The sequence below is a fragment of the Oryza glaberrima genome, chromosome 2 (assembly GCF_000147395.1).
Source record: "Oryza glaberrima chromosome 2, OglaRS2, whole genome shotgun sequence".
Classification (NCBI taxonomy): Eukaryota; Viridiplantae; Streptophyta; class Magnoliopsida; order Poales; family Poaceae; genus Oryza; species Oryza glaberrima.
Window position 1 is genome coordinate 24,114,072 of NC_068327.1, and position 142,198 is coordinate 24,256,269.

The 142,198-nt window shown below is 43.0% G+C and overlaps 10 protein-coding genes and 1 long non-coding RNA gene across 23 annotated transcripts; 6 read left to right on the forward strand and 5 right to left on the reverse strand.

Moving 5' to 3' along the window:
• Positions 1-13,648: 13,648 nt before the first annotated feature.
• On the reverse strand, positions 13,649-25,846 carry LOC127762292 (lysine--tRNA ligase, chloroplastic/mitochondrial). Of its 9 annotated transcripts, none has more exons than XR_008015496.1 (16): positions 25,528-25,846; positions 25,216-25,428; positions 23,833-23,944; positions 23,040-23,148; positions 22,438-22,495; positions 22,006-22,074; positions 20,155-20,262; positions 19,728-19,820; positions 19,418-19,522; positions 17,557-17,754; positions 16,665-16,759; positions 15,193-15,283; positions 14,349-14,522; positions 14,125-14,230; positions 13,927-14,006; positions 13,649-13,804 (listed from the first exon to the last, which is right to left on the reverse strand). XR_008015496.1 is itself a non-coding variant. In XM_052286738.1 (15 exons), the coding sequence occupies exons 1-14, from the start codon at positions 25,768-25,770 to the stop codon at positions 14,138-14,140; spliced, it is 1,761 nt and encodes a 586-aa protein (XP_052142698.1). In that variant the 5' UTR covers positions 25,771-25,846; the 3' UTR covers positions 13,649-14,006; positions 14,125-14,137. The 9 variants fall into 9 exon arrangements, 3 of the variants coding, with proteins under 3 accessions (XP_052142698.1, XP_052142696.1, XP_052142695.1); XR_008015494.1 differs by having other exon boundaries at positions 13,649-13,830; XR_008015497.1 differs by having other exon boundaries at positions 13,927-14,018.
• A 1,958-nt stretch (positions 25,847-27,804) lies between these two features.
• LOC127762291 (wall-associated receptor kinase 5-like) lies at positions 27,805-30,505 on the reverse strand. The gene is made up of 3 exons (XM_052286734.1): positions 29,585-30,505; positions 29,331-29,501; positions 27,805-29,249 (listed from the first exon to the last, which is right to left on the reverse strand). Exons 1-3 carry the CDS (start codon positions 30,486-30,488, stop codon positions 28,042-28,044), a joined length of 2,283 nt encoding a protein of 760 aa, XP_052142694.1. The 5' UTR covers positions 30,489-30,505; the 3' UTR covers positions 27,805-28,041.
• A 5,060-nt stretch (positions 30,506-35,565) lies between these two features.
• On the reverse strand, positions 35,566-38,376 carry LOC127764458 (putative wall-associated receptor kinase-like 16). The gene is made up of 3 exons (XM_052289339.1): positions 37,397-38,376; positions 37,111-37,281; positions 35,566-37,000 (listed from the first exon to the last, which is right to left on the reverse strand). Exons 1-3 carry the CDS (start codon positions 38,289-38,291, stop codon positions 35,820-35,822), a joined length of 2,247 nt encoding a protein of 748 aa, XP_052145299.1. The 5' UTR covers positions 38,292-38,376; the 3' UTR covers positions 35,566-35,819.
• A 4,928-nt stretch (positions 38,377-43,304) lies between these two features.
• LOC127764459 (transcription factor MYB30) lies at positions 43,305-44,625 on the reverse strand. The gene is made up of 2 exons (XM_052289340.1): positions 44,242-44,625; positions 43,305-44,123 (listed from the first exon to the last, which is right to left on the reverse strand). The coding sequence occupies exons 1-2, from the start codon at positions 44,502-44,504 to the stop codon at positions 43,610-43,612; spliced, it is 777 nt and encodes a 258-aa protein (XP_052145300.1). The 5' UTR covers positions 44,505-44,625; the 3' UTR covers positions 43,305-43,609.
• Positions 44,626-59,516: 14,891 nt separating this feature from the next.
• On the forward strand, positions 59,517-64,988 carry LOC127764676 (inositol phosphorylceramide glucuronosyltransferase 1-like). Its single transcript, XM_052289585.1, has 10 exons — positions 59,517-59,946; positions 60,886-61,006; positions 61,171-61,356; positions 61,656-61,804; positions 62,837-62,944; positions 63,028-63,165; positions 63,253-63,393; positions 64,101-64,380; positions 64,451-64,574; positions 64,726-64,988. Exons 1-10 carry the CDS (start codon positions 59,689-59,691, stop codon positions 64,862-64,864), a joined length of 1,644 nt encoding a protein of 547 aa, XP_052145545.1. The 5' UTR covers positions 59,517-59,688; the 3' UTR covers positions 64,865-64,988.
• A 10,820-nt stretch (positions 64,989-75,808) lies between these two features.
• On the forward strand, positions 75,809-82,374 carry LOC127762463 (cryptochrome-1-like). Of its 3 annotated transcripts, none has more exons than XM_052286991.1 (6): positions 75,809-75,910; positions 76,521-77,045; positions 78,202-78,423; positions 78,691-79,406; positions 80,642-81,283; positions 82,096-82,374. In XM_052286991.1, the coding sequence occupies exons 2-6, from the start codon at positions 76,733-76,735 to the stop codon at positions 82,156-82,158; spliced, it is 1,956 nt and encodes a 651-aa protein (XP_052142951.1). In that variant the 5' UTR covers positions 75,809-75,910; positions 76,521-76,732; the 3' UTR covers positions 82,159-82,374. The 3 variants fall into 3 exon arrangements, with proteins under 3 accessions (XP_052142951.1, XP_052142952.1, XP_052142950.1); XM_052286990.1 differs by lacking the exon at positions 75,809-75,910 and adding an exon at positions 75,960-76,395; XM_052286992.1 differs by lacking the exons at positions 75,809-75,910; positions 78,202-78,423 and adding an exon at positions 75,959-76,395.
• Positions 82,375-84,139: 1,765 nt separating this feature from the next.
• Positions 84,140-86,658, forward strand: LOC127763654 (pentatricopeptide repeat-containing protein At3g29230-like). Its single transcript, XM_052288418.1, has one exon. The coding sequence runs from the start codon at positions 84,174-84,176 to the stop codon at positions 85,653-85,655; it is 1,482 nt and encodes a 493-aa protein (XP_052144378.1). The 5' UTR covers positions 84,140-84,173; the 3' UTR covers positions 85,656-86,658.
• Positions 86,659-95,294: 8,636 nt separating this feature from the next.
• On the forward strand, positions 95,295-96,778 carry LOC127761109 (phosphoenolpyruvate carboxylase kinase 2-like). The gene is made up of 2 exons (XM_052285334.1): positions 95,295-96,168; positions 96,286-96,778. Exons 1-2 carry the CDS (start codon positions 95,307-95,309, stop codon positions 96,339-96,341), a joined length of 918 nt encoding a protein of 305 aa, XP_052141294.1. The 5' UTR covers positions 95,295-95,306; the 3' UTR covers positions 96,342-96,778.
• A 4,435-nt stretch (positions 96,779-101,213) lies between these two features.
• On the reverse strand, positions 101,214-107,020 carry LOC127763045 (adenosine kinase 2). The gene is made up of 13 exons (XM_052287621.1): positions 106,821-107,020; positions 106,137-106,190; positions 105,940-105,986; positions 105,819-105,850; positions 105,628-105,729; positions 105,440-105,507; positions 104,150-104,226; positions 103,518-103,615; positions 103,378-103,448; positions 103,061-103,127; positions 102,860-102,982; positions 102,003-102,063; positions 101,214-101,557 (listed from the first exon to the last, which is right to left on the reverse strand). Exons 1-13 carry the CDS (start codon positions 106,901-106,903, stop codon positions 101,415-101,417), a joined length of 1,026 nt encoding a protein of 341 aa, XP_052143581.1. The 5' UTR covers positions 106,904-107,020; the 3' UTR covers positions 101,214-101,414.
• Positions 107,021-112,747: 5,727 nt separating this feature from the next.
• LOC127764611 (uncharacterized) lies at positions 112,748-114,383 on the forward strand. Its single transcript, XR_008015925.1, has 3 exons — positions 112,748-112,853; positions 113,348-113,427; positions 114,278-114,383. It is a non-coding gene; the product is annotated as an uncharacterized LOC127764611 (long non-coding RNA).
• A 12,535-nt stretch (positions 114,384-126,918) lies between these two features.
• On the forward strand, positions 126,919-134,034 carry LOC127761140 (uncharacterized). Of its 3 annotated transcripts, XM_052285371.1 has the most exons (6): positions 126,919-127,153; positions 129,387-129,462; positions 130,297-131,751; positions 131,878-132,393; positions 132,510-132,702; positions 133,368-134,034. In XM_052285371.1, the coding sequence occupies exons 3-6, from the start codon at positions 130,555-130,557 to the stop codon at positions 133,700-133,702; spliced, it is 2,241 nt and encodes a 746-aa protein (XP_052141331.1). In that variant the 5' UTR covers positions 126,919-127,153; positions 129,387-129,462; positions 130,297-130,554; the 3' UTR covers positions 133,703-134,034. The 3 variants fall into 3 exon arrangements, with proteins under 3 accessions (XP_052141331.1, XP_052141330.1, XP_052141332.1); XM_052285370.1 differs by lacking the exon at positions 129,387-129,462; XM_052285372.1 differs by lacking the exons at positions 126,919-127,153; positions 129,387-129,462 and adding an exon at positions 128,311-128,722.
• The last annotated feature ends 8,164 nt before the right edge of the window (positions 134,035-142,198 follow it).

Here is a 142,198-nt window from a genome sequence, read left to right on the forward strand (position 1 = left end):
CACATCAGACGATTGATACTTTTATTACTCTATAACAGTGGTAGATCCAACCAATAGAACATAACCAAATATCCAAACCCATATCATCACTTGTTCGAAAATGTAATTGCTAGTACACTACAACGAAAACCAACAACAATAATATATTATTGGTTTTAAGTGTGAACCGGTAATGATATTTAAATATCTATACTACAAACTTGCAGAAATATGTATACTTGTAATAATGTCGGGCAAAACCGGTTATTAATTTAGTGTCGCACATACTTGTGTCAGTCTCTTGAAAATCTAAGTTGCTCATCGGGCGCTCTCTCTCTCTCTCTTCTCCCCTCTCTCATGAGCTCTACTTTATTTCTAACTATATGGTTGTATTGTTTTGGAGGGGTTCAGAACCCCTCCCCTCCACAGACAAAAAGGAACAATGAATTAACGCACGAATAATTAAGTATTAGCTATAAAAAAAACTTTAAAATGGATTAACATGATGTTATGAAGTAACTTTTTTCTAAAAATACAGACCGTTTAGTAGTTTGGAAAGTGTGCACGGTGGAAAATTAGGGTACTTAATTTGGTGGGTTTAATCCTCCCCTTTTCTCCCATCATTCCACCCTTTATTTTCCCCAATTCATCCTTCTAAAAATTTGTGGATGAAAGGTCCAATCTTCTCGAGCTCAGGGCCGCTTCAAGCACGAGAGGTGCTGGATCGATCTTGCACCGCTCCACGCTTGACGCTTAAAACTACAAACCAGATCCAGCGACGGTGCAGTGCAGACATAACGACGAGAAGACGATAATGGCAATTGGCAAGTGGTGGCCTCAAGACAACACAACGATGATGATCAGAGAGGAGAACTCTTGAGCGCTATTAATTCCAGCTGCGACAACGATAATAGTGTTTTTTTATTATTTTTTTCAAAAAAGAGTGTGCCACTACCGGTTTATTAGAGTAAGTTTAATAGTGTAGCCAACTACTAACTCCAATTCATCTATAGCCAATCTAATAGCTCATTCATACAATAGTTACATACTACACTATTAATACATGGTCCCGCTTGTCATATACACACTGCGTCTTGGAGTCCGTGCTACAGCTGGCTACAAATCTGTAGCCCGCTGCCCTTCTCTCTTCTTATTTATCTCTTTAAAATATGTTTGCAACTTGCTTATAACCTGCTATTTGCTCTTAGTATCTCTTGAATCAGTAGCGTTAGGCTGCGTTCGAGCGTAGGAGAAAGGGAGAAAGATTGTTTCGTTTTCCGTGCGCACGCTTTCTGAACTACTAAACGGTATGTTTTTTTCAAAAAATTTCTATAGGAAAGTTACTTTAAAAAATCATATTAATCTATTTTTAAAGTTTAAAATAGTTAATACTTAATTAATCATGTGCTAATGGCTCACCTCGTTTTGCGTATCTTTCCAATCTCCTCAATCTCCTTCTTCTCAAACACACCCTTAATGTGTACTTCTGGAGTATGCCTCAAATATTGATCTCAAATATATACTCAAATATTGATCTCAAATATATATGACGTCTCCTATATATGATATCTCCGGTTTTATATGAAAGGCAAAAGCTGTACTCCTACTAGCTAGCTAGCGTACAATAAGCTAGCAGCGCTGCAGCTTTTCTTGGTTAATTCGATGCAATTCACAGTGCAGATTCCATTTGACCAGCCCCAGGACGCTGCATGCTGTAGTAAAAGGAGGAGTACGTACTGGCCGGCTGGCTTGGTCTATCTATGATAAGTCTATCGTGCTTGCTGTACTTACTGGACTGCACCACTGCTTCTCATCAGTGTGTGCAACGCCCGGCGCCCCCAACACATATATATGTATTCACGCGCTTAAGACAATAAGCTTTGTTCTGCATATGCCCTGGCTTTCTGCTCTTTCCCCTATACTGCTTTTTATCCGTGTTTATTTGGTTTTTCTTGTTCCATAGGAGTACATATATAACCTCTGTTCTTAAATATTAATATTTCTATGATTCAATTTTGTAAAATATAATAATTTCTAGGATACTAATTCGTTCCAATGCATGAGAATCTAAGCATTTCCAGCTAATCAGCTACTTCAGAGAAGAATACGATATTCAAAATTTAACTAATGACTGAAGGGGAATCTTTCACTCTAACCTTAAGCTTTACTTCATTTGTTCACAAATATAAGGTAGTTTGGTTTTATTTAATTATGGAATGAAAGGAGTAGAGATACGAAAGAAACTAGAATATGTACTCCCTCTGTCCACAAAATACAAGATATTTTGGTGTTCGATTTTTATTGACAAACATGAGAGAATTTTATGAGTTTTATGAGTTTTGTACCCATTCATTCTAAAATACAAGAATTTTATGAGTTTTGCACAATTATGAAGGAAGTAGCTGAAACAAATTAAGGTTTTGATTGATCGAAATGAGAAAGGAGATAGAAAAATTATATGGGTGATATTTGTGATTAGTTGAGATGAGGAAGTAGCTGGAGAAGTTATATTATTGTTGAACAAATTTGGAATGCTAGCTACAAATATTGCTATATTTTGAGATGTACAGAGTTTCAATCCATCCGACCATTGTATTTATTGCTCGTTGATAGTTGCATGCATTGCTAGACGCGGTTTTTCAATCAATTAAATAGATGTATCAAAATGCAATTTTACATTTTAAACTATGATAAACAACTTACAGTTATAGAATCACTTGTATTAATTATAGATTGTGAAAATTGTGAACATAGGGAGTAGATGGTTGTTGTGTACCATATAGCGTGTATGCAACCTAGACAAGTCATTGAAATCGATGTACTTGTGTTGTGTGTGTGTGTGTATGAGGTGTACTGTGTACATGTGTGCACAAAGTCTCCTTGTACCCTAAAAGGAAGTTTATCGTGAAGGAATATTACTGTTACTAGCTAGTCCGTAACATGTGTATATTTGTACAGGCTACTTATATTACATATTGTGCAAGTATGTAAATTTGTAAAATATACTAGTTCCTTTGCAAAATATAAGCATATTTCTATGAATCTAAACAAGCAATGTATAGTAGAAATGTTTATATTTTAAAACCATGGGAGTAGTTAATAATTAAATCATCAAGCTATGATTAATTAATAACTATAAATTAAAATTAGTACATACAAAATTAGTCAATATTCTTTTCAATGGTATTTCAGTACGTATCGACACCGTCTTTAATACACCTGTTTTGATCATTATTTTTCTAATCACGTATTCATAAAATTATTACTAAAACATACTCTCTCCATCTACTTTTGATAGGCCTATTTCCAAATCTAAAAATAGGCATATTTCAATCCAACCACCTATCATCTTAATAACTTTTTCAGATTTAATGCGTGACTCTCCGTTCTTCCAAACAAGATTGGCTACATGGGCATCGAAAAATATAAATATAAATGAATTGCTTGTTTACGAGGAATAACTTGTAGCATGTTTAAATGAATGATAAGTAGAATTACTTATTTTTGTCATTGTGACAAGATGAAATATGAGTATCAAAAGTAGATAGAGGCAATATATAACTACATAAAAGGAATTTTCATGACAAATCCAAATGTCATTTTCACAAACCTAATCTTAATGTTTTCCATATGTCAATGATTTAGGATTTGGAGTTTTTCCATGGGACTTGCATCCGTATAATTAATTATGAAGATCAGAGATGGATTTATTTCTTGATGGGTTTGTTCAAAGCATATCGAAAGGCAGTGAGCCAGCTGTGACAGGATTTGATGCGATTTCCATTGACAAAGCATCAAGTTCATTGGCCCACCCTACTACGAAAATTATTTTGGTTCATGAGCACGTGTCCATCAACGGTTGGAAGAGAGAAGCAAGTTCATCACATGATTTGAGTTATCTCGCATCATTTATCGTGGAGAAGCTTCAACGCGAGGAGAGAGATGGACCAACGGAAAACTGCACTGCATATATCGCCGTGTTTAGTTGCAAAATTTTTCATTAAATTTCTAACTTTTTCATCACATCAAAACTTTCCTACTCCCTCCGTCCCAAAAAAAATCTAATCCTGGATTTGAACCTGGACACACATGTGTCCAGGTTCAAACCCAGGATTGGGTTTTTTTTAGAACAGAGGGAGTACACACATAAACTTCCAACTTTTCCGTCACATCGTTCCAATTTCAACCAAACTTCTAATTTTAGTGTGAAATAAGGCAACATATCCTATGCACACAGGCCCTCACGTGTACACACGTGCACACCAACTAAAAAATGTCACCAAAAAATCTAGAAAAAATCATACACATACTTTCAATTGTATTACACCTAGGGTTAAAATCTTAACGTCAAATTCATTATATTTTAGCCGTAACAAAAAAAAACAAAAAATCTGACAGTTTTAAGGTTGCAATTTTATCAGAATTTTATCTTTTTTGTTATTCTCTATATAGAATGAATTTGAAGATGCGACTTTGCACGTAGATATAATACTATTGAAAGTACATGTATGAATTTTCCTAGAATTTTTTATGATAATTTTTAGTTAGTGTACATGGTGTGTACACGCGAGGGCATGTGTGCATAGGATACGCTCCCGTGAAATAAACCCACCCTATATATGTACGCAGGCAACGCACGCTGCAGCACAGCATGCTGCTCAGGCTGAAGCCTGAAGGACGACAGCACGAAAAAGCTACTAGTAAATCATTGAAGCTTATAGTCCAAATTAAGTCCCCCAAATCAGATGCCCAATGCTGTTGTTAGAATGGTCCAAATTCTTTTTCCAGATCTAATGAACCTCTCAATAATTATGGTGGCATGCATGCAACTCTTATTAGCTTGTCGCTTGCACCTGAGTACTATGGGTTGGTGAAGAAGAAAGAGCTTTGCATGCATGGGGGATCATGATAACTGAAACAAGACGACACATCTGCTATGTACATACTCTGAACATCATGAGATTCAGCAGTGCCTAGCTAAGCCGACTATTAAGGCCGAAATTAATTAAGGGGGCATATATGTGGTCACGTACATGCTCAATTAATTCGCAGGCGCACGGCTGGATAAATATTTATGTTTGCTGTTGAGCTATGTTTATCTACCGGCCCCGGCAGTAAGTGGAGGGATTAACAGCAGCACCTTCAACTCATCGGTTTACTGACTATATTATTAAAAAAATATTTATTGGTAAAAGTTTTATATAGGTACTCTTTAGTGAGTTAAAAGTAAATGCTGAGAATTAAACTATGATGGAAAAAACTCAAAATCAACTTTAAAATTAAGTTTTTAAATTTAAATTTTCGCTTATAATTAAGCTGAAGCTAAACGGTATGGAGCTGTGTGACCTGTATTGAAGATGCGCACTGGCACTGCAGGTGATATGATAGCACGATTAGTTGAGTTACTCGCAGAATATATCAGATATTAAACGCCGGAAAATTCTTGCTAATGAAAACAGAGAAATTAAAGAAAATGAAGCAATTCACTTAGTGAAGGATGGGCAGCATTAAATGTTACTACTCCTCCTCCATTTGCAGTTGTCTTTGGAGATTACTTCTACAGTGTAGTTAGTAATACTATACTACTGCTACTACTGTTACTCGTACAATCCTTTGCATCATTTATTGGAGTGTACTGCCTTACTAGCGAGTAGCTATGTCAACAGGGACATTCCTGTGTGTCAATGTGTGGTGCATCATTATCATATCTCAGCACGATTCTAGCCATATGCTCAGGACTCGATCGGGGATATCAAATTTCCCCCTATATACTCGATCGTCACTCATAGTGTACAACCATACTGTACTTTGTAGAAACATAAAATTTTACTAATATACATTAGTTAATGTACATTAGAACCGCACGAATTTTCCAGCTAGTACGTACGTACGTACATTAAACTATATACTCCCTAGTTGATGACTTGATGTACTGCATTCAAATTGCACGAATTTTCCACGAATGTACTACAAATGCGTCACAAATGACCATAATATTTTACATTGAAGGTCTAGATCGATGCAGAGGATGGACGGTATGGGCCGGGTGCATTAGGATCATCTATAAACTTCTCTCGCAAAAAACAAACAAAAGTATTTAAAGGATCATCTTTAAACTGTTTTGATCAAAATTCGGTGATTTTGAGAGCAAACATAACAACAGAATGAAACAACAGATTTTTTTTTTGTCGGTAGTACAGTGCTCAGTTTGACGCTACTGTTCCGTACTAACATATATATCAGTCGATCTCAAGAATATTTGCGATTGTGCCTCTCCTGTAATGCAAAGGATCCAGGTCCCCCTTTCAGCGTTCAGTAGTCATGTTAATGGTTGATTGAGTAGCAAATAGGTTTCCGGTTATATAAAATTAATATTAGCGATGCTTCGGTGCTCTTTATTGGTATTATTATACTACCAAGTAAAAATGATCTGAACCTTTTGTTATTAAAGGTAAATTGGTAATTTACTAATACAATGATTAGGGGGTAACTTTGTCATTTATGTTTTTTTTGGGGCTAGATCGATATGTGGTCATCCATCGTGCTGGCATCGCTCATATTTCATTGAAAAAATCAAAAAAAAGGAAAAAAGTTTAGCCAATGCTAAATGGCGATTATACCCTCTACACCTTTTTTTTACAATAATACCCCTTCATGTTTGTACTTACCATTAGCTATAGGATGGTGGTATAAATAGATCTAAATCCTTCAATTGAATGAGATCAAAGGTTAGGATTGTTTTTTACCATCAGTAAAAAGCATTGTGGTGGGGCTCATAAAATATATATGCGGCAAGTGTCTTATATGAAAGAAGGGAAACCTATTTCAAAAAATAACACATTTTTTACAATTTGAGCTGCCTTGCTTACGCGCTCATATGTAAGTGTGTGTAGTCACCAAGACTAAAATACATGCATGCAAATGTTCCAATGATTTTCACATAGACAATCCAATCTAAATTTACGATGCCATGTTTCTATGGTTTTCAAGTAGATAAGTGATTTTCACAGTATAGTTTACCCCAGTAGTTCATGCACTACTAAAATCTACTAGTACTACTGCTACTAACAAGGTATATATAGGGGTTACCACAGCACAAACTAGGAATCTTTGCTAGGGCCAGGTAAGTGCTAACAATAGCATTGAATTATCTCCCAAAAAAAAAAACATTACTGTACCATTGAACAAGAGAAAGGATGCGATCAGTGTGCAGTTCAATCAGTTGGGCAGATATAGCGCAACTTGAGCACGAAAGACAAACATAATTATTGGTGCCAAGAGCCTGGGCGCAATCGTTGGGCCACCCCACGTGCCGCTTGACCCTTTTTTTTACACACCCCCTTCTAACATAAATGCAATATAGTATATACACGTGTATATTTTAAGACTATGAATCTAGATAGCTTCATATTCAGATTCATAATATTAAAAATATATTATATATGTATTAGGTTGCACATATATATTGTAACGGAAGGAGTATGACGAAGGGCCCGATCGAGAGTGAGGGACGGGGAATAATCCCTCCGGCACGGAAAATGGAGCAGGCCATTAGCACGTAATTAATTAATTAATATCTATTTTTTTCGACAAATGGATCAATATGAATTTTTTTAAGCAACTTTTATATATAAACTTTTTTAAAAAATATACTGTTTAACAGCTTGTAAAGCGTGCGTGCGAAAAACGAGGTGGCGGGAGCAGTTGCCAGCGGGAATGAGCGCACCCGAAATTGAAATGGTTGATTTAACACCCACTTTTTTTCATGACGTGGCAAACAACAAGCGCTGATTTTACCAAATTAAAGTTGCTATATTACAATACGCGTCATAAACAAATCGTTCTCAAGAGGAAAAGTGGTGAAGCACACATGCGGAGCCCATAACCTATATAATTAATAAAATAAATAAAATGGGTTAGAAAGCTACTATCATATATATTTGGATCGGAGCCATTGGACAAGAAGTATTCTTACAGAAAAGATCATTGTATTTCTATTTTCTACTTTTGGTCGGAACTCGGATGTACTGTCCCCATTCTTAGATAGAAGATATTTTTATAATAAACAGATTTAAACTTGAAAACCACTAATACATGCAAATAAGATTATTAAAATTTAATATGTAAAAATAACATGATTACTAGTATAATCTAGTATATTAGCTGCAATAAGCAATTTATTACAAATATAATTTTAGAAATAATATAAATATACAATCAGAAAAGATAACCTTACTGAAAGGAACTGAGGGGAGACAATGTTGCAAAAAACAATTCAACACATATTTTCTTATTGCCATATTGCTCATCTTGCATCGCATGCTTTCTTTGCTTTCAGGATCCCCCTCCTTCCATAAAAAAAACAAAAGAACAAAGCATCCCCCTCCTTGAAACATGAAAAATATTGCTCATTTTGCCTGGGCACATTGAAAAAATAGGTTTATTTCGGGTTACCAATTAGTGTACAATATTGGTAAATATGACGTTACCAATTAATAATAAAGCCATTTATATATGAAAATTTGTCTAATCTCATATACTTTTATTTCCCTGTCTTTTATCTGGCTCTCTATTGTTTTATACGATGGCATATATAGATGCCATATGTAGTGGTACTGCGCTCATGGCATTAACAGCCAAGAGACTCCTATTCCACAGCTGTGTATATGCTTACTTTTGTATGTCCAGATTCATATAGAAAAGTTAACTTACTTTTATATGGAGGAAATAGAATCTTTTGTGATTCTTTCAGCCCTTTAGTATGTTAGCCTTTTCTTGTAATTTTTCCCACCACCTTCTCTTTTTTGTAAGAATAAAAACACATTGTTTGTGAGTCTTACAATAATGGCCAGATACCTAAACATTTTCATTATTTAAAAGAGAAAAATAGGTACTAAACTAAAAATACGAATAAATAAAAAGTTTACATGCCATCTTATCTTCTATGCGAGCACTTCAGAGTACAAGTATAAGTATTTTTAGGATTCAAAATTTATACCACAGTATAAGTATTAATAGGACATTGATTCCTGCATGAAAATCTAAACATTTTCAACCAATAGGAAAGAAAATCTACTTATTAAAAGTTCAACCAATAATTAAGTGACAGAAAAAAACTTTTTTTCTTCAAACTTAATCCTTTTGTTAAATAATCTAAAAATTAATATTTATATATATTACAAAACAGTCAAGTACTCCCTCCGTCTTATTGGATATGACACATCTTAGTACAACAAATCTAGATAGATACATGTTCAAATTTGTCATATTAGGATACAACCAGTATTAGATTGGTTCTTTATAGGACGGATGGAGTACAAAGTAAACAGGTTTTTTAAGTTTTAACATATGGCGGTGTACGGGCATTGGCTCTGGCCGTGGCAGCATTTCCAGGGAGCAAAGCTACTACTAGGTCCAACGGCAGTCTTGAGCTCGCGATCTCGGCCTGACCGGCTAAAGATTACGAGGTCGTGAAAAAGGCTGGAGCAGTGGCCAGCCGCTGCCACTTCGACTGGAGTTTCATATCACGAGCTTTTGGCTGGGTATAGGCTACCAGCTCGATCTCCATGGTACAGTCGACATGCGGTAATTAAGCTACGGGCTCACGGCCTGCTGCTCTCTCTCTGCTCTACTGCCTCTCGCTGCAGCTGCCTGCTACTGCTGCGAGGATGATGTATGTATAGTCCGTGCAGTCGTGCACAGAGTTACGAGCAGAAAGTGGGGCTTGTTGCTAGCGAACTTGGCGATCGAGACGGCGAACGACCCTTGCATCGTCGATCTTTTTTTAGATGGGCACCATCTCGATCTGGCGCGTACGTGTGCATTTAGGACTCTACCAACGAAAACTATCTATACTCACAATTTCAAAATATAATAACCTAGAATTAATTTAGACACATTCTAACTAGTGTTATGAATCATTCAATTCTAGATTGTTATATTTTAGGATGAAGGAACTAACCATTAGATATCACCTACTACTAATCATCTAGTATTCGATTAGACACTACATAATACTTGGGTAGATAATGGAATAAAATTCGGTCTTTATTTTAAGATCACATAATACTAGAAGTATTAGGTTGATATATTTTGGAACGGAAATAAATATAATGTGTAGCAACCGTTTTATTTTTTTTAAAAAAAAGTTTGACCACGACGTTGTAGCTATCGTTGCCGCCATGTTGCAGATGTATTTTATGTTTCATTTTGAAGGTTTAAATGATTATTTTATCGACACTTTCCATAGTAAGATGCATAGTACGCGCGGTAACGAAGATATTCTAAAATATACCATTTTGTACATGCATGCATTAACCACACTTTATTATTCCCAACATTTTTTTCCTACACATACCATGATCATTTTCTTAATAATTTTGCTACACGTTGTTGTTGTTATCTGTCAACATCGCATCTTTATTTTGTGCGCTCCATACATGAAGTCAAATATATGTAACTTTTATCTCGATTACTAGGACTGGTGAAACTATGCAGTTTTTGCAATCAAGCCTTTCTACTACTTAATTTGGTTCAATCAAGCTCCTTTAATTATCTATCATAGTCTTCCCACTAAAGAAATTAACAAATAAATGACAGTTGACATACTGGGGTTATTCCAACTCGATCATAAAGTAGTTACTCTCCCGTCCCAAGATATAAATACTTCCGACAATTTTAAAAACAATTAAATAACAACAAAAGTAAAAAAACTCATTAAATAGGCAGGATAACTCATGATTGGCCAGATTGTGGGGACCACAGGATAAAATTATTATTTGTGAGGTTGGGTTTGTTGAACTCCGTGAGTTTTATATTTTGGGATAGATTAAAATTTAAATGTCAGAAAGACTTGTCTTTTAGACAGAGGGATTGTTATCTAAGGTGGTGTTTGGATCCAGGGACTTAACTTTAGTCCCTATATTTAGACACTAATTTAGAGTATTAAATATAGACTACTTACAAAACTAATTACATAAATGAAAGCTAATTCACGAGACAAATTTTTTAAGCCTAAGTAATCCATAATTAGAGAATGTTTACTGTAGCATCATATATGCTAATCATGGATTAATTAGGCTCAATAGATTCGTCTCGCAAATTAGTCCAAGATTATGGATGGGTTTTTATTAATAGTCTACGTTTAATATTTATAATTAGTGTCCAAACATCCGATGTGATAGGGACTTAAAAGTTTTAGTCCCATCTAAACAGGGTCTAAAATTGTTAGGGTCTCCTTAGATCCAAGTATTTCCATTATAAACAGTGAGTATATATAGCTCATTCAAAGGTCCAAGATGGATATAAAGCATTCAAGGTCATCTGCCATCTTTTCTTGCAAGCAGTCTAAATAATTAAAAACAACTGAAGAAAATAGGAAATAAGATTATTGTGTTACATATGTTTTCAAAAGAAAAGGCAAAGATCAAATTTGATCTACACATCTATTTTGCAACTCTGATTGTACTTTTCATGGTGATTTGTTGTCTTTGTTTCTCCGTGTAGAACAAATTTGACCATGTTTGCAGAGGGATATTTGACACAATCATTTATGTTGTTTACCTTTTAATTTTTTTATATAATTATCTATACCTAAGTCGTTTGCCTAGGCTATATGATATAATGATGTAACAAAGGATGTGCCTAGGGGGACAAATCTTCCCATCCACCCACGAGGACATGCAAGAAATCATATTACGTTTGGTTTGAGGAATAAGATGGGATGAGTTGGGTTAGGTCGAACCTATTTTTCAAGGTTTTGGTTTACAGATAGGTGGTGGGATGGGATTGTCTCTGGCAAAGAATATTTCTCTAAGATCTAAGTTGGCGTTATCCCTAAAAAACTAGCGGACCAATTCAACCTACTTTTCTCTCTATTGACATATGATCCATCCTTTAAAAATAGAACTAATCTATCTCTCATACCAAACTTTTTTATCGGATAAATGTGATCAACATATAAAAAAAATAAAGTTATGCTTTAGGGATTGTCTCGTGGTCGGTATGGATTTTGTGCACAATAAAATGAAAGGCTGAGTTGCTAGCTGATTGCTGATTGCTGAGGTCCCTGAGCGCAGGCAAAAGCGACAACCGGAGATGTGTAATGTAACCATATGCATTAATCACAAAGCTGTTTTATTCCGGCGAGAAGAAGTAAAAGGATCTCTGCCAGCAGCAGCTTTGCAACAGTTTCTCATGGTCATCTTGAGCTGTAGTGTTTCCCGACCGACGATCATTAACGTACATGAGCATTAATCCCTCTCTTCCCTTGAGGCTCACTCACTCCCTGCCGACACATTTGTTGCCTTTTGGTATGGACCTGACCTATAGGAGCATGCTTGTGAGAGCAGAGACGCTGCAGAGATGGGTTTCAGTTCCCGGTTTCAGTTCCCAGTTTCAGTCTCGGTTCCTAATTAGCAATCCGTAGAGGAGCATAAAGGGATTTCTTTTGAGTACAATAAGAAACTAACGTAGTACGTACGGTGATCCCCAGTTTGCACGAGAGCTAGCTGCTCCCGTATCAATAAGAAACCGACGACGTTCTTGAAATCAAAGACGCATTGATCGTCCGGAAAAAAAAAAGGAACCAAACATGAGTGACAGGGTGGACCAGTACGGGGGTAGCTCCGCGAATCCAGAAACCCCACAAAGACACACGCATCTCACGATCAATCACCAGGGATTCCGCTTGCGTCGATCAACAGTGACGGCAAAGCTTAGCTAGAGTCCATGGTCACTCAGGGCCCCGGCACCAAACAATGCCCCCAATGCCCCAACGACAGACTTATCCGAGACTGATGGAGCTCGATCGATCGCCACACCGTACCTTGGCCCTTGGACACGGGCCAGTTTGTCAGCTGTGATGTTCTCTAATCACTCAAAGTGAACGCGTACTGTACCTGGCTCCACTGATTTTCAGTAAGGTTTATCTTTTACGGCTCTAGTTTTTGCTTAGATAAGCCAAGTCCTTTCGAAAAGCAATCACAAGTATTACTGTGCGCTAAACGCTATCCACTAAGCCCAGGGATAGCGGTGCACGAGCACGAGTAGCCATCAGGCCGACGCGGCAGCATCCCCCGGACCCGGGACCCCCACCACCGATCCGTCCCCTAGCAAGTGCGGATCCCTTTCGCCGTGCCGCGCCGCGGTTGCAGTCGAGGTGACCGCGTGCGGCTGTTTGCAGCGACGGCGCTGGCATCCACGGTGCGGTGCCGCGCCGGTTCGACGCACATGAATGATTGATCGATCGCGTCGCGCCGCACACCCGCGGGGGGGGGGGGGGGGGGGGGGGTGGGGGGGGGGGTGGGGGGCAAAGCAGCCAGAGGCGGCGTGCGGGGCGCGCAGCCGCGTCAGGCGAGGCGAGGACCAGATCGCCGCGGTCTTGTGGCGGCAGACTCCACCGGATGATGGGGTACAAGACCTTTATACGGATTTGACAGGATAAGGGAGGGCAGTGGATAGGGATCAGTGCAGCCACAATCGAAGAACGCAAAAAGGAACAGGCTCCGGCTCCATGGATGGACATCGTTGTTGCGTGCGCTACAGCACTAGTACAGTACTGTGGCGCAGTACTGTGGCTGGTGGTGCCTTCGGCGTATATGAGCAACAGGTTTGTATGATTGCATATGATCAGGACTGATGCAGGATAAGAGTGAGACGAGAGTCCGCGTACAAAAGCATGTGCTGCCGTCTTATTACCTTGGTAGAGCCCGCTCGTCGTTCCGAGGGAAGAACAGCTGCAGTTTTCGTCTCAAAAATAGGCGTATATTACAGCAGGCAGGACAGCCTTTAATAAATCCGTGCAATGTGCAAATACTTTATATCTCTGAAATGTAGCAAGAGTTCATTAGCCTGAAAGTGGGTGGAAAGTACAGATTTATATAGTATTCCTGAATGAAAAATGGCTGTTGGAAAATGGAAACCCAAAATGAAATTCATAATTGATACCTATTTTGACTATCTGGCTGGACTATTGACCCTCGCCTGTATCCACTCAAATTTTAGAAAGAGAGTAATGGTAGAGCTATCTGTAAAACAATCTAACAAAAATGATCGCATGTAAAATCTGCTTGAAATTAACAATACAAGCAAGGGTGCAGAGCACTTCTTCCACACCCCATGTGTTGCCTACTCTGTATCTCTTACCCGAGCAGAAGTGCTATTGTTGAATCTTTAGGACTGGAAAGGCAATAACATCCCTTATACTCGCCGAGTTGGTCAAAAGCATTACTAGTCGGTCGATTCCAAGGCCCTAAAAATTGATAATTCCAGATAAATTAGTCCACACAAACCACATACTGACATTTTTACTTTCAAGACTGATAGCAAGTTGAAAATACTGGTCTTTCAAGCCTTACTGTAGAACGTACCATTCCGGAAGCAGGTGGCATTCCGTACTCTAGGGAAGTCAGGAAGTCTTCATCTAAGGTAACTTCATACGAAAAATCATCTTCCTCGTGTTTACCCTCAGTAGATTTGACCTCCTTGGTCATTGCAGCACGCTTAGCATTGTGCTGCTTAATTTGATTTTCAAAACGACCCCTCTGCCACCAAAAGTAAAGTGGTCATTTTAAACTCTGTAAAGGCCAGATGATTCAAGACATGATAATACTCATGCATAATGATTTTTAGTTGTACAAATGATATGGATAAACATGTCGTGCCAACTAAGGATATAATAACCCTTTTCCCTCCCCAATTTTCTGGTAAGGTGAGCTCTTAGGGGGCATGTTTGAAAGCCCTTTTTAAGTGTACCATGGTGCTGCATTATCAGCCAACCTTCTGCATGTTAACCAGGTCTGGCCTCTGCATTTCAAGTTTATCAAACCCTCCAAATACAAGCTCAAAAGACAAAAGCAACGATGTAATAATACCACCAGATAATACATGCCACATTAATTCCTGACTGCAAATCAAGCATTTTTCAACCAGCCGGCTACTTTTTTAATCCAAGGTTTCCAAACTACTAAACACAAAGTGGCAGTGGTAAGTGCAACTGAAATTTTGGAAATACCAAGGTGCTTCGCAGTTTGAGCATAGCTCAAACATTGTATAGCACACAATATTTTCAAAGCTGACTGGTTAGTTGGTGTTGACGTATTCAAGTACTTGCACCTACTAATACCAAATTTGTAAGCTTTTGCCAGGCAATGCACAGGAAAATTGTACTACCAGAGATGGTTTACATGCATTAAGAAAACTAGGCAAATATACCTGATCAATTGGGTCTGTGAGCTCAGAAAATGCATTACCAATCTCACGACCACATATGAAAAGTTCAAATCGCTCGGTAAGACCAGCATACCTACAGCAAGAGAACATAATTATTATGATAAGTGCACAGTGATTGAAACTGAAGTATGCTCTGAATACCAAATAAGATATACAAATAATTCATAATCTTGAGGTAATCTGTTTTGAGTAACAGTATTTTGACAGCAATATGTAACAATGCATCCACCCAGAGAAAATATATGGAACTTTGATCAGAACAGCGGCATCACCAAATAATCCTTTTAAATATGATCTCAAAAGGTAAGTACGCAGTTGATATATGGACAATTTTAAGGGATATGTTTGAGAACAGATGGACCACATCTAGTTAAGGGATGTGCTTGGTTTGATGGTTGTCTACATACAGCCTACTGGCTTCAGTTTCTGAAAAGCACAAACTCACACTGGTATCAGGTTGAATCAGTAAAAAAACAGTAGGTAGTGACAATGGAAGGTCAGAGAGATTTGTTACATTCATGGGAACGGGGAAAAGTGATGATAACTTAAAAGAAGTCTTAGTTGTATCTGTTCTATCAAATTATATTTGTGTCTCCTGTGTAACAAATAATCACAGTAATCACGGTACTTTTTGCAGAAAATTCAGACGAAGCAGCTCGATTCCTGCATTCCAAATGGGCCTTGCTGACTGTGATGGTGAGACCTTTAGAAAAGAATCAAAGTTTAACTACCGTTAATTGAATAATTACTAGTCTACCCAGAAGCTAATTCTGCAAACTGTACATTCAATTTAATGGTTTTACTTGAGATTGGTTCACTTCATATTCAAAGCCCCAGGTGAGCACCGCCGACTGATACAAATGTAGTTCAGAGACTTGATATGTGTCAGTCTTATTTCTCGAGACTGGAAAAATATTTTTACAAGCACACTAACATGTAATCTACTTATCTCATACTGTAGTTTCTATTCATAAATATGTCTGAAGTAACAAAAACATAAGAATTTTTTTCCCAAGGAAAATTTCACTTTGGGCCACCTTTTATTACCGTTGTTTCGTTTTGGTCCACCCTTTAACCAATGTTTTCACTTTGGACCAGGTATTTTTACCATTGTAGCACTTCGGACCACCCTCAACTCTTTTATCCTTATACATCCAACTTGTCATATGCCAAAGAAATGATCTTACATATAGTTGTGAGAGTTCATTGATGAGTAGGAACCGACGTACTCGAGATTTTTCATATGCTTGAAAAGAGAGTTAGGGTGGTCCAAAGTGAAACAAAGGCAAGATTACCCGGTCCAAAGTGAAAACATTGGCTAAAGGGTGGTCCAAAGTGAAATGTCGGTAATAAAATGTGGCCCAAAGTGAAATATCAAAGCAAATGAACATTTACGCAATAGCAGTAATTCAAAACAGTGTCTGTTACCAAATTAATAATTATCTTGCAATTACCTCCTATGTGGTTTGGCCAATGGTGATATCTCAACTGGGTAGTCAAGAACAAATGTTGGCTGTACCAGACTTGATTCAACAACAGTCTCAAAGACCTGGCATACGATGGAAAATTATAAAATTGTTATTCTTCATGGCAAACAATTAGCTCAACCAGACTGGTAAAATCACTATAATATGCATGATATAGAGTGTTGTTAACGTGAATTGGAAAGTTTGCAGCTTCAGCAGGCCCAATATAAATCTGATTTCACTTATTTACCTACCATTACCAGCCTAGTATCCTACTTGAAAATGACGTTGTGTTTGAAATGTGGAAGTTCACTAAATTTCAAAGCCTTTAAACTTTGTTAGTAAACTCCTTTATCTATATGAATCCATAAACCAACAGTAGTATATTAGTTTAACTTCCAAGGTGTATAGTTATCACAATTATTTGAAACCTTGCAATTTCTGTTTACAACATCAGATTTTGAAAATGATGGTTACAAGGTCTGCTGGCTTACTGTAAGTAATCATGCCAATATTTTGCTTGTTAAAATGTGCCATATAGCTTCAGTTTGCATGATTCCAGCCAGAGCATCGGGCATTTATGCAATGCCAAAATTCTCAGCAAAAGCATCACACTTAGGATACTGCACACTTTATCAGAGTTTGGGTTCTTGAAAAACTTATTCTTTTGAGCCAACATTTGATCCCACCTGATACTGTTTTCGAGCGTTTGTTTCAAACCTACGTCTGGGGTTTGGTGATGATAAAAGGTGCCCTTGAAATGCTGAATGTCTAAAATGAACTCTCAAGTCCAAAACTTAAGGAAGACTTCTCCCTTACGGAAATTTTGAGGCAGCACCCGAGAAATAAATAATGTCATGGAAAATAACAGCTGAGATACCTCATTGAGAACATGTCCAACAGATGAACAAGCTTGCAATGAGATATTCTCATTGCTCTCTGTTTTGATCCCTCTTGCAGCATTTTTGGCGGATTCAAGATCTTCTCCAAAGCTATTAAAGTCAATTCCAGTTGCTTCTTTGACAAGAGAATGCATGGTTTCCCTCCTCCATGGTCTTTCAAGGGAGATTTCAGTTCCCTGTTTGGTATTAAACAACAATTGTTTATCAATGTGAAAAGACACGAGTAATACGTGAGTGTGTTCCAGGAAATTAGTTAGGGAAAAGGTAAACTATAGATCAAAAATCATATGCACACACGATCCTCATTCTTCATTTTGCTCCAGGATTTGCTTATGCACCATTTTGGTAATTTCTGAAAATTCGTTGATGGCACATAATTCAATGAAAAATTGAGAACATGCTTGTAGCAAGTGGTAAGTCCTCCAGTTGTGAGCCTACCAACCAGGGTTCAAACCCTGGTTCTCACCCATATAAAAAAAAAAGGCCCCTTGCTGTGTGTTCCCAAGTACAGGTTAAGACATGGCTTGTGGCAACTGGCAATGGATTACCTGTACGGGCAAGAGCCGGCTTTCGGGGCCATTTCTTGACCTTAAATGCAATGCCTTTGGGATGTCTCTCCCCTTGGGTCAGGTTTTTCAATGAAAAATACAATTGAACGGTTCCATGGACCTGGCATAACCTTCATCCTCCCAAACCACTCTCTAACATCTACTTCTCATTTTATCCCCTTCTATCTCCTGAGAGCAACACTACCACCTGTTTCTCTCTCCCCCTACTGCGTACTGCTATCATAGCCTCTACCATTTTTTGCTGCTGCTACTAGATCAGACCATGCCAACCTGGCAACCTTGATGCCACCAAATTCAGCCATTCCTGGCCTCACACCAACATGCGTGGTGATAACAGGAAACAAACAGCAACAAGCACACCAAGACAACTGCCAGCATGAAGACAGCGTTGTCATGGATTAGTGAGGAGGCACCATTGCCAGCCATTGGCACTGGCTGTGACCATAAGAAATGGCATCTGTAAGTACAAGCCAGGGCACAGGAGGTGTCTTCACCCCCTTCTTCCTTCCAATCGCCTTTGCTGTAGCGCTCTCCATTGCCACTCCAGGTCTGGAGGCCTCACACTGGGTTGACCTTACCGTGTACTCCTTGTCAGAGCAATTTCATTTAATATGAATAGATACCTCCTCGAGCATGCCACCTCTCACTTGTCAGTTGTAGTATACAAAGCACCATAAGTTGTTTGCGTACAGTACATGTACTTTGCAACATACTTGGGCTTGCAGGGGCTAAACATTGTACTATATTTTGTATTATACTGTATATTGTGTAGTAAATGAGAAGTAATACATTTGTTGTTGCTTGTACAACTCACCTCTAGAGTTGAAAACAATGAATACTTGAATAGTAGCTCAATCAAAATTCAATTAATCTAAAAGGAGAAAATGTTTTTGATGGGGCACTTTAATTTCTTTGATCAGACCTATGATTTCTAATGTCAATGGTTTTATTTTGGTACAAATTTCTAGAGAAATCTGCAATGCAGATTGTTTTAGGACCAGAAATGTTTTTTTTTCTGGCATGCCCAAGTGCCTATCTGCATATGGCTTCCAGACCAGGAAACACCAGTACGGAAGCAAGGTGTGGATAATTGTTATTGAGCTTGGAACAGATTCAGTACAAAAGAAAAATAATAGAAGCAACAAAGATGGCATGATTCTGCTCTGATATGTGTCCAGATGATCCAAATTAATAAGGCAAAAATGCATTGCAATATATATACTATATATTATAGTTACTAACTTACTATGGTAGACTTAAAGACTCATACCTGATAATCAACCCTAAGTTTGCCATGAGTAGCCATTGCACATCTAGTAACAATTTCTTCAGCCAAATTCATCATGCTTTCATAGTCTGAATAGGCTTCATACATCTAGCTTCCAAATACAAGGCAGTGAGTCAGACCTCACTTAGAGTAGAGCACATTATGCAAGAAAATGGAATAAACAGGAACATGGAAGATAAAACCACTAGGCTCAACCTACATGGTAAGAACAAAGCAAACATATGATATGCGGGTAAGAACAAAGCAAACATATGATATGCACGTATTGGTGAAAAAGACCTCAATTCTTTACCTCAATTGTGGTAAATTCAGGATTATGGCGAGTGGAAATGCCTTCATTCCGAAATATTCTCCCAATCTCATAAACTTTCTCAAGCCCTCCAACCTGCATTTTTTTTCAGTAGTACTAAATTTGTAAATAAATATAAAATAGCTAAACAGTATACAGTTCGCAAAAAATTATGTTATGGTAAGATTAACATGGCATAACAAGCATATGTGATACTTCCATTTCGATTAGTCAACATAGTAGTCAAATCTGATCCTTCTGTACTCACAGGAATCATATTCACTACTATGTTGACTAATTGGAATCATATTCACTACTATGTTGACTAATTGAAATGGAAGTATCACAGAAATGAATACAGATACAGAGCAGGTTAAGAAAAAAGAGATAGCTGCCAAACTGAAGAATAAAAACTGAATAGTAACCTCACCAGCATCCTTTTCAAATGCAGCTCTGTTGCAATCCTCAAGTAAAGATCTCTTTGCAGTGAGTTATGGTGGGTTATAAATGGTCTTGCTTCAGCACCACCTGCTGCTCCCTGTTTAGCCCGGTTGGAAAAAAAAAGGGGCAATTGTAAATTTACCACTACTTTGAATCGTTATTACAAAACTGCCACTAGAAAATTGCAAAAATGCCAATAAAACTGTCATTCGAGTGGCATCCTTGCAATATTGAAAAAACCAGTGGCAAATTTGCAAATGCCCCAAAAAAAAAAGGACCAGACGATATTAATGATGACCAATAACAGTCAAATAATACAAAACAAACACTGGGGCACTGGGCAAGTCCATTTTACCACCCCCCCCCCCCCACCCATGCTGATTAAAAAAAATGATTGCTAAGTCCATGTAAGCTTTAACCACAAAACCATGGTAATCTATCAAAAGTTCAAAACCAGATCAGATGACACCATGGCTTGATGCCACCCTGGTTTCCAATTCTAGTGACCTAGCATCTGAGGTGGTCTATGTGCTGAGTGCTAACTTGGTCACTAATGAGTCAATGAGTAAAAACATTTTGTATTTTCTACCTAATTCCCTTGTGCCAACCATGCTAAGCCAAGCAAGAGCACTGTTTACAAAATAAAAATGGCAGCAAAAAACATTTTGCGTGCAGTGACACATTTTCGCTTGCCTGAGCAAGCTTAAAGAACGGCACTCTTCCCTTGTGTTACACCGTGATTAGTGTTACCACCTGCCAAGATTAAAAAGCATCCAACAAAAACAATTTCACAATGATCCCTGCTACATTGTGCGTACATGTCCTTGGAATGTCTATGAATTAGACTATGTAAGTCTGAACTGAATTTAGAGAATCTTTAGATGTATTTGCTCTTATATGTAGGTTTTGCAAAGCTCAGATTTTGAGTATAACAGATTGGAGATATGTACTGTACAGAAGACTTGAAAGTTCAAAGTACGAAACATTGTAAGAATTGGACATGGTTGTATGTCCGTTTACACCCCAGCTCCTAGCTACGAAGCAGAAGAAAAATTTTAGAGAATACCACCAAGTAAACTAATTTATCTTTAGAGGACTTCAACGCTGCAGCAAACTTGCGGTAATCTCAGCCACATGGTTGTTTGTGATACCTCAGTTGGATAAGAGCTTCAAACACAAAATGTTGTCTTCAAAGAAAACTTAGCAATAGCACTAAAATCAAAGCTAATTGTCCATAAAAAGTAATAGGCCTAAAACTTTACCCAGCTAGCTTTTTCCTGAACAAAGGATAGAAAAAGAACAAACATGCCAAAACCACGTCAGCGGAGAAGCCTCGTTTTATGTTTGGAGGGTATATATATATTTTACCGCATATTTTGATATGTTGACATAACCTTAAGTTGAAAGAGGAAAACTAAAGTTTTGCACCCTGTTTACATATGTATCACGTTTTGGATCGATACACTCTCCAGCATGAACCCGTGACCTTTAGTATTGTATAAATATGTTATTGAAAAAATATTAAGTACATTATTACAGTATTATATAATATCAGAATATTTTTATGGCAAATCTAATGGTTTCAGTTACACATGATATTCCAAATACCATTTCATATATCGGTAGTTAAAAGTAAGGAAGATTTAGTAAAAAAATGTCATTGCGTCATACATTTTCAAACACAGAGCTACATACCATTAATCTATTCTGTCTATATGGTCCCAATTTCTACGTTAACTCTGCCTTGTTTCAGATTCCATGAGAAAAAGTGGATAATCCCAGCATTATCCTCTTACCAAGCCTAGCGATTAGCAATTTAAAGAATATGCCTAGAGCACACCTGTAGAACTGGCGTTTCAACTTCTATGAAGCCAAATGATTCCATTGTCTTGCGGATTTCAGATACAACCTAGGAAAAAAAACAGTTAAGACAAACTGAAATGTAGAGTTGGTGAATCACAAATTATGCAATCTCAATAACGAATAATAAATTGCCATCCCTAGCACTATTTATCAAAATGAGAGCTTTGTTGAAATAAGGGCATAGAATTTCCCATCCCACAATTTCCCTATTGCCTCCTGAACAGAAATGTTGTTCTGTACTGCATAAGATTTTACATAAATTTAAATCCCAAGTAAAATAATCATTTAAAGCCAAACATCATAGGCAAGTCGACTTTTCATAATTAATTACTATCTAGTCTAGTTCACAAATTTGTCTCAACCAAAACTAAAAGGTAATTCAGCTCCCTCATGCAGTCAAAATCGCTACCTTTGCTCTTGTTCGGAATACATCAGCAACCTCAGGATTTGCAATCATGTCAACATACCTATCATTGTACAAGTAAAGATAGTATATGTTAAATGTTGGAACAAAGGAATAGGAGTTTCTAGCTGATACTAAAACAATAGTATTAATACTCATAATAAGTGATTCGGATTTAATCAAGTACAAAATGCTTGTATGTAATTCTCAATTTAGACAGCATCCATCATGATCATGAAACACAGGGAATAACCAAATGAACGCAATAGATAAATATATAGAGAGAACCATTGATGGTTATAAGCCATAATAGGTGGTAACAAGGTGTGATTGGTAGTGAAAATATGCAAATACTAAAAACGACTGATACACTTCAGGTATATTCTAAGAGAAGATTTGCCACGCCTATACTCCGTGGGGTATGCCAGAGGTCCATAAAGCAGAATATTTAGCTATAAAATAATTAGAATAACAATAGAACTTCCAAAGCAGATTAATGGAACAAGAAACAGCCAAATAAAACATTCTGAGGTCCAAACTCATTATAGATGCACCGATTGTTCCTTTACTTGAAGAAAAAAATATATAAACACAAAATAAAAGCTAACCTTTGGCGATACCGCTTGTCCACATCAGTTAAGCCATGGTACTTATCAGGTAGTGGGAGTAAGGATTTTGTAAGGATTTCAAAGTTTTTCACGTAAACAGATAGTTCCCCTGCAGCAAAGTGCACCAAGTAAAATAAAATCATAAGCCACTAAAAGAACAATAGTAGATGCTGAATTAATAGCATTAAGATATAATGATTTATCACTAATTAACCATTATATTGATAATAGAATCGAAATAAATTAAGGCTTACATTGAGTAGCTTGAGCCTGAAAGTGACTAACTCAGCTTGTAATACTTGCAGGGTATAAAATACAAATCTTAGCCATTCATGGATAATTCTTCACAATTCTAATCCTATAATCGACCATGTCCCTAGCACCCAAGGACCAAGGTCCTTCATATTTTGTAGCATTCTATCATCTTTCTGATTTTCCGTTCTTTATTGACACTCCTTACCATTGATTTTCCTTTTCGAAACAGTAGTGTGCTGGTAACTTAGTTGAACAATAGTCAGATGAGTATGCTAGGAAAATGCTAGGAACTCACTTCAATTTACACAAAGAATGATTTTCAAATGGGGAGCCAAACACTGTGATGGTGATACAAGAGTCTGACTCGCAATTTTGATGTTTAAAATCATGAAGGCAAATAATCATAGAAGTCTACTTCTAACAATACTGTGCAATGCTGCAAACTTATGTCATATGCTGAAAAGCAGACTTCTAAGTGTCATCACATGACAGAATAGACAGTAGTAATGCACCAATAAAAGGATTTATTTTACCAAACCTTTTTCTGTCTTCTTTATGGAACCATTTGCACCTATTATATCACCAATATCAATAATTGTCTTCAGTTGTTCAAACTGTTCCTCAGTAAGGCTGTCTTTCTCACAGTAAAGCTACCAATTGACAAAAAGAAGTGTTAAAAATATAACAATGAACAAGAAATGTTTGTGAACAACTATAAAGAGATCAATGTAAGTTTCAATTGATAATAGTCACAAGAAATGCAAAAATAAACTTCATGGCATGATTTACAGCACTCTTTCATTCTTTATGTAAACAAGCCTAGCACCACTGGGAAGATCAAGACAACAAGTTCATCCGGAATAAGACAGCCTTGACTAACGGGTTTGGTGCCTTCCTCAGCTTGTACATAAAATTAGCTTGCAAACGTAACTATACCAATCAATGTATTCACGTAAACACAACGTATTCCCATATGGAGCAGCAGAAGTACTATGACCACTTGATGAATTTACATATGTAATTAAGAGCACTAAGCCCAATATTAAGTTGACCGTCCAAGCAAAACGCATACTAATTCAAACTGTAAGAATGGATTTTGATTGGAACGTGGTAAACTGGTAAGTGGTCAACAACATTCACATACATATATCCTAAGCTGAATTTGAAAATAGTCGGAATCAAGTGCAAATGTTTTGAACATCAATTCGACAATAATAAAACAACAAACCATCGTGATTGTTAAGTTTCAGGGTTCACCGGATCAAAAAAATGCTTCATACTCAAATATTATTTGATTTGTCAAACAATTAAAACATACTCACATCCATACATGCATGCTCAGTTTGTAGCTACTGTGCTATACTTATTTAGGTTGCTGGAAAAATAAAAGGTGTTATAGTTGTTTTATAGATCAAATTAAGGTTAGACAAAATAATGTTCCTATTCAACTGCCATATATCTCCCAGTAGTTTCATATTTTTGGAACACGGTAATATTCGTCTGCGACATAGACTAAAAGAAAAGCAGTTTGCCAAACGCTGAAATGTCTTGCCCCAAATGAGATTATCACAATCGACTGCAATACGAAACAGAACCTCAAGCTATTACAATCTAGATACTCCCTCCGTTTCACAATGTAAGACTTTCTAGCATTGCCCACATACATATATATATGTTAATGAATCTAAATACATACATATGTCTAGATTCATTAATATCTAAATGAATGTGGGCAATGCTAGAAAGTCTTACATTGTGAAACGGAGGAAGTAGAAGATAACACTAGTGGAATGGGAAAGCCACAACTACAATTATAAAACTTGGCACTAGAGTATTCTGGATAATATGTACTCGTATCTGATTTACAGCCCTACGTTCGATTTGCAAAACCACGCAACTAACTCATTTGAAAGGAACTAACCTGAATAGTCCCGGAATCGTCTCTTACGGTCATAAAAACAAGCTTTCCAAACGCTCTTCGGGCGACAATCCTCCCAGCAATGGACACCGCCACGTCCGCGCAGACCTCGCCATTCTCGAGATGGGTGTACCCATCCTGAAGCTCCTTGGTAGTGTGAGTCCTGTCCCACTTGTACGCGTACGGCTCGTAGCCCTTCCCTCTCAGCTCCTCAACCTAGCAAACCACATGGCACAAGCGATTGATCCCGATCAAACGGATAGCGGTATCGAACACAGATTGGGGGAGCAGGAAGGGATTGGCGAGGAGTAAAACCTTTTTGAGGCGAATGGCGCGGATGGATTCGCGGTCGGAGGTGGAGGAGGAGGACGAGGAGGCGCTTCGGCGGCGGCGGTCCTGAGGCGGGGGCGGGGGCGGCTTCGTGGTGGAGGCGGCGGCCGGGGAGCAGCAGCGGACGTGGGGGTGGAGGGGCCTCGCCGCTGGGGCGGCCTTGGCGGCGCGAGAGGCCGCGAAGCCGAGGAGATTGGAGGAAGCCCTCCACGCCCGCAGCGCCTCCATTCTTCCGCCCTGGGCGTCGCCGGGGGAGCGGATGGATTCGTTATCTTCGTGGGGGTTTTGGAGGAAGGCCGACCACCGTAGGATTTCTGATCTCTCTTTGGTCGCGCCGGTCACGGTTGTGTACAGTCATGTGCTCCTGTAGATTTCTGGCCCTGTTCGGGGGAATTGTACTCTTCAAAAACTAGCCGTAAAAATCTAGAGTAGCTGGTTTCTTACTTTTATTTTTTTATTCTATAATTACAACTTCTTAGAGCATCTGTACTATGTCATGCATGCATCGGTACTAAAGGTTGGACCCATGTGAGATATAGCACCTCGTAAGAACTGATGCAGTGTATAAAGTTGGCAAAGGTACTTATTATGGGCCCCACATAAGATTAAAATAAGATAAACAAAACACATCATCTCTCTCCTACATACAGGCCAAAGACACAATTTGTCTGACGCGTGGGCCCTGTCATATGCTCTTTCCAGTAGAGTCGGGTCCTATGACTAGTACCCAGCTCTTGCTTGAGACTGGCTAAAAAAACATATCACAGTGTGTGGATGCGGCTCTATCCTTTTCTCTCTCTTCTAGTGCCTCCTCTAAGTGCAACACTGCGTATGCTCTTAGAATCTGAGTGAAAATCTAAACTATTTAGACGAGTTTCTGGCAGCTGCAGCTTCCAGAAGAATCTTCAGCTGCTAGAAGTGTCCCTAAATGGACCCTTTATTTGTTTCGAATCAAAAAGACAAAGAAACTACATTTGTTTTCAAATTTTGAAAAGAATTGGGAGAGAAATTTGACTTTCTTTTCTATTTTTCCATAAAGTTTTAGAATCTTGCACTCAGTTTATATTATTAGACAAGCAACATGAAAAAAAACTTAAATCATATAGAAATATAGTATTCCCTCCGTCCCAGAATATAAAAAGTTTTAGAGTTGGACACGGTTATTAAGAAAGTAGGTAAAAGTGAGTAGGGGAGGGTTGTAATTGGATGAGTAGTGGAGGTAGGTGGGAAAAGTGAATGGTGGAGGCTTGTGATTGGTTGGGAAGAGAATGTTGGTGTAGAAGTTGTTATATTTTGGGACAAATCCTAAGGGCTAAAAGTTGTTATATTTCGGGACGGAGGGAGTATTATTTTAACTAGCAACTTCTCCCATGCAGTTATGTGTGGGTGATAGATTTTATATGTCTAAATGATTTTGATACATGTCTCTTAACTTATGTTTCCATACACATAATTGTGGTTGATAAACGACCGGTTTTTAACAAAAAATCAGATTAATATATCCAAAAGATAACTCTCGTTTTTTATTTTCACAGGTATAATTGTACTTAATCTAATTTTAATGTTTGAGGCTATTGAATTTTAGGCATATCTCCGATCATTCATCTTATTGAAAATATGTAATTATCATTTGTTTTATCATTAAAGTTACTTCATGCATAACTTATATTTCATTATATTTGCACAGCAAATTTAAACAAAGACGAATAATCAAACATATATCCAAATATCAATGGAACCAAACGTTAAAACCCAAAGGAAGTACTTTATATACAGTATATTTTAAAATATTTGATATACACCATTTAGCTTGTTATGTTTTCATTGGCACGATTATATTTGGGCTTTCATTCAATTTTCAGCCTTGAATCAAGATATGTGATTTTATTTGGACCATTTGCAAAAATAATTGACTGTGGTTTGCAACATCATGATATCGACGATGTATTTAGTTATAATAAAAAAAATCTAGTACAACTTAATTGCATGTAACCATATATATTTAGGTATAAGGAATTATGCCATTCAAATTTGCCTCAAAATATAAGGGGTTTTGCAATCCCAATACATCAATTTATTTCTCACTTACTAACTTTAATACTAGTATATTCTCTACCCGTCACTTTTTTACTTGTTCATTTCTCCACAATCACCTTTTATACTACTTTATTTTTCTAAACATCATATTTGTACCATGACTTGTCCTTTCGCCAATTCTTTCTTTTTTAAAAAATGACAATAATACTTTATATTACGGGACAAAGAAAGTATGTGATTGGACCATTCTTTAGCTTTAAACACCTACTTAAGTTTCGCTACTGCATTTTTAGATAACACTTCCTCAGTTCTCTCTACAAACTTGCAACCATGCAGAAATTCAGTGCTCATTGTTCTACGTGATTGAACATTTGAACCCCCATCGTTCTCGTTCTAAGTTAAAGTTGCCTAGTGGCTGAAAATCGCTGCAAGCCTGCAACTATCTCTCGCAAAAACGTGCAGTCAGCGTGGAGATCGGATCCCAATATACGCCGTATCACTGAAACTAATGTTTCTAGTGCTAGTGCTAAGTTCAATCTGATCAGAATCAGCAGCCATGCTCGGCGATCCACCGAGCAATGCCGCTAGCTCGCCGGAGTTGGGCTGCCCCCATGGGTGCAGCGACAGCTTCCCCAGCCTGTCGAGCTCCTCCGCGACCTCCCGCATCGACGGCCTCTTCTCGCCGGAGATCTCCAGGCACTGCTTCGCCAGCTCGGCGACCTGCTCGATCACCTCCATGCTCTGCTCGCCCTTGATCTGCGGGTCCAGGATCTCGCCGAGCCGGCCCTCCCCGACGGCCAGGAGGAACTGCGACGAGAGGTACTTCTCCTCCTCCAGCTCCTCCAGGTTGAGCGCCTTCCGGCAGGTGAGGAGCTCCAGCAGCACGACGCCGAAGCTGTACACGTCGCTCTTGTCGGTGAGCCTGCACGTCCGCATGTACTCCGGGTCGAGGTACCCGCAGGTGCCCTGCACGAACGTGACGAACTGCGCCGCGTCCGCCGGCGCCAGCGTCGACGCCCCGAAGTCGGACACCTTCGCCGCGTAGTCCTCGTCGAGCAGTATGTTGGACGTCTTGACGTCGCCGTGGATGATGGGCGGCGACGCCCACGAGTGCAGGTACGCCAGCGCCTCGGCGGCCTGGTGCGCGATCCTCACCCGCGCCGCGAACGGGATGCGCCGCGCCGACGCACCGCCCTCGCCGCCGTGGATGAGCCTGTACAGGGTGCCGTTGGGGATGTACTTGTACACCAGCATGGGGACCTCCACCTCGAGGCAGCAGCCGTAGAGCTTGACGATGTTGCGGTGGTTGATCTGGGACAGGATCAGCATCTCCTTGCCGAACTCCTTCTTCTGCCGCTCGGTGGCCAGCCGGCACCGCTTGATGGCGACCACGGCGCCGTTGTCCTTGGCGATGGTGCCCCTGTACACAGTGCCGTTCCCGCCCTTGCCGATCACGTTGCGCTCGTCGAACCGGTTCGTCGCCTGCTCCAGCTCCTCCTGGGTGAAGAGCGCGAACGACAGGCCCTGCCTCGACTTCATCTCCTCGAACAGCAGCAGCCCACCGTGCTGCCTGAAGTGCTCCCTCTTGATCTTTGCCAGCCTCCTCTTCGCGTGGATCATGTACACGCACGACGCGGTGACTATCAGTATCACAACCCCGCTGCTGATTCCTGCAGTAACACAATACTATATCAGTACCAGTACTCTGTTCTAGGCATTCTTCACAAGAACTTAAGAACATTGGAGATTACCAATGGCGATCTTCCATCCGAGCTGGGACTTGTTATCCCCGCATGTGCCGTTGTAAGCGTTGCCTATCGTCTTGTCAGGGCAAGTGCAGGTGAATCCTCCAGGAGTGTTGACACATGTGCCAGGAACGGAGCACGGGTACCTGAACCTGCTCTCGTCGCATTCGTTGATATCTGCAGAGGCAAGAAACCAAAATGGTTCATGGGCTGAACGGCATTGGCACACCGGAGCAACGGGCGGCCTATGTGGAGCTCACCTTGGCAGCCGTCGAGGAGGTAGGGGTTGCCGTCGTAGCCGGCGGAGCAGTTGCAGAGGTAGCCGCGGCCACGGCCGTACCTGGACTCGACGCACTCGCTGTTGGCGCTGACGCAGGCGTAGGCCGACGCGTTCCGCTTGGCCTCCTCGCACGTATTGTTCCCGATGGCCCAGTCGAGCACCAGCGGCAGCTGGCCGCCGTTGGACGCCATGAACTCGTCGGTGGTGACGTACGAGGCGCGGAAGTCGAACGCCGAGGCTTCGACCAGCACGGCGTAGCTGCAGCGGCTGAACCCGGCGATCGCCGACGTGTTGAACTTCTCCTCGAAGGAGACCTGGTACCCGTTGAGGCCGGCCGGGATGGCCGTCTGGCAGCACCCCACGCCGGCGCAGGAGCCGTTCTCCTTCTCCAGCCGGCCCGCGCCGGGGCACATGGCCATGCACCCGGTCATGTACCGGTCGGCGCCGGCGGTGCCGTTGGGCGAGAGGATGTAGGCGAGGGAGTTGCACCCGATGACGGTGAAGCGGTTGAGCGCGTCGTTGATGCGGAAGTTGGTGATGGACATGTCGTACCACCAGTTGCTCTGCCCGTTCATGGCGGACGTGCTGCCGTTGTAGCACCACGGGTTGATGGCGCTGTAGATGCGCAGCTGCCCGCGCCGCACCGACACGTCCACCACCTCGATCTCGTAGTTGTACACCCTCAGCCGCCCGTCCGCGCTGCGGTTGCAGCTCAGCACGAACGTCCAGTCCCCGGTCTCGAGGTGGCACCCGCTGCCGACGCCGAACGGGTACGGGATCTCCACGTCGCCGCACCGCCGCAGGCACGTCTCGCTCGGCTGCATCGCCGCCGCCTCCGCCGCCGAACGCGCCGACAGGGCAAGGATGATCAGTGGAAGAAGCATTTTTTTTGGCCGTTGGTGCAACTGTCCCGGACGAGTTAATCCGCGCTAATCGCGTTGCTTTATGCGAACTAATCGAGATTTGGACTTGAGTGAAACCAAAGCCGAGGTTTGAAGGGATCAAATGAAAAATATGTCCCCATTTGCACGCGTGCAGACACCGCGCCTAAACATGACACCGATGGGTGTGAAGTTTTTCAAAAGGGGCCTTAATCTGACACTATGTGTGATTTGTTGGCTGATGCAGGTACGTTGATCTTAAGGTTCAAGCTACAAGAGTGGGTCTCGAAAAGGATTGATCTCGATCTAGATACTCACTGCTTCAAAGAATTGTTTATTGTCCATTTCCCCTTTACGTATGAACAGAAGCCAGACATGTATTCCTAAAAGATTCTTAAACAGGAACAAGTAATGCTGCTACCGTAACACTGTTTGACAGATTCTTAAACAACGATACGAAATAATTCCGGCAATGATCTGGCTAGTCAGGGTCAGGTGCGGTTTCGAACTTTCGATGCCAAGCAAGACACAGCCGCACCTAATTATTCGTATGGACGAATTAATAGGAGGAGAATTGTTGTTTAGATACCGAACCACACTTAGCTAGTACACTAGATGGCACCAAGTGCGGAACAAAAATTCAGACAACTGACTGAAAGTGCCGTAAGATCGAATTCAACCTGTATTCTCACTGGCGGAGCTTGACTCGTTCTTACACCCGGTTGTTGGAGCTATGACCTAGCTTTGATAACAGTTGTTAGTGGGTTGAAATGGAACAGTCTCAAAGGGTACACATCGAACAGGATATATAGTAGCATTATTACTATCATGATACATTACACATGAGTTAGATTCAGAAATTGTTTAGTTATCGACACGGTTTAGGAAAACACTATCTGTAACCGTGTAAAATATGGAGTTCTCTGAATCTGCACGTAAGAGAACTGGAAAGATATGCACTTCTGCTTATAATATAAAAATACAGACGCCCAACAAACTCTGCAGTTATTTGGCCCTTTCTCCCATCCAGCCAATCGTAGAAGACAGGCAGTTGAAACCCTCAAACGGCACGTGTTCATGGAAACCAGGGTGTCAAATCGGAGTTCTTTGATTCTTTCAGGGGAGAACGGAGTTCACACCCCTGCACGTCACTGTATCAGCGTCGGATTCTCGAGCCCCAGCGAGAGCTTGACAATGTAAAATGTGTTTATCCGTTGTGCAAACGCCATCATAAACTATTGAAACTGTACTGACACGGCATTCGATTTAGCACATCTGCTCAGTATATTACCGAACAAAGACAGTTTCTTGAGCTGACATCCGACTATCCGAGCTCCGTCAGAGTGTGTCCGAGCGGTGTTTCGTAGGCTGTGACGTCCTCCCTTGTCCGATCTGTCGGTTTGTTGTCCAATCAGATGAACAACTTTGACAATGGAGCTGCGGTGCTCTGGATTTAGGTTAAAAATTTTTACTTTCACACTTTGACACGGGACTATGGGTGCTTAAAAAAATTTACCGATATATCCAGCAGTCCATGGAGGCAGGCGATGGCGGGTCTCGCGCCGACGGCAAGGCGAGAATACAAGGCGGAGGCCCGAGGTCCGAGGAGCTCTGCGCGCGGCGGAGACCGGTGAAGGAAGCCGGCACCGCCGGTAAGGATGTGTTTGATGGAGGGTTTTGGGTGGATAGAACATGGCGGCCCATTTTTTATAAGTGTTTGGTTGCTGGGCGAAAGTGGGATAGGGCAGCCCGGAGGAAAATATTCCGCCCAGATGCTGGATGGGGGGATCCGGCCGATTTGGCCGGATGCAGCCGCCCGAGGCTCGGGCGAGCCGGGCGAGCGACCAAAGGAGGGTCGCGTCACCCCTCTCCAAGCGAGAACGACGGCGACGCAGCGGCTGGTGCGTGCGGCGAGGGCAGCGACCAACGCGAGAGCCATGACGGCGGGAGGTGAGCTTGACGGCGGCGGGAAGAGGGGTCGACGGTGAGCCCGGAGGCGGCGGCAGCAAGAGGCGAGCTCGGCAGCGGCACGGGATGTGAGCTCGGCGGCGGCGGGAGGAGAGCGAGGCGGCCAAGGCGGAAGAGGGGGCGACGGCGAGCGGGAAGAGGGGTGACGGCGAGCCGGAGACGGCGGCGGCGAGCTCGGCGGTGACGGAAGGCGAGCTTGGCGGCCGACGCAGAAGAGGGGGCGACGGCGAGGCCGGAGGCGGCAGCGGCGGCAGGATGCGAGGGCGGCGGCGGCGAGCTCGGCATAGGCCCGGGATGCGAGCTTGGCGGTCGACGTAGAAGAGGGGGCGACAGCGAGAGGGAAGAGGGGCGACGGCGGCAAGAAGCGAGGGCGGCGGCGGCGTGCTTGGAGGCTTTCTCTTTTTTTTCCCCTTTTTTCTTTGTTATTTTTCTTTTTTGTCCTGTGTGGATTTGTAATAGTAGTGTGTGAGTATATATTTGATAGGGTATACTCACCACTCTCTAAGTGAGAGGTGACGACAGGTGCTCATCCACCCTACTCCCTCGTGGTGTTGGACCGAGTTTATAGGCCGCGCGGGGAAGCAATGGCCCAATGAAGCTTTCGGGTCCAGCATGGATGGGTCCAGATTGGATCGCGGCTGTCCAATTTGGGCTGCCTTTTCAGGCCCGTGAGGGGAAGAAACAGCCCGACTTCCCGGGGCGATGTGTCCACGGCCCAACTTGGATCTGCAAGCCAATCCACGGCCCAGACTGGATCCAATTCTCCATTGTTTTCATAGACCCTATTTGCTGGAGCAGGGCTGGGAGGGAGCTGTGAAAGTTGGTAATAGGAATAAGTCTACTTTGATTTCCTAATATGGGTTTAATTTGATTCGTATCCCTCCACCACAATACCAGAAATTTAGACCTCCCAACTGTTAAAACTAGTAAAAAAAAGGACTCCCTAGGTGATTTTAAAGGCAGTTTTCACTGATATGGCTCGTTGACCTAGTCCAACCGGCTAAATCAGCCTGTGGGTTAACATGTCAATGTGAGTATTTTTTTCCTCGCCCTCTTGGTTTCGTTCTCTCCTACAAAAACCAACAATTTTATGAAAGAAAAATTCAAAGGAAGCATGCAGGAACACCTCGCATCGATGGGTGGAGATTGGCGGTGGTCCCCGAGCTTCGCCTCTTGCTGGCACCCGTCCTTGGGTTGCATCGATGATGTCGGCAGCGAGATCTAGTGATGGTGAGCTCTTGAAGAAATCCGTCCCTCCCGCGCTCCTATAATTCTAGAGCTTGAGGCCACGGGGAACTCCGCCCGACCAGGCCAATGCTGATTTGGGTGCACAAATAGAGACAAAGGAGAGGGAGTAGAGCATGAGGTCATCCTCGAGCTTTTGCTCTGCCCTTCGTCACGGGAATGGGGGAGCTTGGCGATGAGGGAAGTCTGAGCATGGCGGCGTCGTCCTTCAGTGAACCATATCGATGCCGCCTTCTGTCCCTCGCTGACAGATAGATGCTGGTGAGGTCACCTCGGCAAGCTCGAATCAAGGAGGAGGGCGCGATGGCGAGCGCATGGCGGGGAGGTATTTCTCGGTGCCGCACTCGAAGCATGGGAGGCGCGACACAGAGCATTAGCAGAGTTCAGACTCTTCCCTCTAGACAATGTCACTCTTCGGGTCCCTTTTTCTAGAGGATTTCGACAGCGGCCGCCCTTGGAGGGGGAGGGAACGGCGGCGACGCTCCACAATGAGGATTTCAACAACAGTGTCTCTCGGGAAGGGCTACGCGGCGGCGCTCCTGTGCATCGCCAAAGAGGGTCAAAGGGAAGCAGGCGGGGTCCCCCTCGTCGTAACCCCGCTCTGTCGTTGCCTTGTTCCGATGTTGCTGGAGGAAGGAGATATGTGGAGGAGACGAGCCAAAGCTCAACCAGTGCGTTGCCCAGTGCAAGGTGTGCCAAGATGCACCGGGACCTTTCTCAAGCCCACTCATCTGCAATGACGTGTACTGGGTGCCGACCCTAGCCTCTTCTATACGTCAAGGCCGTAGGGGGTATTGATGCGACAGGGCCTTCGGCACCAAGACGAACCCCACAACCTGCCGCTACGCAGACGAGGTGGTGTTGTGTGCCGCCGCGTGTAAGGATTACCAGCAGGTGGAGTCGTCGGATCTGCCTCGCTACGTCTGCAAGGACCGGTTCAGTGGTCATCCTGGGCCTAGGTGGTGTTTGAATCTACTAAAAATAAAAATTAAGTGTTTCAGGTAAAACGAGGTGGTAATAACGTGTGATTAATTAAGTTTTACTTATTAAAAACTTGAAAAATGGATTAATCTGATATTTTAGAACAACTTTCATATAGAAATTTTTCGCACGAAACGCACCATTTAGTAGTTTGAAAAGCGTGCCACGAAAATCTAAAACTTAATCCATTCTTTTGGGAGGAAAGGAACGGGGCCCTTGTTGCACACCTGACAAGTAGAACTGTCCTAGACGAACATGATTGATCTATCGAGAGAGAGTTGAGGTAAGGGAATGAAGGTGGGAGAGAAGGGATGATATGTGGGCTCTATATTTTTTTTGATAATTCATGTGATGACTGAACTGCTATGTCAGTGAATACCATCTTCAATATTGTCGTGGGTGTGATTTTAAACGGTTTTAATAGTTGAAGGAGTTATTATACTCGGTTTTACGATCGAGGGATATGAATTAGATACATCATATATTTAAGGGAGTAGAAGTGAACTTATTTTTTAGCATAATATGTCGGCCGTATTAGTTGCCGAATGCCGAGAGTAAACCACGGCCCACGTTGATTGAGTAGATGGAAGGAAATGTGTGTGCACGTGCTTTTCTAGTCAACAAAACAAAACAATAGAAATTTTGCTATATATTTATCGATAAATTTTCTTCTAAAAATTTATCATACGTAATTATAGTATAATTACAATTTAATTATATTGTAATTTGCATATAACTATAATGTAACTTATATCTAACTTTCATATAATTTTGAACCGTTAGATTTATTTTAAGATTTGTGCAAGGAAGTAAAAGAATTACAGCCTGCGAACATGAGAGAGAAATTGATTCCACGACCTCTATTTCAAAGAAATAGAATGTTACGACTTACGAAAGGATCTAGAAAGTTACATGTAAGTTATGTTGTAGTTATTCGTATGTTATAATGTAACTACACCGTGATTGAATTATAACATCGGTCAAATTTAATGCATAGGCAGCCCTAACGAGAATGCGTACACACACAGCTAGTACTCAATATACATCATTTGGAAGACAGTGTGAAAAGATGCAGCAATCTTGTTTGACTCTCAGACAATGGGATTTTCTTTTTCCGAATGGTGACAATGGGAGATGGCATCACCGTGGAGATTGGATTCCTAGATACGCCGAGTCAGTCAAGCTGACATACCCATTGCTAAGTTCTATTTCAGAGAACGTGCTTGGCGATCCTCTAACAAGCAATTTCTTCAGCTCCTCACTTTCATGCCGTCCCCAAGGATGCTCTGCTAGCTTCCTTAGCCTGTCAAGCTCCTCTGCAACCTGACGCATCGAGGGTCTCTTCTCACTAGACATATCCAGGCACTGCTTTGCTAGATCTGCCATTTGTTCAATCAGTTCAATGCTCTGCTCGCTTTGTATCTGGGAGTCCAGTATCCCCTCGAGCCTGTTCTCACTCATAGCTAGAAGGAAGTGTGACGAGAGATTCTTCTCCTCCTCGAGCGCCTGAAGGTTCAGTGCCTTCCGACACGTGAGCAGCTCTAGGAGAACGACACCGAAGCTGTACACGTCACTCTTATCCGTCAGTTTGCATGTCTGCATGTACTCTGGATCGAGGTAGCCGCAGGTCCCCTGAACAAGTGTGACGAACTGAGCCTCATCTGTTGGAGCCAGTGTGGAAGCACCAAAGTCCGAAACCTTCACGGTGTAGTTCTCGTCGATGAGCATGTTGGGCGATTTCACGTCGCCATGGATGATTGGGGGTGAAGCCCACGAGTGCAGGTACGCAAGCGCTTCGGCGGCCTCGTGCGCGATCTTCAGACGCGCCGCGAAGGAAATGCGCGACCCGTGTCGCCCGCCATGGATAAGTTGGTACAAGGTGCCATTCGGGATGAACTCGTAGACAAGCATGGGGACCTCCACCTCTAGGCAGCATCCATGGAGCTTGACGATGTTCCTGTGGTTGATCTGGGACAGAATGAGCATTTCCTTGCCAAACTCTTTCTTCTGCCTCTCGTTGATTAGCTTGCACCTCTTGATCGCAACCACTCTACCGTCTTTCAGAGTACCCCTGTAGACAGTGCCATTGCCTCCTTTCCCGAGCACATTTCGCTCATCGAATTTGTTAGTTGCTTCTTCTAGCTCTTCTTTGGTAAACACTGTGAAGGATAGTCCCTGATTTGACTTCATTTCTTCGAATAGCAACAGGCCACCATGCTGGTTAAAGTACCTCCTTTTTACAGTGGCAAGCCTCCTCTTTTGCTGGATCATGTAAGCAGAAGACATGATGATTACTAGTAGAGCTATGCCAATGCTAACACCTGCAGTAAAGGGGGTGGTTACAGAGAAATTTATGGAGCTCTACACATACATGATCGGCAGATAATCACTAGTCAAAGACTCAAAATGTACTAGAGAGCGTATGGCGTACCAATTGCGATGTGAACTCCGAGCTGAGATTTCTTGGCCTCGCATGTGCCAAAGTAAGCGTTGCCCGTAGTTTTATCAGGACAAGAACATCTGAATCCACCTGGAGTGTTAATGCAGGTACCAGGAACAGAGCACGGGTACTTGAATCTGCTGTCCTCACACTCGTTAATATCTGCAGAAAGCAAATTACTCTGTTTCTTTCACTACTAGTACCTTCTTCAGAAAACCAAACAAATACACAATCTTTATCTGAAGTTCTGAAACAGAATTATATACGAGTAGTTTACCTTGGCATCCGTCGAGGAGGTAAGGGTTTCCTTCAAAGCCGGCGGAGCAGTTGCAGAGGTAGCCCGGGCCGTTCCTCGAATCGACGCACTCGCTGTCGCGGCTGACGCACATGTAGCCCGTGGCGTTCCGCCTCGCCTCCCGGCACGTCTCCTTGCCGACCACCCAGTCGAGCACCAGGGGCACCTTGCCGCCGGTGGACTCCACGAAGTCGCCGGTGGTGACGTACGTCGTCCTGAACTCGAAGGAGGCGGCCTCGACCACCACTGCGTAGCTGCACCGGCCGACGGCGCCGGAGGTGGTGTTGAACTTCTCCTCGAACCCCACGACGTAGGAGTTGATCCCCCTCGGGATGGCCGCCTCGCAGCAGCCCATGCCGGAGCACGACCCGTTCTCCAGCCGCCCCACGCTGGGGCAGGTGGCCATGCACCCGGTCATGTACTCCGTCTCGTTCACCGACGTCACGTACGCGAGCGAGTTGCACCCGACGACGACGAGGCGGTTGCCCTCGTCGGAGACATGGAACCACGAGTCGGAGACGTCCCACCACCACGTGCTCTCCGCGTCCATCGACCGGGTCGTGGTGTTGTAGCACCACCGGTTGATGTCGTTGCGGACGCGCGCCTGCCCGCGGCGGAGGGAGACGTCCAGGACCTCGTACTCCCAGCAGAAGGGGCGGTAGCTGCCGTCGGCGGTGCGGTTGCAGGTGAGCCCGAAGGTAACGTCGCCCTCGCCGGTGTAGAGGTAGCAGCCGCGGCCGATGCCGAACGGGTAGGGGATGTCCACGTCGCCGCACCGGCGCTGGCACGCGGCGGCTGGCTGTGCAGCAGCCGTCGTCGTCGATGCTGCCGCCGGCCATGCCGAGGCGATCAGCACGGCCATCAACGGAAGAAGCATCGTCCTTACTGTACGTGTTCTGGTATGGTTGTGATTCTGCCTGCTTTTGTTGCGCTTAATCTGCTATATCATGGAGACATGGAAAGGTTTCTGTTCAGATTGAGCACTGTAAAATATCTAAAACGAACCAGCGATTGTGAATGGTGCCAACAGCAACCGCAATCGATCGCGTCATTCATCATTCAATACGAACGCGATCGGTTGACTGCACATGTGGACATATACAGGCCGAGGAAGAAGTGCATCAAGAAAACCAAGGATTGAAAATGATTGATTCAGCGTTTCAGCGAGCACAACGAGTAGACATCTTCTCAGATATGGTCAGATTCATGTGAAAAATGTTGGGTTCCCACAGGCCAAAGGCATATTTGACGAGAATTATTCAAAACTCTTAAGAGAACATCCTCTCGTATTTACATGTCACTTAAATAGTTATAAAAAAATTAGTAAAATATAACAAGATATATTAATATATGATATATCACTCCACAAATATGTAATGTCAAATTTAACCTTTACATGTTGCAACGAAAAAAAAAGATTGCGGCTAAACGTTAATTAGCTGTAAAAAAGACACGAATATTAGAGAAGGTTCTAATAGGAAGTGGGGCTTCGAACCGAAGTCATCTGACCCACCACATTGTGAAACTAGCCGGAAGATCTCTAATTAGATGTAGTTTAATTCCTCATAAGTTTAAAATCCACACTCCTCGTTTGACAGAATATATTGTACAAGAAAGAAGAAACGTAGCGGCTTTGACGTTGAAATTCCACAATGGGTATCAATTTTGTTCTGAAGATTGTACAAGCAATATGTATCAGTCCACGAGATACATTTTCCGAAAGGATGAAAGCTCCGTTCAGGATGATGTCTGAACTGGCAAAGTAGGTAGGCAGACGTTGATCAACCAGCTGCCAAGAGAAGTCAAGAACAAATTAATCAAGGAAACGGGAGATAAGCGCATCTTAAAAACGACATTTGCCCTTTCCGGATTCGCATGGGTAATTACTCCCTACGCTAATTACCCATTTTAATTTAGGGTAAGCCATTTTGATTTTTTTACTAATCAAACTTATTTAGATTTGGTATAGTTTATAGAAAAATTTAGCAATATTTGTCACATATAATGAGTTTTATTAAATATAACAATGAGTCGATAGAGTCAAATTAAACCGGTTAGGTACGAATTATGACATATATTTGAGGAAGCGATTTTTCTATATCTCACTTGAAAGATTTTTTTTCTTATCTCTCACTCGATTTTTTCACTCAAATTTACAGTGCATTTTCTTGTAAGTTACAGTGTAATTTTTGAATCTTCGCATGCAAATTTTAAATTTTATATTGGATTTAGTCTTTTTCTTGAAGATATGGTAATTAGTGTCCATTATGGTGCTTCTTAGTTGCTTTTTGCCTTTTACTGTGTCTATTGAATTTTAATCTAAAAATTAAAAATCTGTGTAATGTGATTATAAAAATCTTTCGAAAAATGCATAGGTACTCCCTTAAGGAAGTATAAGTTGGACATATTTCCCTTGAGGTAGTTCACACATAGTCGGGGCGGCGGGCCAAAGATTTTAGTTGGACTGGGCTTGCTTGCAGCAGTGGAAGTGATGGCGGAGATGGTCACTAGTCCGCTTTTGGGCTTGGAACTTGGTGGGCTACGCCTACCATATGCCATCGAATAAGTCTATTTTGTCTCACTCAACTCATGCTACTGGTTGAGTCGCATCCCTCAACCATAAAACCGGATATAACGTCACCCCGTCTATCAAAATCGGTGCAAATCACCTCCTTTAGTGTAGGAGGTGGTTTCATCCAACGTGGCAGATTGATTCGCTGAGTCATCAGGTGGAACCCACTTGCCAGCACCCTCCATCTCATCTCATCTTCTCCCACACCTCCCCCTCTCCCTCTTTCATCTCTTGCTTCTCTCTCACCATCCATCAGCAGCAGATGCCACACGGCGGCGACGGTACCAAGCTTTGTGACATGTGGAGGAGGAGCTTGCAGGTGACCGCACATGGAAGGAGGAGCTCGTCGGTCGGCCACACACATGGCCTGCGACGTGTGTGGGGAGGAGATTGCCGGCCTACCGTGTGTGGGGAGATGAGTCGCCCACTGGCTACGCACGGGGGAATGAGCTTGCTGGCCGGCCGCGCGCGAGGAGGGGCTCCTAGCGGGCCACGAGCGGGGTTAGGAGCTCGCCTGCCAGCCACGTGCAGAAAGCAGCTCATGGTAGGCTGCACAGGGAGAGAGGAGTCATTGACCGGCCACGCACGGGCGGAGGAGCTCACCGACCGGCAGCGCGCTAGGAGGAGCTCCCGTGGACCGCGCATAGGGGAGGGGGAGCTCCCGGCTAGCTGCGCACGGGGAGATGAGTCGTCGGCCGACCACTGTCGTCCCTCTCGGTTGTGGCGTCGGCAACTCCACCAGCGGGTTCAAAGCGAGCTTTTATTTTTACCTTTGTCACTTAAATGCGAGACTCGTATTTTCAACTCATTCCATGTCAAGGTTGCCATGTTAGCACACTTAGATCAAGTCAACCTGCCACTTCAACAAAAAAAACCGCTTCCAAAGCCATCGAAGAAGTCAATTTGCACCAGTTTATAAAGTTGGGGGAGGTGTTATATCTAGTTTTATAGTTAAGGGATATGATTTAACCAAAAGCAATAGTTGAGAGAGGCAAAATAGATGTATTCCTATGCGATCTGACGATATGGGCCGGAGTCCTGAATTAGTCGGCCGTGGTTTCGCTTTTGGGCTTAGATTGCACTATAGGATCTTGCCCACGTGTAAGCCCATTAATAGGCCTGTCAGAGATCGTTTGGCAAAACTGCAATGGCACAACGTCCCACTGACAATTCACACTGGCCACCGATTCCTCCGATCCGCCGTGCCGCAGGCTATCGTAGACGTGCACTCTCGTGCGCCATCTCGTGTTTTCTGCCTCGCCCTCGCGACGGCCCTTTGCTCGTGTGCCGCAGAGCGCGCGTACGCCTGTGAAAAATTCTCCGTTCTCCCCGCGGGACGCAGCCGCAAACGCTCGCTCGTTTCTGCCGGTGTTCCGTTTGCCTCTGTGACGACAGCGAGTCCATCATCCATAGGAAGGGGGTTTCCATTCGAGTCGGCGAGGCGGGGTGGCCGTCGGTAACGATTGCTACCATTGGTCACGTCAAAACTAAACTAGGGACTAGTTTGCAAAATTTACGATCGTACTCGTAATCGACGACTGTGACCCAAACCACTGAACCAGGGTCTATCTTGCAAAATACCACCGCTCGATCTTCGGCAGCCGGCCGTTGGATGGGGCCGTTCGCTGTCCAGATTGAGACGGAGGTACCTTTTCACGAAAACCACCCTTATACTACACATTATTACGCCATGTTCTCCTCGCCTTCGTTTAGCCGGATCTTTCCTCACGGCGGGCGCAGCCGGGGGAGTCGCTTTTGTCAGTTAGCGCCGAGGGTGGAAAGGCTGCGGCTATGAAGGAGGCCCCGTTCGCGGCGGCGGCGCGCGTACCAAGCCGCCATGGTCGCGCCTCGGCAGCTCTCGACCGCGACCCTACACGATCGGGCGGCAAACCGAGGACGGCCGGGCAGCGTGTGCGAGCGCAGTGGGCGGCGGACCGGCGGTGGCGTGCATACCGGCATACGGCGTCCCGATGGCAGGCTGGCAGCAGTGAGCAAGGCCGCTAGCTAGGCGGCGGCGGCCGGCCGCAGGCGGTGTCAGTGTACGCACCCGGCCATCGCCGCTCTGATGCACTCTGGTTTCCTTTTGAGTACTACTTCCTCCGTTTCACACTGTAAGTCATTATAACATTTTACACATTTATATTGATGTTAATGAATCTAAATAGATATATATGTCCAGATCCATTAACATCAATATGAATGTGAAAAATGCTAAAATGACTTATATTGTGAAACGGAGGGAGTATATACTACTGTGACTGGATCGCTGGGCTACTAATCTTCTTGAAATGCTCGTAAAACATTTTATCCAAATCTTCACCGTACCGTTTGTGGATATTTACAGAATCGAAGTCCAAGTATGCGTGTGAGACATGTGACTGTCAAGACATTTCATAATATACAACTATACAAGGGTCTTTTTTATTTTTCAGAAATGACGAATCTTCTCTGCCAATCGACAAGAGGAATTTCTAGGGAGCTGGTTTTACAGTTTTTTTTTTACAACTTCAAGTTGTTCTCTGTGCATGCACCTTAATTACTACTTCACCTTTGGATATTCCCTTATACATCGTCATAGTCGTCTTGCTGAGTTGCTAAACGCCTATCTCTGGTATATTGCAACTTCAAAATATATGTGCACGCTTTCATATCTTTTATTAATTTTATTAGATAATGGATAGAAATCCCTAACTCTGAATACTGTAAACATGTTTCTCGTAATTAATTTGCATCGACAAAGCTACCTTTCCACTTGACCATGATCTAAACGCTCGAATGCAAACTTTTAATTAGCCCGAAGAATAATGAAGTAGTACCACTTGAAACTTTATTAATGTTTAGCTGCATGTGTACATGTTTTATTCTACATTTTTTTTGTCAGGAAATGCTAAACACTATGATCTGATACCATAGAAAAATTTAGTAAATGCATATAGAAGACAGATGCATGACTATGGCCCATATACGACATGGATTGATGACTAGTACTAGTTGTATTTAGTAGTTGGAGATAAAGCCATGACTTAGCTAGCTGTAGATATATTGGTGGTATTTTTGTTCTTGGAGTTGGATATATATAGCTGATATACTGGTGTTGTTTGAGCAAGCCATTTTATTTATATTTAGACTAAAGTGTTATGACTTTAAAACCACCTTATTCTATGTTATAACATTAATATATTCATAAAAATCTAGTAGGAGTTAGGCCTGTATCAAATAGATCCGAATATGTTAGATTTTTCAAACTCTGGCGTATGGTGCGTCCAAGTATTGAAATTTTGCTCTTTCGTAAAGGGATCTCGTGAAGCATCTATCTATTTGGAATTTTGGATCATTTCGCCTTTCTCTTTCGACACAAGAAATTTGAGGGGTCAAAAGTTTTGACCAAAGTACGTATCTGCGCCTATCACTACTGCGGCGCAGACATCTTACTTTCACCTAGTCACGATCGACCTCATTTTTTTCTCCAATGAACACCGCCATGAAAGATAATATTGCCTTCTTTCGTTTCCCATCAATCTCTCCGCTTTGTAAAGATTTACACAGCTCCAAAGATTCAAAGAATAGTGGTGGTAAGAAAAATGAACAAGAGATCGACCCAAGAGGCCAATTCTCTGCCTAAATTAAATCTGGGGCAAATTCTGCATGCCACCGGCCTGGATGAACAGCTTGAGCCAGAAGTCGTCCATGTCGTCGTCGTTGCTCGACGACGGCGAGGCACCGCCCGCGCCGAGAGGATCGCCGCCGCTCATCTCCATCCCGGAGTCGGTGCTGTCCACCGTCATTGCCAGCGTCTCCGACCAGAAGCTGTCGTCGATCTGGAACTCCTCCTCCGAGGTGAAACTGTCCGTGGTGTTGTGATCCGCGGAGGAGGCCATCGAGTACGAGTACTCCTCGGTGGTGGCGGCCGACGTCGTCGTGGTCGAGAGCGACTGCTCCGGCGACACCGGCACGGTGGTCGGAACGTCGATCGCCACCGCCACCGCCGCAGCCTTCTTGGTCGCCTTTCGCTTGGGCGCGGCGGCTTCCCGGCCGGACGACGGCTTCGGCTCCAGCCGCTTCTTGAGGTGAGTGTGCCACACATTCTTGATCTCGTTGTCCGTCCTCCCCGGCAGCCTCGCTGCAATCGCGGACCATCTGAATCATTCGCCACAAATCGAGTTAATTAACCAATAAACAAATCCGAGACAAAATCTTTCGCGTATCCAAGGCAAAAGATTAGTAAACTAGTATTGGACAGTGGCTTGAAAAGTACCGGTTGCCGAGAAGGTCGTGGAGGTGGATGATGGCGTCCTCCTCCTCGCGGGTGAAGTTGCCGCGCTTGATGTCGGGGCGGAGGTAGTTGATCCACCGGAGGCGGCAGCTCTTGCCGCAGCGGAGCAGGCCGGCCTGCCTCGGCAGCGCGCGCCAGTTGCTGTGCCCGTGCCGCTCGATGTGCGCCACCAGGATCCTGTCCTCCTCCGCCGTCCACGGCCCCCTCTTCAGCCCCATCTTCTCGCAGCACGGCGCCCTCCCCATTGCCGACCTTTCCTCCTCTCGTTCGAGCTCTCGCGCCCTGTGCGTTTGTTTGTGTTTGTGTGTGATGGATTGATTGCTCGGTGTGTGTGTGTGTGTTGCTGATGCTGCGTCGTCTGTGTGATGCTGCGGAATGGGAGGGGGGAAGCGGCGGGGTATTTATGCGCGGGGCGCGGCTACAGCGAACGTGGTCAATTGGGGCAGCTTCGTCGCAGCCTCACATAGACGCATGGGGATTTCTTCATTGTTTTTTTATTGGCTCTGATCGAGTCCGTGTTGCTTTGTTCGTTTTTCTTTAATCAATGGGGATTTGTTTGTAGCGACTTGTACGTTGTAGGGTACAGGCATGATGCATCGGAGGAATGGAGGATGCAGTATTGCAGTGACGTACCCCACGAGTGTCGGTTTGTATAGTGGAGTACTAGCTGTGAGATTTTGGAGATCGGATGGTGTAGATTAATCCAACACTGTAGCTAGAATGTCGTGTGCTACGATATAATTTCAAATGACTACATAAATGCTAAACTGACCAGAGCTCTTATATTCTAAAAGACGAAAACATTTAAACATGTGCTAGAGTACATATTTATAATCTTATTATGAACCATATACAAATGATGTACTAGTGGCTTCCTTCCTTCTTGCGCTCCATACTATTATCATGGTACGAGGGATTCAATAAATGATTCTAGACTTAACTTGAGTAATATCCTAAACATACCTCCTAAATAATTTTTGAAGACAAGGAAAGAAATACAACACTAAAGCCCTAAAATAAGAAGACCGCAACTCTCCTCAACATCCATTGTTCACAAGTCGCCAACCTCCTTCATAAGGTTTCACACCGATAGCGAGCTCCTCTATCCTTGTGCCACCAAGCACACTATCTCCTGTACCGTGTCATCGCCCCTCCTCCGTCCCGGCACTGCTTGAAGTAAGCAACCCTAGCACAACACTGCTGGAACATGACGTTGATAGTACTATAAACTAGATATGTCATTTCCATGTCCGAAAATATGGCTTTAAGTGTTATATTTATGTTTGAATTACGATGGTGTGAAAAACAAGAAATAAACATGTGGTGTATATGGAAATAGAAGATAAAGAAAATATATATGTGCTGACAATGGGGGGGCTACAACTGAATCTGGGGTCATAATTTGAGGACTCGAAAAATAAGGGTAGCCCTCATTTAGTCCTTGGGAGCTTCAAAATAGGGAAATACTTTTAGGTTCTGTTTTTTTAAAAAAAACAAAAGTTTTAAATGTGTGGCTTTTTTATAGTTGTTTTCTTAGCATTCATGAAAATAAATAAGTGAAAAACCTGACTAGAATTAATTTTATAATTGAATTCTAAATTTCAAAATGAATTGTACTTTTGCATCCTTGGCAGCTGCCTAGTACATTGAAGCAAATTCTGCTGGCTCACGAGTCATTGCTAAAAGTAGAATAAACTGACATCGATATGTTAGAGCGTATTACTTATGTATCTTGACTTTCCGATATTTAGTATTCTAATTTTCATGAAGACATCTCGTACAGAAAATTATCGTGTTCAAAGGTACACATCGCAAAACTTCAACCTAGCTATATATCGGCCCGGCGCAAAACTTCAACCTATATTAAAATGTCATATACGTAATGTCCAAGTAGACCTCATCAGTGTTTGCTCGTGACAAACTTCTAAGGAAGATAAGGATTACCAGTTCTACACTAGGTTTTATTAGATTTCTTAGCATATACTCCCTCCGTTTCGTTTTATTTGACACCGTTAACTTTTTAGCACATGTTTGACCGCTCGTCTTATTCAAAAAAAAATTAAATAATTATTAATTCTTTTGCTATCATTTGATTCATTGTTAAATATACTTTTATGCATACGTATAGTTTTACATATTTCACAAAAGTTTTTGAATAAGACGAGCGATCAAACATGTGCTAAAAAGTCAACGGTGTCAAATAAAACGAAACGGAGGGAGTATATTGCGGTATACAAAGATAAGCATGACGATCAAATAACTCTCGATAACTAGCTAAGCCCACATTGGTAACAACTTTAGACCATTTCTGCACGTTTTTGCCTTTTTGGGAAGACTAACTAATGAATACCAAGTTGAATTATTGACATAATCCAACCAGTTCAGTGGTGAATGCATGAAGTTTGAACGCGCCGTTACTTCTGTCTTAGCCAGAGAAGTGCTTGTCGATCGAGGATTAGGATAAAAAGCTACCCGAAAAAGGATGCCAGAAAAAGTCGCATTGAGCATCTTTCTTAATCTCTCTTTGATTGGAAGATCCATTTACGATTAATTAGACGATGATGGTAGAATAATTTAACCAAGCGGACGAATCCAGCTAGTGCACTGTATCGCGTTCTACTACTAATCTACTACGAAGGGCTCAGTCATCAGGCACTGTGGTTTGAAATCTAAACGACTTTTCGGTTTGGAGACCTTTGTGTGATGATATGTGTGGAAATTTCAGACGAGGTCGTACGTCTATTCGGGTTGCAGATCGGTTCAATCATATTTTTGCAGAAAAGACGAGATCGGTTCAATCAAGTGGGTTTTTTTTTCTTCTGGATTTGGTCTAACTAAGTCGCCTCAGATCACCTGCTCGAATATGTGAGCACTTCGCTTTACTCACTCCATCCCTAAATATAAATATTTTTAGCACAGTGACAAGTCAAACATTTTTAACTTTAACTATTAATATAAAAAATAAAAAAGATCAACAATATAAAATTGATGTTACTAGATTTATTATTAAACAAACAATCATAATATGCAACTCTTTTTATTTAAAACATCTCATTTTTATAAAAAAAATACTGTCGGTCAAAGTAACATGTCGGAGAATGTGCCAGAGTAAAAAAGGGCTTATATTTTAGGACGGGGGAGTAATTTGCTTCGTGGCGTGCATGTGATCCTTCGGCGTCGACGACGTCGCCGTCGAATCGTCGACGATGGCCGCCGTCGAGAGGCGTCAGCGAACGCTTCAGTTTCAACCCAGGAGAGATTGATGATGTATCCACCAGCTCGATCGATCGCTCTAGATCCGTCTGATTTTATTAGTAAAAGGATCGGATAAACTGCGCTGGTGAATTAATGGTGACAAGCACAATATAAAAGGATGATAAGACGTGATCAAGCAGTGTATTGTGCAAGCTTCTTTTTTAGCCGAGACGCTTTCAACAACACTGTTATTTTACTGGTGTCATCATGCAAGTAAACTAGTTCTTGATCATCTCCAATAATTAATGCAAGCAAGTATATGGACGACCAAGCAAGTTCTGGAACGTGTGGATGAATTCTACACGGAGGATCGATGATTGCATAGTAAATATCTTGTGCTCTGTGTTTTATAACTAACGGGGCCTATAATTAACACTCGCTGTTGATAGCGTGACACTGACACTGACACCCCTGGGCCCGTACAGTACGTGCTGGCAGAGAGAAGAGAAGGGAAAGGGAGAAAGCGAGACGCCTCTCTGTTCTCTGCCATTGTTGGGGCTTTGTCGACGGTGACTATCTACGCGGCGCGGCCGTTTGCAAGCTACCGTGACTCCCGGTCGACATGCTCATCTTGGCTCATGCACGCACGCGCACGGGACGACGCATGCAAATTTATGGCGAAAACGATCGACCGACCGGAGGACGCGCGATTGATCGAGAGAGAGCAAGCCCAACTGCGAGTTGGCTGGCGTCGGTCGATACTTATAGCCATGACCCCATGAGTACGATCTCACCTGAGCCTAGTTTTGGCCGACGCGTGACAAGGTGCTACATCGTACTAGTACTAGTAGTACGTGTTTGCTAGATTTCCGTTGGTCGTCGTTCCAGTGTGCTTGGTCCCAGCGGTGCCACGCATATGACGAGATTGTGTAGGCTTGTAGCCCCGAATGGATTCTGGAGGTATGTGTGCTGTCATTGCGGTTGGTTAATTGGCTGTAGTCATAATTATACTACCAAAATTAACTTGTGGTCCCCAAGTGCACTAATACATCCTACACTTATTTGATCACATGAACATGATAAGGGGATAAATAGTTCCATTTTCTCACACCTAACTAACACAAAAGGTTTACTTAATTCCCTTCTCCTTATAATACTAGGTCAAATACGTCCTAGAGATGGTTGCGCAGCAAACGGCACTACTACATAAAAGAATTTTTCTGTACGAGCACCCCAATAAACTGCAGGTGAACCATAAGTATCTGAGTTTATAAAAATTGACCTCCTTTTTGCATACGGATCAAGAGACCCGCATGCAAAAAAAAAACACTATTTTTATAGGCGAACCTCTTAGTAGTCCCCGCATGCAAAATCCCTCCATGGCTCCACCCCACTTTTCCAACCTTTTTTTCATCCTCCCCTCCCCTCTCTCTCTCTCCCACCCACTCCTCTCCCCCACTCCTCTCCTCTCTCGCGGCCCACTCCTCTTCCCTCTCCTTCCTCCCTCACGGAAAAATGACGATTTTCAGATCTTTTGGTGCAGACGTGTCTCTGATCTGCACGTGAAAATCTAGTTTTGTTTGTCTGGGAAAATTGTTTCTGTGCTAGCGCGGATGGTTCCATCGTATCAGTGGCTCGATAATGATCAATAATATTACAACTAAGATAGGCAATATATAGTACTACCGACGTGAAGAACCCTATTTATACCAAATATGATCGTGTATAACTAATCACTCGAGGTAGTAGAACTCGTCTTATAGATAAGTCTTATGCCAACATTAGGAGATCGTCTCTATACTAAATTAATTAAGTCTTGTCGACGTTTGAGAGTCACGACTAGGGTATTTGGATAGTATGGGGATTGTTGGTACCAGGGCATATGCGAGATTGAGGTAAAATAGATCGGGAGATGGATTTTTATACAGGTTCAGGCCCTTTATCTTACAGGTAATAGCCCTACATCCTGTTGGTCGAAGCCGGTGTTGCTCTTTATTCATTTGGATCACACAAATATAATATCTGGGCTAACCTATCTAACTGTCGTTGACTTAACGACTAGATAAACAACCCGTAGTCGACGGCAGGGTAGTCTTCCTCCTCGAATGCAAACTCTTCGAGATCAGAGATAGCGCTAGATCCCTCTTGCTGGCTTCCGTAGACACCAGATGGGGTATGGCTAGGCTAATTTCTTATGTCGAGATCCGGCAACGTGTGTTGGCTTATGGTTTTGTGGCCTATGGTGGGTGTGTCCCCTCTCCTCCTAGGTGGCTTGTATTTATACCCATAGTTGCCCCCTTGTCCAAGTAGAACTAGGGGGATAAATATGATACGATCTGTGTAGTCCTTGTCGTTTCCATGCAGAACTCTATTTGTCCTTTCTTATCCGGAACTCTTTCTATATACGAGGTTTGTTTCTATATAAGACATGGTATGTGGTGGGTTCTGCCGATTTTAGTCGATTACTATTAGGTATGTGGTATCCATAACCCTGACAAGTCTTGTGAGTTTTAGATGAGAACTTCTATGGCTTGAAAAAATACAGGTGGATTTAAATTTGTAAGGATGTACTCACTCCATCCAACATAAATACACCTAGGATTGGATGTTACCTGTCTAGATTCGTTGTAGTATGAAATATCACATCCAATACTGGGTGCGCTTATATGGGCTTCAAAACTTCGTAAATATCACATTCGTTATACTATGAGTAGTCATAATATGGAGATCACTACTACCTCTAGTTCTTTTTGTCATGTTTACCGTAAAATCTCTACAATTAAAAGGTACTAGCATGTATATCATATTACCTTCAACACACAAATCTTAATAACCCTTTTTGCTGGTTCACTTTTACACTATATCACTTTTTTTACTCTTTTTTTAAATATTATGTAAATGCTATTTCTTACCTCATCTTTTCTCTTCTTACTTCTCTCATTTATCTCATCACCTAATCCTACGTGATGTTTTTAGAGGCAGCAGACAAACACTCATGATACTTGCACTGATAGTCCAATTACTACAGAAAACTAAGCCAACGTTTTGGACGGATGCCGAAGATTTCGAGTTATTTTTAAGATTGACCCGAGGACACCGCAGAAGTTTCTTTGCACGGCAGCACGTGCGCGGGTGCGTCCCTAGGTTGACCAATCTAAGGAGGATGCAAGCCAGTACTACGCAAGTACGCAACTGTGCATGCATTGCCACTGCCGCTGCAGGCTGCCCCAAGACCAAAAGAGACCAAAGAGAGCAGAGCAGAAGAACGGTCAAACCGTTCAACGGCCCTTCGCGTACATGCATGTGGATGTGGCTCCGTCGAGTCAAACTGGCTGCGAACGACGATTGGCCGTTGGCGGACGCATATGCATTCGCTATAATTCTTTAGATAAGGTTATTGATATTTTAGATAAGATTAAAATTAATTTTTATAACTTTAACTATCAATAACTTTCATATCAAAATATTAAGTTTAAAACACTACAACAATATATATATATATATATATATATATATATATATATATATATATATATATATATATATATATATATATATATATATATATATATATATATATATAGTCTTACAAGGTACAGTAACAAAAATAAAAACTATTTATTTATTATATATTAAAAATCAGTAAAATATATATATGTTGTAGACCGTGCCATTATCTAAAATATAAAAACTAAAATTATGAAAACAGGAGAATGGCTAGTTGAAGGCCAAAGCATCAATTAGAAATTTCTTTTTTATAATATTTAGGGTGTAATATTTGTCCAATTAGACGATATGCTAGATTATCAAACTTAGTGATAATATCTTGACAGTAGAAATGAATAAGTTAATTAACTATTACTAACTTCAGTTCGAAGATAAGGTTTTTGTTCCACTAAAAAAACTATCGCAAAATTTAAAGGTTGTTTTAAAATACGACTCTAACAAAATTATATTCAAAAATCTTTTGTAAAAACCGCATGAACTTAAAAGGCGAACCCATAACCATCTGTAATCCATACATAACAAAAAAAAAAACAGGGCTTTCGCGTACACTTTTTCCCACTTTGCCATCGAGTGTTTGATGAAATTAACCTCCCTAAACAAAATATAGACTTTGATCGACGAACTTGCATGCTTCAAAGATGAGGGACGGTTGACCACTGTCACGTTACGTTCATACACTTGATGTGTGTACTCGTCCATCACTCCATCGACCGTCGTACTATGCTGAAGTGTTGACACTGCCCTGCCGGCTATGTCGTTGTCTTCCCCGACGTTTTACCGGCCGCAACTTGCTCGATCGATCTCCGTTGGAAAGGTCTAATGCGAGAGACAAGTCACGCAGAGCTAGCTGCATATTACTCCCTTCCTTTCACAATGTAATACTTTCTAGTATTGCCCCCCACATAGATATAGATATTAATAAATCTAAACACACACACACACACACATATATATATATATATATATATATATATAAAAATGTGAGCAATGCTAGAAAGTCTTACATTGTGAAACGGAGGAAGTACGTGCCAATGTGCTGTATTTAGAATGGCTAGTGAAGTGTGCATATATGCTTTCTGTGATCCCTAGGTACTCAACTATCTTATAATATAAGGTATTTCGAAGAGATATGACATTCTAATATATGAATCTGGATAGAGAGTGCCTTCAAAATTCTTATATTACATTTTAGGATGGATTAGTTATCTATCTTCTTCTCTCCTTGCAAAATCCCAGTAACCAATGTGGCGTGTCACTGCTTGTATTATATGCTTCTTCTAATATATTAATGTGTGTAAAGCTTTTAGGTGTTTGTAAAAAGAAAATTTGCTACAATAAACTTAAGAAATGGTTTCTGTACGACCTCTGCAGAAAATGTGTATACGCAAGGCAATATAACATGTTAATCAGTTGGAGTAGTTAGCAGTGCTAGTTTTCTTTTATGGTAGTGCCTTTTGGATAAACAGAAAACGCGGCGTACGTAAGGTTTAATTAAACAGAAAACGTATCGTACAGTTCAGGCGAAAAAAGGAAAAAAAACAAAAAGAAGAACGACAACAAACGTGACCAGTTTAAAGTAAGACGCTTGTGCCCTCGTTTTTCTCCTGTGGGCTTGACAGTTAAATTAATCGCAAAAGGCAAGATACATGCAGCTAATATACTGACAATAGATCATTTAACTAATACTAATGTCCTGCGAGTATTTCTTTCTTTTTTCATGAATGAATGTCCCGTGAGGATATTATTATTACAATACTATACTACGACTTTGTTTGGATTTTTTAGGCTATTAAATAGCTCTTCGGAATCTTACTATTTAGGAGTATTAAATGTATATTACTGACAAAACCAATTCCATAATCCCTAAGCTATTTTACGAGACGAATATAACGAAGTATATTAATATATGTTTAGCAGATGGTTACTATAGTATCACTGTAGCAAATCATAGATTAATATACCTCGTTAGATTCGTCTCGCAAAATAGCCCAGAGATTATGGAATGAGTTTTATCAGTAATCTATGTATAATACTTCTAAATAGCAAGATTTCGGAGTGCTATTATAGCCCGGAGTATCAAACATGGCCTACATGCACCTTTGATCGATACGCATAGGACAAGACACAGGTCGTTGCAAATTACAAAAGCCTACTACTATAGTAGAGAAACTGCCGCTTTGGCGGTCATCATCACCATATGGATACATTTCGTCGCCTTCTTCGATATATCCATCTCCTGCTGCCTTGTCCATTTGTCAATTTGTCATACATCAAAGCCCATCGCTCGCAGGTAGCAGCTGCCAGGATCGTTCCTAGCTGATCGAGCTGACAAAGTCATGTACAGTAATCTCAAGAGTGGATCTGCAGTTGTCGCCAATCATGCCTGAATTAAGCTGCGGGATCTCTGTCGCTGTACAAAGTTTCTTTATCCGATCCGTAGTAGTAGTACTATACTAGTACTAGCATAGTGTGACGATGACAGTTTTCCGAGCTACTCCCTCCGTCAAAGAAAAGCAAACTCTGGATTTCGGTGTCTAACTTTAGCTATCCGTCTTATATGAAATTTTTTTATAATTTGTATTTTCATTGTTGTTAGATGATAAAACATGATTAATATTTGTCGGTGATATGGACCCGGGGTAGCTTGGGGTCGGGCCACCCCTAAACCCACGTGGCTCCCCGCGAGGGGGATCAAGCCCGGGGTGGAGCGGTGGCTACCCCCACCCAGCTAGAGGGAGGAGGCCGCCCTCAACCCCACGTGGCTCTCCCCGAGGGGGGTTGAGCCCGGGGTGTTGTGGCGGCTGCCCCCTCTCAGCTTGGGGTCGGGCCGCCCTCAAACCCACGTGGCTCTCCCCGAAGGGGGTCGAGCCCGGGGTGTTGTGGCGGCTACCCCCTCCCAGCTTGGGGTCGGGCCGCCCCCAAACCCACGTGACTCCCCGCGAGGGGGGATCAAGTCCAGGGTGGAGCGGTGGCTACCCCCTCCCAGCTAGAGGGAGGAGGCCGCCCTCAAACCCACGTGGCTCTCCCCGAGGGGGGTCGAGCCCGCGGGTTGCGGCGGCTGCCCCTTCCCAGCTTGGGGTCGGGCCGCCCCCAAACCCACGTGGCTCCCCCCGAGGGAGGTCGAGCCCGGGGTGGCGCAGCGGCTACCCCCTCCCAGCTAGAGGGAGGAGGCCGCCCTCAAACTCACGTGGCTCTCCCCGAGGGGGGTCGAGCCCGGGGTGTTGTGGCGGCTGCCCCCTCCCAGCTTGGGGTTAGGCCGCCCCCAAACCCACGTGGCTCCCCCCGAGGGGGTCGAGCCCGGGGTGGCGCGGTGGCTGCCCCCTCCAAGCTAGAGGGAGGAGGCCGCCCTCGCTTGGGGTCGAGCTGCCCCGACCCTCTCCACGTATCAGCTCACGTGTATAGGGTTAGGTGGGCGCGCCTAACCCCCTCCAAGCTACGTTGAACCTTTATTTCTTACCAACAGATTTGTGCAAACTTAGATGAATGCATGATAATTTTACCATATATTGATGTACGTGGAACAACAAATCTAACCATATGACGTTTCAGTGTATTTCTAACATGCTTGTTTCGAAGTCTAGAAATTACTACTACTACCTTAAGTCACAAATAAATATATTTTGAACATATATCGATACAGTCACCTAGACATTAATTGATGGTCAATTACTAGTATAGACCCTATGAAACACATATCAAAGTTATACTCTTTCCGGATCAAAAATAAATACAGTTTTGCACTGTTCATATATAACGTTTGACCATTCATCTTATTTGAATTTTTTATGATTAGTATTATTATTATTATTATTAGATGACAAAACATAAATAGTACTTTATGTGTGACTATTTTTTTATTTTTTTCATAAATTTTTCAAATAAGACAAACGGTCAAACGTTGGATACGGATAACCACGACTGCACTAATTTTGGGACGGAGGTAGTACTATTTTTTAACTTCTTTGAAAACAAATATAGTCACATCACTCCCAAAAGTTGAACTAAATAAAGGGATTTTGATTATAAAAATTTAAACGTATTGATTGCGCACATTACAGAACATAAGTGATACGAGGAAGTAACATATTACTTCCTCCTTCTAAAAGTCTAAGAGCTACTATTTCATTCTTTGGTTTTTCTAAAAGCCTAAGTTCTATTTGTAGTTATTATGTGCTAAATTAAATTGTTGATAGGAATCTAAGAAGCCATTTTAATATTTATTGGTTGCATATTTATTGGTTTTTGTCATATGGTGAATGAATTAATTGCTTCTTGGTCTTGGTGCAAAAAGGAATAGGAATCGGATTTTTTGGAAGGAAAAAAAATCATCGTGTGATAATGGTGGGTCTAGATTATAATGTTTTAGATTACTGATATATCACCATGTGTAAAGTACAAATGTATTTATGAAAAGCAAAACATGAGCTGTAAACCAAATCCCATTAAATTTTCTTTTGGAGGAAATCCAATTATAAGTCTAGCTCCGTAAAGTTGTGAAAAATCCAAGCTAAAAGTCAAGGGAAATTGTGTTATTGCTCTTATTACTTTGAATTATAATCATGATTTTACCCTTGTTTTTAGGATCTGTGATGTTGCTTCAATTTTTAGCTGAAATTCCAGCTTGCCCCTGTCTATTAAATCGTATTGATGGTGTTTTTTTTTAAAACCGAAGCCGACAAAGCCGGTGTTATATTAAGTAGGGGAGGAAAAAGTATTTACAAGATCACCAAAATGGTGAAAGAGAGAGAGGGGGAGAGAAGAAGCTACTAAAACAATGAAAAAAAACATCCTAGGTGGATAATCTTGCGATATTTGTTGCTCCACATATATTTCATAGCTTGATTTCGTCATGTATCTTGTCTAATAGCTGCGGCAGGTATTTTTCCTGATTTCGAAATACTTGTTTGTTCCGCTTACACCATATTTCCCATGCTACCAGCATGTGAACTGTTTTTTTTTTATTTGGCTGTCTTTTCCACATTTTATATCCATACTTTTGTGATGAAAAGACATGTATACGCTTGTATATTGTTACAAATTTGCCCATATTATCTTTATACAATAGTTGTGGTTTTAACCATAATTTTATATAAAGGTTGTGTTTCTACCCATACTTTTGTATCCAAAGCTTAAATAAGTGCTTATGCTAAAAAATGTACCTTATGCTAAAAATAGGAGCAAAATAAAAAAACACTAAAAAAAGGAGTAAAATCAGAATCGCACTTGACAATAAGGACAAGAACACAGTTATCCTTTGAAGTTACCGACTTAAGATTTGAATGGTAAAGCTGTGACATCAAAGTGTTAATTAGGAACAAATGGAACAGAGAAAAGAAAATAGATGCGCCGTTACATATGACTATATCAGCAACCATATTATCGTCATTACGCGGACCAAGTACTGTTGAATCCAAAGACCAAATTTAGCAAGATTGATAATCTGCTACTACGCTTATAATACGCGTAAGGTAAAGAGTCCCAGTCGAGGATCCTACAATATAACTAAACTACACAGAGTGAACAAAAATTCGTCAAATGGCAGGCGATCGAGCACGTGTATTCACACTGGACCTTTGTGTTGGCCTCACTTCAAGTCATCTAGCTATCTAGGCACATAAGCAACTACGCAAGTTGGTACGCCTCACTAACATTTTGTTACTAATTCTTAACGATGCGAAATCTATGCGTTTTGACATTTTGACTACACGTCGACACGAGAAGAAGAATTCGTCTTTAACAAAATAAAAAAATTAAAGCGTTGGAACATATATTTATATACACATGTAGGAACCGCACATATGCATAGATGTTCACATGTGTCCGATGTGTTAACGTCAGTTCGATCGTCATCCGATCGTCATTTGTCACCATGTAGTTTAGGTCCATCCGTGACGACAGTTACAACGACGCTGTTCCTGGTTTTCTCTGCTACCAAAAGTGAGCAAAAAAGCTAGTAGAAAAACTTTGTTTTACTCTATTAACTCCAACACTAATCAAGCCAACGCCGAATCTACTTAACTTTCCGGCATTTTGGATCTTGGAGCGAGTATTGTGACCCTTGACTTGAGAAAAAAAACAGAGGCTTGAGGCGACGAAATGGGAGTCGCTTTTACCTCCCGGCCGTTCCATTTCCAAAAGTTTCTCTGGACTCAGCAAGTGAAGAAATTTGGCTTCATGATTCGAGTCTGCATGGCTTTATCGCAGAGTTGATTTTTCTGTGACCTTTAGGCTGTTAATCCACAGTACTCGCACTGCAAGTTGCAAGTGTTAAAAGTGAAGATGAGACGGTAAAAAAAGTTGCAAAGCTATATACGGCGTGGCTCGAAAGGAATTAACAGTTTAACACCGAGCCATTAATCAATCTAGCAAGCATCCATTGACGAAGACTACCAAGTGAGTTGTCATGTGGAAAGTGGGCAGAAATTTGGGACTTTATTGAATTAGAATACTTTACCGCGGTTCAATAAAAGTAAAATAAAAAAAAGAGATTAAAAAAAGAATTACATTAAATATAGAATATAGATAAATAAACATACACATCTAGATATATTCTAGATCTTCTTTCTTGACTATATATTTTAGTATTTTAATAAATTCAATATTAAAAACCCTAACCTGTCCTATTAATGTGTATCTATCCATAATATTTTAGAATATTGTGGAATTAGAGAAATTTGCACACTTTCTCATTTGATTCGCGAGGAGCTGGATGAGAAGAAACTCTCATGTCCAGTTTTTGTAGTAGAGATGGAACTAAGAGAGAACCATCGACTATAACACCAAAAGGACCAGATTTCGTAAACAACATAGAGGAAGAATAAAGGGAAAATCCTATCGAGGCAATTGTTTTTGTTTTGATAGATATGCTCTTCAAGCACTTGAACCCACTTGGATTACGGCGAGGCAGATAGAAGCAGGACGAAGAGCAATGACACGATATGCACGTCGTGGTGGAAAAATCTGGGTACGTATATTTCCCGACAAAACGGTTACAATAAGACCGACGGAAACACGTATGGGTTCGGGAAAGGGATCCACCGAATATTGGGTAGCCGTTGTTAAACCATGTCGAATACTTTATGAAATGGGCGGAGTATTCGAAACTGTAGCTAGAGCAGCTATTTCCATAGCTGCCAGCAAAATGCCCATACGAAGTCAATTTCTTCGGTTAGAAATATAACCCCCCCCAAAAAAAAAGTAGTATTAAAAATAAAAAACCAAGTTCTTCTTTCTGGAAAGACAATATTTCTTTCATCTTTTTGCATTGAAATAGCAAATTGAAATCAAAATAATATGATTCAACCTCAGACCCTTTTAAATGTAGAACTCGAAAATTAATGTGTATTAAGTCATAGGAGCTGCTAGTAATCAGCGATATGCTCGTATTGGTGATGTAATTGGGCTCTTCGATCGTGTAGTACTGTAGTCCTATTCCGGGTCACCAGCAGTCTACCGAGGGCAAGAACAACTTTACATTTTGTGGAGCTCACCAAGGTAGAAAAGCTATCGATATCAAACGCTTTGATTAACTATGGGGCGTTCACTTGATGGGTGAAACCGTTTCGGCCAAATACATCCTTGACTCAGAAGCGGGATTGATTTCATTATCAAAAAAATAAGTCAAACCGTCATTTGGACTGAAAAAAAGGGGGAGATTTTCGTGAAGAGTTGAAACAAGATGCTCATTTTTGGCCCGGAGAGGAGAGGGCCGAATGGCCTTGAGCTGGTTGCTCGCCAAGGGAGCATTCCAGCTCAGGCCGGCCCATCCAAATATTGCAAATCTCCTCAAGTCATAATGGGCTTATTACTTGTCTTGGTGACTTTCTAGTTGTACTACTAGTAATACGTCTATTTTACGCCCCTAAACTCTTGCTCTTGATTGAATCGCCCCCCTCGTCTACAAAACCGAGTGTAACACTGTGCCACCGCTGGTGAGGCATGTAACATCGATTACTTGTGCTCTCCTCAGTGGAATTTGTGCTACCGGTCTTGGGAGAGAGATGAAAAAAAGAGGAGAGAGAAGAGAGGAGTCGCTGACATGTATGTCCTGCCTTGTTGACTTAGTAGGTCAACTGTGGTCAATCTACCACGTCAGTGAAATCCGCTTTCCAAAATACTAAACGAGACGATTTGTACCGGCTTTTAAAAATAGGGATACGTTATACCCGGTTTTATACGGTTAAGGAAGACGCTTCACTCATAAGAGAAAGATAAAATAGACTTATGCCGTACTATTGTGTCTACGGCCCAGGAGACTACTCCGTCGAAGTCGTAATGGGCCAATACTTGGTGGCCTTCTAATCTTCTCTCTCTCTCTTGGGCCTGATCTACGGGCCAGCGTCCACGTACGCGTCGGCCTGTGAGCATCCTTCTAGAAGTGGACAGCAACATGCGACGATTCCCTTTCCAGCTCGCCGTGTCCAACTCAGATCCACCTGTCCGTCCGTCGCTCGCCGTCGATTTTGAACGTCAACGGCCCACGAAAATTCCAATTCTTCTCCGACGGCCGCCGCAGCATCTCTGACCCCCCCCCCCCCCCCCCCCCCCCCCCGCGAAACGGCGAGATTAAACGGCAAAAAAGCTGCACACGACACGAACGCGACGAGCAAAGAGCAACTCCTCCGGCGAACCGAACCCTCCTCGGCTTCTTCGCCGAATCGCCCGCCCGCGCTTCTCTTCTCTCTCCTCTCCTCGCGGCGGCGGCGGGATCAGATCGGGCGGCCCGCGATGTGGCGGCGGCGGGGGGCGCCGTCTGGGATAGGGCTCTGGGCCGCGCTCCTCGTCGCGGCGGCCGTGCTGGCGGCCGGTGGCGGGGCGGCGGCGGCGGCGGCCAAGGACGAGGCGTACGTGACGCTGCTGTACGGGGACGAGTTCGTCCTCGGCGTGCGGGTCCTCGGCAAGTCCATCCGCGACACGGACACCAGCCGCGACCTCGTGGTGCTCGTCTCCGACGGGGTGTCCGAGTACTCGCGGAAGCTGCTCGAGGTACGTGCGCTCCCGCGATGAGGATTCCCCAGTCCACGAATTCGGTCGATTTGTTATGGGCGTGCATGGATCGGCGGTTGTGTGTAAGCTTGGTGTAGGATTGGGGAATTCAGCAGGGGAAAATTAACTTGATCCATTTGCCCCGAGCTTATGTGGTGTAATCAAGTTTAGTGGGACACGTATCTCTTATATCTAGTTCAGTTCTGATTTAATATTATGCAGAATTGGCTAACTGGAGAATGCTCATGAATGGAAATAAAGTTGAGAACAAGTTGGAGAGTTTGTTAGGAGGTGTTGTATATTGGAGTAGTATTGTTGGTTAGTGTATATTTAGCTAAGTTGCTTTAAATCTGAAAGAAGATCTTTCGATTTTTTTTTTTTAAAAAAGGTTGAAATGAGAGCTATTTAATGCTTTTAGATGCAACGATTCTTATTTGCATTTGCCAATCTCTGAACACAGCAAACTTAAGGAGCACCTTTGCTGTCCAATCTCTGAACACAGTAAGCTTAAGGAGCACCTTTGCTATCTTAAACACTTAATTTAGCACTCTCCTCAAATACTTTTCAAAACACCGTTTTCATCGCACTGTCCAAACTTGATGAAGATGATCTGGTTTATTCAGATCTATGAAGTCCCTTTTCAGTTTAATATCGATAAATTTATCATGTTAGTGATTAGTGGTTCCTGAAAAATCTGTACAGATATTATCTTAGATAATGCATTATTAATTTAATAGTTCACTTTGCCACTTTGGAAATCGCATGGTTTTTTTTAGGTCACATTAATTTCTCAATGGACACTAAGTATGCATGATCATTAATTTATGTCTCACACATGCCATTTCAATTAGGGTAAAATAATCTCACCATTCCCTATATATTATTATGATATTAGAAATTCTGTTGTGGTCTTATCTGCACTGTAATCTTTGATGGCAGGCTGATGGGTTTATAGTGAAGCATATAACATTGCTGGCTAATCCTAATCAGGTAAGGCCAACAAGGTTTTGGGGAGTTTACACGAAGTTAAAAATATTCAACATGACAAGCTACAAAAAAGGTATAGTTGGATGATGTGTTCTGCTTTCTATACATCATGGGCATTTTGTTTGTTTCGGTTTCATTTGAATTGCCTAATTGATCTAACTATTCTGGTATGTTTTACCCCCACTTTTTTTTCCGAGGTCAGTATTGTTCTCATATTCATTTTCTTTTGTTTTCCAGTTGCTTACCTCGATGCAGACACCATTGTTGTGAAAAGTATTGAGGATATTTTCAACTGTGGGAAGTTCTGTGCAAACCTGAAACATTCTGAAAGGATGAATTCTGGAGTAATGGTTGTAGAGCCATCTGAAACTCTTTTCAATGACATGATGGACAAAGTAAACAGTTTACCTTCTTACACAGGAGGTTAGTACAATTCGTTACTTAGCATGCTTGTTCTTTCTGGGGCTATATACTTATATGTTTTTCTTAACTGGGTTGAACTATTTGACAGCAAAATTTCATTATTAAATGGTCACTTTCTTAGAGGCTTTACCATACAATAAGAAACACTTTTTCCTATTGCCTTCAGTTAGTATGAACTGTTGATTCTGCATATGCACGGTTTGAGTTGTCTTTGTTTATTGTCCTATTTGTTCTATACCTGTAATCGGCAATTGTTTATATTTTACATCTTATGGTTTTGGATATTTTCTTTCTTGCAGGAGATCAAGGTTTTCTCAATTCATACTATGCTGATTTCGCTAATTCTCGTGTTTATGAACCCAATAAACCTACAACGCCTGAACCTGAGACTCAGCGCCTTTCCACCTTGTATAATGCTGATGTTGGTCTTTACATGCTGGCCAATAAGGTTATACTCAATGCATTCACACATCGGTCATGTCATCCTGCTCTTTAAATTTTGGTGGTTTTGTTGCTTTATATGGTTAATTTATTATAAGAAATATCACTATATAACAAGGATCACTGTATACTCAAATTAATTACTTTGATTGTTATCTTATCATGGTAATAAGGAGAGTATTCTGAAGGACCAATAAAACTTTATTCAAATGTTTTAATGCATTATAAAGTTTTCATTCATTGAAGCATAATTTTTTAAAAATCCTTTAACCATTCTTGACAAGCGGGATTTTTTTCCTCCATTACACAGTGTTTTGTCCCTTCTTGCAAGGAATGCTGGACCAACTTGCTGCTCAAATCTGACTTCTTTTCTTGTCTAAAACAACTGTTCCTCTCTTCACATAGGATAGATGGCGCTGGTGTTATCTGTTCAACTCAGCTGAACTTAAAACTAGTTCACCCTAACACAACCCCTCCCCCAACCCCCGGCACACACACAAAAAAGCAGAAGAATCCTGTTTTTGTCTTTTGCAAAATTAAAATAGTATACAAGTCCATATAGAACTGGCTTGCTGTTTTTCCCCCATTTTTGCAAATAATATCAAACAGTGGTTTTTCATGAAGAACAAGATGAGGAACGATCACAAACTTTTTGACTCATGACACAATGTAGCTCAGTATAATTGGCAGCATCTCATTTATGATTTTCCTAATCCTGGTCCTTTTCTCGATATTTGTATACTTGTGGAAACCAACCAGCTGATGTTTTTTTTCTTTGTAATGTAAGTTTTAGATAGCCTTGTCTTATTTAGTTATTTTCGTAGGAGAGCTTTGATTATATTGCACAAATGTTGCATTAGAGGTTTCAAACTGTGTTAAGCACAGACATTTGATTCTCAGAAAAGATTCAATACCATCAGCTAACACACTATCACAACATTTCAGATTTAGAACGTTTTAACACCTTATGATATCTCATCATATATAATCCACAGCCTGCTGATTATTTGTAAACGTTGCCTTCCTAACTTTGCTGCAGTGGATGGTTGATGAGAAAGAACTTAGGGTCATTCACTACACACTTGGGCCTCTTAAGCCCTGGGACTGGTGGACTGCTTGGCTTGTTAAACCTGTGGCAGTATGGCAGGTAATTAGGTATTTCTTGTGTGATTTTAGTGGGATGTGAAGTAGCAGAATGGCTCAATGAACTTGTGTTATCCATTGTTGCAGGATATCAGGAAAAATCTTGAGGAATCTCTCCCTGGAACTGGTGGAGGGAGAAATCCTCATGATCAATCAATGGTCAAAATTCTTTTCTCTCTCCCTTTATTCATGCTGATCTGTGGTTATTATGGTTCATGCTTTCAGGTTAAATTCTCCTCTTGCTGGAAATATTTTTCTTTAATTTCATGGACATGTGGCCTAAATGGTCTGTCTATCTTATGTACTATACAGACTAATAAGGAGCTGCTGTGTATAAGATCTCTGTGTGCTTTTGCTCGACGTGCTCGCTACAAATACAAATCAGAGGAAGCGCTTCCTTCTTATTCAACAATTGGAGCTGCTTCATCGTCCTTTGGTATATCACATCAAAAGGTTGATTACACTTAAAAGTTTAAACTATGAATTGTGAATCTTTATTATATGTATGTAAGATCCACTGTGTACATCATTGCCTTCAGAAAATTTTCAGTAATTTCCTGCCAATTTGAAGTAGATCTTTGTTACACTCTCTGTCCAATTCATAGGCGTATTTTAATTTGGCATAGTGGTCAAACTTAGACTTTGACAATTAATTTTCTCTTACAATATATTGCAGTGGTTACAAAAGCCAGTATCATATGATAGCACATTGAATCATTTGTATACATTAAGCATGCATATAATTTGACTAATTATTAGTTAAAACTTACAAAGTCTGGGCCTTCCAAATAGATGGACCCATGGACACCTTATAAAATTAAACGGAGGGAATAGTATCTAAGTTGCATATTAAGCACATTTGTGACATCAATAAGCCGGTAGAGTTTTTCCTGTTGGATAATGTTTTCTATTCAAAACCAGGATCGTTTTAGGTTCTAAAAACTTGCATAACTTTGACGAATGTTGGTAAAGGACCAGGCTTTGTTTGCTTCGAAAGAACTATCATGCAAAACCACATCTAGAGGGGAAATATTTATACTATTTTCACTTATCTAATTAATTTCTTGACCCTGATTCCACATATCATATATCATGTACCTTTTTCAGAAATTGAGTTTGCTTTCATGATAATAACTTGATGTTTGCTAACTCCCTTGCAGTCACATAATGGAGCACATCTGAAGCTGCCTTCTTATTTTGGTGCCATCACCGTTCTAGTCTGCTTCATTTCTGCTTTAATATCTCTTGCCTTTGCCTTTATTATTATTCCACGGCAAGTGATGCCATGGACGGGTTTGCTGCTGATGTATGAGTGGACCTCTGTGACGTTCTTCTTGTTGTTCGGGAGCTACCTCCGCGTTGTATACAATTGGGGAAGTTCTAGTGCAAATCATGTCGGGCATAACAATTTAGATTCATCAGAAAATCATGCTGGTGCAGGTTTGTAAACTTACACAACTTCCTGCAAATTTGTATTTCTTGCTTAGGCTAATGTGTAGTCCATTTCCAGGACATCAGCGGAATACGTCGGACTGTGACACAGATGCAGCTTTCTATTGGTCAGGGATGGCTATACTATCTAGTATAGCATTATTATCACCAACAGTCCTGGGAATAACTGCTCTTTTTGCAAAGTAAGATAGGGGGTGGTTCATTGTCTACTTTTCTTCATTTTGAAGGAAACCGGCAAAATAATTTCTGTAGCTACTGTTCAGCTGGCTCCATTTTTAACTTCTCAAAACAGTGTGAACCTAACAAATTCTGTTGTGTTCTTTACTTTGGCAGGCTTGGGTTGATGGTAGCAGGTGGCGTGGTGTTGGCATCGTTTATGACATACGCTTCGGAGCATCTAGCTATCTCGGCCTTTGTCAAAGGCCAAAGAAATAGGAACGCCTCGAGAGGTAGCATTTGTTTTATGTGCTAGTCATTCTTTGACCGCGGCAATTTCTTTCACCTTGTGTCCGAAATGTGCCTGTTGTAATTTGTATCATAATGTTGTAAAGGAAAATTTTGATGATTTATTTAGTAGAAAAGGTTGTCAGAGAAAAGAACTGTGATATGTTTAATACTAGAACACATTGCCACCTCTGGCTGCAGTTTTGGTGATTCTTGATTTGAAAGCTTGAGTACTATCGCTTAACCCTAACCATAATAATGTACCACTAGTATGACTGTTTCATTTGCTTCCATTTGCAAACAGGTCACTAAACTACGAGGGCGTATAATTTTGCCCCAATTCATTTTATCAAGTCACCTAAAAATGACGAAAGCAATTGAAGAATAGCCAGTTTGGTTGCTCACTTTGATCTTTAACATCTTGCTCTCCCTTCACGAGATTCCGTAAAGCCATTCTTGGTTCATCCAAAGAGCCATCAGTACCCTAGCAATTGGTTTTAGCTTGATTAGCACTACAGCCGTTCTTAAACAGATGACATCAAAGTAACTTTGAAATCTTGAATTCATTAATCTTTACCTATTATTAAAATTGAAGATTTCGTACTCACCTTATTTTTCGTCCGTCATCCGAGTTAAAACACGTATAATCCTGGATCGGACAAAAAAACCATCTACTGATGATACATTATGCAAAAATTAGGATACACGCATGTGTGTGTGGGATTCGAACTCTAGTCTCCTAGGGTACATGCTACATGTTGCGCTCATCTAGTCACCAGAGCAATATAGTTGTTTTGTTAGGAAACTTTTTTTCTATTTGGCTGGCTTGTAACTCATCAATCTCTCTATCCCCAATCTCGTTCATAGGTCCACATTCCATCGCTCTTGTGTTGTCTGAGCTTCTCATGTGTCATTGCGAATTCTCGCATGCTCATGAAGAGTCTAATTGGGAAAAATTTATGTCTTTTGGAAACGTAGTGGAAGGATTCCATACCCTATCAAGGTAGAATATGGCTCAAGCAGAGGGGGCTGTAGCAAGCGCTTTACTAGCATATGAAGGCAAAACGTCGTTCGAGTCCGACACGATAAAGCAATGTGTCATGCATGCATGATAACGCGATCCTCCAAGTCGGACTCGATAAAGCGTCATGCATGCACGAGAACACAGATGGGTGTGCTTGGGACATGCTTTTTTTCTCATCCACATCGCTTCCCCACGCAGAACCACCATATTCAGTCAATCTATACTATTATAATTTGAGCCTGCTATGATCTAATAATTTAATAGTAAAAGTCACTATAATTGGAATAGGTAAATTATTTTTACCCGTTGCAACGCACATGTATTTTTGTTAGTATATAAAATTATTAGAATCTAATATAATGTGTGATAATGATATTAACATATTTTTATAGAAACACTTAATAATTTTTAACAATTATTATAAATATTATTTGAAGATAATAGTAGTAATAACGTTAAAGTAAAAAAAAACAATGATGTAGCAATGTAGCAGCCAGCTCCTTAATTTGTTCTAACAAGCACCTGCACCAATTAACATAAGCGGATATGGATTTTTATCCGGATGTCTCCTCGTTATTTACATGTCATCTAAATATTTATTAAAAGAATTTGATAACATGGATTAATATGAAATATATCACTCCATAAACATGCAAGGTTACTTTTACAAGTTGCAATAAACAGAACAACTTAAATTGAAAATAGTTGTCGTACATTTATAGTTATATTTGTTATTTTTATTAAAACTTGTTTACTTACATGTCTGTGACATGTATAAAATAATGGGATATCCCTCTAAGGGATGAAAACGCTTTCCCAACCCAAGCAGCTAGTCCGAGAGCAAGTTTGGCCACCACACCACTTGCAGATGCTTGTTAGCTTTAGGAAAAGCCAGCCGGCCGGCCGGCCAAGCCAAGCCAGCACCAATTAGGCTGCGCTAGGTGCAGTGCAGGTGGCACATCACATTTGTCGTCTCCCCTCGCGCGATCGAGATGCAACGGTGGTGGTGCCGTCGCGAGATCTCTCTTGATCCCCCGGGAACCCATCGTCGATTTGCCCGGCAGATGCCGCCATATTTACCGTCTAGTTTGCACTCGCCGCTGCATATGCGTCCCCCACCGCCCGACGAAGACGACCTTGTGCCCTGGCTGCCTGCGGTCCGGTCACTTTCGACGACTACTCGCGCGCGCCTCCTTTTATAAAGTACGGTGGCGAGGAGCCGAGGAGATGCTGCAACCTGCAAAAACTGTTCGTCCTGCCGTCGAGAGAAGGAGAAGCGGTATCGGTTATCGGTAGGATGCGCCTGCAAGGCTGCAGGGCGGTTTAAAAAATTTACTGCGGTTATGTTTTTTTTTTTAACGACTCGCACAAGAGAAGGAGAAGCGGTATCGGTTATCGGTAGGGATGCGCCTGCAAGGCTGCAGGGCGGTTTAAAAAATTTACTGCGGTTATGTTTTTTTTTGAACGACTCGCACAAGATGGTGCGATGTTCTATTGATAGAGCAGGAAAAAATTACAAGATTACAACCCTGGAGTTTCATAACCAGGAAAAAGAAAAAATATACCACCACCCACACACCGGCAGCACCAACACACACGACAGGAGAAGGTTAGCACCGGACCGGTCACCGCTAAGCGTGACCGGCCGCCGCTAGACCAACAAAGGAGCACAGACGAGATCGCCACAGCAAGGGGGTGCCAAAACGACGTCTTCAAGAAGAGAAGCGACGAAAAACTGCCGCCGCCGTCCGTCAGGGCTCAAAGGAGCCAAAACTGGGTTTTCACCCGGCAACCACCCTTGAGGGGTGAGACAGCACGACAATGCCCTCAGGAGGGGGAATTAACCATCGTTGTCAGTCCGGCCAAGGCCGAGCTAGGTTTTCACCCGCCGCTCCCACCTGCGAATCCACGGCTGACGCACCGATGCTCCACCACCACTCAAACTCTGCCGACATGTGGGGCCCCTACACCGACGCCCCCCCGCTGGCTAGCCTTCGCGCGCCGAAGACCGCGCCACACCCACCGGCAGCTCCACCACGCACCGAGGTCGCCTCTTCCACCGTCGGCCGTGCCTCTCGCGCCAAGCCGGCCTCCTCCACCGGACGCGCCTCTTGCGCCAATCCGGCCTCCCTCCATCGGCTGCGCCTCTCGCGCCAAGCCGGCCTCCATCTCCGCTGCCCGCGCCTCTCGCGCCGAGCCGGCCTCCGCTGCCATCGGTTGCGCCACTCTGCGACAAGCCGTTCTCCGACCCCTCCTCCAAACGATGCTGCGCCGGTACGATGTAGCTGTCTGCCACGCCCTCGGCAAGCCGTCCGAGGCCGCCATGCCTCCTCCTACCACCGTCACGGTCACCATCACCTCACCGTCGCCGCCGTCACCTCACACCCGACTCCTTCCCCGCCTCCACTGCTGACGTCGCCGCCTCCTCCTCAGCCACGGCCGTCGCAAGCCAGCCGCCACCACCGCTGCCGCTGTCACCAGCCACCGACGCCAGCAGCCACCATCGCAAAACCGCCGCCACCTCCAATGCAGCCGCCCTGACGTCGTCTCCATGCGGGGGGAGGGGGCAAATCGGCCTGCAGCACGCCAGATCCGCCCCCCGGGGGGCCAAAACGGCCTGCAGCGCCTGATCCGGCCGCCGTCGCCAGCCACGCCGCCAGAGCCACCCGCGTCGTCAGCCTCGCCGCCACCTCCATCCCCACCGCCATCTCCATCCCCGCCGCCGGCGCCCCCTCACCATCCCCGACGCCGTCATCGCCCCCGCCGCTGTCGTCGCCTTCCCCGTCGCCAGCCACCACCAACTGCCACCGCCACCTCGCCATCTTCAATCCCCACCGCCACCACCACCAACTGTCGCCGCCACCTCAGGCCGACCCTCCGCCGGCGGCCTCCCCGCCAGATCCGGCCGCGGCGGCCCGGATCTGGGCAGTGTCACACCCCAATCCGGCACCGCCGTACAACGGCACCTAATAGGAGCGTGTCGTAGGAAAAACGGCGCGAAACGCTTCCTACGAAACCGCGATCTCAGTACCAGTCCCAGGATATAGCGCTGGTACCCACGGTGACAAATATGAATCATTGCAATCCTTAAAATAAATAGAGGACTTATTTACCTTAACTTAGGTTGCAGCTCAGGATAGCCCGAGATTACAACCGACGACACGGACGAGGCAACACCAACAACCGGCAGCAGCAACGGAAACAATGGACTAACACCCAACACCACAGGCGACGGCTGGGAACTAGGACGAAACCCAAATCTTTGCTTCAACTTCATCTTCAGAGCTGGTAGAACTATATATATATAGAGAGAGAGAGAGAGAGAAAGCAAGGGTGAGTATTTACGTACTCAGCAAGCTAGGGGAACTTAGGTGGTTAATGCAAGCTTCAAGGGAAGGCTGTTATTTTTCAATCAGTTTTATTTGCAACCATTTTGACAATCTAAGTGTGTGCATTCCGCGACCAGAGCGAGACAAGTCTCAGCTCGGCCGGGGGTGAGGAGTGAACAATATTATTTTATCAAGATTTGCACAACTCCCAGAGTTGGCCTCAAAGCTGGTTTCCCAAACCAAACCAATTTTCCAGACTTTCAGAGTTTTGGTTGTCTCCAAACAACCAGTCACTTTTAGGGACTCCCTGTCCCGCTGTCTCCCTGACAGCCACTTGCCTTTCCAAACATCAGGTTTCCCAAACCACATCACTTTTTCATAAAACAGGGTAAAACGAAAACTACGCTAAGGAATCACCTCACATCCGCCCATGACCGTGGGCACGGCTGTTCGAACAGTTTGTTAACCTCTGCAGAGGGGGTACACTTTACCCACACGACATTACTAACCCGGATCACCCAGCCTGTGGGGATCAGCCACGTCGGGAGACCTCCAAGCTTTTATGACAAGGCATTTCCAAAGCCGACACAGGTTTACCATATGCCGACGAGAGGGGTCCCAGACCAACAACAGGTTAGGTCCCAGACCATACTGTACCAGGAAGCCCAGGGGTCCTCCCCGACACCACCCCGGCGAATCCACTTGTCTCTCGGCATCAAGGCTCCCCTGATTAGCTAATTACTCAGCCAGGGGTGTCCCATTCCATCCGTGTGGTCGCACTATTGTATGCTCGGATGTAATTCCAAAGGAATCGGTCCTTAGATGCGACCGCACAAGCATCCCGCCCAGGAATGGCCTTGTGTCGCGAGTTTTATTTTTTTAAAACTCATTTTCTTTCACAAGGCACCGACCCAGGCGTCGGGTTTTCCAATCCTTTTGTAAACCAAGTTTTACCCAAGATGTTTCTCATTTTTTTTAGTTTGAATGCGACCATCGATACTCATGCAGAGTGCACGAATACCAAGGCATGACTAGGCGGTTACAAGGGAACATGATATAGCAATTAACAATGGAAGGATCAAATGCAACAAGTTAGGTATGCCTACCGATCTGCCTCGCAGACGGGGCAAACATATTAAGTGCAAACCTATCAATGCATAATATTTTGCAAGCAATATAATTAAGTTCAAATATAGGCTCAAGATGTTCAAAGGTGGCTTGCCTTGCTCAGAGTCTTCACGGAGCTTCGCGAATCTTCGAGATATCCACGATCGACCGAAAATCCGGTAACCGCAACTAAGCGCAAACAATGAAAACCTAAACAAAAGACCAAATAAAATATCCTATTTGGACTAAAATAATAGTGCCATTAAATAGATCTCAATTTTACAGAATTATTGGAAGTGGAACGGAGTCAAACGGAGTTACGGATCGCGAGGTATGAATTTTGGAAGTTTATTTGAATTAAGGGAAATATTTGTGGAACAAGGGAAATTGATTTATGAAATTTATAGAAATAATATTCTCAAGAATATTATTGACAATCACTTGACATGTGGGACCAAGGGAATGAATTATTGAAATCCGGGGATTAAGAGGAAGGATTTATGGAATTTGGAATATAGGAAATGATTTATGGAGCAAGGGGAAATGATTTTTTGAACTTATGGAAAAGAATATTCCCGAGAATATTCTGTTTAGTCACTCATTGACGTGTGGGGCCAACAAGGGAGATAGATGGACTTTTGTGTAAGGGAGCTGATTTGGTGGAGGGACGAAATATGAACTTTGATTCAAGAGTGTGTTCACTGGGCTCGGACGGAGGAGTAAAAGTGGACTTTGTTCCTTTTGGCCGAGGAGGGGGGGTTGGCCGATGGGCCTGGCCCAAGAGCGGGGAGGAGAGAGGGGGAGACGGCTGACTGGGCAGGGGCGGGCCCGGTCAACGCCAACGTGGGCAGCCACGTCGGATGGGGAGAGAGGGGGGGCGGGAACCTCATCGGACGGCCGGCGACGCTTGGCGCGCTCCGGCGAACGGCGGCGAGCCAGAGGAAGTGGCTAGCACTGGCGGAGAGAGCAGGACAAGGGGAATCAATTCAACGGTTTGGATTTGAGAGAGGAGGTACGACGGCTACCGGCGGCGGAGGCGAAGCTAGCCGGATGTCCGACGTGGTCGCGCGCGAGGAAAGCGAAGGGCGCACAGGCTCGGGCTCGGCTGACGCGGAAAGGTATTGCGACACACACGCCATGGCGCGGAACCCAATGGTCGCCGGCGACGCGCGCGCGGCGGCGCTATGCGGCGGCGGAAGGGGCGGCATGGCGCGGGAGCGATTGGGGAGGCCGGCGGCTGAGGCGGCGGTCTAGGAAGGGCCAAGGGGGCTCCAGGAGGTCGGAGGCGAGAGGATACGGCGAGGGGATGGCCGACGGCAGCGCGCATCCATGCGCGGCGGCTGCCAGTCGGGCGGCACGGCGCGAGAGCAAAAGGGGAGGTCGGCGGCCAGGGGAATGGATTGGGGAGGTCGAGGGGGCCCCGAGGAAGGTGATGGCGAGCGGGTTCGAAGAGAGGGAGACCGACGGTGGCGCACAGCCGGGTGCGGCATCGGCGAAGCTCGCCGCGGCTGCTCGCGCAGTGGCGCCAAGCGGCGGTGGCGAGAGCTACACGATGCGGAAAAGGAAAGGGAGTGCCAAGGGGAAGGAGGAGCCGAGGAGCTCACCGTCGAGCGGGGAACGGCGTCGCCGGACTTCGGTGATGGGAAGGGGAGGAAGGCCGATGGCGGCGCATGGATGAGCAGTGGCACACGGCGACGAACACGATGCCGAGGTGGCATGGTGCCGCGGTGGACGCGCCAGAGAAGGGGACGGAGGCGTGCGGAAACGGCGTCCTTGGTCGCGGCGGTGGCGTTCTTGGCTGTGACGACGAAGGAGGCGGCGGTGCTCTGGGGTTGGCCGCGCGACGGCGACCGGGGTCGAGGGAGGAGGCGGCAATACTCCGTTCCAAGGAGCACGGGGTGAAGGGGAAAGGATTGTGGGCATGGGGTTGGGATTTTATAGGCGAAGAGGTGCTCGGCTGGCGACAGCGGTGGTTTCGTGGGCGGTGCGAAAGCGGCGACGGCGTGGATGCATTGGGCGGCGAAGGCGGTGGATCGTGCGGTGGGAATCGAACCGCGAGCGCGGGCTAGCGCGGTCAAGGTGGGGGCGGCGAGCTGGCATGGTCGCGGTGGTGGCGTGGGCGCGGTAGGGTGCAAAGGCGGCGTCAGCGGCACCCTGTGTCCGCTCTCGCACCAGGACAAGGGAGAGAGCGAGGCGGCCTTGCCTGCAAGGGAAAAAGCGAAAGGAGGAGGAGGAAAGGGAGCCTTGCTCCTTCCATTTTGGGAGGAAGGAAGATGAGAGCACGAGCCCAGCCTCATGGCTTTGGACGCATGCGGCATGGAGTAGCGGAGCCGGGCGGTGAACGGTTTGGCGGTGAGCGAGGGCAAGATGGTCGACGCGGCAAGCGGCAACTGAGGGTGATGACGGCGACACCCAGACAGTCGGCCACGCGCGCGAGCGCGCCGGAACGATGGGCGGGAAGCGATGCCGAGAGAGAGAGAGAGAAGGCATCGAGAGAGAGAGAGGAAGGAGACGAGAGAGGCGCCGCTTCTCTCGCTCGGTGCGTGCAGCGCACGTGCGGGGGGAGGAGGAGCGGCCGAGAGGAGGAGATGGGCCGAAAAGGGAAAAACGGCCCAACGACCAATAGGGAGGTGAAATAGACTTTTTCGGGGGAATTTATTTAAGGAATTTGAGGAGCATTTGAGTCGGGAATTGGATTCCAATCGGATATATGATCCTGGCAAAATATGGGGGGTGTCATGGAAGGGCTTCAAAGGCGGGAATTATATATTTCTAGAATATTTCTGTATTTGGCGGCTCTCAAGAGTTATTTGAGAGGGATTCAAAAGGAACCTCGTATTCTTGGAGTTGGGACAATTGTTTGGGAAAGAGTTCAAAGATAGATAGATAGATGGATAGAGAGATAGGTCGATAGGTAGAGGGACGGATAGACAGATGGATTGACGGATGGATAGGTAAACAGATAGGTAGGTATAGTAGATAGATAGATGGATCGATCGATAGATAGATAGATCGCTAGGTAGATCGATGTATAGATAGATTGATAGGTAGATCGATCAAAAGAGAGAGGGACGAAATGAACCAATCGATGAGTTTGAATTTTGAGGATTGACGACAAATGCGGATAGGGTTTTACAAGAGGAATCCGAATACGGAAATTCGAACTCTCGAATTGTTGTAGGTAGATTGATAGGTCTAGACTTTAGAGATAGGGAGAGAGATGGGCCGGAAGAGAAAGAAGAGGTGGACCAGGAAGAAAGAGAAAGAAGGGGAACCCAACATCAGGGGGAGGGAAAATGGACTTTCTCAGAGAGATTTTAGTTGATGGTGTTTAGGGTTGGAGGTTGGATTTGAACGTCGAAGTTGATACTCGAACTCGGTAGAATAGGGAGGAGTCAAAGAAGAGGGCAATATTCGGAATCGAATCAAAGGGAGATTGTTTAGAGAATGAGAGTGTATCTCGAGTGTTTCAAGTCAACTACTCGACGAGGTACGTGGATAAGGGATTTAGAAGAGAAACCTGAATAGAAGGGTTCGGACTTCAAGATTATCTGGAACAGATATTATCTTGGGATAGATCTGTACTCGGGGATTGTTCTAGGATTATTTGGATGGGGTTTCAAAGAGAGGGGAAATCTCGAGAATTGGGTTTCACAAAAAGGAATTCAATATGGATCTGCACCCGGGGATTCGGAGTAAATACTCGGAAATGGTTTCAACGAATGACGAAGCAATAGGTAGAGGGAGATTATAAATGTGGGAGTTGAGATCAATTATTCGAAAGAGAGTCAAGGGAAGGTAGAGAGAGGGAGAGATGAAATTGAGAGGTTAAGCTCGAATTCGAGAGTCGGTTTGAAGGAAACAAGGGAGAATTTAGGTCTCGGAGGTGAATCATTGGACTGGGTTAGGGTTCGGGCATTTGACAAAGATTAGGGATAGGGTTCCAGGAGGGATTTCCGAATAGAAGGAATCGAGCTTCAGGATTATATTGGATGGAAAATTTTGAGGAGACGATCTTTGATAACAGGGTATCGAGACAAGGGAGGGATTTTAATTGAGATCTTTGGCACAACTTAGACTCAACACTCAAAGAATCAAAATTTTCGCAATTAGGGTTTTCGGTGCATTAGCTTTTAACGCCACGCGGAAATCGGGGCGTTACAGGCGGCCTTCGCTGTCTCGCGCAGGCCCCCCCCCCCCCCCCCCCCCCCCCCGCCCGTCGACGGGAGAGGCAGACGAAGGCGACGAAGCCCCGCCGCCGCCGTCCTTGCGACCGCGCGGCTTTGCCGCCGGCCGCTCGGGCGGCGGCGAGGCGGCAGAGGGAGGAAGGGGGGAGCGGCGACGCCGGCTGTTTTTGCCTCCCGTGTCGCCCGTGAGGGAGGGCGACGCGGGGGCGAGGGGAAGAAAATCGCGTTACTGCAGTTATGTTGTACGGTAACTTTTTGGCTAAGGATGAAAAGCAAGGAAGGAAAGCTTTTCGGTCCAAAACCAAGAAAAATTTTCATTAATATTTTTAATTATGATGTATAACAATCTTAATGTTTTGATTTATTGCTCGGTATTTCTATCACTGAAAAATCGTTTTTACCCATTCGGGTATTTTTTTTTTTCAGGCTGTGTGAGTCGTCACGAAGTGTCCGGGCGGCCTAACCATGTTCCCTACCTGGTTGTAGCTGTCAAGGAGATCAAGAGATTGTGATGGTAGAACTAAACCAGCACTTTCTTCCTATGTACATAGAGACTAGAGAGGGTATCATCGGAGTTACCTGAGCGGGCCATTTTTTTTTTCTCGTGAAGGAGAAAGAAAGCATGCGGGTGGGTGAGAGAGACCGGAAGCATCATTGCTACAGTTGAAGATGAGATTTGAGATGAGATAAGGCCGCCGTCGAAGCTCTCAATGGAAAGATCTAGGCCCTCCCGATGGGCCCAGACGATCGAGGAGACGACGGCGACGGGGACGGGAGATGAAAAGGCGACCGGCCCCGGTTCACTGAACGCATCCTTTCGGGATAAAACCCCAACTTTGGTTACAGCCTGGGTCGCGTAATTGCGCGCGCTTCGCGTGCGTGCGTGCAGTGCATGGGCAGCGGCATGGCCTACTCCTATCCAGCATCTCCGGCTCCCATCGGATGGCCTAATAAGCCAAATAAAAAGCTAAATTTTAAATTTTCAAGCTTAATTTTGAGATTGATTTTGAGATATTTTCAACGTAGTTTCTTTTTCAACATTGGTTTTTAAGTCACAAAGAACACATTTATAAAAGTTTTACCCACAAATTCATTTTTATTTCCTAATAATCATTGCTGCTCATGGCCTCATCGATCGTTCGATCTCCGGCCGTGGCCAGTCACCAGTCGTCAGTCCGACGCAGTGTTCCATGGGAGCCACGTATGGGGGTCCCGAAGCGAGTGCAACAGTGACTGGGATTTGGCTGTTTCCTTCGGTTGGCTTTGTTAAAGTTGGCGCCTTCGACCACCAGCCCACCCCGATGTGTAATCACTGTGCCAGAGTAGCGTAGACGAGGAAAATCTGCTTTGATGCAGCTCGCAACTGGGGCAACTGGCTTGGGAAGTGAACTGAAATCCACTGCATCGGGACGGCGCTGGCGGCGGTGGTGAGCTTGTGGCCTAGTTGTAGTACGGGGTAGTAGGAGTAGTAGTTTAAAGGAGTATATCACGTCGCTGGTCCCCGACTCCCCCGTGGTCGCAGCGAAATCGCACCGGTCGATCGGTGGAAGCTCCGGCCGGTGGAGCTGAGCTAGCGATGAAAAGTCGCTAAAAACTAAATCGACCGTATCATTTCGCAAATCCCGATTGGTCCCCGTGGCGCAGCGTGGCGTGAGATCTTGTTATACTAGTATTTAATTGGGATTTGGGAGGGGGGGTGCGTATGCGTGCGTGTGCGCTGCTTCTTCTCTCAAGTGGTGGAGGGGAAGAGGAGCACAAGGAGAGGCAGACGGCGATAAGTCGCTCGCTCGCCAATTCGCCATGATCGGGTGGGGCTCCGCTACCGTACACGCCCCGGAGGAAGCCCAGGCCCCGCCCATGCTGCTGAGCTCGTGATCCTGCGCTCCTGGCCACAGGCTGCGATTCGGCGTTGGTGCGCCCACCCTCGATCTTGGCCGCTTGCGCGCTTCCACGATCTGAGTATCCTGTCGCGTACTGGGGTCTTAATTAATTTACTAGTGACCGTGCTCATCTTCTTCTTCTTCCTCCCCCTTGCAGGGGTTTCTGGTCCGAGGCGGCCATCACGATCCGTGCTTCTTGTCCTTTGGCCCGGGCGGAGTGGTTTCTTTCTTGCACGGGACGTGCTCGACGGAATGCCTGTGAGGGGAATTCGCTCGCTGTGAGTTGGGAGGGGTGGTAGCTGTGCTTGCCTGCTTGGTCTGGTCATGGTGGATTGAGTGCTTGGGGGTGGTGGGATTTGGTCCCTGGGCATGGCCGGTTCGGAGAGGACCGTGGTTTGGTTCAGGAGGGACCTCAGGATCGACGACAACCCGGCGTTGGCCGCCGCGGCGAGGGACGGCGCTGTGCTCCCTGTCTTCATATGGTGCCCTGCGGATGAAGGGCAGTTCTATCCCGGCCGGTGCTCCAGGTGGTGGCTCAAGCAGTCGCTCCCCCACCTCAGCCAGTCACTGGAGTCGCTCGGGTGCCCGCTCGTGCTGATCCGAGCCGAGAGTACCCTTGAGGCTCTTCTGCGGTGCATTGATTCTGTTGGCGCCACCAGATTGGTTTATAATCATCTGTATGGTATGGCTACTTTCTCATGGCGTTTCCTGCATCAATGGAGTTTCTTATATGTTGTGTTATTCTATTTCTTTGTGAAAATATTTTTTTTTCTTTACACTTTGGATGCGAAGAAATCTGACCATGACGACTTTGAAAGTCTTAGCCAGCTACATCATGTACTTTTATGTTGTCAAAAGGCTCAACTTAATAAGTTATGTAACATTTGATCAAAAGCTATTCCGAGTGAAGCCTTGTAAACAACATCATAGATCTTTTTTTTTTTAAGAAAATGGATTAAAATCATAGATCATGCCAGTTGCTTACATGCTGTTCTAAATGTAAATACAGTAGAAAGTTCTCAATTTATCCATGGTTATGTATCATCAGTCAGTTCATTTAGTTGGTATTGACATGATATGTGCTACAAACATCACTAATACACATTTTCCCCACAAATATAAAAAATATTCAAATTCATATATAGGAAGAAGGAAACTATCTCTAAACAATTAAAATTGCATTATATGTAGTAATCTGGCAGTAGTTTTTCCTACCAAAAATTCATAACAATAGCTTTCGAAAAGAATAAGGCAAAAAGCATATGCGCATGAAAATAGAAACTAGGCCAAGTATGATTAACATAAATACTTCCTCCGTTTCATATTATAAGACTTTCTAGCATTGCCCACATTCATATATATGTTAATAAATCTAGATATATATGTGTGCCTAGATTCATTAATATCTATATGAATGTGGGCAATGTTAGAAAATCTTATAACCTGAAACGGAGGTAGTACTACATAATAAAGTGCCAAATAAATCTTTAGGGGCTAACTTGAACCAACTATAGCTTATGGTCTTATTTGTCATAGTTCCACTCTTCAAATATCAAATACCAAATACTATAAACTGTCACATCAGAGGGGAAAATCAAACTCAAAGGTTTGACATTGCAAAATGAGACGGCCTTTTCCATTTGAGCTAGTACAATATTGATATGAAATAAACAACTTTGGGTTTTCTAGTTCAGACTTCAGAAACGTGTACCTCTAAAGTTGGTACGGAGTACAGCTGTGTTCTCTATTGTTCCATTCCACTAGCAGTTTTGTTTTAAAATTACTCTTTTCAGATATGCTGGTTTAATCTTATTTGTTCTCACTCTTCTAAATTTTAGACCCTGTTTCTCTTGTGCGTGATGACAAAATAAAAAAAGAGCTTTCGGCACTGGGAATTTCCATCCAGAGTTTTAATGGTGATCTGCTGTATGAGCCATGGGAAATTTATGATGATAGTGGACTTGCATTTACAACCTTTAACATGTACTGGGAGAAGTGCATGGAATTACCTATTGACGTATCACCGTCATTTGCACCTTGGAAATTGGTGCCTGTCCCAGGTAGATCGTGGCTAGTGGCCTACCATTATTTATCTTTTTTATTTTTGAAGATTTTCTATGTTTTTAATTTGTCTGTACTTACAGAATTATCTCTAGATTAAGTTGTTTACCTTTTTTCGAGAAGTTATTTACTTGCAAGCATTACTCGTTTTATATTTACAGATTTAGTAATTGATGCCCTTCAACCTTTACACTCAATGAGTCAATGTCTAGTTTGTCAAGATACAGCTACTTTAATGCTTAACAATTTTTCAGTTTGACATTCAGGTTTGGAGAGTGTTCGTAGCTGTTCTGTTGATGACCTAGGACTTGAATCAAGCAAGGATGAGGAATCAAGTAATGCTTTGCTAAGGAGGGCCTGGTCTCCTGGTTGGCGCAATGCAGAAAAGATGCTTGAAGAATTTGTCTCCCATGGTCTCCTAGAATACTCAAAACATGGAATGAAGGTTGAGGGAGCTACTACATCATTGCTATCACCATATCTTCATTTTGGTGAGGTGAGTGTAAGAAAAGTATATCAACTTGTAAGGATGCAACAAATCAAGTGGGAAAATGAGGGAACATCTGAAGCTGAGGAGAGCATTCACTTCTTCATGCGGTCAATTGGTCTTCGAGAATATTCACGGTACTTGTGTTTTAACTTCCCATTCACACATGAAAAGTCATTGCTGGGGAACTTGAAACACTACCCTTGGAAAGTAGATGAGGAGCGGTTCAAGTCCTGGAGGCAGGGAATGACAGGATACCCATTGGTAGATGCTGGCATGAGGGAACTTTGGGCTACCGGATGGACACATAATCGGATAAGAGTTATCATTTCAAGTTTTGCTGTGAAATTTCTACTTATCCCATGGACTTGGGGTATGAAGTATTTTTGGGATGTGCTATTGGATGCTGATCTGGAAAGTGATATTCTTGGTTGGCAGTACATATCTGGGAGCCTGCCTGATGGCCATGAGCTCAGTCGTCTTGATAATCCAGAGGTATGCAGTCACTAAAGCACAAAATCCTTTTTTTTTTTTTTGCTATCAGGTAAGCTTGATTAAGGCATGCTTGGTCTTTACCACATTTTCGATGGCCCTTGTGCAAAAATGTCGCTTGACACAGTATTTATGGCAATCAAGTCACCCACCACACTTGGGACATGAACCAAACTAGCCATACTTTATCGAATTTGCTTACATTGATGTGGCAAACTGTGGCATTAAACTAAATACAGGAATTTAGGAATTTCTCTTCATTAGAAAGTTCATATATGATGAGACTAGAATAGATTTTTATATCCATGAAATTCTCCACAGATCATCCACATTTCACTATTCAGTTAAAAGGTGTTGAAGAGAAACAGCTCAAGGAAAACGTTAGTTAAAAGAATTCTGACTGTAGTGTAGTTACTAACCTAGGCAAACTTTTCCTGGCTTGGCTGAGGCATAAAACTGAGCTAGGATTTGCACCCTTGGAGTGGGAAGCAAATGATTTTTAGGTATGCCACCTTACTATTTGTTTTTCTATAAAATGCCATGTGCACGTTTGTCATACTCTCACTGAGTGGCATTCTAAAACTTTACTTTATCACAAATGGAGTGACACTCAATCAAGTAATTCTACATAAAGAGCAAGCTGAATTTTGTTTTTTCCCTCTAAAAGACAGTGGCTGCCAGGCCAAGCTTGCGAACCTAATTGTGTACTGACGAGATCATAGCCCAGCGGCCTCAGCCAACTTGAAAAATAACTTGGCATGGCCAGCATATGTTGCCTTATTTTTTTTCCCTTTAACAAGGGTCGATATGATGAAACTTAAATTGGCACAGATAGTATATTTTGGTTATTGTAGTTTGGTTTTCATTGTTCTTGTAGATTATGGAAAATGTGATTGCTACGTATTATGCCTTGTGCATATGGTATTAATATATGTGATTTTACTGTTTCTGCCATCCACCCTACAATTTTCCCTTGTCACTTGTATAATGTATTGTCTATAATCAAAATTTTACGATATATGGTTTACCTTGGCACTTCCTACAGATGCATTGACAAAACTTTGTGGCCTTCCTTTCTGCTTAGTTTTCAACTTGTGATTTTTGAAGTTTCACTGTACTATTAGGCAGAAGAGCTCCCTTGTGTTATACTTATTTTATGTGTCTAAGTACCAAGTGTTTTATCCATGACATGCAAGATATTTATGTTTCCCTATTTGGCTTTTTTGATGCAAAACTAGGTTCAAGGTCAAAAGTATGACCCAGATGGTGTATATGTAAGAACTTGGATACCTGAACTAGCTAGAATGCCGACAGAATGGATTCATCATCCATGGGATGCACCGAGCTGTATTCTTGAAGTTGCTGGAGTTGAGCTGGGGTTTAACTATCCTAAGCCAATCGTAGACCTTCACATTGCTAGGGAGTGTTTAGATGATTCCATCTCCACGATGTGGCAATTGGATACAGCTGAGAAACTTGCAGAATTAGATGGTGAGGTTGTGGAGGACAACTTGAGCAATATCAAGACTTTTGACATCCCAAAAGTTGTTTTGAGGGAAACATCTCCATGTGCTTTGCCCATTGATCAAAGAGTGCCCCATGCTAGCAGCAAGGATCATAATTTAAAGTCAAAGGTATTGAAGGCCTCAAATAGAAGTTCTATTTGTGTTGATATGATCAGGTCCTCAAAGATGGAAGCAACGAGCTCTGTAGCAAACTCACCGGTATCAAGGAAAAGATCCTTTTGTGAGACTGCATTTCATGTCCCATCTTATTCATCTTCAGCTGAAGTGCATTCGCATATTCAAGATCATGGTGGTTCCTTAGTTGGGCCTTCAAGATATCTCCTGCAGGAAGCAGGTAGAAACTGTGTTGATGAGGTAAGCTTAATCATCATATTTGATAGACAAGTGCTGAAAAATTTAATGCGATATTTTCATCTTTGTAGTTTTTTTTATCAGGAAAGCAAACATCCCATGAAATTACCACCACAAGACCTATAAACATAATAACATTCAACCTCCAAAGTACTAGGTTTAAAGTTTAAACAGCTTCGAACACTCCATGATATAGATGGTATTCTGAAGTTGTGTCTTCTGCTTCTTTACAGCCAACATGAACTGTGTGGAGCGCCTGTATCGTGATCTTAGCTAATCTTAATTCTGACAACAGCTTCTGCTATAATGACAAACTCATGATATATTATTGCTGCAAGCTGACCAGCTTCTGTCGGCATAAATGGCTTTATTGGATAATCTAGGTGCTCAGGATGGGTAGTGGAAACCCACCCATTTCACACTTCCACTGCTTCTAGAACTAAGTCTAACAAGTCTTGATAGGATTAGTAAAACTGTGCAAGTCTTTGTAGTCAAATTTCACGGCATGTATATTTCAGTAGATATTGCTGGAGGTAAAGCCTCCATCGAGAAACAAGATAGCACCCAACCTATGTTTAACTATGATACTTTTTCTGGCATCTTTTTGGGATTTTTTGTAGGGGCATCTTTTGGGATTTTACTTCTGTGTGTATACCACGGGCACAAATTCTCTGCTCAGTAAATTAACAGCCACGGCATTGAACCATTATTTGCATGTCTTATCTATGCATAACATCCTATCCCCACTTAACTGACCATACATGTTACTCTACACTGCTTGACTGCTTCACATCCAAACTAATGCCACTTTGCAGGTAGAAGATAGCTCTACCGCAGATAGTGGTTCGAGCATTTCAAGACAACGAAAAGCCGCATAGTTGCTCTGCTTGACAAGGAAGGGTGAAGGTGTACTCAACTAAGGGTGTGTAGGAGTAAAACTTGTGTGATCATAAGGAAATTTTGTACATTCTGTAATCTGTTTATTTTTGCTTTTTGTGACACATTCTGTAACTAGCTGAGAACTGAGCTGACACGGTTTCCTCGCCCAAAAGAAAAAAAAATGCAACATCTTTCCTTCGTTGCAATAAGAGAAACTTCTCATCCAGTGGGGTTCCAGTCCCTTTGTTTTTGTTTGTTTAATGCTTGTTTTATACCTGACTTAGATGGTCAAATATATTCAGTGGAGTATTTGACAGGTTTTGATCAAAAGGACAAATTAGCAGATGGAATTTATGCGACGATATCATGCAAGGGTCATCAAAAAAATCATGGTAGTCCCTGATCTATGGTATCAAATCTGATAATAGTCTAATCTAGCAAATCTGGTATTAGTGTAATCTAGCATCGGTATTGTTGTGACCTTAGGTCATGGACAAGTTTAGGGATAAACGGGAATGTTTGATGTTTAATACACAAAAAATACACGGCTTTGATGGTTAATACACAAAATGCCTGCTAGAGGCTTTTGGCCGGTTTATATAGTCCACAGCCGTACATGTGAGATTATAACTTTGCCCCCGTGGGCCCTTTGAGTTTACAATTAGGCCCTTGCCATGTCAGCAACCCTAGAGGCATTTTGGTATACTTAGAAGGTCATTATGGTCTTTTGGCGCCAGCTGGCAGGAGTGGTTCCCATGGAATCTTCTTTTGGCATCTTTATTGTTTGAATTGTGTTTTCCCTCGAGTCGTTAAGTCGAATCGTATTTTTCGTCTTGGATCGTTTTTTCCATCTTGAGAGCTCGAACACTTCTTCTCACCTGCCTAGCTCTTGAAATCTACCTGTCACTGGTTAGAAACGTACTCAGACGAGACGAGTTGTTTCAACAGCATAAAGCTACTCAAATGGTACTTTCCCACTTGAATAGTACTTTTCCGCTCGAATGGCACTTAACCATTTTTACCACTCAAATGGTATTTTACCATTTTACCACTCGTATGATATTTTACCACCTTAACACTTAGAAAAGCTCAAGGCCTCTTTCTCTTTAGTGTTTAAGCCGAATAGGGAGGATGGTGGGCTACAACACTGGTAAAGAACATATGTTAGATTTATTGTACTAGGTAAATATCTTGTTTAGATTGGTTTAAGGCTGCTTTATTTTAGAGTAGAGAAGTAAGTTTCATGTTGACATCTGCATATGAATTAGAGTGGATTACACTTTTGGTCATTTTTTATTACCTAAATTTCACTTTGGACCAATATCTATCCAAACTTTTCACCTTGAACTAGATATTTTTACCAATTTTGTATTTTGGATCACCCGAACTCTCTTCACGAGCACAACAGCAAAATCAAGCACATTGGCACTCTCGTGTCGACGATATTCCTTATTTTAGTGGAGCTCACATCTTTATCAAATAAAAGGTTGGATATGGCTAGACAAAATGGGTGGTCTAAAGCGTAACAAAGGTAAAAATACCTAGCCCAAAATGAAAAGATTGGATAGAGGGTGCTTCAAAGTGAAATTTAGATAATAAAAGGTGGCCCAAAGTGCAATTCACTCTATAAATTATTTCACACACTAACGGCATTACCCTTATATAGTACTTTCTCCATCTCATAATAAGTTTATTTTTAAACCTCCTTATTTGTCCCAAAAATAAGTTCATTTATAAGTTATCACCGCATCGGAGTTTGTCAAAATATGGTATAAATGTACTGAGAGTAGATAAAGAGAGAAATAATTGCATTGAGATTTAATAAAGTATAGATATTGCACTGAAAATAAAGTTATTTTGGGACAGAGGAAGTATATATATATTTGTTTGGTCAAATGGGGAAATAAGGCCAGTATCTTCTTGTATGAGATCCTGACCGTTCATCCTCGATCGGACGAGCCATGCCACTCATAGAACAGATCGCAAATTCGCAATCGGTTTCGTTGCCTCCCCCATGGCGAGCGTCCGTACCGAGCGGCTCGCGTCGTGCCTCGCCGCCGTGGCCGCCAAACCGGCCGACTTCCGCCGCGCGCACGCCATCCTCCTCACCTCCGGCCACCTCTCCTCCCGCTACTCCGTCAACTGCCTCATCCGCGCCGCCTCCGCCCCCTCCGCCTCCGCCCTTCTCCTTCGTTTCCTCCTCAACCACCGCCTCCTGCCGGACCACCTGTCCCTCTCCTTCTCCCTCCACCCCTGCTCCCGCCTCCCGAGCCACCCCGTCGCCAGCGTCGTCCACTCCCTCGCCGTCAGGCTCGGCCACGCCCGCGACGTCTACGTTGTCAACGCCGCCGCCTCCGCCTACTTCGCCGCCGCCGACGTCGCCTCCGCCGAGCGGCTCTTCTCGGAGGCGTCCAGGGATGTCGCCGACGTCGTTACGTGGACCACGATGGTCACCGGGCACGCCAACGCCGGCGACGTCGAGCGTGCGAGGTGGTTCTTCGACGCCATGCCCGAGAAGAACGTGGTGTCGTGGAACACGATGCTGGGCGCGTACGCCCGCGCCGGGATGCTGCCGAAGGCGCGGAAGCTGTTCGACCGAATGCCCAGCCGGAACGCTGCCACGTGGGGCTCGATGATCACCGGCCTCTTGCAGTCCGACCACTGCGAGGAGGCGTTGAGGGTGTTCAGCGACATGGTCGCGAGCGGCGTCGTGCCGAACGAGCCTGCGCTGGTGAGCACCGTCTCGGCATGCACGCAGCTGAGGTGGATGGAACACGGCACGTGGGTGCACGGGTACGCCGAGCGAGAGCTGAACGGGGCGATGAGCGCTGTCCTTGCGACGGCGATCGTAGACATGTATGGCAAATGTGGGAGCATCCGTGATGCCGTTAGGGTGTTCGCTGCAATGCCGGTGAGAAACATCTACTCGTGGAACTCAATGATCGCTGGGCTTGCCATGAACGGCAGCGAGAGGCAGGCCCTGTCACTCTTCTGGAAGATGCAGCTGGCTGGTGTTCGACCAAATGACATAACATTCATTGGTTTGCTGAGCGCTTGCAGCCACTCAGGTCTTGTAGACGAGGGCCGCTGGTTGTTCTACAAGATGGTGAATCACTTTGGGATCCAGCCAGTCCCAGAGCACTATGGTCTCATGGTTGATTTGCTTGGGCGGTCCGGTCATGTCAGGGAGGCAGTGGATTTCGTCAAGAGCATGCCTGTGGAGCCACACCCAGGCTTATGGGGTGCACTTGCTGGCGCCTGCAAGATCCATGGCGAGGTGGAGCTCGGTGAGGAGGTTGCCAAGAAGCTCATTGAGTTGGAGCCTCAGCATGGCAGCCGGTACATCCTCCTGTCAAACATATATGCCACCTCGAACAGATGGGATGACATGGCTAATGTGCGCAGGATCCTGAGGGATCGCAAGGTCCCCAAGGGTACAGGCAATGCCATAGTTGGAAATGATTCTCAGTCTTCAGGATATGAAATCGATTCGTGATTAGTGCTTCTCTGGACTGAGAAGTGCATTCAGTGTGACTTTGCACAAGCTGCGTGTGGTAGGGAGGGATGAACCACCACCTTGGAGACACCATTGTACTGAAACAAGCCCCCCTAAGGATATTACTTTTATGGGGCATTTGGAAAGTGCATAACGGGATATATTCTCAGCATTCTTGATGGGTTAGTTTGCAAGTGCTTGGAGAAAATACACTCAGATTATGAAGAAATGGTGACCAAGGGAAGAACCACCACCTTGGAGACACCATTGTACTGAAACAAGCCCCCCTAAGGATATTACTTTCATGGGGCATTTGGAAAGTGCATAACGGGGTACATTGTTGGTAGTGACGGATCACTTCATTGGAATTTTCAAGAGCACTGTACTCGGCGTCACAATTTCCTTGAAGATGTACTACTAGATTTTGAGATTTGAGAATTACTGGATAAAACTTTTGAAAGCCTTGATGCTAATTCGTTTCTCTGTTCCTGTTCCAGTGCTCCATTCAACTTTTGGCTTTATTTTCCTGCAAGTAGGAGAGTTGAAAGATAGCGGTGCTGCAATGGTCTTTCTGTGGTCATTGGGCTGATACATCGAGGCTGTGATATCATGTTTCTGGCTTCATTTTCAGTAAAATGGAAATGGTACCACGAGTCTATGCTCTTTTCTTCCATGATAAAGAATGACATGTTTGTTTGAGATATGCCATCTAAAAGGTGAAAGGTGACTCATCGGGAATTACAAAACAAGTGTGTTATATGTATAGTGAAATAGTATGAAGGAAAGAAAAGATAAATATTTTAATAGGTTTATTATTTATAAGGAACTCATGGTGTTAACATAATTTACAGCAATCTGTCATTATGCTCTGAGTAAAAATATATCCTGGTTTTCCTCACGTGAACATGATCATTTTCGGAACAATCTGCTGAATGACAGAACTGGTGGAGATTGTGTGTTCCCTTAAAGGTCATGGATAATCTAGGAACTGATTGCATTTCTCAAATAACTGAGACTCTGCTTCTTCTTCTTTTTCTCACGAGAAGCCATTGAAGTGTTCGTGAAGTTCGGTGGATATGAGTGGAGTAATATTCTCATAGCAGCATCAGTATCTTGACAGATGCTCAATCATTCACTGACATACGTGATGATGAAATCTTTGCTACTTTCTCCATTCCAAAATATAAGATACTCTAGTTTAGTTTTGTTATCTATACTAATTTATATGTTGATAGTGGTGGTTGCAGTGAATCTGCCATCACCACCCCTTCCACTGACGTGTGGACCCACAATGTTGGTGGTGTTGGTGTTTCATCCTGAAACAATATACCTCAGTGTCTTTGGCTCTAGCTAACTCAATAAGCATAAAAAAAATGGATGGCCAAAAAATGGTTAGATAGGTAGATATTTTTTTACTTTAAAATGAATGCTAAAGTTTTTTTTCTAAGATTTCATGGTAACGCATGGGCAAATCAGCTAGTAAATTAAACTTTTCTAACTTTAATATCTACATCATCAAATTAGTTCCATTAATATCTATGTTGGTAATATATTTGTTTTGTATTGAAGATGTTAATTGCTTTTTTCATAAACTTAGTTAAAGTTAAAAAAAATAATTTAGAATAAAAACTAAAACAACTTATATTTTAGAAAGGGTAATATTTGGCCAGAACGTTGATGCTCATGTTGTAAGTTGTCGCAGAGATGTATTGGAATTGACCCAGTTATTTCATGGCCAAGAAGGTACTGGCCCATATCGGACAGCACAGGGTGATCGAACCGATTGCAGCTGAATCGAACCATGTTGGGCTGTTGGCTGTACCTCCTCCAGAAATCCCCCCCCCCCCCCCCCCCCTCCTCCCCCCCTCCTCCCCTCACTCACTCATATCTCACTTCTCGGTGAAATATGAGTTGGCTGTACCTCTCTCTCTCTCTCTCACTCACTCATAATTCACTTCTCGGTGTATAATCACGTCATTGGCAACTCGCCAGCAAGATTCAGACCATGTTTAGTTCAGGGTGAAAAGTTTTTACGTATCACATCGGCTATACGAACACACCTTTAAAGTATTAAACGTAGTATATAACAGATTCCGCTTATAAACTGCGAGACGAATTTATTAAGCCTAATTAATCCGTCATTAGCAAATGTTTACTGTAGCACATTGTCAAATCATGGAGTAATTAGGCTTAAAAATTTCGTCTCGCAATCTGTATAATTAATTATTTTTTATATTAAATAATCCGTACATATATCCAAACATTCGAACGGGGTGAAAAATTTTTGTTTGGGAACTAAGCAAGACCTCAGCCAGTGTGCCCGCTCTAGGAAGACTTTACAGGCTTACAGCCCAGCCAACCAAACAAGCTGCACGTTTCAGCCCCTTCGGCTGTGGCCAACGGCCTCCGGGCTCCCGCCTCCTGCTAGCCCTCTACACGCGCGAGGTGATCCGTGGTCTCTGTGGTCTGGTCATCTGGCGAGCCACGTCGCGAGGGGCGCACAAACAAACAGGGCCGCCGGTCAATCGGTTGCCCTTGCCCGCGCCGAGAAGCCGCGCGGTCACGGCACGCACCCCGTGCTCCGCGCTCCGCGTGCGCGCGCGCGCGCGTGTCGTGTCGACCGGGCGCTTGGCCTGAGGTGAGAGAGGAGGACACGTACTGTTCGGGGGCGTGCGGCGTTGGGGGCGACGTGCACGCGAGACGCCACAGTACTGCACCGTGCACGTCATGGCGGCCTGGTAACCGCGCGCGGAAGGGTTCTTTTTCTGTGTACGCGAGTGGCCAGCGCTCGCTTGCGTTGCGTTGGTTCGCACGCTGCGTATCAGCGTGTGTGTGGAGGACGGAAATTGGAAAACCGATCGTGCCGAAGAAATTACTCGGATGGTGCATTCGCATGCGCGTGCGGCGTGCTTACCTCTGGCGGTTGGCCGCGGCTCGGTCGATCTGTGCTGCAAAAGCGACCATCGGGCGGGCTAGTCCGATTTTTGCCTGGTCGAAGTTCTCGCGGAAAGAAAAGACGACTGGGTTTTCCTGATCATTTAGCAGTACAGGCTGCTTTTGGAGAAGAGAGAAAGGTGTACTAATTAAGCTCAAAGATGCCGGTATTGTTCTTTCATGCGTGATTAATTAAGCTTTCTTGACTTGCAGGATATCAGCCGTCATACATACCCAATAAGTTGTCTATCAGATCATTAGCACTTATGTCCGTCCTCCATTTTTCTTCTTTGATTCTACTATTACATTTAATTGTAGGAGTTCTTTCTTTGGGCACGAAAAAGGCAGCACGTACCACTTGTGACCTCGGATGTCTGATTAGCACTAATTTCACGCCTTACACGACATAGGTGATGCCTTTTTCTACTTCAATTAATTATACCATAGTCTTACGGGTCTCTGCATTGTCAAGTTATCACGCAAGAAGATGCTTTAATCCACCATAATATGTACTGTAGCGTGTTGTGATGTCAAAGAAAGGCTGCGTCGCTGCGAGCATACTTCCCCGGAAGACCGCAATAGGCCGAGAATTTATGGGTCTTCAGAGATCGGCGTTCAACAAGGGAACAATTATTGGTATATTCGACGAACAAATTCTTGCGTGTTTTTTCTTCTCCAAGTGCAGAGTTCGCCATGTGTTGTTGTTGGGCGACATTGACCAGCTGTTGCGTCGGCATCAGGAAGAGAGAGGGAGAGAATGCAATGGAGAACGTCATCTTAAGAATGTAAGACCGTGGCAGCGTCACGCGTGAGATCAGCCAAAGTTGCCGTCAAACTGATACGTTGAAACTTTGGGAGCGAGAAGAGCTAGCTAGCCGGAAATTTGGTCGATCAGTTATCTTGCCAATTAATTTAAGTTAATTTAATTTGGCCGGTCGACGTTTCTTCAAAGGTGTACATCGCGGTTTGAAACGAACCATGGAATGATGGAATTCACCGTCCGGACTTGTTGTAAATCTTTTTGCAGTCTCGCTTCCGGACGGTTCCATTAGGTCAACGAGTTTTTCTCCGAAGATTTTTTTGGTGCCCTACCCCATGCTTGTTGGGTTGTGCTGACGATTGAATGCGGATACGCCATATAATAAATCGACTGGAGCGGCCATAATTTTTATTTTGAACTATTAGCACCAGATAGTGTAATGATTCATTGAATATAGCAGGAAAAAAATACAAGACTAGTGTCCGGTAAGGCAGTAACCAGGAAAGAAAAAAACCACCACTACCACCATCACACACCGACAGCTCCTACACATAGACAAGAGAAGGCTAGTATCGGACCAGCCGTCGCTAGACGAAGAAAGAAGCTAAAGTCGAGTCAGCCCAAAACCAAACCCTAACACCCAGCCACCGAACTCTATCCTATCCACATTTTTAGGATTAAGAAGGAGAAGGTGAGAGAGAATATGGAACTGCTCTCCCCCTAAGGCCCACCAATACGGCCAACTTACAGAAACTAGGGTACCACCGCAAGCGGACAGGCGTCTAGAGTGAGCCAGCACCAACTGCACGAGAGAAGATTGGCAAGGGGCTTCCAAGACGACGTCTCCAAGGAGAAGAGCGACGATAAGATCACCGCCGCCATCCGTCGAGGCCTCAGGGACACCACGACAGGGTTTTTACCCGACAGCCCCACCAGAGAAAGTGGACAGCTCGACAATGCCCACAAGAGGGAAGACGACGCCTGAAGCGTCGTCATTGTCGGCCCTGTCCCAAGCTAGGTTTCCACCCGCCGTCCACCCCCACCGATCCACAGCTAGTGCTCCAAACCTCCACCACCAGCTAACCTCTGCCAGCGCATGGACTCCACTGCACCGACGCCCCCTGCTGGCCAGCCTCCCATCGACACCGACTGCACCTCGCCGGCCTCCACACCGCCGGACACTTCCATATGCCGCACCTGCCTCCCGCCGCCGCTGGCCACACATCCACGCGCCATCGTCGGCATCCCGCCGCCGCTGGCCGCACATCCACGCGCCATCGTCGGCCTCCACGCCGCTGGCCGCGCCTCCACGTGCCGAGCCGGCCTCCACACCGCCGGCCAGCCTTGCCTCCACGCTCCTCCACGCGCCACCACCACCGGAGCAACGCCTCCTCTGCTCCTGTTGCCGCCTGCATCCACACCGCCTGCCACCGCCCGCCGCCTCCTTTCCCGCACCTGGCTCTAGATCCGGCGATGCCCGAGGGCGCAGTCTCCGCCGTCACCGCCTTCACCCATGGCCCATACCCCGAGGAGCGTGGAGCGGCCACAATGGCTGCAGCTACTATAGGGATAATGGGTCTTTACAATAGCAAATTTGGAGTATTGTAACTTAGTAGTATCGGATCTCTACCGCAGACCGAAAATAACGTATTGGAACTTAGTGATCACTATAGCATTTAGCGATTGCTATTGCAACCTATATTGGCTTTTGGCAGGTCGCTATTGCGAAATTATGTTTTTCATAATTGGATATGGGAACTTAATGCCATGTGTCTTTTCTAAAAAAAATCCTATTCATTTATATTATTTTGTAACTTTTATCTATACTACTTTAAAAGCAGAGGCCGGTGGACTTCTCCTTCCACCACCATCGTATAGTAAGCACACGGGCAAAAATCACAGATGTATCACTATCATTTTTTACTTAGTCTTATGTCACGCACTCTCTTCATCCCACAAAAACTCAACTTAGTATTTGATGTTAGACAAGTTATAGCACTACGAATCTGGACAGACTTTTATTCAAATTTATAGTACAACTTGTTATGGAACGGAGAGAGTATATTATATATAGTATAGGACCTCGTATATTCGGTAGTTAGGGGATCTTTTTATTCTGTTGGTGGCTGTTAGTTTGTGTCTGCTTTTAGCTTTGTTTTTGTTATCGTGAACTTTTTGTGTACTATCGTGAAGTTTCTGTGTGAGTTTTATAATAATTAGCGGTAGCTCTTTGAGTAAAGGCCAGGATATTTCATTCCATTATCCTAAAATATTCATACTGCTAGTTCACTAGAAACAAGAGTTTGTCATGCATGGTGTCAATGCTGAAACTACTGCCTCCGTCCTAAATTGGTTGTCGCTTTAACGTTTGACCATTCGTCTTATTTGAAAAACTAATACAAATATAAAAAAGATAAGTCAAACTTAGAATATTTTTTATAATAAAGCAAGACACAAACAAAATAAATAATAATTTCATATTTTTTTAAAAAAGATGAATGACCAAAAGTTAGAAAAAAAAACTCAAAGTGACAAGTATTTTAGGATGGAGGCAGTATATTATACTGAGATTCTTCTCGAAGTTGGAGAAAATCTGTGAAAACAACACTTGTGTTTACAATATTAGCTTACCAATATATAATCCACAAACTTATAGATTTTGAAGGGAAATTTAATACCGATGTTATTAACCACACACACAAAGCTAATCTCTCTCTTCTCAAGTACGGCAGCTTTTTTTGCTGACAAAAAAAATCCCATCCTAACAACCCCTACATATACAGCATTAACAAAGTTACATATACAAATAAAAAAACAGAAAGATTTTCTTAGCAACCAATCTGACAACTGTACATGCCAGCAGTACTGGTACATTGTCCACTTTGAAAATTATAAACCGGAGTTATTTTTATATGAGCATATGTCTCAGCAAGTACACCTTTTGAAACCCCCCTGCTTAAATCCACAGGAACAACAACAAATCAACCTGAATACAGCTATAAACACACACTAGTACAGGAGTAGTATCTTATTATAGCTACCAAAAACAATGAATATATTTTGATTCTCAAGAATCTCAACTTACATGTAGTGTCAGGCTATATTCAACACCTATGATGGATGCTGCATAATACAGTTTACTTCTACTGTAGAATATGAACATTAGTACAGTAAACACACTAATAGCAGGCTATTAGCCAGCTGTAAACATATTTTAATGAGATAAAAGATGAGAGAGAAGAGCAGCGGGCTACAGATATGTAGCCCGCTGCAGCGCGGACTCCAAGACGCAATGTGTGTATGACAGGTGAGACCATATATTAATAGTATAGTAAACAACTATTGTATGAATTGGCTATTAGATTGGTTATAAATGAATTGGAGCTAGTAGTGGGCTATACTATTAAACTTGCTCTATCACCTCACATGTCCACTTGTGACAAGAAAACGATGAACACAACAACACAAGCTTTCCAGAGGAGGACCTTGTCTAGCTGTCTTTACAAATTTCCCCTAACGAATTGATTAGTAGACCCTACACTTCACTAGTGCGCCATATAATACCAAGATTCTTGTTTAATCAAAGCCGTACAAGCCAAAGCCGGCAAAGTCCCCCACCGAAAACCGAAAACCAAAACCGGAGACGCCGCGATAGCCGGATTTTAGCCACGTCGCCGTACAACACCCGCCTATATAAGCCACCGTCCATATCAAAACGGCACGGCGTCACACGCCGTCACCGTCTCCAAACGGGAAAAGAGAGACAAGGCCCCCGTCTTCCGTGGCCAGTGGCCACCTCGCGCGCGCACGCGTCGCGCTGCGATTGGCTTCCCGTCGCGCCGGACAGCGACGTGTCGTGACGGGATTGGTCACCGCGTTCTCCGTACGTTGGCCGTCCGGAAAGGCCAAAAGGTCCCCCCCCCCCCCAGTAGAAAGGCCGAAACCTTCTCGAAGGGACGTTAAAACGGACGGTGTGGTGGTGGTGGTGGGCCCCTACGTGAAACGCAGGGCGTGGATGCCGCGTCCGCTTATCACCATTTAATACTCCGTACGTGGGGCCCACAGGACAGCGAGGCGTGTAGGCCCCACATAAATTAAAGCCGTCTGCTTCGGGGAGTGTGGGGGGGTGATGGCTGCTCCGCGCCTCGCACTTTGCACACCTAACGTGCAGCGCAGCAGATGAACAACTTGCGATTAAACAAGGCTGCTGGTGTTAGCGGAAAACAATGTGTTTAGGCTACCTAATCAGATTCCGAGAGCTCACATTCTAAAACCCCAAAGAATATACTGTAATGATTTTTATCATTGACATTACGTAGAAGACAAAGCTTCGATGTCCCGTGAATGAATTTCCACCGGGCGGTTGAGTTGAGGTAGCGTACGATTTTCCTCGGCGAAATCATGTTCATTTTGAGCCTGGCGGAATCACGTTTTTCTTTCTTTCTTTCTTTTTTTAAAAACGTCAATTGCTTCCATTATCTGAACTTATGGGTATGCATTATTGGTACGAGTGGGCAGTGGCCACTTAGAATACACTTTCCGATCAAAAAAGGCATGTTGTCGAAGCATAAGCGGTTTCGCACTCGCTAGCCTCTCCATTAATTAGGAGCTGCCATCAATCAACTTATCAACCGCTGTGACAGCAGAATGAAATTTGGTGATTGACTACGATCGTTGCAACCAATTTAATCGATAATTGGGTAATTTTGCATCGTAAAAAAGAAAAAGAAAAGAAATGCAAATCCAGAGCAAGGAATCCGAATTGAAACACAAACAACACCTCGGTGCAACCAAAGTTTATCATCACCCCCGGTGCACGCACTACAAGGAAAGGCGTTGTTCTGAAATTCCAACTCTACCCACTTTCAATTTTTTTAAGCATCTTTCAGTTGTAATATGTTGTCTATTCACTTAAAGGCACATGATGCGCAACCGAAGAGAGATCAGAAAGAAAACAAAATTATGGTACGTGGAGGCATCTCCACTTGCTTTCAAGTTAAGGAATGATATTAAACTTATCAACTCAAAGATTTACTGTATTACATTTTAGGTGTTTATATGTTTGTTTTTAAAGCAACAAGTGGATAGGCCTGTTTAGTTAAGCATTGTGATGACTTTTTTTATGGTTAATACAATACCAGTACATAAACAACAACAACAACAACAATATACCTTAAAGTCATTCCTTCTTTAATCAAAGATATTGTAGAAATATGCTATGCCCATTTAACTTCACAACACATCTCATTGTTTGTTACCAAATCCGGTTTACACCATTTTACTCGTGTCCTATTTTTACCGTTTATACAACTATTAACTTAATTAATGTTTACCATATTATAGTTGGAAATAATTTATTTGGTAGTTTTTCTTCCCATAAAAATGTAATTTTATGGGCTCCTTTGGAACGCATGATCTTTAAACACACAAAAACAGGAAAATACAGGATTTAAATGCCTTGACACCCCAAATTCTATGGATTAAAAAATACAGTGAAACTGCAGGAATAACCACTTCGATATAGCACATGAAAAACATGGGAACCAGGAGAGAGATAGGCAAAAATGATTTTCTTTTCAAGAGGTTGAAGCTCATGTTAGAATTGTATTAAAATTCTTATGTCTTGAGCTAATCCAAAGGATTTTAATTTGATTTTTAAGCTATTTCATATGATCCAAGCGATGACATAGGAATTTTTATTTGTAGAATTGAATTCCTCTAAAATTCCTTCAAAAATCCTTTGTCCAAAGGAGCCCTATATTTATTTTTTTTAAAATAAGTAATCATAGTAGTCATATGTCTCATTAGATTAAGCTAAGGACAATTGTGACTAGTACTAAATGAAACTAAAAGGGATCAAAGGGCAAAATGGGAAAGACATAAAGTGCTGGAGGTTCAGCCAGGCAGGATCCGAATATTCCGCTGGAGCGTCGTTAAATAGACCACCAATCGGTGGGATGGAGTTTACCCCCAAAATCACAGGAAAAACTACTAGCATGAGTGGAGAGCTGAAGAGAGACTACGAGATTGGCGAGGAGATCGGGCGCGGCCGCTTCGGCGTGGTCCACCGCTGCACGTCGCGCGCCACCGGCGAGGCCTTCGCCGTCAAGTCCGTCGACCGCTCGCAGCTGGCCGACGACCTCGACCGGGAGCTCGCGGAGCTCGAGCCCAAGCTGGCCCAGCTGGCCGCCGCGGGCAACCCGGGCGTCGTCCAGGTGCATGCCGTGTACGAGGACGACGCGTGGACGCACATGGTCATGGACCTCTGCTCCGGCCCCGACCTGCTCGACTGGATCCGCCTCCGCCGCGGCGCGCCCGTCCCGGAGCCCGTCGCCGCCGCCGTCGTCGCGCAGCTCGCGGAGGCGCTCGCGCACTGCCACCGCCGCGGGGTCGCCCACCGCGACGTCAAGCCCGACAACATCCTCCTCGACGTCGTCGACGACGGGATCGACGGCGGCGGCACGCCGCGCGCGCGGCTCGCGGACTTCGGGTCGGCCGCGTGGGTCGGGGAGAGCGGCGGCAGCGCCGAGGGCCTCGTGGGGACGCCCCACTACGTGGCGCCCGAGGTCGTCGCCGGCGGGGAGTACGGCGAGAAGGCCGACGTGTGGAGCGCCGGGGTGGTCCTCTACGTGCTCCTCTCCGGCGGCGCCCTCCCCTTCGGCGGCGAGACCGCCGCCGAGGTGCTCGCCTCCGTCCTCCGTGGCAGCGTCAGGTTCCCGCCTAGGCTGTTCGCCGGCGTGTCCCCGGCGGCCAAGGACCTCATGAGGCGCATGATGTGCCGCGACACCTGGAGGCGCTTCTCCGCCGAGCAAGTCCTCGGTAAGAACAACCCAACCAAATCCTCGAAATCTTCATGGATTTCACCTCATTTTCCGCCCAGTTTCCGATCCAAGAGAACAAACCATCTTATCGCTTGCCGCGCTGTTCGTAATGCAGGTCACCCGTGGATCGTGAGCGGCGGAGGAGCCCGAGCGATGGAGCAGCCAACCTGAACGGCGGCCGCGTCCACGTCAAGAGGGGGCAGACAGAGGCAGCGAATCAGTCGGTGCCACGTGTCGCCGTAGTCCTAGGGAGATACGGCGATATTTTACAGCCGTAGTCTATACGGTTTTGTATATACGACGAGACGGTAGAGTGAGATCCCTGCAGCGGATCCGCTGTAGGGTGTCGCGGTATTGCAGATCTGCAGTAGAGAGAATAATCAGAGTATTGATCGAAGAAGAAGCTCGTGCAGTCATGCTAGGCTTCTTTTTTCTTTCACGGTTCCAGGTTTGCTCTGTCTCTAGAGAGATCAGAGAGCCTTAATTTTCGCTTTGTTTTTTTTGTATGATGATGAGTCAGGTTGTATATACGCTAACGTAAGTACTAAGCTTTTGTACAAATCGATCGGAGTTGAATAAAAATCGGGCTTGTGCTCTGCTTCGGCTTCCGTTTTTTTCTTCTCAATCATTTTCGTCCGGTTGGCCTTTCGGCCGGTCCATGCCTGGACGTGGAAAAAAAATGGAGATGAACAAAAACAATTCTACTCGCATCAGCGTTCCATTCAGAGCATAGAAATAAGGAGGGAGAGACCGAGATTCTGAGTCACTTGACACAGCAGTCTGCCTTTACGCTGAGCATGACTGTTTTTTTCACCATTTTTATGTGAAGGAGACTCTAATTCATGTCTCCTGATCAGCCTCACAAAAGTGTTCCACTGATCGCCGCACGCTAATCTCCAACGAACGTTCAAAGGATTGAGGTGAAACACGCAGAGTACTGGATTTTTTTCCTTCACCGTACAAGACGAGGTGAAGATGACCCGGGCCGGTGACTGACTGACAAGGATCCCACCACCACCACCGGCGATTTCCTCGCCTTTCACCTGTCCCCTCCTCTCCCAATCTGCTCCACACTTTCCACTAACACTTCTTCCCCACCACTCATCCAACTCCCCCAACTCGTTTTTCCCCTTTGCCCCTTTTCTTCGCTTGCAAGAAGAGATACAGTAGCAGAGTACTGTACGGTTGGTACTGTGCATCTCGCCCCGCGGCAGCGACGTCACGTGTGTCCCGTCCCACTTGGCGTCCTCGCGAAGGTGGGGTTATGTGCGCGCGCGCGCGGCATATTCCGCGGTTTATCCCGCCCCGTCCTCGTCTCGCACCAAGCGCGCAGCTGTCGCCGCCCGCGTTTTTTTTTTTTTTCTCTCGTTGCCTGCTTGGTTTGCAATGGCAAGCAAAAAACCTGTGGGATTCGGAGGAATCCCTGAGGCGGCACGCGGGGCGGCGCGGCCGGAACGGCTGGTCGTACGGCCTCGCACGCGGCCGCAGCATAGGTTCGCACGCTTTTTGACCGAGCCGTGTGGCTGGAGTATAAGCAGTTGGGGGCGAGATGATAGGGTGGTGCCCTTATTCTAGTGGACGTCTCTCTCCGAATCTCCGGTGGGCGGTGGCCCTCCGGCCAGGTGTAACCGTGGAATCCGACGCCGCCACCGCCAATAATGGAGGAGCTGAAGCCGCAGCTAGCCTGCCTGCCTGCTGGCAGTTTCTCCAGGTGTGCCAGCGGCTAGCGGCAGACCAAATCTCCCATATCTTTGCGATCAAACCTAACTTTGGGAGTGGAGTAGATAATTTAGGTGCCTTTTTTTTAATAGATTTAGATTATGATTGTTGAAATAACCCGGAGAATGGTGGCATCAGTGCATCACCACAGTGTGTTACTGCTGCTGGTCCCGGTCAGTTGGGACTTGGGAGAGTATAAAATTTGTGATCGCTTTCGTCGTTCAGTGTCATAGTGGGATCAATCATCTATGCGCTTATCTCACGTTACCGCGGTCTCCTTCCTATTAAATTCATCGATCTAAAGCAGCGCCAGTTCAATCGGCTCGAGTTTAGTTCCAAACTTTTTCTTCAAGCTTTCAACTTTTTCATCACATCAAATTTTTTTTACACACACAAATTTCTAATTTTTCTATCACATCGTTTCAATTTCAACTAAACTTCCAATTTTAGCATGAACGAAACACACCCTCAGTTTTCCTTCTTGATTTCCTAAATTTTTTTAATTTGCAGGCAGTAAAATGTTGAGTTTATTCGCGCGGTCGGTGCTGAGTCCTGGCCATGTACTGGAGTAGTACTACTTCCCAAGGACGAGCTATCGGTTCACCATGACACACATGACAAAATGTACTTTTGCTCTATTTCGTGGTGTTCCTCGATGGTGGCGGACGAGAAAAAAAATGGTAATCCCTCCGTCCTATAATATAAGGGGTTTTAAGTTTTTATTGTAAAATTTGACCACTCATCTTATTTAATTTTTTTTTGCAAATATAAAAAACGAAAAGTTATAATTAAAGTATTGTAGATAATAAAGTAATTCACAAATAAAATAAATAATAATTTTAAAAAAGTTTAAATAAGACGAGTAGTCAAACGTTATAAATAAAAACTCAAAATCCCTTATGTTATGGGACAAAGGGAGTACATCCTTGGGGATGCCGAGTTGCTGACTGATTCACGACGAGTTTAGTATTGCCACGCCAAAAGCCAGCTGATAATTAATCACCTTTTTTTTAAAAAAAAAACCCTACTAATCACCTTCAATTCGGAGAAAAAACGAGTAACCCAGAAAGTTTGATTCCAATTCGTCGCTGCTAATTGAGACGCGAGATGCCCACGGAAAGCCGTTACACCTATCGATTCCGTTCGTGTATAATCGCTTGGGAAATTGAATGGGATCGTCGCAGCATCAGCTGCAGCTTAGCATATGCGGTGAGCCGGCCGGGTGACACACATGGCCTAGTTAGCTAAACCAAACGTGTCATCATCATGAAGAATCGAACTGAAGCGCTTAGTGTGATCGATACGATTAGCTACTATGGCTTCCTTGCCCTTATCCGTTTATCACCTCGATCGATCAGTGGAGTTGCGGGCCACGAACTTATCAACATATCGAATGCGACACGACACGATATGATAGCCGAGGTACTACTAGTGTAGTACTGTATGATTGATTAAATTAATTATGCGATGAATCAGAGCGGATCGGAAAGCGCCAACAGCTTCCACTACCCATCAATTGCCATGTGGGGGGTGAAGGACGGAGAGGGGGACATGTCACGTTGCGTTGGGTGCCAGCGGCCGGTCACCTCGGCGTTCGGGCCCCGGCACGTGGGCGCTGTCGCTGCCAGCGCAGCTAGCGGGACACCAATCAGCGATCACCCGGGTGTGCAACAAAAGCGAGCGAGCGAGCCAGCAAAACCAACAAATAGCACGTACTCCGCGGGGTACGGCGACATCTCGTGCGCTCGTCTCGGCCGCGGCTCTCGTTTTCCGGCGGGTACAGCGACAAAGGCCGAAGTCGAGCGCCTTCTTCTCTCGCTTATCCTTAAACACCATCGTTGGAGAAAGCCCGAGGTCGATGGAGACCGGACGACGCTTGGTCTGAACGTCTCGTTCCGTTTGCAGCAGTGCCCGTGGCCTAACCCGACGACACGCATGTATACTCCGTACTACTGCTAGAACTAGGTACTGGAATTAGTACTCCTCCGATGCATCGCAATCAGCGTGTCGACGACGATGAGCACCAGATCAACTAGCCTCTACTAGCTCGATGGGGTACTCGCATGAACGATTTTCGTGTGCTTTACGTCTTTTCGGAAATTGGGTGACACGCGAACTTCACCAATGGAGACAGGATTAGGAGGATACCACACTGAGAGCCTTTGAGGTTCGGAGCTCTGAACTTTCTGAAGGACAGCTGCTTTCGACGAATAGCTGGGCATGAGGACATCAGGGGACTCCTTTTCTGTTACGGACGAACAGAAAAAAAGGGCGGGAGTTTAGTACTTTGGTATACGTGCACTCCAGCTAGCTACTTGCGATTTGTTTGCTCTTTTGCTCGGTCGATCCACCACGCACGCTCAGGTTAGGTTCGGTTCGGTGCATTTCCTTCTCAGTACTGACGCGTTTTCTGGTTGTCTCTTTGCTCCTTTTTCTTTTCTCAGGTAACTTATCGCAATATCGCATACCTTTCTGGGTGTAAGTGTTGTGACTGTTTCATGATCAAAGCTGGTATCGATGGCCATTGTGGCATTGTAGCATAAGAAAATGGTCGGGTAACATGTCAATTTTACGCGGTGAAGATAAAGGCTGGTCTGAAGTTGCGTGCCACAGATTGTCAGTCGAGCACTTCTTGTTCCAAATCGTTATGACTCACATCGAAGAACCCAAGTGGATAAAGTGGTGTTTCTTTGGCTTCATGATGCGACAAGTATTGTTTTGGCCTATTGAGAAAAGAGCACTTCTTGTTCCAAATCGTTATTATGACTCACATCGAAGAACCCAAGTGGATAAAGTGGTGTTTCTTGGGCTTCATGATGCGACAAGTATTGTATTGGCCTATTGAGAAAACGGGGCAAAATGTTGGGAATGGATAAGATTGTGTGTTTCTTTTTTTGAGGTTTGTGTTTCTGTTTCGGACAATAAAAAAAGTTGTTGTGATTGTATATTTGCAATTTTCCTAGATTACAGAAAACACACCCATTGGATTAGTTGGGGGTCACCATGTAGAGCACGCTTCTATCTGCATTGGGCTAAATTTTGTGGAATCTGGGCTCTCCCACCTGAAAATGCTTAAATACATCGTCAAAGCATAAGGCTTTCTTCAGTCTGCATTTTCTTCGGCCGAGCAGATCCTCTGCAGACAAACGCACACCCCCTGAGGAATCATCAAGTCGCTAGACGAATGGGTAGCTTTCTGTTCGGCATTCATCTTATATCTAGTTGGGCTGAAAATTGGCGCAACAACCAGCTCGCTCACCAATTATAAACATATACGTCATTAAATACGATAAGAGCAAAAGAGAAATTGCAGAACAGTAAATATGACCAAAACAACACACCGATTGGCAATTGTGCCTTATACCGAGAATAAAGTAAGGTTTGCAGCAGTGAAACAAATATCACGGCAAAAAAATATTGGCCGGATCATATGGAAAGCCTCGAGATGGTACAGGTAGAACACACCAAACCACTAGTAGGTTGGATGTGCGAATAATTGTTCCTCAATATGTGGCTGGGTTGGCCCTAGTTGAAATCAGGCTTCTCAGGGTAAGTGCAGCCAGAACGCTGGATGATAACATTTGCGGCATAGCAACCAGCCTTCACAGAGTCCTCAATGCTCTTTTGTTGAACCAATTGTGAGAGGAAGCCTCCAACAAAGGCATCACCTAAGAATAAAGGGAGGGTAGCTTATCAGGAACAGTAGACAAAATGAATAGGAACTTATCAGACAGCCTCCAGAGTTTATTAACTTGTTTCTTAAACATCAGAGCTTTTTAACAGTGTTTGCGTGTTACCAAAGACAGAAGCTCAATGTGTATACTATGCAGTTGGCATTATCCAAACTTCAAGATGTATACTATGCAGTTGGCATCATGGCGAATATTCCTTAAAACATCTTTGTGCCAAACTGTCTTAAATATGGGAGTCCTCACTCAGAATTAGTTCAGGTGGCTTTGCTGTTAGAGTTAAGGTAGACGAGAGCATAGTTATCCTAGGACTAGTAGTATGTTAATAATACTGACTGGCTGAGTAAGATTCTTGTAAAATATTGAGTTTTTTAAGGAAATGCCAGAAATAAATATCAATTCAATGCTATAAAAGAAATATTACCAGCGCCATTGGTGTCAACAAGCTTCTCCTTTGGCAGTAGGATCACAGGGAATGTTTTCACCTATCAGCAACATAATAGGCTCAGCATAAATCATATCATACTTACACTATATCCCAGAATGTTTTTGAATGCTCAAAATGATAGATGTTTGATTCTTTATTTGAAGAAAACGGCACAAGACAAAAGGGAACATATCCTATGCACACAAGCTTCCCGTACACACTCCGTGCACACCAATTACCAAATGTCGTGAAAAGTTCTATAAAAAATTGAACATTTACTCCTAATAGTATTACACATATCTACAAAGCCTCATTCAAATTCATTATATTTTAGCCGTAACAAAAAAGTGAAAAATCTGACAGTTTTAAGAGTAAAAATCTGTCATAATTGTCTTTTTTGCTACGGCTAAAATATAATGAATTTTAAGATAAGATTTCACATGTAGGTGTAATACTATTGGAAGTATGTGTCGAATTTTTACTAGAATTTTCTGTAATACACGGAGTGTGCACGGGAAGCTTGTGTGCACAGGATTATGTTCCCTAAGATAAATGGACATATTTGACCAAGAAATAACTGTTAAAGAGACAATTTGTTTTCCCAATGTGCATACAAGGTTTTAGCATAGAACCATAAGCTCAAAGCCAAACTTGTTGCAAAACGTAAGCATGAATTGCATTCACCCCAAAAAAAAAAACGAAAAGAAGAATAATTTTTCCATTGGAGAGTGAAACAAAAAAAAATCATATATTTTTACTATGAAACTAGCAGTTCAATTCAAAGATCAGTTTGCTTCTGTGGATAAACTGTATGATGAAAATGCAATTTGAAAGCTAATATCAGAGATGCATACCTGTCCATCCTCAGCGACAACTACTGGATCAGCACCTTGAGTAATCACGGCAATCCTCTTTTGTTTTCCAGAGGCCAATGGAAGCTGGGAAATCTTCAACGCGATCTCCTCAACATTCTCAGTCTACAAATTTATACAGGTAATTTGTCAGCTGCGCAATCACCAGAAAAGAATGTCTAAAGAAGAGAGATGAATAGTTACCTCCCATCCACGGACTTTAGCAAAGATTCTTGCTTCTGTTTCGTTACCAAAGATGTAGTCCACAAACCTACATTAGTAGCAAGTGAGCTTACCTTCAACATGACCATAAATCAATATAATGAATGAACAGAGATAACAGAAAGCCCTCAATGACATGACAGAACTATAACTGGCTAAAAGATTGGCACATGCCAAGCACAGGGAAGTGTCTTCACAAAACATGAATGGACGTTGCTTTATGTATTGTGGGTAAAGCATGTGGTTCCACATAATAAAGTTAAAAATATGAGCATTGCAGCAGAGAAGATATCACTTACGGAAGAACCTTCTCCTGGGCATCACGGAAAAACTCACAGATAAAGGGTGCAGAGAGGTTCATCAGGAACACCTAAAAACAACACGGTTAGTCAAACTCTAAAAACCACTTCAAAGGGAACTCTTTAGTGATAGAATTTACCTTGTTGTTAGCTGCAGCATGCTCAGCAACAAGCTGAATAGAATCTGGGGAGACCGTAAGGAAAAAGCCAGCAATGTAGATGTATTTTGCTTTCTCCACTGTCGACAACAACGCCATATTCATCAGGACAATAACCATTTCCCCATTTAAAATGAATGAAGTTTGATGAACTCGATGAAAAAGTCTAACAGTGCCGCACAAGGTAAGGTTGTGGCAACAGTACTTCTCAGAAAAATGTGGATTCTGAGTTTCTGACACACCCAAATGGTTATACTAAAATTCATGACAACAGTCAACTGACAAGCGTATGCATGTTTCAAAATATAGGAACATTATTACTTCTTTTGTCAAGTCCACAAAAAATCTAACAGATTACCAAAATATGCAGAAAACAAAGTTAACATGAGCTGGTAATTAGGCCGCATTGTTCTTCAAAGTCAGTAAAGCATGTTCAGGTCTCAGAGGCTACAAATTAACAGAAAATTATGTACAGTTTGCATACATAGTGAGCAACTCACAAGTCTCAAACTCAAGAGTTTGCACAATTAATGCAGCTGATATGCACAGAAATCCCCCAAATTAAGTGATGAAATATGTGGTGGCAAAAAGCTCAGAATATCTCAATAAATTACCTAGTGCCCAGTTCTCCGGTTTCTTCAGATGCTCAGATTTGTAGCAGTTTGCTGCTGATAAGTTTGCAACCAGTGATCTGGTACAGACAGATAAATAGCTAAACATCAGATATTGTTAAAGAAAAAGGTGCTGACGAAATATTGAGAACGGACATAGTACGAAATCAGCTTGAAATCAAGATGTATGAAGATAACAACACTTATGACAGGCATAAACTATAACAAATTACTCCCTTCATCTACTTTTGATAGTCATATTTCATAACGATAAGTAATTCTACTTATCATTCATTTAAACATGCTACTAGTTATTCCTCGTAAACAAGCGATTCATTAATATTTACATTTCTCGATGCCAAAGTAGCTAATCTTGTGTGGTAGAATGAAGAGTCACGCATTAAATCCAAGAAAGCCATTAAGAGGATAGGTGGTTGGATTGAAATATGCCTATCAAAAGTATTTTTTTTTCAGATTTGGAAATATGCCTATCAAAAGTAGATGGAGGGAGTACTATGATAACACTTATAAACGAACATAGTATGTCTCATAATTAGTTCCATTATAGACCATACAGGCAAACACTGTGTGGCAGATTGATATTCCCTCCATTCCAAAATATAAGCATCTCTTGTGGATTCAAACTTTGTACCCCCAATATAAGCATTTCGGAGGCATTGATTCCAATGCACAGAAATCTATACATTTTCAGCCACTGAGATACTTGGGAAGGGAGTCTAAGCAATTCAAAATTTGATCACTAAAGTGAGTAAAGGAGAATCATTTCTCTCTACCTTAGATTTTGCTAAAGAACATAGAAATGCTTATATTTTGGAATGGAGGGAGTTATGTCTAGTTTAAATCAAATTAAGTATTACATGCACAAATTTGGTAAAGCATGACTCCCTAGTGCCTAATGCAACCTACGTAGGAGTAGCATGCAACTGTGGAATATGACCAAAATATCCATGAGCTATACATAGCCAACAGAAGAAATAAGACACAGAGAAGAATGCAGTCAGATCTACTTTATTTATGGAAATATTAGCACTGTTGCAAGTGCTGTTCCAACATTCATTTGCTACAAAAATAATATACAAATTATGGACAATGGTAGTGCTGCAACATAAAAAAGATTTTGGCAAAAGAGGAAGTGAAAAATTAAAAATAAGCACAAATGATCGAAATTGTGGCATAATCTTCCTTATGAGTAAGGATAATGTAAATCGTAAGTTTATAAGTGGCAGATACAAATAACCAGTAAGGCCGGGAGGGGTAATAGAGATGACGGACCTTTCACCACCAACAACACAGACAGCACATGTGCCCGTGGGAGCAGCCTCATCCTCGTAGTAATGAGCCTAACCGAGCGTGTGTCAAGAGCAAGACCACCTTAGTTAGTTGACAAGCCACTGTAGGATATTATTGCATCAGATGCCATGAAAAAGAGAGAGAGAGAGAGAGAGAGATTTAGAACTAACAGTAACACCAGCAGCTTGGGCATTCTTCTTCATCTCCTCACCAAACTTATCCTTTCCAATGCAACCCATGTAACTTGTTGCACCAGGAGTTTGAAGCATCCACTGCAAAGCAATGGCATACAGTAAGCAAACAAGTATATATACAGGTTTTTGTTGCTCTTGCTCATGGTTTTAGTGGATTCAGAGCTTACTTGAGCAACCCTGATAGAGTTCTGGGTGGCTCCTGGAAGAAGAGAACAATGAAGATTAGACAATCAAAAGATTCACCAATATGAACCATATTGTAAGCTCAGGTTCAAGACAAAGCGTTACCTCCGGCAATATATTCAACATTGCCCTTGCTGGCCAACTCATCATACCTGCAAAGTAAAAAGAGTGGATTATTAAGTAGCAGTTTAAAGAAGAGGAAACTACAACTCTACCAGTATAATTAAAAATGGAAGCGGCTCAAACACATGCATAATAATGACAATAGAATATTTAAGGGTGATACTAATATAAATACTTACATAGGCAAGTGCTTTTCCTCAGCGAGAATTGCATTGTTCAGCTTGACGTCATACCTAAAACATTGGAGAAGCACGTCAGATTGCCAACCGTGATGACACCATAATAAGCAACATAAATAATCATGTACTCCAGCATATCATTAAAGCAGTAAACAAGTCAAGCGCTAACTTGAGCGTACACACTACTTGTCAGACTCCAAATTTGGAGATCTATGCCAAAAAACACAAGCGGAGTATATTAAACAAGCGCTAACTTCAGCGTACACACTACTTGTCAGACTCCAAATTTGAAGATCTATGCCAAAAAAACAAGAGTATATTAGACAAGCGCTAACTTCAGCGTACACACTCGAAAACAAGCGGAGTACATCTATGCCACGTGAAATTGGAGTTCTACTGATCAGTATATTATGTAAAATTTCTCATATATCACGTCGATCCGCTGGTGCTGGCACTTCTCTCCTGATCAGTTTTTTTTTTTTACTTTTGGTCCCGTGCTGCTTGCATCTGGTATTAACTTACTAGACCACAAAGCATTTTTGTCGCCTCGGATCTGACGAGCCGACGCGACAAAAGACCACCAAACCATTCGGATCCAAACGAACGCAAAACGAAAAGGCAAAAAAAAAAGGGATCAGCGGTAGATCAGGACTAAGGAGCAGGAGGAGACGAGCGCGCGCGTACTTGGTGAGGAAGGCGTCGTCGACGACGGCGGAGATGTCGAGGAGGGGGTTGCCCATCCCCAGGAGCACGCCCTCGGACGCCATTCCCTCTACTCTCCGCTCGGTGGAACGCGGCGGCGGCGGCGAGCGGCGAGCGAGCGAGATCTGGCTAGAGCTTAGCGCACGATGGGTGGAGGTGAGGAGGAGGGAGAAGTGGCGAGGGGTGCGGCGGGGGGTTTTAGTTGGGCTCGCCCAAACCTCGCGGGGCCCACTCGCCAGCCTCCGGGGCCACCCCCGCGGTTGGTGGGCGCTGCAGTCCTCCTACCCACTCCGAGTTAAGGTACCCCTGCACCCGCCCCGACTGTACCTACGCCCATTGACGTGCGGGCCCGGGTAGGCGATGGTGCGCGCGTTCAGTGCGGGGATTCGGTGCACGCGCATGCGACGCTCAGCTCGCTTTGATGCGATGCGATGCACGGGTCGTTTTCGCCCACCAACCAACCATGTTGAGGGAGGCGGGACCGGTTGGTGCTCGGATGTGGCGTCGTGCCTAAACTGAACCGCACCGAGGCCGCGTGGGACGTTAGGTGGGCCGCGGGGACTCATAAGATTGGGCCTTGGAATATGTCGGCCCAAACGGCCCGTATAAAGGGCCTAGGAATATCGCAGCTAGAAGCATTCTGGCCCAGACTGATTGATGAATGTCAGGGATGTGTGTGTGCAGGCGTGAAGGCCTGCTCTGTTCAGATTTCAGCGATTTTGCTAGATATTTGTCATCAAATTTCTCTCCTAATATTTGTCGTTTTTCTGACCGTAGGATTTGCGCTACGATTCGTGCGCATGCGGGGGTGGGGATGCAGCTGCGTCACGTGTAATCAGACCGCGCCTGTAGTCAAATATGGGCCATCCCTCTCAAATTTCGGGCTCCGCGCTTTTCTGTCTGTACTCTGTAGCCGTTGTTTTTTCTCAGCTCTCTTCTCGCTCTCTTTCCTTCTCTCTTTTTTTCTTTTCTCTTCATTGTTTTCTCCGGAGAGAGAGAGAGAGAGAGAGAGAGAGAGAGAGAGTCATCTCGCCGGTGAGTGAGAGCTGGCTTGCCGGCGCATGCGAGAGAGAGGGCTTGCCAGCGCGCGAGAGAGAGGTAGGTCGCCGTGGTGATTTAGCTCGCCGGAGAGTTCTCTGCTGATTTTTCTCTCCTTGTCTCCTATTTGTTTGCATCATTAGTTGATTTTTTTTCAATCTTATTCCGGCTAGGTTTTGATGCTTCAGGTAGCTCTTAATATTTGGATCTGATGCTTGTTTAACTGTTTTAGATTTTGGAATCGGTAGTTTTAGTTTAGTCCCCTGATCTGTTGATTTCTATGTCATGGAACCTGAACACGCGGAGCACTTCCGTCCTGCCCTTGTTTTGATTAGTCCCTTGATCTGTTGATTTCTATGTCATGCCGATGAGATTGCCTAGCTGTTGATTTTTTATTTTGTTAAGTTCCAGGTGAGTAGTGCTCTGATCTGTTTATTTATAGGTAAAGCTACACACTATTTGAAATTTTCTAGGTCTGATCTGTTTTTTTAAGTACATCTGCTTTGTATGATTTGGGAATAGAATAAATTGTAACCACCGAACTAGCCATCGGTGGAAACGATGGCTGGATTTTTTTTTTTGGTCTTGTCACTGAGCTCGATTTTGTGTCTGGTAGATGGGGATTTTTTTTGTGTGATTTGCATTTTTCGGAGTAAATTGGACATGCTTTTGGCAGATTTACAGGTTTGCTAGCATCTTTTTCCCCCTCTGTTTTGTTCTGTCCTGTACAGGGGATTTTGTTTTTTCCCTCTGTTCTTAACATGCACGTCTCCTTCTGTGTTTGTTAACAATAAATTGTAAATGTGTCCACCTTAGAATAACAAAAGCTTTTATCATGTTCTTTGTTTTATGAAACAAAGCAGTGTCAATTATACACCTAAATCTTGTTTGAATGGATCACCTGGTTAAGTTGCAAGCACCTTTAGAGCTCCATTCATTGTGTCCTATACGATAGAACTAATGAAGATCCCTTCTACAATACAATCTTGATTGAGCAACCCTGTGCAGGCTGCAGCAAGCTTACATCTAAACTGTGCGTTGATTAAAGATATATGTTGTGTTCAATTTGCAAAACAAGGTGATGTATGATTTCCATGTGCTTCTGTTACAATTCCCTTCTGTTATTGTTCTATATAAAATTCAGATGTACTTTCCTTCATCATTCAGAACATCAGCAGCATGCATGCTTGCATATTTTTTATTCTTTATTATGAATGAACCATTGCAATATTGTACTTACTTGGTAAAGATTGATAGTTGTATACACTAGTTACGTGAAGCTTGCCATTTTGCTAGCCCCACACCCATATACTTTCTCCTGGAAAATTAATACAGCAAAAGTGATTTAAGTTTTTTCAGCAATTAGAAGTTATTTTTGTCCTTTTTCAGTATTTTTTATTCTTTATACTTGATTTTTTGCTGATGTTGTTGCATGAGTAATGAATTTTTGGAGAAAGTTAAGCATGATTCCAGTTATAGTCCAGTTACAGTCCATATGCACTATAGTTACAATTGTAACTTTTGTAGTTTCTCACTGTAACTGAATGTAGGTAGTTAGTTTATTTTTATTTACTACATGTGTCATGACTAATTTTTTATATATAAATTTGTGCTAGATGAAATTTTCTACGAAGATCAGATATGATGCATAATAATAGGTAAGCATGATATTCTAACCTTCAACTGTCCTTGTTACTTGAGCCTTTGTTCTATCAACCCCTACATGTAATTTAACACAAGTATAGTTGGTGTATGTAATTGAAAGCATTAGAATCATGTTGTAGACTACCTAACTTAAATATTTTGTGTTTTATGCAGTATGAAATTATAGTAATTCTAACTTAAAACATACTTACAGTACAACTCATCACCATTTACAGTGCAGTTACAGTCGAAATATACCTCACTTACAGTTGTAATTTCTGTTATACCTCACTGTAACTGACTGTTGGTAGTTAGATTTTGTAATTGATTGACATTGTTTTATTACTGATTTGTGTGAAAACTAGGACACTTGTTGTTTGGGAACCCTAGGGACTCCTTTTGTCAGTTGTTCATGCAAAAGTTAGAATATGTGTGAGTTTGCGCTGCTTCCCCTTGTGTTGTAGGTTTTTTTCCAATCAATGCTGTGTAGGGTCATCATCCATTTTTGAATTAGTTATATGTTTTTACTGAAATTAGCTAGGCTTCTTGCGTCATTGCAAGTGTGAGGCCACTTCATTTATGTTGCCTGTTAGTGTATGCAACCAACATTAACTTTCTTTTCTTTGTCTTTGCGTAGATTCTGCTTGATTTTTGCATAACAAGTGTTGCCTGGACATAACTCTTATGTGTCTATTAATTCCTTTCATTCAAACAGAAAAGGAGAACTTGTGCCTTTTATGGTTTATTAGTGGTTTTTTATTTCTTTTGCAACATTTAGATATTTTCTCTTAGGAAAATACCCCAGAAAAAAATATCTCTTGAGGCATTTGAATGGCTGATCTAAATCTGTATTTAATGCCCTCTTCTTACATCTGGTGATTTAGTTAAGTTTTCAAATGGTATTTTTAGTTATGAATTTTGTTTATCAGATGAAGTCAATACTTTAGGTTTTATGTAGTCTTAAAACACACTTACAATACAACTCATCATCACTTATAGTGCAGTTACAGTGGAAATATACCTCACTTACAGTTGTAATTTATGTTATCTCTCACTTGTAACTAACTGTTGGTAATTAGATTGTAACTTTTTTGATATTGGTTTTATCAATGAATTGTGTGAAAACTGAGGGACTTGTAGTTTGAGGAACCCTAGGCATCTTCATTTTCTTAGGCACAAACTTGTAGTTTGAGGAACCCTAGGCACAAACTTGTTTTTGCTAGTTAGTAATGTAGGCCAAGTTTTGTACCGTTATTTTCTATTATCTGTGTTGCCTTGTGTTTCATGCAGCACCATTCATCACTAGTATAACTTAGATCATACTTACAGTTCAACTCATCACCACTTACAGTCTAGTTACAGTGGAAATATACCTTAGTTACATATGTAATTCTTATTATTTTTTCTTGTAACTAACTTAGCTATTGGTAGCTAGATATTCATTTTTTCTTGTAATTGAACTTGTCACGGTGGAATGTCTATGTTGAATCTGGGGAGGCTGATGCCCTGCTAGATGGGCATTTTTATAGTTATTATGAATTTTTAGTTCAGAGTTAATTTTGGCATAAAGGATTATATGATTTCAGTTCTTTGGTTCACAAAGAAAATTTCGTGCACAAAGAAAATCCCCATTTTTGCAGATATCTTGTTGTATATCCTAGCAGTTTACTGATGCACTGTTTTCTGCAATCGTGACATGTGCTGTTGAGGCAGAAGCTGAGTTTCATGGTGGCATTTCAAACTCAACATATGAGATGTGCTCATTTGATCAAATCGGTTGTTAAAGGTATTAGAGAAAATATCACTGATTGATACATGTTTTCTCTGCAGTGATTTCTGCAGTGAAAATATTACTGTTGAATCTGTTTTCTACACTAGTATAGAGTTTTTTTTTTGGTTTGTTTTTGTATGGTTCCGACCATTTGTATTGTGTCAAAGTTTTGAATGATAATTTCGTGTCTAATTTCTATTGCGCTCTGTGTTTTGGGCTTGTTTTTCAGCCTAATTGTTGTTTATTTTTGTTTCCTAAGGCCCAGACGGTAAAAAGTTTGTTTGTAGTCATTTTTTTCTATGCATTGGATCTAGATCTAAAGGCTGGAAAAATGTGGGTGATTTTGCCCCAAAAATCTGTCGACAAACAGATATGCAGTTCCGATTTCAGAAGAACTCGGCTAACAAAAGGGCCGTAGTGTAGTATAGGAGTGTAATACTACCCCCTCTTATTCCAAAATACTGTAAGTTAACTGTCCGTTCCAATGGCAGAGCCAGCCAGCAGCCATACCTAGGGGCTCATTTGCATTACCTTGTTCTGATGTTCGACACTCATTCATATAAATTTTAGAAATTCAAATGAAATTTGCATGGAGTTAAGAACCCAGGCCTAGGCCTTGAGCCCTAGCTGCCCTAGGTCTGGAATTCTGGATCCATCCTTGGTCCGTTCTACAGGGCTTCAACTCTTAACTCAAGAACTAGGTCTGAAGTTTAGTTGTGAAGCTATCTAAACACATCTTCATCTCTCTAGTTTATTCCGAAGAAAATTCCCTACATATCTTTGAAAAGTTTCACAATCTCTTCTATATCCCTAAATTTTGCCTTATTCCTTACTTGCCCTTAAGTTTTCATTTTGATCTCCTCTATTCCTATCTATCTATCTATACTCTATAGTTCAACAAATAGTTTCACTCATTCTTTCATTACTCACTCAACGGTCCAGATCATCTCGGTGAAATCCCAACGGTCCAGATCGCTTCCACCTCCCACCTCCCACCTCCCTCGATTGCGCACTCCTCTCCGCCCCCTTTCTCTCGCTCACGCGCCGCCGCCCCTCCCCAACTGCGCCCCCCTCTCCAACCCTAATCTCTCCCTCTCACGCGGCACCACCGCCGTCTCCGCCACCCTCGAGTGCCGCCGCTCCGCCGTCGTTGCATCCGTCGTCTCGCCGCCACCGATCTCAATCGCGTGATTTCCCTTTCTTATCCCGAAATCGTGCAACCCTCTCACCCTAACCCTAATCTTGTCCCCGCCGACCGACGTGCCGTGCCGCCCCGCCTTGCCCACTTCCACCATCAACCGTCGCGCCGCCCCTCCCTCTCTCCACGCCGCCCCTCCCCGCTCGAGTCCATGCCGCCACAAGTTTGCCGTCACACGCCGCGTCACCCGGATCAGCGTTGACGTCGCACCTCTTCCTCCTCACATCGCCCAGATCGGCACTCGCCCTCACTGCATACGCTCGTCCTCGGTCATATCGGCGCCACCGCCGTCGCCGTCACACGCAGTCCTCCCCGTCCACCTCGCCGGCCTCGCGCCCTCGCCGCTCCCAACCTCGCCCACGAGGTAACTATAGTTTTTGTTGCTCTGGATCGATTGATTTACGGTTGGGCGTGAGGGGATTGCAACAAGCCAGTGAGGTCACTGTTTTGGTTCATATCTTCATGTAAATCTTGATGTTGTAGTTCAGGCTGTCAGGAATTATGTTAGCTCGTTTTCGTCCATGCTGTTATTACTGATGTAAAATGATTGCTGGGTTGAACCAACTTGTCAGCCTTAACGATTGTTATATTTCTTAAGCTTGCAGAACCAATTTATATCATAGGCCAGTTGATTTAAAATGCTGAAACAATGCGCTGAGATTAAATATTTTGGTTGAAATAGAATCCTGAGGGCCTGCTCTTCCTTTGCTAGCTATAAGAATAAAGCTAAAAGAACTGAAACAAAACTCAGGTAAAAAGTGAGCCAAATAAATAACTTGGAGCCTTGAAATAACTTGGAGTTCTCGTAATGCAGCCTTGGAAATGAGTAATGTGATCTGGTTTTTCTTTCTAATGCAGATCCTACTTTGATATGGTTGAGACTTCATAAATTAGTACACTTCCTCGATGACCCTTCAATGAATGCCTAAATACTAGAGGTACATATTTCTTAACTGAATTATGATCTTAGATGTCAATTTGGACATGCATATACAATATTAATGGTGAAAATGCTATCCAATATCCATAAAACTCTAGCTTAATTTTCTCGGGGGTAGAGACCAGTCAATTTGGAACTTTTAGCAGGCTTTCTACTTGGTACAAAGAAGATTATTTATGGAAGTTCATGCTTTTTATATTGAATATTCAGTTTAATCATATCAGATTTTCAACAGAGAATGTTTGCTATGTGTCACTAATGACTCCATTTCAACAAGGTTCTGCACAAATCTGAAGATAGAATTATGATTTTCTCAAAATTAACCATGATGTTATCCTTCCTTGAACTATTCATGTAACTAATCGGATAGAATATATAGCTTCTATGCACATATTTATGCTTTTAAATCAACTGTAAGTTTCTTCCTTGAACAGCTGCATTCTATCCTTCAATGTCTTCACAAAATACTTTTTTTTTCATCCTATCCATTTTTTTACCGTCTATTTAATCAAATGGCACGGTTTTTTTCGAAAGGGTTTCACCAATCCATATTATTATCCATTTACTGTCCTTACCACTAATCATGGCTGCTGCATGGAAACAAAAATGGTTTCTCTTTCATGTTAACAGAAGCTATGAACCATCAGTGATATAAGTGAAATCAGTGATATTATGTGTATGTATGACAAAAAAAAGTTATTATCTGCATGTGTTTCTCAAATTTAGATAGCAGGCCTAATCTTTTGTCGAGCTAGGAGAAGCCCTGAGTGCCCTGGTTAGGGATAACCTGGAGCTTTTTTATTATTAAATGAACCTGGAGCTAAAGAGTTTTTTAGGTTCTGTTGTAGCTGCCAGAATGGAAAATGCCTGAACATTGCTCTGAAGATGAGTACATCTTTTGCAAGTCTTGATCTGTGCACCTCTTCAGCTGGTTGCCAGCATGAAAAATTTATGATTCTGACATATGTCTGTGAATACGTTTGTAACAATGAATTCTAAAAACATATATCTCTGAATACGTTTGTAAATTTAGTTGGATTTTGTGAAGTTTTCAGTGAGCTTTGGAATGATTATGAGATAGCTCCATTTCTGAACTTGTCTAAACTTTGGCTGTGACCTCATATTTCTTCTTTTTGCAGTCGCAACAAATTAAAGGAATAAATATATACTTTTTGAACATATTCATTTAAAACATATATTTTCCTTGTATATTGTTATCGGAGCCTGAAATTGAAAACTTGGACCTGACTAGAATTAATGTATCAATCCCTGGATCAGTAAATATTGATACATACAATATAACTGGTTCTTCATTGCATATGTTAAAGTTTTACAATACTAAGGGTGTTAAGGGTGTGTTTGAGGAGGAGGGGATTGAGGAGATTGGGAAGATACGCCAAATGAGGTGAGCCATTAGCTCATGATTAATTGATTATTAACTATCTTAAATTTCAAAAATGGATTAATGTGATTTTTTAAAAGAACTTTCCTATAGAAAATTTTTGCAAAAAACACACCGTTTAGTAGTTTGGGAAGCGTGCACGCGGAAAACGATGTGCTTTCTTCCTCAAACTCACTGGAACGAACGCTGCCTAAGGGTTTTACAATAATAAGTACTCACCTAACTAATTAATACACAGCGGAAGTTTCTATACATTCTGACTAGGGAGGTATAACTTTTAGGGATTCTCTAAGTTATCGGGGTCATCGTATTAATAGTCATAGGGGTCCTCCTCTTGACCCAAATCTGAAAAAGGGGTTATAAGAGCAAGGATGAGTATTCGCAATAGTCAGCAAGTTATCATGGAAATATGTTATGCATTAATATATAGTAGGGTTCTTTGCAAAAAGCAGTAATAAACAATCTGGAAGAGTTATAGCAAGAATTTATAAAACGTATAGACTTTAGATTTCTAACCAGGGTACCATATGAGTCTCGGTACTCAATTCTATGAGTACGGCTATTCGAATAGTTTCAAAGATATTCTACTGCAGCAGATGTACGCTTTACCCGCAGTCCACGATTTGCTGATAATCATCGGCTTTAGTCATGGCCCAGTATTAAGTCACTAACAATTGTGGCACCTGTTCCATGAACTTATATCCTTATATGCTCTGAATGTATTGTTAACAGCAGCAAGAGGAGTTCTAGCGTTCTCGAGGTATTTAAGGGAGAACTGATCGTATGACACCACGTCATCTTAATCAGGGTTTAGAAATATACCATATAGTTTATACTCGAGTATCATAAACCATTTACCTGTACATGGTAATGGTTAAAGTTGCCGTTCACGGCTATAGTTGCCTCCTGCGTGAGGACTTAAAAATAAGAACCACTATACAGAGGTGCCATATTGCTAATTAACATAATAACTAGGTTTGTCCCCATTCTAGAAACTGCGGTTGTACTCGTTCGTTCGACATAAGTACCTGGTCAAACCTATATCGATTGAGACAGTACTAGCCACCCGGGAATCAACCAAATCTTACGTACTGTCACAATCTAAGTATGAGGTACTTTAACCAGATTGTAAGCAAAATAAGCAACACTAAATTGTCTGGGTTTCTATAATTGATTTATGCATAGAAAATAGAATATTGAATAGAAGGCTATAAATAAATAATTTATAAAATATAGGCTGAAATGATCAAAAGGTATATGATAACTTGCCTTGCTCGATGTCCTGAGATTGATGGATATTATCTATTGAGTTAGAAGAATCCTCAAGACCTAGGGTTAGACATATAAAATTCAAATTCAAAAGGAGTTCAAGTAAAATCCAAAAATAAGAAAAATGGAGAAAATAAAATAAAATGCAAAAATAGCAAAAAGGGGCTCAAAAGATAGAGAATGATTTTAGAAGAATATTGGTCCAAGTTTCATTGGAATTGGATCTATATTTTAAAAGATATGGGCTTCTAAAGTTTGAAAATCAAATAAAAGTGAAATGCTACTGTGCGCGGGTCCCACCTGTCAGTCTCTCTCTCTTCTCTTCTTCTACCTCCGGCCGTTCCCCAAATAGGGCCGGCGGTGCTAGGGTTGGCGATTGCGGCAGCGATGGAGGGGGAAAGTGGTTGCAGCCGAAGAGGGGAGGGAGCTAGGGTTCTCCGGCGACGGCGACGGCGAGCGGCGGCGGAGGGGTTAATTTGATGTGTGGATGGGTTGGCGGCTAGGGCGGCGGCGACACGGTTAGGCCGTAATGGTGATCAAGGTGATATGAGTTAGACATGGCTAGGGGAGGGGTTCTAGAGCATCTACGAGGTATCTAGATGGATTCCGACAGCTTGCCGTCCTTTGGCAAGACGCGGAGAATAGTTGCCGACGAGCGCCTCCATTGGCGACGGTGCTAGTGATTGCCAAAATGGAATCTAGGGAGTATGTAGATGGTTAAAACGGAAGAACTCACTGAGATATGCCGAGATGAAGGATTGCGGCCGGAAAAAACTCCTCGGCGACGAAGAACAGAGCAGTGCGGGGGCGGCAGTGCTCGGCTTGGTGCGGCGAGGTAAAACTTGATGCAGGGCTTCGGTTAGGACTTAGTATGTTGGAACATGGTAGGATATAGGTGTTCTAAGGGGTATTTAGGGCGGAGGATGGGCGGAGGGGTGTGGAGCCGATCGCGCACAAGGTGTTCGACCGACGGGCGATGGTGGTTGATGAGATAGATTAGTGAAGTAGAGCTTCAGGGTTGTGGGGCTATGGTTGTTGATGATCGATGATGAACAAGGAAGGGATTGGGGTCCTATTTATAGGGCTAGAAGAAGTGGATGAGCTCGGGCACCGTCATCGCCATGGATGAGCTCAAAGATTGGATATGGCTGGGGCGGCAGAGGCTGTCAGAGGGCGGCCAAGATCAATTTGAGTGGCGGGAGGCCACGTTTGAATACTTACCGGCGAAGGGTTTGCTTGACTGCGTGTGAAATCGGTTGGCGACGTGTTGGCGCCAATCCGGGCGCGACGCGCGGCGGCGGCGAGGGTGGAAACGGCCGACTCAGGGGGGTGAATGGTTTGAATTGTGAGAGGGGATACCACCGTCTATCTTCAATCCAACCGTGCGGCAAGAATTGGCGCGATTCACCCCGGGTAGAAGCGAAATCGCACTCGGCGACGGCTTGGACGAGAGCGCACGGTGTCGAGCGACGATTTCTGGCGGCGGTCGTCATCCCGGCTTTGTCGTCGTGAAGATTGGTGCGGCGACGACGGTATGAGGGCGTCAGACGGCTAGCGGCGTGCCAAGGCGGTCGGGCACGCGCGAGCGATCCCCAGGCCGACACTCGGCGGCTCGGCGCGCGGCGAAGTCGGACGCCAGAGAGCGCGCTTGAAGGGGAGGAGAAGGCCAACTAAACCACGATTTTTGAGTGGGATGTGGTCCCCTAGGATCAAACCTAAACTTTGTGCAAGACTGGATGGTGTTGGGCTGCTCTAGCTGGGCTGGGCATTTCATCGAGCACCTTGTGTGCGATGAACAGTAAAATTCAAGAATTTTGTATATTTTCCTAGAAAAGATTGAATTTAATCTATGAATTTGGAAGGGTTTTACTAGGGTTTGGAGTAAAGCAAATCCTCACTATTATTAGGGTAAGCTAGGGAAATAATCTATAGTTTGAAATTTAAGAGAATTTGCTCAAATTCACTAAGGTTTGAAATAAAGGGAATAATTAGAGTAAATTAGTAGGGCTCTAAAGAAGTAATAGTTGAACCAATTTAAGAATCAAATAGATTTTTTTAAAACACACTAATGTAATCAAAAGTCAGCATGATGCAGTCAAATTTTAGTTTAAAAATTTGAGGATGTTACAATTGTATTCTGAATTGATTATATATAATTCTTTTTTATCAAGATTTATTGTGCTCACACAATATCATATTATTGTACTTTGTGTGAACTATATTTGATGTATGATATTAATTGAATTAAAGCTCCAATTGCACATATCATATAAAACTATTTTTTTGCTAACATGAAAATTTAGAAGTTATTAAAGAAACATCGAATTGCACCGTAGCGTTTAGCACGAGCATATTACTAGTTCCATTAGTTGACGGTGAGTTGACTGTTAAATTTTTCTAAAATGACCATATCGCCCATTTCCCATTCTTATAGTTACATGCTATCTACTCTACTTCATAATTCACAATGTGAAAAATTGTAACTCATGATAAAATCAAATGGGACATAATTATTTATTTAAAAGAAAATTTTGACGAACACGGACTTACATTTGAAGTATTAAACATAGAATAATAACAAAACAAATTACAGATTCCGTCTGTAAACTGTGAGACGAATCTATTAAGCCTAATTAATCTGTCATTAGCAAATATTTACCGTAGCACCACATTAACAAATCATGGCGTAATTAGGCTCAAAAGATTCGTCTCGCAATTTACATGTAAACTGTGCAATTGGTTTGAAACTTCCAACTTTTCCGTCACATCAAATGTTTAGACATATGCATGAATGTTTAGACACATGCATGGAGCATTAAATGTGGACGAAAAAAAACAATTGCACAGTTTGCATGTAAATTGCGAGACGAAACTTTTGAGCCTAATTATGCCATGATTTGTCAATATGGTGCTACGGTAAACATTTGCTAATGAGGGATTAATTAGGCTTAATAAATTCGCCTCGCAGTTTACAGGTGGAATCTATAATTTATTTTGTTTTTAGTCTACGTTTAATACTTCAAATATGTGTCTGTATACTTTAAAACAAAAATTTGGACAGGGAACTAAACAAACAAAAGGGCCGTAGTGTAGTATAGGAGTGAAATACTACTCCCTATTATTCCAAAATAAGTTAACTGCCCGTTCCAGTGGCAGAGCCAGCCAGCAAGCAGCCACACCTAGGGACTCATTTGCATTACCTTGTTTTGATGTTCTACTCATCCATACGAATTTTAGAAATTCAAATAAAATATGCATGGAGTTAGGAACCAAAGCCTAGGACTTAAGCCCTAGCTGCCTTAGGTGGTCCGTTCAATAGGGCTTCAACTCTTAACTCCAGGAACTAGGTCTAAGGTTTTGTTGTGAAGCTATCTGAACCCATCTTCATTTCTTTAGTTTATTTTGCGAGAGCACTCTAGTAAATTTTACTCCTTTTTTAATGGAGCTGAAACTGTTTGGTTGGACTCTAGCTCTAAGAGAGATGGAGTTAGAGTATCTCCAACAGTTTCTCCATCCCACTCTCCAAGCCAAATTTTAGCCAAAAAAACATGCTCCAACAGCCTCTCCAACCAGATGGCTAAGCCATCCGGATGGCCAACCCCCCTCCACTAGCCAAATTTGGCAGCCATAAATCACTGGACAACCGTGGGCCCCACGTATAGGATCAAGGAGGCCGACTAGAGGGGGGTGAATAGGCGGTTTTTCAAACTTTTGGCTAAAACCGAGTTTTGTATGCGGAAGCGTAAATCAAAATAGTTTTGCACAATTCAAAACCTAAATCAACTAGTCTCAAGTAAGTGCACAAAGAAGCTAGCCTATGTTGAGGTTTGCAAGCCTAGGGTGATAATAGCACAAATAAACTCTAGTATGTAAACTTGATCAAAGTAAATTTTCACAAAATAAAGGAGACAAGAGATAAGGAATTTTCACCGAGGTTCGGAAACTCGCCGGTTTCCTAATCCCCGTTGAGGTGAGCCCAACTTCACCGCTCAACCACGAAGTCACCGCACGCCCCCTTCGTCAAGGGGTGGGCAAGGCGGGAGCCGGCCCACGGAGAGGACTACCAAAGCCTCGATCACTAGGGTAGTTCTTCCTTCACTCCGAAGGTGGTGAACTCCAAACCACTCACAACCGGCGCTGGGCCTTCTCCACAATCTCCTCGGAGAGGACACCGGGCAACACCTCCACAAGCTGTCTAGAAGGCGGCAACCTCCAAGAGTAACAAGTCTAGGATGCTTGCCGAGGATGATCAAGTGCCACACTAGCTATAACAATGAAGCAATGCAATTGGATTGGCTTAACTCACTCTCTAACACCTCACTAGATAAACTAAGTGCCCAAGGGTGTGAGAGCTCTTGCAAGGGTTCAAGATAATGCAATGGAGTGACAAAAACTCACCCTTACTGCTGGGGAGTGGGTATATATACCCCCAACCACCAAAACTAGTCGTTGGAACCGAAATCCCCAACTCTGTGCTCTGCCGGTCAGACCGCCGTTGTGAGGCCGGTCAGACCGGACTACTTTGTAACGGCTAGAAAACTAGCCGTTACAGGGCAATCATTGAGCCCACTCAACCTGGTCGGTCTGACCGCAGTGTAGAGGCCGGTTAGACCGTCCACGGCTCGGTCAGACCGCCGTCGGCTCGGTCTGACCGGTTGCGGCTCTGGCGGCTCTGTATCGCCACCATAAACCAGACCAGTGCAACACACCATTGAAGCCGGTCAGACTGGCCTTATCATGCCGGTCAGACCGGCTAACAGGCCCGGTCAGACCGTCCTAAGGCCCACGGTCAGACTGTAGGTCACTTTTCAGCACAACCAACCGTTAGTAAAACGACAATATCTCTTGACTCGGGTCTCGGAATTTGGCGTTCTTGGACTCTATGGAAAGCTTATTCAAAGGGCTATCCAACCCATAAACAATCCATCCAAGAAACACAACTTTTCTCAGGGAGAAAGGGCTCACACTCCAAAGGATACTCCACCGGACATAACCACATGAGGCTACCCAAACCTATAGGATTTGCCCACATCTCTCTTTGTTTAGGAGTTGAGAATACTCACCACACTTGGCTAGACAAGCCCACCAAATGCACCTACATGCATATGAACTAATATGGCGCAAGATCATCCACATGCTCGCTTCATAGACTCCACTTGATAGTACGGCGTCTATCTAGCAAATCCGGTCTACACCAAACACCAAGACCGGGAAAAGACTAAGAAAACATTCTTAGCTCCATTATACCTTTGCCTTGCACCATCCAACTTGGGGTCAATACTTGAGCCAAGATCAACACTTGTGACCATCCGGTTGAACCATGTTTATGCCGAGGTCTTTACCATCCTTTGTCAAGACTTTATTCTCATCACAAGCTTGACTTCATTCTTGCCAACATGACGATGTCCTTGGCTTGGTGACCATTAACCCATGGTGTCATTCATTAGCCTCATCGTAGTGGGACCTATTCCTTTTCACATCTCAAAGGAGAACATTAGTCTCAACAAATCGGTTGTCATCCTTCACTTGATGACCAACCGGTTGCATATGAAAGATATGGATATGTTTGTTGAGTTTTCATTAACATCACAAGTGTCATATACTCGCATGCAAGCTCAAGTGCAAAGATCCGATATAAATAATAGGTGAACAACATGGATCTAGAACATGCACAATAAATGTATAGGATTTGCTCCCCCTAAATATATGCATACAAATAAATACAAGGGATGCAAGTGTACGCATAATTAGAGAATGACCAATTGGGGTTTATCCTATACACATAGAGAGAAGGCATATGTAGTAATGATGTAGACCAACATAAACATATACCTTCATGATCTCCATGTTCTCAATGTAAATGAGACTAAATAAGATAAGACTCAAGTAAACATTAGTCTCACACTTATATATCAATAACATGGAAATCATATATATGAACCTATCAAAAAGTAGGAGATAAGAAGTGGTACATATCATTTTATCTCCATGCATTTCATCCTTGTCATGATTAAGGTCCATCACAAAAGAATGCATGTCTTCCACATCTCATTATCAGGAAATAACCTAGTAGACAACTTATGCAAAAGAGAGGTTAATCCCATAAACATCGGTTTATCATCTATCACCAACGTAACAATTACACAAATTGTTTAATCCAAGATCTTTCAATCTTTTCTCTCTTTGGTGATGGATAATAACCCGATATAAACAATATAGAGAGATGAGATGAAAGATGTTTTCAAATCAAGATAGAAATCTTATAATAAACAAAATATAGAATAAGCCCCCCCTCAAGTATACATACATATGGATATAAAGGAACACATATGCACATAATCAATCAAGATCAACGAGGGAGCTCACACTATATTTTGGATCCACAAGAGAGACCAAGTTAGAATATGTGAAGTTTAATACATACCTCCCATCATTTTTACTTTCATATCCAAATAAGACTAGTCAAAGAAAGACTCATAAAAACGTTAGTCTCATATAATTAGATTTGTCATTAATTACCGAAACCAAATTAAGACACTTGAACTTACACCACACAAATTCCTCCCCCCATCTCCTTCGGCTCTTCTCCACGATGGCGCATGCGGCCCCGACCTCGACGCCGCCGCCGACGCAAGCGCCGTGCAACGCTGCGAGCATCGGCTTCCGTGCACCGCCTACATCTCCACGATGGTGCGGCGAAGCCCCTCGGCCGCGGGCGCTGGGCCGCCGCTGCCCGGCGAGAAGGGGGCCATGGCAAGGTTCTTGGGGAGACGAGCTCGATGCGGCGCAGAAGTGCGGGCCGGCGGCGGAGAGCACGCCGGCGCGCTTCATATCGAGCGTCTTGAACCCACACCAGAGCGCCACCATCGTCGACGAGGTCGCCAGCCGCTGTCGCTGTCGTCTGCACCGTCGCCAGTCGTCACCGTCCACTGCCGTCGTCCCTGAGGTTGCCGTTGCCGTCGATGATGGGGCGACTTGACAGCGCATGAGTCCTTCTTCGGCGTCGGCCATCGGCGGCATGACGAGGGCGGCAGGGCGGCTCGACGGCGAGGGAGGAACGAGGAAGGCCGGCGAGGAGCGGATCCCGTTGTTGCCTCATGCGCCCGTCATCGTCATCGTCTGGCGGCCTAGTGTCGGCCATCGTCGCGTGTAAACGGTGTCGCCGCTGTCGGCTCCCCATCCACGTGTCCTCTCGCCTCAAGCCGCCGCCTCCTCATCCGCTGGGTGGGTTGGAGATGGGAGGGAGTGGCGGTGGCGGCATTGCGCGACGGCGAGGTTGAGGGAGATGAGGCAGCCGGTGAGAGCTCGGCCAGAGGGGCACCAGCGGACGGAGCCCGAGCATCGGCGGCGGGCGAATAGGGATGGGGCGGCGGCAGCAGAGGGGAGAGGAAAGGGGATTTGGAGACAAGGGGAGGAAGAAGAAAGCTGTAGAGACTGACATGTGGGCCCTATTGTCATGTACTCATGATAGAGAGGATGAATGGGAAGGCTGTTGGAGTAAAAGACAGTTTGACTAGCCAAATTAGATGGAGAGTTGACCAAATAGACATTTGGAGAGTGAGATTTAGAGAGACTGTTGGAGATGCTTTTATAACTAGAACTGTGCCAAACGACCCCCTAATATTAGGGTGTGACATACTCTCGTAGTACTATAATCTAGAGACATCACATTACGTAATCTTTTAACTTATTTTGTGGCGGATGAAGCAGTACTCCTATAAGCCCCCATTCTTTTCTCAACTCATATTCCTTATTTTCCACGCGCACGCTTTTCAAACTGCTGAATAGTGTGTTTTTGCAAATGTTTTCAGTAGGAAAAGTGTTTTAGAAAATCATATTAATCTATTTTTTAATATTTTAAACTAATACTTAATTTAATACTTAATTAATCTCGCTCTAATCGCTTGTTTTGTTTTGTGTGTCAGGAGGAGACAGCCTAAAGAATGCATTGAGAACATAGGCAGTGTTTATTTCCCTTCAAACTTCCAAAAATTCTGTTATATCAAATGTTTGGACATATGCATGGAGCATTAAATGTGGACGAAAAAACAATTGCACAGTTTGCATGTAAATTGCGAGACGAATCTTTTGAGCCTAATTACACCATGATTTGACAATGTGATGCTATTGTAAACATTTGCTAATGATAGATTAATTAGGCTTAATAAATTTGTCTTGCTAGTTTATAGGCGGAATCTGTAACATATTTTGTTATTAATCTACATTTAATATTTCAAATACGTGTCCATATACTTATAAAAATTTTAACGCACTAACTAAACACGGCCATAAAGAACACGAACACGCGATGCTACAGTAGAACATGACTCTGCTATCTCCAAACAGGTTTCATGAAAAAGAGGCTTGTAGCCGTGTCAGGCCCGCGCTGACAGAATTACGTGATCTGCTCCAAAAGATTTTCTTGGGACTTTGATTCACAAAAAGGCAGGGACATCCTAGTGGTAGTACGAAAGGTGGTAACATGACCCCTTGCTATCCGTCTCAAAACAAAACAACTATATAGATGAATCTGAGTAAAGGGGTGTATGGATCCAGGACGGTAAAGTTTTACTATGTTATATCGGGGTTTTTCGAGTGTTCAGACACTAATAAAAAAATAATTACAGAATCCGTCAGTAAATCGCGAGACAAATTTATTAAGCCTAATTAATGCGTCATTAGCAAATGTTTACTTAGTACCATAGTATCAAATCATGGAGCAATTAGGTTTAAAAGATGTGTCTCATAAATTAGTCACAATCTGTGCAATCAGTTATTTTTAGCCTATGTTTAATACTTCATGCATGTGTTTAAACATTCAATATGACAGGGTGTACAATTTTAGAGTGGGATCTAAACACCCCTAAGCATTTTTCCAGATTAATCCTCAATGTTGTATTTTCGAAGGGAGTACTTTAATATCATTGTAGATGAGTTAGTAACTATATCCATCCATCGATAGCACTACTACCTAGTGGCAATAAGCCCTGAAAAAATATTAAACTCTTCTCTATCTCACCCATTTTTTTAAAAACATAGTACAAATATAGACATCCACAATACGTGTACAATCACCATTATAAACGCACACACGCATACTCTACCTCTATGAGTATATCCGAAAGACTGGGTCGTCATTGCTCTATATGTAGACTTTAGTTTACTATCTACACACTATATAAGATAGAAACAATTATAACCCGGTTCAGTGTACGGTTATTTAAGTGGGTAAGTACTTAATTTTAATTCTCACAATAGATAGATACCACATATGTAAAAAAAATATAGCTATTTATAGCACAATAACTTGTCAAAAAAAAGTTATTTCTCTACCCACCCCTCGTCTCAATCAATCACAATTCCATATCTATTTAATTTCTTCACACAGTAGTACTTTCTTTTCTCGACCAATTGCAACCTACCACCAATCATTTCCACATATTTTTTTAATAACCGTGCTAATATTTATTTATTGCTTCTTTCAGATAGTATGTTAGTTTTAGATGATACTTCTACCCATCTTACAACCTGCCCTCACAGTGATGAACCAAATATTAAGACTTCTTACCGCCTATTCTAAGCACATTGTGGATGCTTTTAATCTCCTTTAATACTACTTAAGTAATTATCATTTATTTCCCCTTCCCGTTTGTCCCAAAATAAGCTTTTTTTTAAAGTAATTATCGTATTGGAGTTTATGAGGATAGTAGACAATACATTGTAATTAGATAAAGTTCGAAACAATTGCATTGGAGTTCGATACTGAGGGTATTATAATCTTTTTATATATATTGGTACGTGTGTGAGTACTACTACGCCTAGTAATATTAATAATGTATACTTTTGTCTACTCCCTCCATACTATATTATAAACCCTATTATAAATGATTTTGGATGGGTGTACTATAGCATAGTTCTACGAATTTAGACAAGAAACAATGTGACATATCCTATGTCTACGAATCTGGATAGGCTCCCTGTCTAGATTCATAGTATCAAAATACGTCGCATCCATCTATAATTTCTTACACAGTTGGCGTATTAAGGGCATGTTCATTTTGATGTCATTTTCAATCTTATCAAATTTTAGTTAAGTTGTCAAAAAAGTGGCTACATTTAATTTGCTGTCAAATTTTTGTAACTATATAAGAAATCCTGGTAAGTTACCAAAATTTTAGCAACTATGCTAAAATCCTGGTAAGGTTTTTTTTCGTCCAAGTGAACATGCCCTAACTATCCTAGTTTTTAACACCATATTCTTGGTGGCAATATAATGGTACCTCTAGGACCAAATGTGTTTGAACATGGGACGTTCCGCTGAGCCCAAACGTGTTCGTCAAACCTTTCCTTCTTCTAATGGACGATCAGATCATCAATGTGAGGGGTGACGATTTGATGGACCCACACCTCACGGAGATCACTGCTCTCTTTAAAAATGGTATAGATAGTCAATGGTTTCTGCACACTAGAGACGCCGTTTGAAGCCTTCATTAGCAACAGAAACCTTTGTCACGTCTCGCATTGTGACCTGGCACTTTCGCTTTGCCGCTTGGCAGCAAGCGCGCTGTACTGCTGGCCAGCGCTTCGGCGACCCCCCCTGCTCATGCCCACGGCTCCAGCCTCCAGCAGCCACCGCTGCCACGCGCCCACGCCCCCGCCCACGCGACGAAGGGGCATGAGCGTGGGCCCCCCACCCACCCCCACCCAGCAGTGACCCAGGGGAGAGAGGGGCAATCCCGTAACTTCGCCTCGACACGACCCGTCACACTATAAATCCGACCCCCTTTCTCGGTCCCGTCTCTCCACAGTCCACACCCACACCCACACACGCAAACACAGAACACACCACCCCGCGCCGCATCGATCGCTCGCACGACCGACGCGAGCCGCAGCGGCGGCGGAAGCGGTCGGGACCGACGCGGACCCGTCGATCTCCTCGCGAGCGCGAACCCTCGCCGGAGCCCCTTCCCCGCCGGCGGACTCCCCCGCATTCTCTCTCTCTCTCCTCGCGCCAGGGGAGCGGAGGGAGGCCTAGCTAAGCTCCGGTTCGTAGGTGAGTGGGGGGTAACACACTCTTCGCCTTTCCTTCCTGTGGTGGTGCAATTTATGGATTGTTTTTTTTTTTGTGTGTGTGGATTTATCCTTTCCCCCCGCTTTACTCTCACTTGCTTTCCGTTTGAGTAGCGAAGGAGCAAGCGCTTGAGAGAGGGGAAGAATCGCGTGCTTTTCTCGGCGTTGTTGCGGGGGCTGGGGTTTGGAAGGTGGTCGGGTTGGGTCGGGTTTAGACGAGGTTTTATGGGATCGGTCTACTACTCGCGGGTCGCGGTGGTGTGACTTGTGCTTTTAACCCATCAAGAAAGCCGTTCTTTTTTTTTTTTCTTTTTTTCGTTGGCGTGATGAAAAAAGTTCGCGTTCTTTAAAAACAAAAGATCGATCGGGAGTGAAGTTTCTTTGAATGTGCAAGATTGAAGATTGGGTCATGTAGTCAATCCGAAAATCGGTAGCCTGGTGGGTGAGAATCTAACTCTGGTCTTACACCAGATGACCAGGGGTAGTAGGGTGCCATATCAATAATTTTAGCTATGCCCATATCAATAACTTTAGCTATGCCTGATTATTAGGATCTTCAATGCTGGTAAAGTTAAGTACTTATGTGCGTTTTTCTTGACATAATACTTGTGTGTGTTTATTTCTGTATCTACTCTTCATTATTTCAGTAATAGATTCTTTTACAATTGACAATATTGTTTGGTTGTTAACCAACGCACCAGGGAGGTGGTTATGGTTAGTACTTAGTACAGTAGTAGTATCTAACGGAATTAGACAATATATTTCCTTATTTTGTGGATATAGTAGTAGTCTACTACTATTCTCTCTATGAGAGAATCCCTTATATGCCACTGAAAATTGGTCTGATCCCTTATATGCCATTGAAAATTGGCTCTTCCTTTATATACCATTGATCGAAATTTGCACACTCTCTCATGCCACTCCCGTCAGTTGACCGTGTGTTGACCGTTAATTCTCAAGGAAAAAAGACGTATTTACCATTCTGAGTATAGGGCATGTCTAACAACTCAGAGAGGGCAAATATGTCTTTTTTACTTGAAGAGTTAACGGTCAACACACGGTCAACTGACGGTAGTGGCATGAGAGGGTGCGCAAATTTGGACCAATGGCATATAAGGGATCAGACCAATTTTGAGTGGCATATAAGGGATCAGACCAATTTTGAGTGGCATATAAGGGATTATCTCTCTATCTAATGACTTGCGTCAAAAAAATTCTATCTAATGACTGGACAACAGAAAGTACGAGCAAATGCTGGTATGCACGCCAGACATATTGTGTGAACTGAGAGAGTATATTGAGAGTTTGAGGTAGCTATACAGATTATAATGCTTATTAGCATGGTTACTGCGCTTATGGATGCCTATAGTAGTGTAATTGCTCTGGAAGTTGTCAATATTTTCTTCTGATGGAAATAGAAGTTGCCACTCACCATCTCCCCCAATCTATTATATTATTAAGAGAAGGATAAAGGGAGCCACCACATTTTCTCTGAAGGCATAGAGATTATCATGTTAATCAGGGAAAAGGAGAGATCTATGCCAATGATTTGGTAGGTCCAGGTTAACTGTGCTGATTAATTGATGTAGTTATATACAATTTTACAAATTTTTTTAGATAATGGGCAGTGCCCGGCCTCTGCATCCGGAAGTGGATGCACACGGCCAAGTTATATACAAAATAGAACTGTATTCATATAAATAGAAGCAGGAGTTGTGCATCAAACACTTCTACTTTCAATTAAACTTTAACCTAGCTCTGCGCAAATTGCAAGATTGTGCGGGAAATTCGTCTTTTGTTTCTCTTGTTAAAGATACTGTTGCCATTCTCAGCCCTTTTCCTTTTTTGGTAATATGTACTTATTTCACACTTCAGCGCTTTAGCTCATCATGATATTTGATGTAAATGTGATTTGTTCATTCCATGACTTCTCTACCGAGCTCAATTCTCTTGGTTTCATGCTCTTCATGGTACTCCCTCCATTCACATTTGATCAGCATATAATTTAAAACAAAACATTCATATTTGATCAACACATAAGCTTGGTATTCCTTCGGTGAACATGATGGCTTAATTGCTTTTAAAGTTTACATTGAAATTTGATTTCTTTCGTATGCACACTTGGCTCCGCATAGGCTGAGATCAATCAATTCAATATAAAATTGCAGCTGCTTGGTCTCTTTGATTTGCATGCAACGCTTTTGGTTTGCATGCAGGCATGTTGATGCAGCAGTAAATGGACACCTTGGTCTTGCTGCCAAGAGCTAATACATTGATCAAATGTGAACCGAGGTTGTATCAATTAACTGGATTTACATGGTAGAAATAAACACATATTTTTCTACATAGGACATTGTAGTGGTGTAATGTAAAAATAGTTTTCTGCTTCAGCTTGCTCTGCCCTTTTGCCATTTTAGTTTTCTTAAATTTCTTTTGGTTCTAGTCCCCTGTTGTTATCAGGTGATTCCATTAGGCTCTAATGAGCTTTTACTAAATAGATTCTAATGATCTAGGAGATGTTTGGTTAAGAAGTTAAAAGCTACATTTTTGGTGTTTAAATAGTAGATAGTTCGTTTCATGATTAACAGAAATATGGGATATTATTTGCTGTGGTTAACCATTGTTGACTATCAAACATTCAAACCTTACAATCTGTTATCCACACCACACAGCACTAGTTTGGTCCTGTTAGAAGGGCATGCTGTTTGTTGTTGCTTTGTTTCTATGGGAAATTACCCTTGGCCACAAATTAAGAAGATGTTTGGTCCTGTTAGATGGCTTCAGCTTTGAGCTCTGGAAGTCTGGACCTTCGAGTGGTGGATGCATAGTAGTACAACCAGTTAAAACAACTGTAGCCTAAAAGTTTTCTAAATTGATTGAAGAAATTATTGTGGAACATCTTCATTACTGAATACATTAAGTACCATGCTTAAAAATCCTGTGCCATAAAGCTTTAGCAGAGAAACCGAACGTATTTCTAGCTCCTTCAACTGGCCCAGTACAGGAATTCCTTTAACTTATGTGTGTTTTAATTTTTAAATTAATTTGTATATTCTTCGTTTTGTGATAAGAGTTGTGCTTTTATTAACGTATGGTTCTGAAGTTTGTCTTCCTACCCTTTGGTAGGTTTTCTTGTGGTTTGTATCTGTGTGTGGCACAATTAAGGTCCAGCTTATTGGTGCCTAGATTTGGAAGTGAAGCACACGATTAATTCGACTGAAGTGAGGTCCTAACTTTTTCCATCTTTGAGCCAGAAGTTTCAATGAGTCGTCTTCATGGCAATGACATAGGATATCCAGTTCAGTCACCCTACTGGTTTTAGTAGATATATTATGGGATACTGTTGATACTCGCGAGGAATCATCTGAATGTAAAAAACTTGAGATGGAAAAGAGAAGTGAGGAATATATATCGTTTTATGACTCTGAACTAGAAGAAGGTGAGTTCAGGGAGTGTAGAGCATTTGAGGATCAAACTGTTAAAGTGAGGCAGTTGGCATTGCATGGAACATGTTCTGGGGAATACAGTCAAAGTTATTCATCACATGTCAACAGTAGATCTAATAAAAGGCACAAACAGAAGGAGCATGACTATTATAAATATTCCGATTATCTACAAGTCTTGAAAAAGATTGAAAAAATCAGCTCAAGAAGATTTGATAAACTATTGGTATGGCACAACGAAGACCGTGAGGAATTCAATGTTGTGCGCAAAAGTCAAGAGTTTGAGTTCTTCCAAGAACATCTACGCTCTTATGAAGTCCAGTACACACGAGTTATACCAACAATAAAACGTTTCAGGATGAAGCTACCAAAGTTACTATTCTCTGTTTTGCACAAGACTTTTCATAAACATTTCCAATCCCAGCTGATAGAATTTGTGAAACGACAAATAAAAGATAGAGACAAGGAGAAGAGAGTAAGAAACCGCTGGATATTTGAGGCTGAAGCTGGTTACCTTAAGACAGATTTTGACATGATTCCCTTGTCATATTCTGGGCTTAAGATAGAGAAATTGAAATGCTCTTCGACTGACTATTTAAATGGTGATGCACAGCTCAACTACTTTAACATGGAATGTCTATCTACTGAAATTGAAGCTATTGCTTCTTCAAGTACAAAATCAGAAGAGACCCGTGCAGGCAAGAGAAGCGACACTTCTGAGCCCATTCTAGACAACTCAGAAGTTCTGCTTGAAATCAATGTATCTACCAAGGATGGGGCTTCAGTTGGTGCAGCTGAAGAAGTTTTCACCTGTGAAAGGTCTTCACAGTCCACCTGTGGGCCGACTACAATGGTATTTGGTCAAAATAATGGGAGACAAATTGATTTCCCAGTAGCAGCACAAAGTAATGTGGGGGATGCAGAGTTATCCTATGCCTCTCAATCTCACATTAGTGCAGCATCAGCACATGCTAATGTTGTGGCTGCTGATTCAGAAAATGCAAACCTGCTTTCCAGAGCAAAGGGAAGATGTCCAAGTTCAACCTATAATGTTTCGCTAGGTTCCTGCTCTGGGTCTCAGAGAAAACTCCCATTCGAGTCTGCCTCAAGCCCGTGCGAAACTGCATTGCTTCACAAGGTTAATCTAATTCTAATTTTATTGGCTCGTTTTGACAAATAAATTTTATGATGTGGTTCGGGGCCTCTTACAAACTAACCTATGACACTTCATAATCTGAAATCCTTTCACATTGCTTATCTGCAGGAAGCCCCATGTGCAGATCACCAGATATCCTTGAACACTGTTTCTCCGCAGGAAACTCCCTGCGCAAATCACCAAATATCCTTGGACACTGTTTCTCCGCAGGAAGCTCCATCTGCAAGTCCGCCTTCAACTAATGTGATTCAGATGGAACAATCTGAGGACATTAGTAATGTGATTCGGGTGGAACAGTCTGAGGACATTAGAAGTGAGGAAGCGCCTAATGGTCAAGCTTCCTCCTTTGCCCAAGTTACCGAGCAGCCTAACATGCAAGCAAATACATCAACTTGCCAGGCTGTTACTCATCAACCACCTGATGGGAGTATTCATTCGGTTAGAACTGAGTTTATCAACCCTCGAGCATCAAATATTGAGTCATATTCAATTAACCAGATTCTAACAAGATCCATCTTTGAGCAACGCCCTAATGAAGCTGGGTTTCAATCAGATCCCGTTGCTGTTGAGTTGAGTCGGTTACAGATGTTACGTTCTCTGATGACCAAGAGGCATGAAGAGAAGGTTCCTTTCTTGATCCCTTCTTTTTTTTATTCAATTGCAAATAGCATGTGCACATTTCTTGCATCTTCTTAATAGTCTTGCTCATCTAATCAGCGTCTTCTCATGAATTTGATCAGCGGCAACAAATTATTTTGGCACGTGAAATAGAGATGGCTGAAACTAAAAGGAAGTATGATGAGCTGATCCATAAATTGGAGATGGAAACATCACAGAGAAAGAAAGGACTTCAAATACTTGCTGACAAAGTCTATAAACAACAAACGTTGGCTGAGGGATTCCAGACTATGTTTGTTTCACACGGATCAAGAGGTACATATGTTTAATGCACCGTAAGATTAATTGATATAATAAATAGCTTGGTATAATTGCTCCAAACCTGGTAACATGTCTCTATTTCAATCCGTACGCATCTCTACTGTCATCCTTTAGAATACATATAAGCTGGCAGTGTCATCTTTTGGCACCGGTCAGTAAAAATACTTTCTTAAAAGAAATTTGCACATTTTTATTCAGGCGTTGTGTTTATTCAATATTCATAGAATTGTTTGCCGTAGTATCCTGATTCTACAAATATCTCACACTATCTCCACTAACCAGCAGCACTAACAAACTACAATAATACCATGATCTTGCTGTAAAAGTATTTTTTTAACATTCTGCACTTATAATTTACTCTATGAAGATGTAAAGAATTCGGAAACTGCAAATAATATTAAAGTAAGATTATGGTGTGTTTCTCACAGTAGACCGAATTTCCAGTTTGCACGTCTTTGCAGTTCTAGTGAGTAACATTTCCCTTTTTAGACCTAGTGACTTATTTTGGAGCTGGAGCTATAATAGTACATTTTAGTTATACAAGTAAACATTCCATAGACTAATGTTTTGCTATTACTTGATTTGTTCAATAGCATATCAATCCAACCTGTTGCCTGTAATCTCATTTTTGATGTGTTCATGCTATGAATCATGTGCAGCCAGGAGAAGCATGCCAGAGCCTAATCGATCATCAGGTCAGCAGGCTTTGCAGATTCCTGCATCCGTTTCAGCCCCAGCATCAGCAGTCATGTGTCAACCATCGCAACAGGATGCGCAGTCATCCATGGGCAGTTCACCGCGACACCCTTTTGTGACAATAAATCACCATAGCATGGACTATTTGGGCAGATCTGCTACTCCCTTGGCGCACAGTCGAGGTGCTGGCATGGGCTCTGGGATTGCGTACCATGCACCAGAATCCCATCTCCATTCTGTTGTAAATCCATTGCCAGCATCAGGTCTCCAACTTGGGATCGCGAGCTTGGAACAATAGCTGGGGCTTTTGATTCTTCTTCGAAGCTTTCGGGCATGCAGCCCGTAAGGTTACATACAGTGTAACCGTATGTATTTCTATGATGACTTTAACTTCTGAGTTTTGCTTAGTGAGAAATAGATCCTACTTAGGAGAATCCGATCAGGCCGTATACTTCTCTAGCTGGGAGATTAATCTGTTAGTTTATGTTTCGCTTTCTGCATCCTTCAAGTTCAGTAGCAACAGTTTGACTGAGACTGGAGCTGTCACAGGTGGCAGACATGTGGTACACCCAAAATCCTGAAACCAGCCTGCATCTGAAGTGCTTGGCCGTCCTTTTCTCGTCTTTGGTCCTGAGCCTGCGTTATTTCTCCCTACGTTGGTCCTGCACAGAATGCATTTACAGTCATGGATCCCATGTCAATTTCTCATGGACCATGCGCAGATATTCATGAGGCCCAGGCTCATTGGAGTACTACTCTCGTAGTCTCATCAGAATGGTCCTGCTCAGTGTCATGGGGAAGGATAACCGAAGTGATGGTTGAATGTCTTCACTCGTGCAAATACCTATGAGGCCAAGCATCGGTGGTGTCTGGTCATCTGGTGTGGTACTGTGGTGTGAATTGTCTGCACTGCATCTCAATTCTGAATTGTGATAGTGTAGTCGCGTACCCATTGGGATGGTCGTAGTTGTACTCATCATGGTAATATGGGAGGATTGGTGGTACAACGGTGAAATCGTAAGTCCTCCCTCCGTCCTAAAAAAATCAACCTAATATTAGGATATGACACATCCTAATACAACGAATCTAGACATATTAGGATGTCGTCGTAGTACGAGGTTGAGTTTTTTTTTTTGGGATGGAGGGAGTAGTGTCTTGCCCATTCCCATAAGGGTTTAGGGCCTATATGGTTACTACCCGAGAGCAAATTTAATAGTATAGCTAATCGCTGGCTCCAAATCATTTATAGTCAACTTAATAGCTAATTCATACAATAGTTATCTATAAATATATACTACACAATTAATATCTGGTCCCATCTGTCTTACGCACATGCTTCTTGGAGTCCGTGCTGCAGCTGGCTATAAATATATAGCTCGCTGCTCTTCTCTCTTCTTGTTTATCTCCTCAAAATGTGTTTATAGCTGGCTTATAGTTTGCTATTGTACTTGCTCTGAGAGAAAGTTGCCTGGCCATAGACATGCCCGAGACTATTTTGTGAGTGTTTGGTTGCTACCCACGAGAGAGGGGTTGGGAACAAGGGGTTACAAACACAGCCTGAGTCTCCTTCCACCTCTCCTGCCCTGATGCAGCTCAGGCGTGGGATTAGCCTGGGCTCCAGGCGCGGCAACGCTTCGCATTAGCACCATAATCCTCTTGTCACTAGGCTGCCCGAGGCTGTCGCGCGCCGTGGTCACCGCCGTGAAAACTGCGCAAGAAGCTGCCGAGTCCACCGCCGCTGCCGTCGCGCGAGACCGCCGAGGCCACACGAAGCTCATGTCGTCGCTTGCCGGAGTGCCGTACCCATCATCGAGCGGAGCCACCGTCAGATCATGTCGTCTCTGCCGCTTCGCTTGGATTTGGTCTCCTCGTGAAGCAGCGATGCTTCGCAAGCAGATTGTTGTCTCTACTAGATGCATGGATTTCCTCCTGTTATTTTCTTTTCCCTTCTTGATGATTTCCTCGCTGGATCCCGCCGTCCACACGAAGCAGCGCCGCCGCTGTGTGGAGACGCCATCGCCGCTAGGCAAGGATTTATCCCATGGTACAGTAAGCAGATCGATTGCATGCAATCTTGGTGAACTATCGGCAATAAATCATCCAAATTTATGCCGATATACATAGATTTAGAATCTTTCGGCTCATTCTATGTCTTATTTTTTTTTCTATTTCACTTGTTTTTTAGATTATTTGTTCCTTCCTTAGGTATATGATTGATTTGTGTAAGGAGGCGGGCGCGCTCGATGAATTTGATTGTAGGCTGGATGTAATTGCCTGCCAAAAATTATGTCGGATATTAATACTTGACTTAGCATTATAATGATCAAACATCTAACATAATTTTTTTCTCAGGCACAAGCCACAAGGCCCACAACCAAACAAGATGAGGCTGAGGCTGTCTGACTAGGCAGCATACATTACAACTTTGAATACCACTCAGGCTTACAAATTTCTCGGGCACGAAGATGAGGGCACCAATCAAACAGGTCCTTAAACCCCAATGGTCATGGATACTGCATACGTAAGTATATGCCTTTTCCCCGTAAGGGTTTAAACCCCAATGGTCATGAATACCGCATAAATCCATGGCCATTCCCGTTGCAAACTCTCCTCTCACGTCGCTCTCCCCAGGGGCAGCTTGGGAGGCGACGATTCGGCCGCCCCTCTCCCCCACCTCCCTTCTCCTCCTCACCGTCGCCCGAGCGGCCGCCGGCAAAGCCGCGTGGCCGCAAGGATGGCGGCGTCGGGGCTCTCCTCGTCTTCTCGCGCTCGGGCGGTATAGGGAGCCGCCCGGAGTGACGATGGCGGTGACCGCCAAATCCGCGCCGTTCCGGCCGAATCTGGCGGGGTGGCTGGCTATGGGGAAGGCGGTGGGGACGGGTGATGGTGGTGGTCGAGGTGAGTTGCACCGGGTGGAGTTGTGGTTATGGCAGCGGGGATGGCGACGATGATAGGGCGGTGGCGGTGGAGGCGCGGATCCGGCGGCGGCGCGACGGCCGGTGGTGGGCAGCGCACGCAGGCATCCCGCGACTACCACTGGCGTTCTCCGACGCTTCTTGGTGTCGGCCAGCGTTGGTGGTGAGGAGGACAGCCGGATCTGGCTTCTTGCCCAAATCCGGCGCATCCTCGTGTGGGGACGGGGTGGATTGGAGTTCGGTTATCTGTGCAGGTGGTGTGAATATTGCAGGTACCCTCGGTGTGCAGTGACATTTGGTGGCTCCCGCCGTGGATGCTATGGTTGATGGGTGCTCTAAGACGAAAGCCTTGCTCTGCTCTCGGTGCTAGCAACGGCGACGCCCTTGGGCGCCGTTCACCTTCTTGAAGACGTTGCTACTGGAGCCCTTATTCAACTCTACTTCAAGAGATTTCTCCGGGTGAAAATCTAGATTCGTTAGGATCGGACGAAGTCGCCGTTCTGTCGGCGTAACCTTCTTGAAGGCTTCGTTTTAGGAGTTTTTCTCTTGTTGGACGGCTGTACTTAGGTTCAGTTTGTCAAAGTCGGGGTTTTCGCCGGTTTTCCTTTAATTAATCGTGTTGTTGTAAGGTTTTTGGGTCTGGTTTTCCTTATAAACTGGATCAACTATCTTCTTCTATAGTGAAATGCAGGAGCTCCCTGCCTGTTCCCTCAAAAAAACGAATACCGCATAAATTAGATTGTACTCCGCACGTTCTTGCGGATAGCTGTATACATGTGAAAAAAAATTAAGATTTTACGTCAATTCTCTATATACCAAAACCAGTAAATAGTACCGAGTTGCCAACTAAAGAAGCTTTCAATAGAAACTACAAACCCATAGAAACAGACAAACAAGTGTCGAACACACTAAAAGTTGCCAAAAAAAATCATCATATGAAAATAATGGAAGCGCGTATATACTACCTACGTCCCAAAATTTTGAGTCTTTGTTTGTAATGTTTGATCATTCGTCTTATTCATAAAATTACGGAATTATTATTTGTTTTGTTTGTGACTTGCTTTATTATCAAAAGTATTACAAGTATGACTTATCTTTTTTATATTTACATTAATTTTTCAAATAAAATGAATGGTCAAATGTTACAAGCAAAAAGTCAAAGCGACATTTATTATAGGACAGGGGTAGTACTCCCTCTAGTTCCTAATTTGTTGACGTTTTAGACAGGATTACACATACCAATGAGTGATTAATTAGTGTGCCTACTTCCTGTTTTACCCCTAATAAATACGGTTTTGAGGCATACCAAATCATAACCTGCTCTTGGTTTGAGTGGCCATCTCATGCAAAAGTGAAGCTACCAGTCCTGAGTTCGATTCTTGGTGGCCACATTTTTTTGCATGGCACTGTGGACGTGTGACTGTTGGCATGCATGCACTTTTTTCAGGCGTTCACGCGCGCAGTCGCCGGGAAAGATTTTTCACTCGCGCGCTGTTAACAAAAATTTTGCCAGGTGCGTTTGCCGCCAATAACTCAAATTTTGGCGCTGGTTTGTAGCAGAATCCCATTTGCCATCTCCATCTATTTATGCTGTGCAATACTAGCTAGTTTGACGCTCCAACTCCCTACATACTCCATCTATTTAACATGAGCTTGAACATGGAGCCACCGGTGCATTTTGGAGCCTCAACAGCTTGGATCGATTTAAACATGGAGCTGCCGATAGATGGTCACATTGGTAAGTGTACTATACTTGACTCTCTCTATCTCTACTCTAATACTTGTTGTTGGCCATGCAACCATAACCTGCATGACATGCTCCATGGCGAAAATGGCGAAAATAGTACAAGGAGGCGAGTAGAAGGCAAAGAACCAACAAGCAGGCATAGAAGAAGAAAATTACTCAGCGCGTAGGAGAGCATTGGTTGAACAGGAAACGAGAAGGCAAAGCATGCATGATGTTGGAAATAATGGGAGTAGTAATGGCCGGCTGCATGCATGCAGGGGCAAGCAGGTCTAAGATGCACCAAAAAAGCTAAAACGTCAAGAAATATCACACAATGCTTCAAGAGCTAAAACGTCAACTAATTTCAAACTGGAGGGAGTAGTTATCAATGTCACACATCCCAATTCCTTAAAAATATATATATTAAGAGCCTGCGAAACTCATTTATAGGCTAAAATGAGCCGTGGGCCTACTTATTTTGAGCCATAAGCATCCCCTAGCTCCAAGGCTCCAACTCCTAAATTTAATCTCAAGAACTAGTCTAGAGTGAAATTGTGGAGCAGCCAAAACCAGCTCCATCTTCCTAGTTCATTTTATGAGAGTACTCTAGCCAGCTGCACTCCTATTAATTTTAGATGTAACTAAAAACTCTTTAGCTAGTCTCCAGCTTCAGAAGAGGTGGAGTTAAAGCTGAAACTCTACCAAACAGATTCTAACGTGACAAATTTAAGCTACTCCATTAAACATAAAATTAATTAAAGACTAATGCACATGAGTAAACTGGGGTGGGCTGAAATTGCTCTGGTTGATAGATGGAATTTTGAGGATGAAATGGTTGGCTCATGCAGCTGCCTTGCAATTATCATTCAATCGATGAAACATGAATACTTCCATTGCACAGAAAATAATGTTTCTTCAAAGCATGTGAGAGCAAGAGCTAATACGATGATGGGTTTTATTTGCTGAATGGAATAGCAAAGTAGTCGGGACAAAAAGGCTGCTTCACTTCATTGTAAAAAAAAAATTCTTAGAATACCTATTTTCGGTAACGCTAAATTTTGGTAGTGTTTAATTTTTATAATACTAGAAAAAATACCATTACGTTGCAACGGGTGAAGACTATTTTAGTCTTATTATTGTTATACGAAATTCATTGTAATAATTCGCTTGGATATATATTTTTCTAAAAAAATATGAGCCGCAATTAGGAGTCCGATCATCTCAAGTTAGTATGCGAGTTTTTTAAATAGATTTCTTATATGACTCCTGTATTTCTAAAAGCGAACGAACTTAAAACCTGACTCAAAATACGGACATGTATTTTCAAAAGCAAACGAACTTAAAAACCGACTAATGACGTACCAAAGTACTGACAAAAACATCTTCAATTTTTATATTTCAATAAGATAAGGTGAAGGTGGATGGTGTTTATAGTTTGATAACTTATCAAATTTTGGTTACCAAAATTTAGATTTAGAATGGTTTGAGAATGGCAAGTAAGTTAACAAGCCCAAAGATACGATTCAGGAATGAGAAATTAAGATCTCCTGCAGGGCGTAAAACTGAAAACAAAAACAATGGATAAAGAAGGCCAGCCGGGGATGCTGTCATTTGCCGGCTTAAGCCCACTAGATGCCTGAGGTGATGAGGTCAAAGCCGGACTAGGCATCTCCTTCTTGGGTCGAAAACTAAGCTGGGCCAAGACGAGGGGCCGAATGCCCCAAGCAGGCCGAGCAAGTATGGTGCTCCACCATGAGATTAAAGTAAGGTCAAACGTTATGAAGTTTTTGAATTTCTATCATAAGTGTTATGGAATATTATCTCCTGGGGAGATAAGATCCTTTCCTATGGACCAATCTGAATCGGAGCAGACATAAGATCTATCTTCTCTTAAGACCTTATATATACAGGGGCACGATGAGACATATAAGGTTGTCTTGCACTACATACCAGATCTATAATGACGAGAGAGCTCCACCCTACATATGTGTCCATTGTCTACTTCTACAATGTTCTTAAAAGTAAAGGGAAGGACACGAGTATTCTATATCATCTCACGCCTCTATGTTGTGGGAGGAACAGAGAACGGATTCAGTGATCCACTAATAGGCGCGTTGGTTTACAACACGAAGAAATAGCCTCGTTTGATTCCCAGGATAGAATAATCGGTATAGAAACTCTATACACATAAATATTTGACACATAAACTTTATGCATATAAACATTTGAAACTTTATAAGTAGAAACATTTGCAAATTTTATATGTAACAGTATTTCATATATAAACTTTATACATAAAATATTCAAATTAGATAAAAAAACACAAGCACTTGATTGGGCCATATTCAGCCCAAAAGGTAACGGGCTGAGCCCATGAGAAAACCACCAAGCAGGCCTCCATGAGCAATGTTGCCAAAAAAACATGGTTAGCCAACAAAAGGTCACTCAAAAAAGCAAACGCCGACACGATCGTTGGCGACCACCCACGCGATAGCATTTTCGGATAATAAGAGCCATTTGACACTAGCATAGGAAAAATCAAAGGAAAGTTTATAAAAAGGTCACACTCTTGATAATTTTCCTATGACATATGAAGCATAGGAATGCAGTCCATCTTTTCCTATAAATTAAAGGGATATGCAGGAAAAAAATCAATAGAAATTTTAATCCTATAAAACTCTTGTGCCAATCCTATAAATCAAAGGGAAGCTTGTTGGTTTCAGAGGACAGATATATTTGGCTCATTCAACCAAAATCCCGTTTCCTCTCTCAATCAAAAAGAAAAAAAGAAAGAAGGGAGATTTTACTACATACACATAGATACACCAAAGTACCTCTAAAACATGTAAGACTATTAAGAAGGTACTATGCCTGTTTTTTAATATATGATACTGTTAATTTTTTTTATAAAAGTTTAATCATTCATCTTACTTTTTAAATATAAAAAATAAGTCATGCTGAAAGAATATTTAATAATAAATAAAAATAAAATACTACTATATGATAATTTTATAAATTTAATAAATGTGTCTTAAAAAAGTCAACGTCGCTATATATTGAAAAACGAAGGGAGTAACAAAAGATATTTTGATTGTAGGGGTACTTTGGTAAATTTTATATCTAAGTAAACCGTGAAATGCCAAGTATATATGGGAGAAAATTTGACAAGTAGTGCCACGCAAAAGCAAGATGTTGAACTAATTACTCGCAACGTCTGCCACCATCGTTTGCATGGTAAAAAACGAATCGTAGATTCCCACAGCATCGGCTAATTGCTTACCCGGACCCTTTCAGCGATCCCACATTTTCTCCGATTGCGACATCACAATCGTACATGCAAATATACAATCACCGTTGAGCCGGCAGGTGAGAATTGGTCGGACAGCACGTACTATTTCCAGCCTTCCAGTTCCAGGCTGACAAAGTCGGCACGTTTGTAACGTACTCCCTCTAATATCTCAGATATAGCGATGTATAACGTTTTAATTCAACAAAAAACATAGTACTCCTATACATACTCTTTCATCTCGGACATATCTATCGCTCGTGTTGCTGCGGAATGACTATGCCCCGATAAATGAATTTTCGAAAAATATGCAAGCTAAGGAATAAAGAATCAAATAAGGACTTAAACTAACTGGAGAGATCAATGGTCTTTTCGTAAAGAGTTAGAACTAAATGAATGTACTATAATTGTAATGATGAAATGCACATGGATATAATACAATTAAATGCCTTTTAACTCTTTAGTTTTATACGGCTAAGATCCTAGCCCTCTAATGGATGATAAAATTTTTCATTTTAAATAGAAACAACTTTTTTATGTCTGAACAAACGAAACATGGTTCGGGACCAACAGTTCTAAAGTTCATATGAGACAAAAGAAACAGTTGAGTGGAGTTGGATTTTGTGCTCAAATTGTTGAATTTTGAAAAATGGGAGCAGTTGCTTAGAGTGAGTGATTATTTGATGGGTTCTTTGAGCACTAAGAGAGCGCTATTACTTAATCATGTACTATTGTGCAATCAACATAAGGAATAAAGGGTATTAATTTCAGTTTTTATTAAGACAACAGTTACAACAACATCAGAAATAAAGGGGATTAATTTCAGTTTTATTGAGACAACAATTAATGCAACGAGCTAGCGAAGTA

Excerpts from the sequence above, each read along its gene's own strand:
- LOC127762292 (XM_052286738.1), bottom strand. The coding sequence starts at position 25,770 with ATGGAGGCGCTGCGGGCGTGGAGGGCTTCCTCCAATCTCCTCGGCTTC. Across the intron at positions 22,496-23,039 it reads GACAAGCGGTATCGCCAAAG|GTATGTTGACATGATTGCAA; the intron begins GTTAGCTTTTAT and ends GTACAATGATAG. Across the intron at positions 17,755-19,417 it reads AACTTAGGGTTGATTATCAG|GGAACTGAAATCTCCCTTGA; the intron begins GTATGAGTCTTT and ends AATACCAAACAG.
- LOC127762291 (XM_052286734.1), bottom strand. The coding sequence starts at position 30,488 with ATGCTTCTTCCACTGATCATCCTTGCCCTGTCGGCGCGTTCGGCGGCG. Across the intron at positions 29,502-29,584 it reads CCTCCTCGACGGCTGCCAAG|ATATCAACGAATGCGACGAG; the intron begins GTGAGCTCCACA and ends TTGCCTCTGCAG. Across the intron at positions 29,250-29,330 it reads CGGATGGAAGATCGCCATTG|GAATCAGCAGCGGGGTTGTG; the intron begins GTAATCTCCAAT and ends GTGTTACTGCAG.
- LOC127764458 (XM_052289339.1), bottom strand. The coding sequence starts at position 38,291 with ATGCTTCTTCCGTTGATGGCCGTGCTGATCGCCTCGGCATGGCCGGCG. Across the intron at positions 37,282-37,396 it reads CCTCCTCGACGGATGCCAAG|ATATTAACGAGTGTGAGGAC; the intron begins GTAAACTACTCG and ends TGCTTTCTGCAG. Across the intron at positions 37,001-37,110 it reads CGGAGTTCACATCGCAATTG|GTGTTAGCATTGGCATAGCT; the intron begins GTACGCCATACG and ends CCTTTACTGCAG.
- LOC127764459 (XM_052289340.1), bottom strand. The coding sequence starts at position 44,504 with ATGGGGAGGGCGCCGTGCTGCGAGAAGATGGGGCTGAAGAGGGGGCCG. Across the intron at positions 44,124-44,241 it reads CACGACCTTCTCGGCAACCG|ATGGTCCGCGATTGCAGCGA; the intron begins GTACTTTTCAAG and ends CGAATGATTCAG.
- LOC127764676 (XM_052289585.1), top strand. The coding sequence starts at position 59,689 with ATGTGGCGGCGGCGGGGGGCGCCGTCTGGGATAGGGCTCTGGGCCGCG. Across the intron at positions 59,947-60,885 it reads ACTCGCGGAAGCTGCTCGAG|GCTGATGGGTTTATAGTGAA; the intron begins GTACGTGCGCTC and ends CTTTGATGGCAG. Across the intron at positions 63,166-63,252 it reads ATTATGGTTCATGCTTTCAG|ACTAATAAGGAGCTGCTGTG; the intron begins GTTAAATTCTCC and ends TGTACTATACAG.
- LOC127762463 (XM_052286991.1), top strand. The coding sequence starts at position 76,733 with ATGGCCGGTTCGGAGAGGACCGTGGTTTGGTTCAGGAGGGACCTCAGG. Across the intron at positions 77,046-78,201 it reads GGTTTATAATCATCTGTATG|ACCCTGTTTCTCTTGTGCGT; the intron begins GTATGGCTACTT and ends TCTAAATTTTAG. Across the intron at positions 78,424-78,690 it reads GAAATTGGTGCCTGTCCCAG|GTTTGGAGAGTGTTCGTAGC; the intron begins GTAGATCGTGGC and ends TTTGACATTCAG.
- LOC127763654 (XM_052288418.1), top strand. The coding sequence starts at position 84,174 with ATGGCGAGCGTCCGTACCGAGCGGCTCGCGTCGTGCCTCGCCGCCGTG.
- LOC127761109 (XM_052285334.1), top strand. The coding sequence starts at position 95,307 with ATGGAGTTTACCCCCAAAATCACAGGAAAAACTACTAGCATGAGTGGA. Across the intron at positions 96,169-96,285 it reads CTCCGCCGAGCAAGTCCTCG|GTCACCCGTGGATCGTGAGC; the intron begins GTAAGAACAACC and ends TTCGTAATGCAG.
- LOC127763045 (XM_052287621.1), bottom strand. The coding sequence starts at position 106,903 with ATGGCGTCCGAGGGCGTGCTCCTGGGGATGGGCAACCCCCTCCTCGAC. Across the intron at positions 105,508-105,627 it reads CCCAAGCTGCTGGTGTTACT|GCTCATTACTACGAGGATGA; the intron begins GTTAGTTCTAAA and ends ACGCTCGGTTAG. Across the intron at positions 103,616-104,149 it reads ACCGGAGAACTGGGCACTAG|TGGAGAAAGCAAAATACATC; the intron begins GTAATTTATTGA and ends TGTTGTCGACAG.
- LOC127761140 (XM_052285371.1), top strand. The coding sequence starts at position 130,555 with ATGGAAAAGAGAAGTGAGGAATATATATCGTTTTATGACTCTGAACTA. Across the intron at positions 131,752-131,877 it reads AAACTGCATTGCTTCACAAG|GAAGCCCCATGTGCAGATCA; the intron begins GTTAATCTAATT and ends GCTTATCTGCAG. Across the intron at positions 132,394-132,509 it reads CCAAGAGGCATGAAGAGAAG|CGGCAACAAATTATTTTGGC; the intron begins GTTCCTTTCTTG and ends GAATTTGATCAG.